Source organism: Lissotriton vulgaris, unplaced genomic scaffold (genome assembly GCF_964263255.1).
Source record: "Lissotriton vulgaris unplaced genomic scaffold, aLisVul1.2 SCAFFOLD_506, whole genome shotgun sequence".
Lineage (NCBI taxonomy): Eukaryota > Metazoa > Chordata > Amphibia > Caudata > Salamandridae > Lissotriton > Lissotriton vulgaris.
Window position 1 is genome coordinate 909,381 of NW_028254249.1, and position 144,179 is coordinate 1,053,559.

At 45.0% G+C, this 144,179-nt stretch overlaps 1 protein-coding gene across 1 annotated transcript; it reads left to right on the forward strand.

Moving 5' to 3' along the window:
- Positions 1-5,745: 5,745 nt before the first annotated feature.
- On the forward strand, positions 5,746-113,231 carry LOC147659614 (alpha-tectorin-like). The gene is made up of 12 exons (XM_086951604.1): positions 5,746-5,781; positions 15,022-15,583; positions 19,202-19,401; positions 24,119-24,511; positions 51,067-51,350; positions 51,966-52,231; positions 56,190-56,374; positions 61,012-61,175; positions 61,796-62,044; positions 65,359-65,521; positions 68,213-68,324; positions 111,365-113,231. Exons 1-12 carry the CDS (start codon positions 5,746-5,748, stop codon positions 111,499-111,501), a joined length of 2,751 nt encoding a protein of 916 aa, XP_086807730.1. The 3' UTR covers positions 111,502-113,231.
- The last annotated feature ends 30,948 nt before the right edge of the window (positions 113,232-144,179 follow it).

A 144,179-nucleotide genomic window follows, 5' to 3' on the forward strand; every position in this document is an offset into this window, starting at 1 on the left:
TTGTTTTAAATTTTTTTTATTAGTTTTCTGAACCTTTTTTATATTTTTTTGTGTTTTTCTGAACATTTTGTATTTTTTTTTATTTTTTGGGGGGAGGGGGGGGAAACAAAAATGATTCATCGAAGAGGGCTCAACAGGAGCAACAAAAAAAAGAAGAATTTATTTTTGGGGGCGTTTTGGACATACATGATTTTTGATGGCTCTAATGATAAGAGTTATACTACTTTCGCGGTAGCATAATGTTTGATTGCACCTCACACAAACTTGTTTGACTTCCCCCATGTCCATTTGAATATTTGGGATCAGCTCCCTTGCTTCAGGTCCCGTAACTTCTGGCACAACCGATCTTCTGGCTATTGCTGGTGAATTCTGTTGTTCGTCTCGAAGCTGAGCTGCACTGTAGTTATTTGGGTGCCACCTGCTCATGTGTCTGTGCATAGTGAAATTCCCATAACTATATTTTTTATCCGTGCCTCTAGAAAGACGTTCATCACAGATTCGGCAAAAGACATACCTGGCGTTCACTTTCTTTTGCCCTGGAGGAAATTTGAAAAATTGCCAAATGAAATTTTCCTTCCTGTTGTATCTCCTGGGCTCCTCAGGCAAATATTCAGACTCTTCCTCCTCTTCCCGCTCTTCCTCTTCTTGAAAGATTGGTTGAGTTGGTGGTCCTTTCTTTCCATGAGGAGGTGGAGGTGGTGGTAAGGGAACACTACCAGAAGCAACAACAGAAGCCATTTCCCTGGATTGTACAAAGGTCTTTCTCTCATCAAGATGAAAGTCAGAGTGAGGAAAGAAGGAGGGGTTTTCATCATTTGGGAAAAGCCAAAGTTCTAAACCAATGAAAAGTGTTAATTTTAGATCACATGACCTAGTATTACATCATTAGGAAACCAAAAGTGAAATGAACTAATGAAAAGTGTTATTATCGAGTCACATGACCTGCTGTCTTTACGTTTCGCGCTTTGCGCCGCTATCCAATCCGCTTTCGAGTCCGCTAACTTGGCGCGTCGGATAACGTATTACGCGACAACGCAAAACGTCATGATAACGTAACAGTCACGCTTAAGGAGCGATTACCGGCTCGCGCACCAAGTCGCGGCTTTGAATTCAGCTAACGGGAAGCTGACCAGTTCGCGGACTAGGAGCGGAACAATTTTTTTTTAAAAAAAATGTATAAAAAAAATGTGCAATATATTTTATGATTTAAAGAAAAATACATTTTACAGATAGAAATATTAGCTTTCAAAAAACCATTGAAATTCAATGAAAAAACCATAGGTTATACTCCATATATAGTTAGGAATTAGCATTTACAAAACCTTATTTTACTCGCATAAAACCATTGAAATTCCATATATAGTTAGATGCGCTAACTATATATCGCGCACCCGCAATCCACTGCTGATGATGTCACATATTACATCATTCATGACATGGTCAGTGACATCACTGATGACATCACTGATGACATCTCAAATGACATCACTGATGACATCACTGATGACATCTCAAATGACATCACTGATGACATCACTGATGACATCTCATTTGACATGACTGATCACATCACTGATGATATCATTCATGTGATAATACGATGAACCTCTTCAGACTCTAATATAACCTTAGATACAATCAGTGTAAACAGACACTCACAGACTGCCACTCATCCATGGAGTTACTCAAACACCTAGTCAGTCATGCAAAGAATCAATCACACCTCCATTTCCTCAACTATACAGTTATACAAACTTTACTTATTCAAACATATACTAACACATATTTACTCTCTTATACAATCCCTGATACAAGTTCACAATGATCCATACAGCCACTCACACATTCACTGGCTCTTATGCACAGGTATTTATATATGTCAACTCTCACATGTACTGTGTTTTACATATGTACTTACTTTGACATGTAGCACTGAGATATCCATTCACTCACCAATACACTCATGCACACAGTCAACCGCCCATACAGCTGTTTACACATGCACTTTTGAACCCATACATCTAGTGTATCAACTGCTCACACACCTATGCACAGAGTCATACATCTCCCAGCCACCCACACACACACTCAGTCTCCCATACATATACTTGGGCAACCAATCAAAAATCCATATAGTTACTCATATAGCTACTGATCAACACATGCAGCAGTTTACAGAACAACAGACATAATGATGCACTTATTAAGACAGTTTAGTCACTAACCCGTGCACTCAGTGAGACACATTTAATCACTCACTCATACAGTCAGTCATGCACCCACTAAATCCTTCATCCAGACACTTATACATCCACTCATTCTTCAATATGTAAGACATGTTTTAACTGTACAGAAACATACAGTCACTGGATGTTGTCATCAGTGATGTCATCAGTGATGTCATTTGAGATGTCATCAGTGATGTCATCAGTGATGTCACTGACCATGTCATGAATGATGTAATATGTGACATCATCAGCAGTGGATTGCGGGTGCGCGATATATAGTTAGCGCATCTAACTATATATGGAATTTCAATGGTTTTATGCGAGTAAAATAAGGTTTTGTAAATGCTAATTCCTAACTATATATGGAGTATAACCTATGGTTTTTTCATTGAATATATATATATATATATATATATATATATATATATATATATATATATATATATATGTGCTGCAAGAACTCGTCTCAGTCTCCCAACGAAACCAACAGCCAAACAAGCAAAGACGAGGTAGACCCGATTCAGTGCTTCTTTTTTTATTTAATTTTAAAGTGCAACCACATCAGCCATATATATATAGCCATATATATATATATATATCTTCCTGATTTCGCCTCCAGCACACAGGACTCGAATCCAAAGAGACGATGCAGACCCAGATTTCGTGCAAATATTCCTTTTTATTTCATTGCTTGCCCAAACACCACCGCCATGACGCGTTTCGGTCCCTCTCGGACCTTGATCACATGACACATCACATGGGCAGAACAACACTATTTAAAGTGACAGTGCTAATGCTAAAGTGCTAAACATGGATGAAAGACTCGGTTCCTGCTTAAATGCAGTTATATCTGTAAAATACAGTCCTATCAAGTTAGGCTATTACTATTTACCTCCTGTGCAAATATTGCTGTTAAATACACATTAAAGTGCCAAATGTGCTAAGATCATGTACAAATTTGCATTTCAAGTAAACATTGACAATAAATATCTACTGCATCGAATAAAAGCATCAATAAATAATTAAATTCATTATTACTGATAAAACCATTCCATCAATAAAAATACAACCCCATTTGAAGGAACCTTTTTAAAATATCCGCATGATTAAAAAATCTATGCTGGAAAAAGTCCTATAAGGTTGTTTCAGAAAATGGATCTAGTTTGCTTGAAAAACATAGGTCACATCCGTGACTAGCACTTGTGGAGGATTGTAGTCAGCCTGTGCCAAAGCAAGAGCACTAGAATAGCTCCTCTTAAATACAGCCCCAGTGGGCATATTGCTATTCATCCATAAACTTAATATAAATCAAACAGTGTCTTCACCACACTGAACACCAAGAAAATTGTGAGAAATAAACATATTATTAAAAAATGTGAAATGATTAAAATTGATTCATTACTCATACGGCCATATGACTTATTCATGGTAGAAGGACACCAGAAGATATATACAGTTTTAAAATTACTTTAAACTTCATGTATTGATTTACAAAAACGTATAAAAATCTTCTGTTGAGTTCAACCCATTAGGGCTCTTAGTGTCCATCTCGAGAATATATTTCGTTTCCAACCTTCTTAATTTAGCGTTTCTATCACCACCACGTCTCGAGGGTAAAATGCAATCAACAATGTAATACTTCAACAGATCAGAATCTTTTGCGTGAACTGCAGAAAAGTGACGAGCCACAGGGTATGATTCATCACCATTTTTGATGGCCCTTAGGTGTTGAAGAATTCTCTTATGACACTGAGGTCTGGTGCTCCCTACGTATTTCAATCCGCAAGGGCACTCCAATACGTAGACTGCATATTCTGATTTGCAAGTAAGCTTTTTGTCGATTTTCCTAGGTGTACTATGGAATGGGCTATAGTATTCAGTCTTATTAATGCCCTGCTTACATGCCTTGCACGTTGCACATTTGATGAAGCCCTTACTTTTAGTTAACGAATCTGAGGAGGATTTGATTTCTGGACTACTGGAAACCAAGGTGTTCCCCATGGAGTTGGCTTTTCTGAAAGTCAGATTGGGGGAACGTGAAAGTTTATCCCCCAAGACTGGATCGTTCTTAATCAGAAGCCAATTCCTAGTAATAATCCTCCTGATGGCCTGGTGCTGGTCACTAAAAGTAAGAATGAGTCTCATGGGCTGCTCATCAATTGGAATGTTTCTGATTCTGTCTCTGGTTACCAATGCCTGAGCTCTACTCTGCGCATTGCCCCTTCTGGTCGCACTATCAATGACCTTGGGGCTGTAACCCCTTTCAATGAACCTTAATCTACATTCCTGCTGTGCTTTAAGGCAATCAATTTCCCTACTGCAGATTCTCCTGATCCGCAACATTTCCCCATAAGGGATGCTGCGGATCAAGTGAGTCGGATGGTTACTATCTGCATGTAGCACTGAATTGCCCGCCGTGCTTTTCCTATGTAATCTGATGTTCAGCGAATTCTCACACACAAATATCTTCACATCAAGGAACATGACCGAGGATTTGCTGATGTAGCTGGTAAACTGTAAATTCATGTCATTAACATTAAGCGAGTTAACAAAATCCAGTGCTTCACTCTCAGTCCCCCGCCAAATGAACAATAGGTCATCAATATACCTGAACATATGTGCTACATGACTGTTGATGAATGAAAGATTTACATCCAATAGTGTCTGTCTTTCCCATAACCCCATGTGCAGACAGGCGTAGCTAGGGGAAAAACATGCCCCCATAGCTACGCCCCTGATTTGTTGGAATATCTGTTTGGAAAACAGAAAGTAAATATTTTCCAGAGACATGGTAATGATTGTTATTAACATCTTGTTATGTTCCATGTAGCACATGGGACGTTTCTGAAGAAAATAGTCTACAGCCTTTAAACCGTCCCTATGATGTATACTAGTATACAGTGACGACACGTCCATAGAGATGAGCACCATGTCCTCACTCCATGTCACGTTTTCCAGCTTCCTCAATAGGTCACCTGTATCTAGTATAAAGGAAGGCAATGTTCAAACACAGTCCTGCAAAAAATGATCCACGTACTTACTGGTGTTCTCCATCAGGCTGCCGCAAGCAGAAATTATAGGCCTGCCAGGTGGTTTCAAAATGTTCTTATGGATTTTAGGTATTAGGTACAATACCGCTAATATGGGATTGTCATTTTTCAGAAATTTATACTCATCTGCTGACAGTAGCCCAGCACTTCTCCAGGCCATCAAACAGGAGTAAAATTTATCCCATGATGCTCTCACCATGCTCAAATCACAACGCCTATAACAATTTTTATCGCCCAACTGACGTTCTGCCTCCTCACAGTACATTTTCCGGGGCCAGAGGACAATGTTGCCCCCTTTGTCTGATTGACGTACCACAACCTCATTGTTCTTGTTGAGCTTGGCCATAAGTTTAAAATAGGCATTGTCCTTTGCCGTATATCTCTTTTTTATTTCATTCTGTTTTTTGTGAAGGGTTTTCAATTCCTGTGTCACCTTGTCATGGAAGATGTCCACATTGTCCCGGATCATGATTGGGCAAAATTTAGATTTTGCCTTAAACGCTGTTAGAGGTCTTCGAGTTTGGAATTTATATATATATATATATATATATATATATATATATATATATATATATATATATATATATATATATATATATATATATGAAAACTTTTCAAAACTTATGGCCCGGTCCGCTCCAATATTGAAAGTTTTGGGGTGATTTGTTAAGGGGGGCCAATACGTGTTTTCCCCATGCACCCCTGTTGTTGTTGTTGTTGTTGTTGTTGTTGTTGTTTTTGCAAATAAAACTGGAGTGAAAAGCGTGTATTTGGATTATAAGCGCCATTTATTGTTGCAAGTACGAGGATTTTACTTCTTATGAAGGAAGTGTTTGTTGAATATATTATCGGCAAGGCTCTGCCGTTTATCTGTCGCACTGCTACAGAAGCGCCCAAGTGACCAGAAAAGAGGAGCCAACCTGTGGATGCAATATACATATATATATATATATATATTACCTACTGGCGGTCGCCAGTAGGTATATATAGTTAGGATTTTTTCCCTATGGGATTTCTGAAAATTCTATGCCTAATAACTTTGGCGTTTGTGGACGGAATTGGCTGAAATTTTCAGGAAAATGGCACATTTTGTTTCTGTGCAGCACTTGAAAATTTGGGGGGGTTTTGTGGAGGGGGGGCCGAGAAAAAAGGGGGGTCCCAAAACGCGTTTTTTCCATGTTAATTTCCATAGGACGGTTGGACTCACTTTTAGCCCGAACGGCTGAATGGATTTGCACGAAACTTGGCAAAATTGTAGGGACTGTTAGCCCGATGTGCCTTTGCTAGGTCTCAATATATGTGCTTCAGTGGATTTTGAGAAATTAACGTTTAAATCAAGATATATATCTGTAACAGTGCTCCGGGCAGCGATCCGGTTAGCGAACCTTTCGCGTATCGGAACTTTGCGATGCGAAGCTGATTGGCTCTTCGGTGTCTGTCAACATTCTAAACAGTCCGGAGCGGCCGCCATCTTGTCTCTCGGTAGGATCGAGAGACAAGAGGAGGCCAAAACAAAGGGGGAAATTACCATAAGGGGGCATAGTAGATCCTCGTTGACCCCCTAGGTTTTATGTGGAGGTTTTAAAAGGGCCTAGGAGGGTCCCAAAAAAAAAATTTTTTTTTTGCGTGGTAAGCGCCAAGTTCGCGAACCGGAAAGCGTTCTGGGCAGCGAACTTTAAGGATAAAAGAATGATAGACTTTTGTAATACTGTATGTTAATTATTTGTTGTTTTTGTTCGTTTTTTTATTTATTTATTTATTTTGATTTAAAAAAAATTATTTATTATTTTCATAGTTCATTAAAACTTCCAGCATTATATCATCTGGTATCTCGTCGAACATGGATGTTTCTGTCTCTTGTAAGGTTTGAATAAATTGTTCGTCAAAAGATTGATCCATAAAATCTTCATCCACATTTTCTTCATTTACAATGTCTTCGGATGTAATCTCGAAGGAAACATTACTTTTTTCTTGCTCCCCTTCCATTTTTTTGCTGTAAATTGCATAAAAAAAATAATTACATTAGAAGAGTTAGGGCACTGTTGGGTTTAAGTTCAGACAGGTAGTTCTGTTTTTTTAACAGTGAACTTAAAGTAAGTTAATTCATAATTATAGCAGAGAAGTGTAAGTCAATCAATAAATATAACAGAGGAGTCTATCTGTATCTATAACTATAGCAGGGGGACAGTAAATAATTATCAAAAACGTTTTTACAAATTAATTTAAAGTGCCACTTACAAATTATCAATTTAATTTTCAGGGAGGTGAAAAGGCTCTTGAAATGTAGTTCAGGAAGTAGTAGTCAAAATGGCTGTGTTTCCTTCTCTTCCTTTATATATATTCAGGTACATAACCAATCAAATGTCAGGAAAAAAAAATTGAAAATGAAAGTAACATTTTCATTGGTTGTCAATTCCAACACTTCAGATGTGTTTTGTGAAGTAATTTACCTCACGGTACTTAGAGAGGTCTACAGGCTTAATGGCTAAATGGAATTTCAATCAAATTTGTGAAAATGAAAGGGATTGTTATGTAGTATGAGCTAATCTATATTTGGTGAGAGTGTCTCTAGTCGTTTTTCTGTAAATTACTTTCCCACCTTTTTTTAGGACCGCTTTCCGGAAAGCGGCCCGGTTAGCGAACCTTAAGCGTCACGGGAGTCCACCATTTTGTGTTTCGGTCGCATTAAGATACAAGATGGAGGGCAAATAATGTTTAGAATGGGTAGAAGGGGTCATGGTAGACTTATCTTGACCCCCTAGGTTTTCTGAGCGTGGCTGAGGAGGCTTATATGTGCGGAAAAAAAACATTTTTTTTAAAAATCCGCGAGGTTAGCTTTCGGTTAGCTTTCCTCTTAGAAACACGGGGCAACTCCGGGATAAATTCTGGTTGATCTCTATCCTCTTCTTCTTCTTCCTCCTCTTCCTCCTCTCTGTTGGAGATAAATTGACTTGGAGGTCCTCTCTTCTTATGAGGAGGTGGAGGTGGTGGTGGGGGTGCACCAGCTGCAGCAAGTATAGAAGCCATTGCTGAACTCCAGGAAAATGGTCTTTCTCTCACCAAGATGAAAGTCAGAGTGAGGAAAGAAGGAGGGGTTTACATGATTTGGGAAAAGCAAAAGTTCTGAACCAATGAAAAGTGTTATTTTTAGGTCACATGACCTAGTCATACATCATTTGGAAACCAAAAGTGAAATGAACCAATGAAAACTTTGATAAACAAGTCACATGACCTGTTCCGCTTACGTTACGCGGTGCGCGCCGCGTCTCGGATCGCTTCCGGTTCGCTGTCCGGAGCACTTCCGGGAGCGCTAACGCGGCGCGTCATTAGACGCATTACGCGACAACGTGATACGTCGCGCTTCCGCGACGCGTCACAGTTCCGCTAACGTAACGTTTACCGGTTCGCGTATTAGATCGCGGCATCAAGATGAGCTAACGGAAAGCTTCCCGGTTCGCGAACTGGAAGCGAAGAAAAAAAATATTAAAAAAAAAATTATTAATAAACATCTAAAATATATTTTAAGATTTAAAGAAGAATACATTTTACAGTTACAGATGTTAGCTTTTAAAAAACCAATGAAATTCACAGAAAAAACCATAGGTTATAGACCATATATAGTTAGGAATTTGCATTTACAAAACCTTGAAAATTCACTGAAAAAACCATAGGTTATAGACCATATATAGTTAGGGATTTGCATTTACAAAACCTTATTTTACTCGCATAAAACCATTGAAATTCCATATATAGTTAGTTGCGCTAACTATATATCGCGCACCCGCAATCCACTGCTGATGATGTCACATATTACATCATTCAAGACATGGTCAGTGACATCACTGATGACATCACTGATGACATCTCAAATGACATCACTGATGACATCACTGATGACATCTCAAATGACATCACTGATGACATCACTGATGACATCTCATTTGACATTACTGATCACATCACTGATGATATCATTCATATGATAATACGATGAACCTCTTCAGACTCTAATATAACCTTAGATACAATCAGTGTAAACAGACACTCACAGACTGTCACTCATCCATGGAGTTACTCACACACCTAGTCAGTCATGCAAAGAATCAATCGCACCTCCATTTCCTCAACTATACAGTTATACAAACTTTACTTATTCAAACATATACTAACACATATTTATTCTCTTATACAATCCCTGATACAAGTTTACAATGATCCATACAGCCACTCACACATTCACTGGCTCTTATGCACAGTTATTTATATATGTCAACTCTCACATGTACTGTGTTTTACATATGTACTTACTTTGACATGTAGCACTGAGATATCCATTCACTCACCAATACACTCATGCACACAGTCAACCGCCCATACAGCTGTTTCCACATGCACTTTTGAAACCATACACCTAGGGAATCAACTGCTCACACATCTATGCACAGAGTCATACACCTCCCAGCCACCCACACACACACTCAGTCTCCCATACAAATACCTGGGCTACCAATCAATAACCCATATAGTTACTCATATAGCTACTTATCAACACATGCAGCAGTTTACAGAACAACAGACATAATAATGCACAAATTAAGACAGTTTAGTCACTAACCCATGCACTCAGTGAGACATATTTAATCACTCACTCATACAGTCAGTCATGCACCTACTAAATCCTTCATCCAGACACTTATACATCCACTCATTCTTCAATATGTAAGACATATTTACACTTTACAGAAACATACAGTCACTGGGTGTTGTCATCAGTGATGTCATCAGTGATGTCACTGACCATGTCATGAATGATGTAATATGTGACATCATCAGCAGTGGATTGCGGGTGCGCGATATATAGTTAGCGCAACTAACTATATATGGAATTTCAATGGTTTTATGCGAGTAAAATAAGGTTTTGTAAATGCAAATCCCTAACTATATATGGTCTATAACCTATGGTTTTTTCAGTGAATTTTCAAGGTTTTGTAAATGCAAATTCCTAACTATATATGGTCTATAACCTATGGTTTTTTCTGTGAATATATATATATATATATATAAATTCCAAAGTCCGCTCTCAAAACGCTGACTGCGGCCCCTCGGGAGGTGGCACCAATGCCGGCCGAGCAAGCCGGTAATCCAATGAATAAAGTTCCAAACTTACGTGAACAAGGCTGTCCGCAGCCAAACATGTTGTTAGTGAATAAACACCCTTGATGACTACAGCGGTGTCGTGTTGTTCTGCGGACTGAGAGCACCGTCTAAGTTTGGAACTTTATTCATATATATATATATATATATATATATATATTCACAGAAAAAACCATAGGTTATAGACCATATATAGTTAGGAATTTGCATTTACAAAACCTTGAAAATTCACTGAAAAAACCATAGGTTATAGACCATATATAGTTAGGGATTAGCATTTAAAAAACCTTATTTTATTTGCACAAAACCATTGAAATTCCATATATAGTTAGTTGCACTAACTATATATCGCGGACCCGCAATCCACTGCTAATGATGTCACATATTACATCATTCATGACATGGTCAGTGACATCACTGATGACATCACTGATGACATCTCAAATGACATCACTGATGACATCACTGATGACAACACCCAGTGACTGTATGTTTCTGTAAAGTTAAAATATGTCTTACATATTGAAGAATGAGTAGATGTATAAGTGTCTGGATGAAGGATTTAGTAGGTGCATGACTGACTGTATGAGAGAATGATTAAATGTGTGTCACTGAGTGCATGGGTTAGTGATTAAAGTGTCTTAATTTGGCAATCATTATTTATGTTCTTCTGTAAACTGCTGCATGTTTAAATCAGTAGCTATATCAGTAACTATATGGGTTATTGAATGGTTGCCCAAGTATTTGTATGGGAGACTGAGTATGTGTGTGGGTGGCTGGCAGGTGTATAACTCTGTGCATAGATGTGTGAGATTATAACTCTGTGCATAGATGTGTGAGCAGTTGATTCCCTAGGTGTATGGGTTCAAAAGTGCATGTAGAAACAGCTGTATGGACAGTTGACTGTGTGCATGAGTATATTGGTGAGTGAATGGATATCTCAGTTCTACATGTCAAAGTAAGTACATATGTAAAACACACTCCATGTGAGAGTTGACATATATAAATAACTGAACATAAGAGCCAGTGAATGTGAGAGTGGCTGTATGAATCATTGTGAACTTGTATCAAGGATTGTATAAGAGAGTAAATATGTGTTAGTATATGTTTGAATAAGTAAGGTGTGTATAACTGTATAGTTGAGGAAATGGAGGTGTGATTGATTCTTTGCATGACTGACTAGGTGTGTGGGTAACTCCATGGATGTGTGACAGTCTGTGAGTGCCTGTTTACACTGAGTGTATCTAAGGTTATATTAGAGTCTGAAGATGTATTATCATATAAATGATATCATCAGTGATGTAATCAGTAATGTCAAATGAGATGTCAGTGATGTCATCAGTGATGTCATTTGAGATGTCATCAGTGATGTCATTTGAGATGTCATCAGTGATGTCATCAGTGATGTCACTGACCATGTCATGAATGATGTAATATGTGACATCATTAGCAGTGGATTGCGGGTCCGCGATATATAGTTAGTGCAACTAACTATATATGGAATTTCAATGGTTTTGTGCAAATAAAATAAGGTTTTTTAAATGCTAATCCCTAACTATATATGGTCTATAACCTATGGTTTTTTCAGTGAATTTTCAAGGTTTTGTAAATGCAAATTCCTAACTATATATGGTCTATAACCTATGGTTTTTTCTGTGAATTTCATTGGTTTTTTAAAAGCTAATATCTATAGCTGTAAAATATATTCTTTATTAAGTGACGTATCACGTAGCCCGTGAGACGCCTAATGATGCATCGCATAACCGTGACGTATCGTCTCTGCAGCGCAAACCAAACCCAAAACGTAAGCGCGCCAGAACACGCTTAAAGATATATATATATTTTTTTAACCTTAATTAGACAAAATCCACACGTGCACATATCACAAACGTTCAAAAAACACAATATGTCGGACTCCCGTTACGCTGCCGGTTAGCTGCCCGGTTAACGTACCAGGAAGCACCTTTACTGCGAAAAATCGCAATTTTTTTTTCACCCCCCAGGGAACTTTAATAGCCCCCTCATCAATCCTAGGGGTTCAGGAGGGGTCTGCCTTACCCCTTTCATTCATTTACACCTTTTTTTTTTTCCACCTCTTGTCTCTCGATCCCACAGAGAGACAAGATGGCGGCCGCTCCAGACTGTTTACAATGATAACAGCCAATCAGCTTCTCCTCAGACTCCCGTTACACTGCCGGTTAGCTTCCCGGTTAGCTGCCCGGTTCGCGTACCAAGACGCGTCTCTACGGCGAAAAAATCGGATTTTTTTTTTTTTTTTTTGGGCCCCGCGTGGCTTTATAATATCCCCCTCATCAATCCTAGGGGGTCAGAAGGGGTGTACCTTGCCCTCTTTCCTTCATTTCCCCCTTTGTTTTGGCCTCCTCTTGTCTCTCGATCCTACCGAGAGACAAGATGGCGGCCGCTCCGGACTGTTTACAATGTTGACAGCCAATCAGCTACTCGTCGGACTCCCGTTACACTGCCAGTTTAGCTTCCCGGTTAGCTGCCCGGTTCGCGTACCAAGACGCGTCTCTACGGCAAAAAAAACGGATTTTTTTTTTTTTTTTTTTGGGCCCAGCGTGGCTCTATAATATCCCCTCATCAATCCTAGGGGGTCAGAACGGGTCTACCTTGCCCCCTTTCCTTCATTTCCTCCTTTGTTTTGGCCTCCTCTTGTCTCTCGATCCTACCGAGAGACAAGATGGCAGCCGCACCGGACTGTTTAGAATGTTGACAGACACCGGAGAGCCAATCAGCTTCGCTTCGCAAAGATCCGATAAGCGAAAAGTACGCGAACCGGATCGCTGCCCGGAGCGCTGTTACAGATATATATCTTGATTTAAACGTTAATTTCTCAAAATTCACTGAAGCACATATATTGAGACCTAGCAAAGGCACATCGGGCTAACAGTCCCTACAATTTTGCCAAGTTTCGTGGAAATCCATTCAGCCGTTCGGGCTAAAAGTGAGTCCAACCGCCCTATGGAAATTAACATGGGAAAAACGCGTTTTGGGACCCCCCTTTTTTCTCGGCCCCCCCTTGACGAACCCCCCCCCAAATTTACAGGAGCTGCTCAGAAACAAAATGTGCCATTTTCCTGAAAATTTCAGCCAATTCCGTCCACAAACGCCAAAGTTATTAGACATAGAATTTTCAGAAATCCCATAGGGAAAAAATCCTAACTATATATACCTACTGGCTATCGCCAGTAGGTAATATATATATATATATATAGATATATATATATATATATATATGTATATAGATAGATAGATAGATATATATAGATATACAAATATACTTTGATTGTTAGCTTATAACCTTATCACAGGTCAGGATAGGTTGTTAAGTTTACCTAATAGGTCACCTGCTTATAGAACACAATTCTGATTTCTGGCTATGATAGGTTTTGATATTTTTACTTTAGCAACTTATGCATTTCTGAGAACATTTTAATATGATTGTTTCTCTTGTCTACTTATATTGAATATGCTCATGTGTGAGATTTCTTACTTTCATTTATTTTCCAGCTGTGAGTAGCTTGGTCATGGTGTGGTAAATCAAGTTAAGAAACACCTATTCTCGCTAGAGCACAGCTTGGGGTGCGTTATATTTGTAAAATAGGTAACTGCATGCTGGATTGTTGAGGTGTTCATCACAGCAGAAATAGTTATACAAGTCACTTGTAAAGAATAAAAATTCTCGTTGGGGCAGGTTTATGTTGAGCTATAAATGTTATAGATGTGCAGTTACGTTTATTATGCAAGGATATCCATACGTTTATTATGTCACAAGGGCAGCTCTCTGTGCCCACAGGGACCTGGGTCAGTACACGTCATACTAACAGTCCCCGTGGGGCTCTTTGTGTCAAGCTGAAATTATATATTGATATTGAGCCAGACGATTTTGTGCTGAGGAGACCATTTCACTTACAAGAGTTTGAAACGTCAACAGACATCTCGTTTGGCTCCTTGATTATTTGTTATCCCCATTTTGCTATGTTATATGCTCATGTATATTTTAACAACTTCGCCTAGGAACCAAGCAACATTTATGGTGCCTTTTGTATATGTTTTTAAATGTTTATGCACACAATTAGGCACAGCGTCCTCTGTACTTTTTAGGAGTTACACAGTCATTTGCATTGGAGGAAAATACACACCAGCAACAGAATCTATGTCAGTCTCATTGTCTGTTTTGTGCAACCCTAATTAGAACTTACAGTGAGGCTGCTAAATAATACATTGAGTGTCGGTTTGCTCTGATTTAGACAAGAGGGTTCCAGCTTGACACAAAGAGTGCCACGATGGACTCTGTTGATATGAGGTTATCCATGCGGCAGCAGAAATGTGAGCATTTGATGTTGACTCCAGGTTCTAGCACTTAGCAATCATAGCTTCAGGGTTAAAGAGATATGCCACTTGGATATCTTCATATCACGAAACACAGCACTTATAAAAAAACACAGCTCATAACCATCCCATCTGAAGTATATAAAATAGGAGTTGGTTTGTTTGCTTATTTTCTTTATGGCCAGAGCAACCATCACCTTTAATAACACGTCACTTACTGTAACTCTCTCCATCAGATCAATGGAATCATTCAGACTCTGCCAGTGAATATCAACAGTGGAAGAATCGTCATCTTTAAAAGTGGGGACTACACGGTGCTGAAAACAGACTTTGGCCTTACAGTCAACTATGACATGGTCTACAGCGTCTTCCTTACACTTCCTGCTCGATTCCGAGGCCAAACCAGTGGTCTATGTGGGAACTTCAACGGGGTGGTGTCTGATGACTTTACTACCCAGAGTGGGTCTGTCATTACTAACGCCTTCTCCTTTGGTGCTAGCTGGGTTTCTGAAGGCAGCGCTGGCTGTGACCACGGCTGCTCAGGTGACTGCCCCGTCTGCAGTGCAGACAAGATGATGGCCTCCAAGAGAGCCTGTTGGATCATCCAAGACGTCAGAGGGCCCTTCTCTTCCTGTCACTCAAAGGTCGACCCAGATCACTACTATTCTGACTGCACCTACGACCACTGCCTGACTGATGGGAACAGCAATGTCCTATGCCAGGCAGTTCAGTCCTATGCAGCCGTTTGCCAGGCCGCCAGTGTGACCATCGCCAGCTGGAGAAATGATTCCTTCTGTGGTGAGAGACACATTTTTCTCATGCCTTAATATTACCAGCAGTAGGGTGTATGTATATTAGTAGCTAACTGAGTGAGAAGGCTAAAGATAGTCTGCAGGTGCAATCTCATGTAATGAGGATGCTTATTCTTTAGCGTCATATTTTGTTGCAGTGACAGTGGCGTAGCAAGTGGGGCAAGGGTTTTGGGGGCACAGGTCTCCCCCCGCCGCTCTTACATGCTGTATTGGGTCGGCATTAGCAGGGGGTGCTTACTAGTGCCGCCCGAGACGGCACGTGAGAGCCTTGGGGGGAGACTGCAATAAAACTCGTGCTATCACCTTTCCTTCAATGTGGCCACTGCGGGCGGTAAACACAGGCACCTCCACAGATGGCCAATGGGCTAACTACGACACTGTGCGGTGAGCTTGCACTAATGCAGAGGTCTTCAAACTTTTTTGCTCTGAGGTCTCCCTAAGCAAAATATTTTTAGGCCAGCCCCCCTCCAACAACTTTAGGGCAATGATTGGGGGAGTGGTAGGGACATGGCTCTGTTCAAAGGACTGGGCTTATGAGATGATTTCAGAAGTACTTCTGCTATTGCTTATAAACCAAACTAAGTATGATACTTATAAAACAACAAATGCATCAAACAAAAACATGTATGGTCCCAAAAATACTTCTCCCCATAATTAGGGTGATGTGAGCCCCTCACACTCTTGGACCCCAATGCAACTACACTTGCTACACTAATTATAACAGCAGTCATGAGTAGCATCTTTCACCTCTTCCCCAACTTGCCTGACCGTCACTCCGATTTTTAATCAGGTTCTTTGTCCCTTTCAGAATAAAAGCTCCTACATGTCTCAGATTTTTCTGCGAAGGTGCCAAGGGCCCAATACTAAAAAGGACAATAAGCTCCCAATACCCTTTTTTAAAGATAGACAGTGATAATTGTGTTGCAGTGGGCCCCTCAAACCCATGGGCCCCGATCCTGTTGCATCTGCTTAATTATTGATAATCAGCAGTGGCCAATTACACACCAGGCAGCTGTACCCGCTTCACTAATGAATTGCCTTTTTTAAAGAAAAAAAGGGGGGGGAAACGCCACTTATATTACCGCATTTGCTACATAATCCATAATCTTCTGCATAGTAATGCATATCCAATTCTTCAGTGCTGTAAACTAGTACTTACAAACATTTAATTCTGAACGACAGATTTATGGTATTTTCGATAATTCTGCTTTATTGTGCAGTACAGGAAGACAAATGCGTTCTTGTTGCACACTTATGTTTTTAAGTGAATGTTGCTGTTTTTTTGCTGCACAATTCACTTCTTTTGTGGTCTTCTGTCATATTTTTTAAATATGTTGAGCGTGGATTCAGCAGCCATTTAGTCTCTCCAACCTACTGTGAGACGGGATCACCATGGACACCTTGTTCCTCACAGCACTCTAACAAACGTTAACTATTCCCTTTGCCGCTAAACAATTCCCACCCCCTTTAACAATTTCTTATTTAACTTCATCTTGACAACTTCTGTTAGTGACAGACCCATTTTTCTTTCTCCTGATTCCAATATTTCTTTGCACCGAACTAGCCTGTTTGCCCCTGGACCAAGCCTGCCTTCTTTCATTTATTCCCCCATTCACTTCTTATTTTCTGTTGTTCTTTTCCCTGTTACCTCTAAACTTGCCCTTAGTGCCCTTCGATTAGCTTAAACCCTATGGCTAATACCCCTTCCTCTGACTGCATCTCTCTCCCAGTGCCCAACAAGCTGCTGCAGCCTATTGCCCCTGTACCATGGTGTGTTGGTAGGCTCAGAGCTTCTCTAGAGTAACTGCTCGTTTGTGAATTCAGTGCTGTGAAGCAATTGCCACTCCAACATCTCCCTGCGTAAAGAGAGCAGTGTTTTCCAATCCACCTAAGACCCTGCAAGTCCCTCAGTGTGTGGTGTGCATGTAAGCTACATAGGAAATAACATAATTGAATTTACCAATACTGTGTGGTTCTGTAATTACCGCATATGTTATAATCATAATTCAAGCAGAGAAAAAAACAGCGTCCACCAGATTCGGGACTACGGAAATGTCTGTAATAAAGGCCTAACTATTAATGTTCATGCATTACAATAAATACTACCAGTTTTTAACTCAGTGATATTCAATGGGTTTTGAAGCACATTTTGGTACTCTTGCTGTCAGCTTGATGTTAGGTAAATACATTCTTTTGCCATTCTCACATAGATCAGGAATTGAAATGGGGGCGAAAGAAAAATATATAAAAGTCTTTTGTTTTCAGCAATTCGTCAAGAAGCATCATTTACCATGCAATAGCTCTAACTCTCACAAATGCGAGACCTATTGCATTGGAAATTATGGTGATTTTTTATCAACTTTTTTGACCCTGCCACCAAACTTCCTGACCTCCACACACACACACACACACACACACTGTTGTGTTCTCACTCTTAGTGTTCTCATTCTTCTGAACATTCTCTATGCTGTAAGTTTGTACAGAATTATTTATATGTCATTTTGAAATGTTATAATGTCTTTGTGGAATGTATTATTTGTATGTTGGGGTAGTTACTGTTTGAGACTGAAGCTGTACGGATTCCGGTTCAGCTCTTCAACTTCATTAAAGAAGAATTAAATATAGTGACAATGGAGTATCCTTTATTACACTTATAACAGGCTGCCGAAGAGCGGATGAACCCACACAAAGCTACGCTTTTCAGAATTTATGATTTCAGCGGAAGCAATTAAATGGAAATTACTTCTAATCGGGAGACGCACTATAAAAGAAGTGCTTCACCGATTTTGAATTTGATGTAGGGGACCAAGCTGTTCAAGTGAGTACTGGGAAGCAATATTGGAGTTGATTTATCGTTTTGTAATTAAAATGATCCTACCTTCATTTGGCCTCGCGCTACCAGTCGCTTGCTCGAGCGCTCCTGCCAACGACTGCACACAAGATCAAATTCTTCGGCTGCTTGGCAGCCATTCCTTTGGCGTCCTGCATGCTTGTGGATGACGAAAGTGATACGTGTACGTACACACGCAGGTAATGTTGCGTGAATCGAAGTAGCGGCCATTTTATTTTTTTACTTTACGATCTCACTTAGTTATCGGAGAAAGGGGGGGGTGTTGTGTTCTCACTGACTCATAGTGCTCTCATTCTTCTGAACATTCTCTATGATGTAAGTTAATACAGAATTTTTTATATGTTATTTTGGAATGATAGAATGTAGTTGTATAATATATTATTTGTAAATTGGGACAGTTACTGTTTGAAACTGAAGCTACAAGCATGCTGGTTCAGCTCTTCGACATCATTAAAGGATAACAGTTTTCACAAGGACTCAAAGTAAATGAAGAGAGTCTAGAAATGCAGAAAATAAACATCGACGCACTTCCAGGCAATCTTCATTTACATGTACTTGCAGAGGCATTTGCGCACCCCTGGGAACCCATCCACGCCTCACAGTTTGAACCAACATGAAGTCCCACGAGAGCATTCCACTTTTTAATTTTCAATTTAACATGAAGATAGAATTCTGCTCGTCGGAGAGTCAAGCGTTCCTGCAAACAGCTAGCAAGCCGAACTGATCTGTTACTCTTGTGTTGTCTTCCTGCAGGCCTACAGTGCCCAGTAAACAGTCATTACGAGCTGTGCGAGCCGCAGTGCCATGACACGTGCAGCTCCACCTCCCTCCTACCTTACTGCGGTGCGACCTGCTCCGAGGGCTGCTTCTGTGATGACGGATACATGAGAAGCGGAGACAGCTGTGTCAGAGCGGAGCAGTGCGGCTGTCAGCACGAGGGGCTCTATTATAACGTGAGTACACCAAGCTCCTAGATCCACAGCGGTGGCGATATCAGCTGGTCTATCAGCTGGGAGACCCCATGCAAATATGTGACTGCACCTCTTATGTGAGCAACAAAAAATCCTGCTAGTCTGCAACCAGGTCTGGCTAATGGAAGGGTATGGGGGGTGGGAATGATCAGGTGGAGCTTTTACTTGCTTTTGCACTCCCAGAGGGTTACATATTAATCCCCTTCAACGCGGCGGCTATTCCGCCGCAGTGCTAAGGGGGCGGGGCGCATGCGGTGACGGAACCGCTCCGTCACCAGCCGCGGTTGCGCTGTGCTCATGACGGAGCGGTTCCGTCACGGCCCCGCCCGCTCAATAGAATGCTCAGCGCAGGCCCGTAATCCGCGCCACGCAGGCGTGCTGAGCGGGCTGTGACAGAACGCTCCGTCATCAGTACAGCGCGACCGCGGCTGATGACGGAGTGGTTCCGTCACCAGCAGGGAGGGGTTAAAGAAGGGACAGCAGACGTGTGCATGGCACCTCCCTTCGCACTCCTTGGGGTATGGGGGAGTGGGAGGGAGATAATAATTGTGTTGTGCATTACAAAGGGCGTAAACGCATCCTTGATTTTGGGCACACACTCTGGTTTAGTCTATGTAGACAAACTCCATATAAGTTCTGGTAATCACTTTGTTTCTTTATTTTTTCGAAAGTTCATTATATTCATGAGTTTCAATATAGTTCAAAAATCACATGTTCCCAGCTAGTTTCATGAGGATTACAATCGCTTTTGAGGATTACACATAGGTGCTCCAGTGCATTTCGGGCAAGTCTGCCCTTTTTCTAGGAGCTCTGAAAAGATGTGAGAACAAAAACACATTTACAATCTCAAACCGAGATGCAAGAATGAAATAACAAAGAATATATAACATAAACAGTTACAAGTTTACAAGCTGCGTGTGCATAGGAGTGTGTGGTACCTTATAGACCAGGGTGGGGAAAGGGGATTGAGGTAGGTGAATGGCGGTGAATGGAGGCTCGTGGATCAAAAACACTTACGTGTCAGGATCCGAAGCGAGTAACTGAATCCCTGTGGGAAAGGTAAACAACGCGTTATACGGGCAGGGGAGATCAAACGTTACACTGGTTAACGTAGGTCTCCGACGGAGCTCCGACTTACTTAAGGGAGGGTGATCAGTCAATGTTGCGTTTCCATGGCGGGGATCGCCTGTGGCTTGCGGAGTTGCCGCGGATGGGAGGGAATGGTCATAAGGCTACACGGAGTTATCGGATGTTAATGTGAAAATGAAAAAAGGACTGCTGCTGCTAGGTGGATATGGCGGCCATCTTAAAGTGGATGAATGTGATGGATGGGCACAAAGTAAACATGTAAACAATTAAGTGTAGTAAACATTCTCAAGCTAATAGAACATAGGATACATGGTGAAACGTAAATACCAATGGGTATTATTGGAAACAACTTAGTTCAGTACGGTCATTAAGACCAAAAGGCTTCAGCGCCTGCAGTCTGTATATCCAGGCGGTCTCACGCTGGAGGAGAATTTTATTATTGTCTTTTCCTTCTTGTTTGTCAACAATTTCAAGAACCAAAAATTTCAGCTGAGCCACGTTGTGGTTGTGTTCGTTGAAATGCATTGCAACGCTTGATTTTTGATTTTTAGTGCGGATGTTGGATTTATGTTCGTTAAGGCGAACTTTAATTTTTCTAGTAGTTTTCAAAACTACTAGAAAAATTAAAGTTCGCCTCAGCTCAAATTTTTGGTTCTTGAAATTGTTGACAAACAAGAAGGAAAAGACAATAATAAAATTCTCCTCCAGCGTGAGACCGCCTGGATATACAGACTGCAGGCGCTGAAGCCTTTTGGTCTTAATGACCGTACTGAACTAAGTTGTTTCCTATAATACCCATTGGTATTTACGTTTCACCATGTATCCTATGTTCTATTAGCTTGAGAATGTTTACTACACTTAATTGTTTACATGTTTACTTTGTGCCCATCCATCACAATCATCCACTTTAAGATGGCCGCCATATCCACCTAGCAGCAGCAGTCCTTTTTTCATTTTCACATTCCCATCCGATAACTCCGTGTAGCCTTATGACCATTCCCTCCCATTCCGCGGCAGCTCCGCAAGCCACCGGCGATCCCCGCCATGGAAACGCAACATTGACTGATCACCCTCCCTTAAGTAAGTCGGAGCTCCGTTGGAGACCTACGTTAACCAGTGTAACGTTTGATCTCCCCTGCCCGTATAACGCGTTGTTTACCTTTCCCATAGGGATTCAGTTACTCGCTTCGGATCCTGACACGTAAGTGTTTTTGATCCAAGAGCCTCCATTCACCGCCATTCACCTACCCCAATCCCCTTTCCCCACACTGGTCTATAAGGTACCACACACTCCTATGCACACGCAGCTTCTAAACTTGTAACTGGTTATGTTATATATTCTTTGTTATTTCATTCTTGCATCTCGGCTTGAGATTGTAAATGTGTTTTTGTTCTCACATCTTTTCAGAGCTCCTAGAAAAAGGGCAGACTTGCCCGAAATGCATTGGAGCACCTATGTGTAATCCTCAAAAGCGATTGTAATCCTCATGAAACTAGCTGGGAACATGTGATTTTTGAACTATATTGAAACTCATGAATATAATGAACTTTCGAAAAAATAAAGAAACAAAGTGATTACCAGAACTTATATGGAGTTTGTCTACATAGACTAAACCAGAGTGTGTGCCCAAAATCAAGGATGCGTTTACGCCCTTTGTAACGCACAACACAATTATATTCTCACGACGTGCATGGACGGTCACGTCACTTGTTGGTGCACCCAAAACTGACTCTTAAATCCTACATAACGGAAACAAACCTACCAATTAAACGCAAAACCAATACCAGACTGTGCGCCACGCCATAATCAAAGGAGTGGGAGGGAGACACATTTCACAACCTTGCAATATGAAGGTATGGTGCCCTCATTTGCTTGGGGAAGATTTGCTGCACTCCCTGTGCAATATTGTAGATTTTGGCTCACAGATAATGTGGCACACAGAGCACCCCCTAAGAAGTGAGGCACAGTCATACTCCCATTTGGTGCTTTATGTGTGTCGGGGTTTAAGGGACACCTGTGCTAGTCTTTTATTCGTCCTTGAAGTGCTGGTGCTGTCTTCCTGTGCTGAAAGCCTGAGCGTAGGGTACAAGGCAGTGCTATGTTTTCCACTGCCCCACTCTCTCCTGTGCTGTGCTTGTGTTAATTCAAGTTTGCTCATCTGCTGGAGGCAGTGGATTTTTTTTGTAACAGCCTGACAGTGCAGTCTGGGGTGGAACGCAGGCCCTTTAGGTCCTACGGTGGGAGCGAAGGGGGGGAGGAGGGCTTCAGCCCAAGGCCCTTGAATGTCTATGAGATGTGGGAGACTGCTGGGACCCCACATCACATTCTACATCTCTGGGGGCACAGTCACTCTCTGCGCCAGACTTACCCAATAAAAGTGCGCACCAGCACACAAGAGGACCAGCCATTGAGTACATTTGTTTGGGGAACAGTCGGAACACCGTGGTCTGAACCATGAGTGTTCAGACTATCCCAGCTATACCAAGCATGCCTTAACCACTTATATGCATGGTTAAGGCAGTGCATGATCTAGCTGCAGGAAGACCGAAGCAGGAAGACGTTGTGGTTTTAGGCCTTAGGGCAGTGGGAGGGGAATGGGTAGTTGGGTTCGTTTTTAGGGCAGGGGGGTCAGGTAGGTTTTTGGGCAGTGGAAGGGGTTGTGGTAGTTAAAGGGATGGCACGGGGCCTGCTAGTGTAGGATTTTAGGCCTTAGGGCAGTGGAAAGGGAATGGGTATTTGGAAACGTTTTTATGGCTGGGAGAGGGTCGGGTAGGCTTTAGGGCAGTGCAAGGGGTTTGATAGTTTAAGGGACAGAGCAGGGGGGGGCGGGGGCAGAGTAGTGAAAGTTAGGGAGCAGGGTTTTCGGCCATAGGGCAGTGGAAAGGGAATGGGTAGTTGTGTTCGTTTGTAGAGCGGAGGTTGGGTAGTTTTTATGGCAGTGGAAGGGGTTGGGGTAGTTTAAGGGATGATGGAGGGCTAGTGGTTCAGGGTAGTGTAGGGTTTTAGGCCTTAGAGTGTAGTTGGGATCGTTTTGTGGTAAAGCAATGCGTGGTAAAGGAACTTGTGGTTAAGACGCATTTGTGGTTGGGTTGCGTGGTAGAGGCGCGCGTGGTAAAACCATTTGTGCTTCTAGCATACAACCTGATGGGAAAACAGTTGGAACACTGCGGTCTGAACCACAAATGTTATGGCTACGCAAGCTATACCACCCATGCCTTAACCGCCCATATGCCTTTAATGTATGATGGTATAGCCTCACAACCCATGCTGTGTTCAGAGGAAAGACAATACCGATCTCCTTTACAACATGCCACAGCATGGATATGGCTCTACCAACAGCTCTAGTCATCAGATGCGGATGCTTACAGCCTGTTGGATACTCTAACCTATAAATGTAAAACTTGACATGTTCTTCTCTAGCACTTATTTATACTTAGTTCTGGTAACAAATCCATTTCACGTTAGCTGCATTTCACTTCCCACAGTGGCAATACTTCATGGACTGCAGTCAGAAACTTATAAGATGCTTTTGTGGGACAAGTACTTACTCCAAACCAGAGACACTGACTCTACTTTTCCCTCCTTTCCTCCTTTCCTCTTGTATCTTAGGTTGGGGACCTCATCTGGCTCTCAAATTGTACTCAGCGGTGCCGCTGTGATTCACCTGGTGTCTTCCGCTGCCAGAGTTCCAGCTGCCCACAAGACCAGCAATGTGCCATCAAAAAAGAGAAGCTGGGCTGCCAGCCAGACTGGGCACTGTGCATGGTGAGCGGGGACACCCACTACTACACATATGATGGCGCCGTCGCAAACGTCCCGGGGACCTGTGCCTACGAGATCAGCAAGACGCCAATGCTCACCTCTGGATTTTCATTCCGTCTTGTTGCCTTCCATAAGCACAGTGGGGACTCTGAAGTGTCTTTTGTTTACCGGGTTGAAATTTGGTTGGAGAGTTCCCAAGCCAGAGCTCGCGTCATTCTGGAGGAGGGAATGCCAGTGCTGGTGAGTGTTAGTAGAACGAACACCATAGAAATGTTTTGTCTCCAGCCGGCTACCTCTATGGCTGTGATGTATGCTTGAGCAGATGCCCCACCTGTGTATTTCTTTGTGAATCCATACCTCACTTTCATCCCATAGAACAAAAATGTCAAGTCATCCCTACACCGGACAAATGGATAATGCCTCTTTTATTTGTCTGTGCATCCTTTGTAGTGTGGTACCTTGAGTGCAGTCTGTCATCTCATGTGCAAGTATACGGCAGTTAATATGTAAGAGGTGGTTCTTCTATGTTAACCAGTTATCTGGGATATCATTTTTATTAATTCAATTTAGAGCAAGCTACCAAAATTATTCATGGCACTTGCTGGATGTGCTTCACAATTAAACTAGGAGTGTGTGGAAGTAAAATTATGCTGCCTGGCTTGTGCACAAATTGACGACAAAAGAAATTTTCTAAAGTTGCAATGTTTGTGAACTTACTTTGCAGGCGCAATTTCCTGAACAAAATATATTTTCAGGAAATGTTTTCCCCTGAAACATTAGGGGTTGCTGGATTTTTCTACCAGCAGGATTTTGTACCAGCTGGGTGCTGGAATGTTTAGGAACTTGATGAAGTTATCAAAGGGGGAACGTTAAAAAAAGTATCCTCTTGTTGATGTAAGACCTCATCGTGTCCAAGGGATGCGGGTGCTTCTTGACAGACTCGGTCGATATGATTCCCGCTCTGTCCGTCACTCCTCGGAAGTCCTGCTCGCCGGTCTCTCCTAGTGAACTGGGTATAGAATGCTTGCTCCTTAATGCGCGCTCACTTATTAAAAACAATATCATTTTTAAGGAGCTGATCTTGGAGAAGAATCCGATCTGGGCTTTTATTACGGAAACATGGGCTAAGGACTCCTCTGGTCCGGACCTCATTGAAGCAGTCCCTGATGGGTACTGTCTGACTCGGCAGGATAGAGTCGGCCGGGTCGGTGGCGGCCTAGCCATCCTGCATAGGGACAACTTTCAATGTCATACCACACTGTTATCTGACCCCAAGGATGCTACTCAGGTGGTCTAATTCTCATTACATGAGTCCCATGTCTCCCCATTTAACGGGATTTTTGTCTATCGTCCGCCCGGTTCTAGAGCGGACTTTAGTCTAAAATTGCTTCAACTCCTGGAACCCTACTTTGGTCGGGAGAATCTGACTATTCTGGGTGATTTTAATTTTCATTTGGAACTATTGGAATCACATGACACCTCCGTGCTGCTGGAAGCTCTGACAGCATGTGGATTCACTCAACTGGTGAAAGGACCCACCCATCGAGCTGGTCATACGCTCGATGGCATTTTCTCTAATGACCTGAGACTTTCAGTTATGGTTCCTTTCTCCCTCTCTTGGTCAGACCACTTGGCCGTGCCTTTCAAAGTGGCCCTCCCTAGTCAGGAAAGTGTCAGGAAAGTCCCTAGTACTTTTGAAGTACGTAGGAACTTCAAAAAGATCGCTGAACACTCTTTTGACCCTTGGATTTCTAGTCTGTCTTCTATTCGGGAGATGGATCCTTCCTCAGCGGTGCCACATTATGATAACACTCTGAAAGAGGCCTTGGACGAACTGGCGCCGGCTCGGTCCTGCTATTCAGCAAGGAAAAGACCATCAGCTCCTTGGTTCTCTGAACAACTCAGACTCCTTAGGCAGGAAGTAAGGAAACAGGAGCGTCAATGGCATGCCAGTTGGGATCTCAAAGACAGGGAAGCTCACAAAACCCTGCTCAAGAGATATAAATTGGAAGTTATCAGGACCAAGCAAGATTATTTTGTGGCCCTGACTTCCTCCCTTTCATCTCCCAAAGAGCTCTTCAGGATCGTGGACTCTATTACATCTCTTCAGGTCCCCGATCCTGTTGTTCCATCTCAGGAGCTCTGTAATGACATCGCTCGCTTCTTCCAGTCCAAAATAGCGGACATTTACACTGCCCTGGAGTCTCAGAGGCTTTCTACGGCAGAGCCTTCTGCTACCGTAGTCCCTGATGTCCCATCGGCAGAGTCTCCCGTGGCCGGTTATCAGGAATCCTTCCCCCCGCTCTCCCTACAAGATCTCGACAAGCGGCTTGATAAAACCAAGTCAGGGTCTCCACTAGATGCTTGCCCTCTTAAGATCTTGAAGCAGTGTAGGGGATCTCTTCTACCCCCTCTACTTGAGATCATGAATGGGGCCATGAGGGAGGGTGTCTTTCCACAGCAGTGGAAAAATGCTGTGGTTAAACCCCTTCTTAAGAAACCCTCCCTCGATCCTGGGGTCTTAAAAAACTTCCGCCCCATCTCACTGCTTCCGGCCCCTGCAAAGATGCTCGAGTCCCATCTCAACGAGCATCTAGCGGCCTTTGTGGAGAACTCAGGCTGCCTTGACCCTTCCCAGCATGGCTTCAGGAGGGAACATAGCACCGAGTCCGCCCTCACCCTGGTTCTCGATTCCATCTGCATGAGTGTGGATGAGGGTCGGACATCCCTCCTGATCCTTCTGGACCTCACCGCTGCCTTCGATACCCTATCTCCCCAGGTCTTAACATCTCGACTGGGCGAGATTGGGGTTCGGGGGGCAGCCCTGAGTCTGCTCTCTTCCTTTCTCGATCATAGGGAGCAGAGGGTAATGTTGGGAAAATTTCTATCTCCATCCCTGTCTGTGCAATGCGGGGTCCCTCAAGGGTCGGCGCTTAGTCCCACCCTTTTTAACATCTATGTGACCCCCCTTGCCAGACTCATTAGATCTTTTGGGATGGAGGTAGTCTCCTACGCGGACGACACACAGATCCTCGTGTCTCTCTCCCAGTCAATTGAGCTGACCGCCTCCAGATTTAGATCCTGTATGGAGGCCGTCGGCCAGTGGATGATATACAACTCACTCAAATTGAATGGGGAGAAGACCGAGGTGATGGTGTTCGGTGGAAGGGAAGATATCTGGTCCATGGAGTGGTGGCCCGACTCGCTTGGTCTGTGCCCCAAACCTACTTCTTCAGCCAAAAACCTTGGGGTGATGATTGACCCTACCCTGGACATGCGCCAGCAAGTCAACAGGACGGTATCGACCTGTTGGGGCATAATTCATGTTCTCAGGAAAATAAGGAACTATCTCTCCCAGCCGGCAAGAAGACAACTTGCTGTCGCCCTTTTGGGATCGCGCCTGGACTACTGCAATGCGCTGTATGCTGGACTGAATAAGAGTCAGATGCAGCGCTTGCAGGTAGTACAGAATGCGGCAGCTAGATTTGTCCTTGATCTTCCCCGTCGCTCTTCGGCTACGCTGGCCAGGAAGCAGTTGCATTGGCTTCCGATTAAGGAGCGGATTGTCTTCAAGTCCATGTGTATGGTCTATAAAGCCTTGGCCAAAAGCAGCCCCACAGGGATCAGAGCCATCCTGACATACTACAACCCTGGCAGGAGCCTCCGCTCCTCCAATCACTCTTTCCTCCACATCCCCCGTACTCGGAAAGCCAGATGGGGTGGTAAGGCTTTCTCCCTCCTGGCCCCTAAATGGTGGAACGATCTTCCATTAGAACTTAGGTCCCTCCCCTCCCTCCAAACTTTCAGAGCAGCCCTTAAAACTCGCCTCTTTGTTCAAGCGTACATGTAAGTGCATTACTGCCCGCTTTTTGATCTTTTTTTTGCTAGGCGCCTTGACACCTTCGGGTTTTAGTTTGCGCGGTATAAGTTGCAAAATAAATAAATAAATAAGTATTCTTTGCATGTTTAAACAGTACTAACTGAAACAAAGTACATGCTTCCTACCTTAACCTGATTCGAACGAAGTGTGGCTCAGGGGTTAGAGGCGGCAGACCCGGAAGCTGAGATCGGCCCTGGACCAGGGTTCAATTCCCCGCCTCGGCGGGTCTTGGGCTCAAAATTTCCACGGACTCGATAATTCTCGCTCCGGTGCCTTCTCAACTCACGGGTTCACACTCTGCGACTCTGGGCAATAGCTTGCTTAATCTCCACAACGGCCCCTCGCGGCGGGATGCCTGGCTTTCACCTTGTGGATACCCTGCCGGGGTTATCTCACAGGGGAATACCAGGACGGGTTCCCTAAGCAAGCGCCGGGAAACCCTTTGTGGGTAGCTGTGCGCTATATAAGCTCAAATACATTTACATTTACATTTACACAATAATTGAAAGAGGTTTTTTACATTTTGTTATTGGTTTTACAAATCAAACAAGGTAACAACAGCTGGACCAAGACCAAGCCCGGTACACAGTGCTAACCCATCAGATGTATCCAAACCCATCCACCCCGCCTGCCAGCAGCTCCGCAGGCCACATCTAAACAGCGTTGGGGTAGTGGGCAGGGGGCGCCCAGTGGGCAGGGAGAGGTATATGTACCTCACCCCCTGCCCCCTCTACCCGGAAGTGACACGGCACAACGGACCCCTGACAGTCCCAAACACTGGGAGGCTGCCTCCAGTGCCTCTTGTGGCACTGAGACGGCCGCCTTCTTAGCGGGTCTCCTTCGAGGACTCCGGGCATCCTGCAGTTGTGCTGGGACCGATACCTCCTTAATCTCGAAGCAAAAAATTATCTGTGACCCACTTAGGTGCACTGCACAACCCTGAATTTTTGGAGGGGGGGGCATTGGTTTGTCGTGGTGTTTATTTTTATTATTATTGTGTGGTTGCTTAGCTGCAAATTGGGGGAAACGGATGTGTGCCAATGCCTCGGGTTGGGTCTTGTTCCTCGCTCCCTGGCCGTGAGTTGTGTGAATATATGAGGATATGTTTTAGGGTGGTGTTGCAAGACATTTTGTTAAGCAATGATTTTTCTTTTCATAAGACAGACTTAAGACAGACTTAAGTTAGGATTTTGTCCTAAGTCTGTCTTAAGTCTGTCTTAAGTTTGTCTTAAGACAAACTTAAGACAAAATCCTAACTTCTGTGAATACCAAAAGTAGTAAGTTTAGGATTTTGTCTTAAGTTTGTTCTGTGAATCGGCCCCCCTGTCTCTCAATTACTTGAGCTGCATCTAGGGCTGGGCAGTCCGGCTGCGGTCCGCCTTGGGGGGAAGGGGGAGGGGGGAGTTGGGGCAGCCCCTGGGGTTGGACTCGGGTGGTGGCATAAGAGCTTTTTCCCCATCCGTGGTATGGGGCGTAGGTGGGCCCCTAGCTGTCGCGGCTATAGAGGCTTCCAGGCCTGCGGTGTAGGTGCTTGTCTCCCGGTGGCTGTCTCCGGCCTCCGACCTGGTAGGAGGGAGACTAACCTAGGCTCACCTGTTTGTGCTCCGGCGGGGGCTAGGTCTCTGCAGGGTCACTGACCCCTCCTCCACTGCTTATGGGGGATATGTGGAGTAAGGGGGAGTCCCCGTGCAGGCCCATGGGTCTGGGGGTCGAAGGGCTGCCGGTGGCCTTGTAGGCAGCCGCCATTGAGACCATGCATACCCTGCACAGTCTCAGGACCCTGGGTAAGTAGGTGGTAACCTGGCCATACAGGTCTGATGCCCGCTCATGCCTGGGCCCCTGCCGGAATCACTTTGATAACTTTATTTCGGTCAAAGACCATAAAAGTGCAATAAAATATATACAAGCACAGTATTAAAATATAAATACATCGAGTTAAAAAGTTATTAAACAATGGATATCAAAGGAGTAGTTAAGAGTAAAAGCAATCGTCCCTTAGTCCTTATAGATTATTGCGGATCTTCTCCTCCACATACCGACAAGAAACCGGGAAACAGCAAAGACAATGGGGGGGGGGGTAGTGTCATAAGTTAGGACTCTACAGGCAAGAGCACAGTGCCTAAAGCCCAAGTTTTTGCAAAGTGGGATGATCCAGCACTTCCGAATTTCACCATATGCTGGGCAGAAAAAGAGGATATGTATAATGTCTTCCCTGTCATGATTGCAGGCAGGGCAGTTAGCCTTCGTCGCTTTTGCCCATCTTGAAGTGAATTCCCCGACTGGTAGGAGCTGTGTCTCAGTTGAATGTATAGCTTTCTTGCCAGTGGAGGTTGCACCAGGTCCGGGAACGCTTCCATCCTGAATTCAACTTTGGTTGTGAGGAACTCATTGGAAAGTCTGCCCAGGGAATTTGAGCAATGTAGCATTTTGAGGTTGTACGCTTTTACAGCTGCCACCAGGACAGTCCTTTGGATCCTCAAACAGCTATCCTCCGGTGTATCCCAAAGTTGGGGAAGGCCGATTTAGTAGAAAAAGGACTTAACATGTGCCAGCCATGGTCTGCCGGAATCTGCAAGGACCTAATAGTTTAGGTACTGCGAGTCAAATGCAGGCCTCTCTGATGGGGTTAGTGGGAGGGGGGGCAAGGAAGCATCACGTCTTCCTAATGGTGTTGTGTTGCGCCGGGGCCAGTTGTGGCCCGTATGCGTCTGGAATCCCGGACAGTCTACCCCCCTGCCCTTGCGAGGTGTTGTTTGTAGTTCCCAAGGGGCTAGGTGCCGCCTCCATCATGTGAAACAGATTGCATAGCATAGTTTCACTGAGGGGGAAATTCAGGTATAGTGGTGCTGGCAGTGCGTCGAATCACGAGGCCGAGGGCGATAAGGAGTGAGCGGGCTTGGGGTAGGGTGTTGCTAGTGCTAGAAGCTGCTTTCAGCACTAAAATTACCTGTTTCACCACAAGGCTGGAAGCAGCTGATCTCCGTTGCAATTCCCCTGCTCCCCACCCCCACCCCCACCTCATGGTCGGGCTGTGGTGTAAGGCCAACACGGTTGAGCTGCAAGTGCTGGTCGAGCCTGACATCGGCTTAACAGCCTGTGATATAACAAATAATATGGGCTTGGGTAATGTAACTGAACTGGTGCCAAAGTAAAGTGCACCAGTATCTCCGGCCAAGATTGCGCTATACATAGCTAACTGAAAATAAATCAGTACATTAGCAATTAATATAGTTTAGTCGCATGCCGTTCTCTGCCACCCATGCCACATCAGCTATGCAGCACTGTGCGAGGAACATGCGCTATGTTGGAGCTGGGCCTCAAGCAACTTCCACAGAGCTGTGAGGTCTTGTACTGCTGTTGGATGGGGTGCTGTCTGCAATGATAATGTGGTAATGCTGCGTTTTGGGTCTGCTGTGTCCCCTGTGGTGTCATCACCAGCGAGGTCACAGCAAAAGAGGGAGGAACTGGGCAGAATCGTCCCACAGTCCAGCTCCTGTGCTGGTTGTTCATGTGGGACAGTGCGTTTCTGTTGCCTTGGTGAAGCAAAATATCACTATGCGACAGAAGGTTTGGCTTGGTCTGACCTCTTAGTGTAAGGCAGAAGGATCCTCAGACCATTTTACCATCCTTTAGGAGCTCTGTCTTTAGGTCACTAACGGATGGAGTCATGAGCGGAGCTTAAGCTCAAATGCACCTCAGGACACAAGGGCCTCTTTCAAGGGTCATGCGCAATGGTGCAGTGGGGCACTGCATTAGTCGATTGCGTCGGCGATACATGTGAGTTTGCGCTGGCATACAGAGGAGGGTGTGCAACCAGTGCTGCCGGTATTGCTGCTGCTGGCCAGAAGGAGTCCCATCCTCGCCGTTAGTCTGAGGAGGACCTTGCGTGCTGTACGCTTTGGGTGCGTGCACGGGAGTGTCGCTGCAAGCATGCTGTATGGTTTAAGAGACTGGTGATTAGGATGTAACTTCAAAGGGGCTAGTTACAGATCCAGCACTGTCGGACCAGTTCACAACGGTAGTTGGGACTTCTTATAGTGGTGAGCCCGGACAGTGGGTGAGCATTCGTAGACCCTCTTTTTAGTCTAGTCAGGTGACTTTGGAATCTTTTGCCCTCCTCCATATTCCTGTTGGTGATCTCCTCCTTGACTCAGGCCCACAGCGCAGCATTACTCAAGAGCTCGCTCTGGCAGCACAGTTGAGCAGGGATGTAGTAAGCACAATATTACTTTATCAGCGTCCCTTGCCTTGGGACGGTTTGTAAGTGAGGGAGATGTATAGGAAGGTTGACATGAGGTGTTGCGAAGGACTTGATGGGGGGTGCTTGGGCATGACCATCCATTATAGAGATAGCCCCCCCCCCCCTTGTCACTGGTGGTATCTAATGGGCCAGCGGAGATTCTTGCCTAGTCTCCTTGTCCTTTAGGGCAAGGGGCTGTTCCTAGCGGGGCATCAGTCTAGTCATGGTTGACCCAGGCCAGCGCAATTGCTTGCATGTGGGTGTCCTGCGGAGAAGTAGAATCACGCTGTTATTTGTATCTGCGCAGAAATGAGGCCGGCACATGATGCGCTTCAATAAAGTGCTGCCTCCCCGGTTTGTTATATCATTTGTATTTGCAGTTAACTGGCAAACAGACTCCACCTCTGTGGTAGCACCTTCGAAGGTTATGCAACAGAGGAAAGCGGTCCACTGTCCCTTCACACTGCACTTAATGGGCTGCGCATCTTTGCTCAATCATTCGGTGTTAATTGGAAGCGTAAAGGGGTCCAGACTTAACTACCTGATGATCGGGGACCAAATGGTATTACAAGGGTTAGAATTGGTGAAGTTTAATCTGTGAGCATATGCTGCGCTAGACTGTACGATAGGAGACTGTGAGCTAACGCCCAGGCGTGGAGCGTTGCCGTCCGCTGCAAGCGAAATTTAGATGAAAGTACAACCTTACACTTATTACTGGAGTTAGAGGCTTGGCTAGCGGCCCAATATTTACTGGAAGTAATCAGGGGCAGCAAATGAGCTTGTGCTCAGAGGCAGGCGTGCCTACAGGGGGCTTGGGAAGTTCCTGGGAGGGTCTCTGTCAGGGAAGGCCAGGGTTACGCAACTAGGGGGTGACAGATCTGAAGCAGGGACTGGCAACAGGTTGCCTCTATTCTGGGCAGTCTTTGAGCGTGGGTTGTCATTTGATGCAGCAGCGTTCCATAGAGAAACCATTAGAACAATAGCAGCATCGAAATGGCAATCTGCGGACATTGGATTGTCACATTTAGGTGACCAAACTACACACAGGGTTGGCAGAGAGCACCCAGTTAGGTTTGTGAGTAAAATATCACAGCATTGGGTGGTGCACGTGTAGAATTCTTGGAGAAGGGTGGGCAATTGCAGGGAGTGGGAGCCATAAACTCATTGGGGCCGAACTCTCAGCAAACAAGGGAGAAGTTACCTCGAGTGCGGATTCAGCTGGTTTGGCTCAATTGGAGTTTCTGGGGCTACCCAGTGGTCCGGTGCAATAGAGGGATACAGGACGAAGAGCCAGTATGGTGTGGCACGCTAAGCCAGGGAAAGATTGCAGCTTGTTTTAATCCAATGCCATATAGTCTAACCATCCAGAATCTAAGGCCACTGGGTGGCTCGACTAGGTATGGTTTAGTGTACAGTGGGGCACATGTGCGTTTGCAGCAAGATATTTCCTCTTGCTCCACCACGTGTCAGCTAGAGAGGGATGACTGGTAATTAGAGGAATGTACTTTATTTAATCTATACCTCGTGTAATTTTGAAGGGACTATTGGTCTATTTTCTGACATACCCTTGTCCGTTATTCATTCCCGCTCCCTCAGAGTCGGGTGTAACAGATTGTACCCTTCCCCGGAAGCACTGCGCTGAGCTGCCCCTGGGGTCCCTCTTAGGACTCAAGACAAACAACCCTTGGCACACACATCGAATTATGCAAAACTACGTAGATAGTGTAACATGTAGCAAGAAATACAGGTAAAACTGCAGAATAAACAATTGTTTCAAAAAAGAAAAGAATAGGTAGTCTTCCGTTCTTTAATTTTCATGTGATATACAGCAGCCAGCCGACACGTGTTTCATCGCTCTCGCAAATCTTCAGGGCTCTGAATGGCTGTATCTATGTAAAAGGTTGCTCTGCCGGTGATACTTCCGACCTGGTGGGGACCTTGACCAATTCGAATGATAATATAGAAATCAGGATGAACACTGTCGTGTATATCTGAATCGACTAGAATCCCCGGAGCTTCTCACAGTGAAATAAGTAGTGGAGCGAGTAACTCTCATCTACCGTCTCGGTAAAAATATTATATCGAAGCGAAGGGAAAAGAGAGGGTTGGCTCTCAGTCCCTATATGTTGCAAACAAAAGGATACGCGATATGCATGCTGTTTGTATAGCTCCCGGGTCGCCGTGTTCCTAGTTAGGACTCAGCTGGCTATCTTACTACAGGATTGGTATATCAATCAGTTGGCATCATCGTATCCGACTCACATTTTACGTCTGGCCTTTGAGACCATGTAACAGGGGGGAAGGGTCTTTCAAACTGTGCCTGTATTTTAGTTTATGTATGGTATCTTTAAAAGAAGTTCTTTCATTTTGCCGTACTTCATATGCCCAGTTAAATGCCACTTGATTTTTTGTCTCTTAAGGGACATTGTAGCTGCCTGCAATCTAAGTGCTTCATCGGGTGATGCTTTCCCATACCAATCGGTCTACAGATTCCCACACTAGGAACATGAACTCTCTGTGCTTCTTTTCGAAAGAGAGCTCAGTGTTAAGGCGTGTAGTGCAAGAATCTGTGGGTAACCATGAAATGTTTGCTTACAAGGTTTGTAAAGTTATGAGATGGGTCATGATCTGCTGCAAAGCACTGTGTATAATCTGTAGGCCAAAGATTTGAATACTAGTACATTTCCTGATGTGTTCTTACATTTGGCATAGGGATCGAGGTGTTATCCTCAGGTCAAAGATCTTTTCCTAATAAGACAGCTCACAGGGGTATGGGGCTGCTGCAAATCCAATCTGTAAAGTTTGGTGATTAAGTAGCTAGCTCAATCTTCCACTCCTTGAGTGGGATAAAATTGGTACCAGTAAGTTGCATTGCAATTAACAGGTTTTATTAAGCATCAAGACAAAATTATGATTGTGCTGGGTGTGATTTACTCAGCTATTAGATAATGATTCCTCGTCACCTGCACATCAGTGCACTTATTGTGCATGCAAGGAGATGAAGGGTAAATAGGACTGGCAGGTCCCGCTGGGTGCCTGCCACCTGGGAACTTGCAGGTTTTTAATGGTGTTCTCTAAGGGCACAGGCTGGGTCTTGGCAAAATAAAACCTGGACCCATTCACTTGCGTAGGGGAGGGGGTGGTCCCTACCTCATTTCAAAGGATCACGCCCGGTTGGTTCTATCCAATGATCATCCCAATTAGCATGTAGTACTGCAATATTTTTAACAGGGTCAAACAGGCAGGGGATTGACTTGGGGAGGCACAAAAGACAATTCCCTATGGGTACTGGACCATGTTGCAACATTGCTTAAATACAGTTATATCAACAATCCGGGGGAGGTGCCAACCTGTGGCCAGTTAACAGGATCGTCCCTCAGCATAGCAGGGCGGTGCACCGGTACATCTTCGCATCATCAGTCATAACTCTTAGTGGGATGGGGATTTAAGTCTGTTCAGTCTGTCCCCCTGTTCTCCCCACCCCCTTGCCGGCTTCCTGGTATACATTAACAGAGGTTTGGCATAGGGTCACTCACGCCAGGGCTGGGTCAGAAGTTTGGGAAGTGCATGTCCTGCGCTAGGAGGGGACATCAGCCCGGAATACCAGCTCTTCTATTCGCAGGCAGAAGGTGTGGGGCTAGCATGCGATTGCCAGGTTAGGAAGTGGCCAGTTTTTATGGGGATGCCCCTCAACATAAGCAGTGGGTTCCACAGGACTCTTCACTTAGGGTTATGAAACTGCCTTGCCCCATAGCTGACCCAGCCAGATGGGTAGAAGTGGTTGCCCTTAGAGGGGGCAAGGTCCTCAGGGTGTGGGGTACACTGGTTGGAGGACTCTAAATGATAAAGTGTATTATAGCTCCTACATCTCCTCTCCTACATCCCAGCAACAGCCCAATCAGGAGGCTGGGTAATCCACACCAGGGTGGGTACACCAGGACGGCTACACAACTTATGAAAATTCCGCAGTCAAGACTTGGGGGGGGGGGGGGGTTCATTTCAAACTGTCCTCCCGTTCTCACCATCCACTTGTCTGCTTCCTGGTTTACAGGAAAAGAAGTTCAAAGTACGCAGTCAGACGGGGAGATTCGCTTCAAACTGTAATCCCGTTCTCACCATCCACTTGTAAGCCTCCTGGTTTGCATTAGCTGAAGTTCGGCACAGGGCCACTCATGCCAGGGTGGGGACAGTAGCATGGTGACTCAGCATCTGTAGATTGCTTGCAGACGGTGATGGACTTGCAGGCAATAGGAAAAGAAAGGGCAGGCAAGTTCTGCGTATGATTTACTACAGGGCTCCACTAGCCAAGAGTAGTGGCCCCGTGTACACACTTTAATCTCTTGGGGGAGAGAGATCTGTTGCAGGAGATGAAGTCCGCCATGTGTAAGTTAGGCAACAACTGGGGGCATGGGAGTTATGCTTTTGCTTGCCTAGTCCACAGGGTGCTTTGAAGAAGAAGTGGTTTCACCTGCTAATAGTGGCCTTGGACTTGATTGCTGGACCTGTGAGAGGCCCGGGTATCAGTGGGATGTAGGTAAAGATGCCTACCCTTGTCCAGAGAGGGCAGGGACATGTTTTCTGGACCAGGGATAGGCCCTTGGGCCAGCAGAATGCAGGTAAACATGCTTAAGTGCAAAGCGGAGTAGATAGAAAGGTGTGCAGTGCTCAATATATGGTGTGAAGCAACACAGCATTTCTTTATTCTGCCAGGATCAATGGTTTGGGTATATAGCCTTTCATGCGTCTTGAGGGTGGCACGAGGGGCGGAATGCAGGAAACAGATGCATGGGTTGTTTACACCAGTGAGTTAATTCAGTTGAAAGGGCCTAGGCTTGTGCTAGAACAGCTTGCTGAAGATAACTGTAGCACAGACCGGGGGGAGTGTCTCCCGCCTAACAGAAGTCCTCCATGCCAAAGATAAGCAACTAATTGGGAGGCATGTGAGTCATAGGGGTAAGGCATAACCCCTCGCTTAATGGGGCAAGAAGCCCGGTAAGAGGAGGCCAGGAATCCTTACGCATGAAAGTTAAAGGCCTCACGCCCACAGACATTATATGGCTAGGATACCCAGGCATGCGCTGGACCTGCTTGCTGATGAAGCTGCAGCAGAAACTGGGGGAGGGAATTCCTCCTCCTAATGTGCTGGTCATACACCTGGGAGGGAATAATCTGGCATCTCTGGGGAGAAGGGCACTTCTTCAAGCATTGACGTTCACCATGTATAAGTTGAGCAACCAGCTGGGGACCTGTGAGATATGGTTGTCTGAGATAATGCCCGGCAGGTGTGGCAGAGCGCACAATCAAGGGAAGCCATTGAGGTCTCTCGCAGGAAGGTTAATCAGCGCCATGAGGAAATTCACTGAGCAAAGGGGATTTGGCTTTATCCGTCAGAGTGGTTATTGACCTGTCCTTACTAAGCATGGGCGGAAAATCCGTTCCGCTCGCGGATTTTGCGGATTTTCGGTAAGTTCGCAATCTGCGAGATTCGCGAATTTCCCGCAAAATCCGCGAGCGGAACGGATTGGGTCAAAAGTTCAAGCTGACTTTTGTAACTCTTTTAGAATGGCGCCGGCAAGCTGCCAGAGCCATTCAAAATAGTTACAAAAGTCAGCTTCAACAGGAAGCTCTAATAGATAAAGTAAAGCAGGTGCTCGAGTTGGAGCTCAAATTCAGTTACACAATCATTAATCACCCCAAACGTGGGGAGATTAATGATTGTGTAACTTAATTTGACCTTCAACTCGAGCACCTGCTTTACTTTATCTATTAGTGCTTCCTGTTGAAGCTCTTTGTAGCTATTTTAGAATGGCGCTGGCAGCTTGCCGGCGCCTTTCTAAGTGGGGCTGAGGGCAGAAGGGCACAAAAATGGGACAGAGGGCAGAAGGGGACAAAAAATGAGTGGGGCAGAGGGCAGAAGGGCACAGAAACGAGTGGTACAGAGGGCAAAAGGGCATAAAAAACGAGAGGGTGGCAGTGATTAACCAGGCAAAAAAAAAACCCTGCGAACACGCAAAGCGCCCCGCGAACACCCGCGAACACGCAAAGCGCCCCGCGAACATGCAAAAATAAAAAAATCCGCAATTTTGCACGAATTCGCGAATTTTGCGGATTGCGAATTCGCAAATTCGCGGATCGCGAATTCGCAAAATTCGCCCATGCTTAGTCCTTACTTGATCTGGGGGAGCCCTTGGGGACAGCAGGGTGTAAGTAATGAAGGCTATCTTGGTGGGGGGCTCTGGGGTGTCAGTGGCCACACCCCAGAGCCCCCAGGAGCACAGCAAGGGTGCAATGGCCAAACATCCACAGAGAGGTCTTCACGTTGGACCCTGGAGGAGCAATGGCACCCAGTTAGTCCTACGGGGGTTGCCTGGTAGGCTCCACCCCCTTATGGGGCGTGAGCAAAGGGGTGGGCCGTTGGTGGACCAGTGGGAGGGGTCTCCCCTCCCCAAAAATATGGCAAACACCATTGGGCAGGGCCACGGTGTAATTTGGCTCATCAGGTGGCAGGCGGCGGGGGGCTGCCTGCCTTGGGATCACCTGTAAGATAACCCACCAATGGCATATTTGTAATGCTAATAAACCTACAGCAGTTTTCTCCACACAGAAGGTGTCTTGTCTGGTTATTTCTCTAGGAGATTGCTGTATGGGGGGATGGTGAGTGTTGCAGATGCCCTGCAAAACGCCACACCACCTGTGGGTCTCCAGCATCACGCCAGTTTCAGCCTTCACCCACTTTAACAGGATACAGAGCCAGCTCTTTACATCCAGTAGAAACAGTGACTTCCAGGCCATCGCAGTTTGTCTCTTGTAGAGTATGAATGCCAGATCAATGAACCTGTGAAGGTATTTATCACCTTTGACTCTGGGTCGAACACCCAGCAAGCAGGAATCTGGCGTGGACACCACCACATTCTCTACCAATCCAGAGGAAATCCCCACCACCTCGTCACATGCCTGTCCAATCACCGGACACCCCCACACCATAAGAAAAAAAGTAGTCATCCAACATCCTGCATCTGGGGCACCCTGAATGGGAAGCCGGGCGCATGCATGCAATGCGGTGCAGAGTGAATTGCGTCTGATCGAGATAGTTAAATAGGGTAAAACAAAAGTGCAGGTTGTGGGAGACCTCTTTAACGTGTTGCAAGGCCTGGGTCCATTGCATTTCCGAAAAGTGCATCTTAAGGGCCAACGACAATAGTTTGTAAACCCAACTATGAATTGTGTGGTGTGAGGAAAACAGTGTTGTATGAAGTGCTTCTTTGACAATACGCGCCATGCCATACAACAGCACCGTATGGCGTGGCAACACTATAAGAGACTCGCTGCACCCCTACCCCCAATATGCAGTTAGCGTGTGAAAAACAATGTAATAGGCCAAAAGATGTCCCCAGGTAACCCTTAAGGGTCCATTTTCTATTGGAAGGACCAGAGTGTGCCCTCCACATACAAGTCCCACATGCGCACTGTCTGCTTCCCTCCAGCTCACAGGGTCATGGTGATGAGTGTTTCCCTGTAGTGCTGCCATGTGGAAAACATGGGTCAAAAGTGAATGAGGAGGTTGGACCCCTCATACATAATTCTGCCAACAATGTCGGGCAGTCATCATCTGATGCAACTGACCCGGGAGGTGGGTTCCACATGTTGACAACCAGGTAAATATATGTAACCCACCCAAAACTGCTGCTCATTCACCCTCTCTGAGCAAGAGGCCATCCCGACCCATCCCAACGGTCACTGCAACTGCAAAGCAGAGTAATATAGTTTGTGGTTATAGGCACCAGCCCACCTTCCTGCAGGGGCCTAGACAGATTAGAAAGTGTCACCAGCTGCCTTCCTATGCCCCATATCAGCACTAGCAACTGTTTATTCGAATCATCAAAAAACATGTAGGGAATACAAGGGTAAGGACCGCAGGGAACTACAAGAATCAGGGTAGCATGAACAATTTGGAGACCGCCACCCAGCATCGAGGAGACAGCGGCAGTGACGTCTAGAACTGGATGGACTGGCATACTGAGCCCAGTGCCTTATAATTAGTCCCCTACACGAGGTTGGCATCCAAGTGATGCACTTGAATGCCCAGATATTTAACAAGCATTGGCATAGCCAATAGGTCTCGCCTTTGGGACCTTATAAGTGCTGGATAACTAAACACTTATAAGGTCACAAAGGCGAGACCTATTGACTATGCCACTGATTTTAAATATCTGTGAACAAAGAATGGATGATCGTAGCCACAGATAAACGAGATCCAAGTATTGAGCTCGGCTCCTGCGATTCATTTGTTTAGCACAGTGAGTGAAGCACTGGAAAGGGCCGCGCTCAGCAGGGCTTTCCAGAGACTGCTTGAGCGGTTGAAGCAAGCAGGCCCACGTTCAAATTAAGGGCTTAATTCGTGTAATCAAAGCCTGCCTGCTTGGCTATTAAAAATCTCCTTCTCCCTGAGAAGTACAATTCCGCTAAATTAGCACTAATTGCTGGCACGCAAATTAGGAGTCCACCATCTACAACAATATTGATCACTCAAGTGTGTTAACAACGTGGGCCACAGAAAAGTCACACATTCACTCCTTTAAAGTTTTGCAGCCATTATAAACCATACAACAATAGGTTTGTTTCATGTCTGAAACAAGGGGTAGGTAAACTTGATGTATCCAAATAAGTGAACCTAAGACACTTCATGTTAACATAGTCAATATCCTGAGAATCTAAAGTATAACTGAATTAGTGTTGTAAAAAAAAATGGGTAGTATCTAGAGTGTAGCTGACTTGATATTGAATAACTAACATATCAGCAGGAAAAACCTCTACAACAGAAGCTGAGGATATGTGCTTATTTTTTACTAATGGGGCTTAGGCATATTGTATTATACCCAAACAATGATTGCTAATATTGGGTTTTCTGGATTCTTCTGCCCGTATCCGAGTATGCAAGTAAGTGAAGACAAACTAACCAGGGGTCACGCTAGGGGCCGGGTAAATTTTCACATGGTTGCTGGTGCCCTCTGCCCACGTGGACACACAGCCCCGGTGCCAGAACACAACCGTAGGCGTGAGGTGAAAACTGTGGGTGTGCAGTCTATTTAGAAGTGTTATCATATTCCCTCATACTTTAATCACAATGTCAGGCGGCATGGGTTGCACGTGGAAGAAGGTGAGTCGCGGCTCAGGCCGAGTTTGTTATGTGTTTTTCTAGAGTCGAGTTTAGCGCGTCAGGTGACTCGACCAATCCTTCTTTTCCGGGTCAGCTTAGTGACCCATTAGAGACCCATTAGAGAACTACAAAGAAGATGGGAAACGTAGTTCTTGATTAATTCCTTCTCATAGGTGATACAGACAAGTGGAAAAACAAGAGAACCCAGACCTACGGCCCTCATATGTGGCTGGTTGAAAAGTACAGCAAAAAGTAATACATTTCAAAACTATTGTTTGCAGTTCCTTGCACGAACAAGCGTGCACGCCTTGCGCTGAAAGGAGGCAGCAGGGGGAGGGGAGAGAGGAGCGGGCCTGTGCCAGTTTCCCTTGTGGGACCAAGCAGGAACCATCTGTCAAAGCTTGCTCCCGGTCTTTTTTCTATGCAGCGCATGCTTGTTTTCAATCCAGGGAGGACCTGGCCGGGCATTCGGGCTGGACTGTTACCATTGGGCGCAGGGTCAAGACTGATTTGCATGCGGAGCAACCTTTACAACGCAACTTTTACAACGCAGTCCATCACACTGCAACTTTTTATCCCGCAGGTGCCCTTACAACGCATGCCATTACAACGCATGGCATTACAAGGTAGGTGCTATTACAACGCATGCCATTACAACGTAAGTATAGGTAAGTATTTAATTTTAGTATGTATGTATTTTTTTGTTTTATAAATTAATTTATTTAAAATAATTATAACATTTTAAATACATTTAATATTTTTTTAATTATATATATTTTTTTAAATAGGTAAGTATTTAATTTTAGTATGTATGTATTTTTTTGTTTTATAAATTAATTTATTTAAAATAATTATAACATTTTAAATACATTTCATATATGTTTTAATTAAAATTTAATTGTTTTAATTATTTATTAATTTTTAAATACAATTTAATTTAGAATTGTAATTTTTACCCCTACTCTATCCAACACTTACCCTACTATTACACCCCCCTGGAGTTAGAATAGTAATTTAAACCCCTTTACTATTCAACACTTACCCTACTATTACACCCCCCTGTAGTTAGAATAGTAATTTAAACCCCTACACTATCCAACACTTACCCTACTATTACACCCCCCTGGAGTTATAATAGTAATTTGTACCCCTACACTATCCAGCACTTACCCTACTATTACACCCCGTTGGAGTTAGAATAGTAATTTTTACCCCTACACTATCCAGCACTTACCCTACTATTACACCCACCTGGAGTTAGAATAGTAATTTTTACCCCTTCACTATCCAGCACTTACCCTACTATTCCACCCCCCAGGAGTTAGAATAGTAATTTTTACCCCTACACTATCCAGCCCTTACCCTACTATTACACCCCCCTGGAGTTAGAATAGTAATTTTTACCCCTACACTATCCAACGCTTACCCTAATATAACACACCCAAGGAGTTACAATTATACATTTGAATATATTTTAAATAAATAAAAATTAATTACAATGATTAAATAAATATTGTTTTTAAATTTAATTAAAATTAAATTAATATTAATAAAATTAAATACTTACCTATACTTACGTTGTAATGGCATGCGTTGTAATATCACCTACGTTGTAATGCCATGCGTTGTAATGGAATGCGTTGTAATGGCACCTGCGGAGTAAAAGTTGCGTTATGATGGCATGCGTTGTGAATGCATGCGTTGTAACGTTATACATCCGATTTGCATATGGCTGGGTCCAAACTGAAATGGCATGGTGAGCCAAAAAAAAATGTATTTAGGCTCAGATCTCTGTCCTGGGGTGAATGTATGACATTGTTCTGCATTCTGTCCATCAATTTTTTGCATTTGTGACCCCGAGTTGGACGGGTATGCTCAGACGTGGGTCCCGTGCTCTACATGCCACTGGAGTCCAGTTATCCTGGCTGATGAGGGCTGAAAGCCCGAAACCGGTCCTAGGATGCTTGTTTCCAGTCCAGGGAGGACCTGGCCTGGCAGTTCAGGCTGGACTGTTCCCATTGGGTGCAGGGTCAAGACTGATTTGCATATGGCTGGGTCCAAACTGGAATGGCATGGTGAGCCAAAAAACAATGGATTTAGGCTCAGATCTCTGTACTGGGGTGACTGTATGACATTGTTCTTCATTCTGTCCATCAATTGTTCTTTTTGCATTTGTCAACCCGAGTGGGACGGGTATTCTCAGACATGGGTCCCATTGCTCTCCATGCCACTGGAGTCAAGCTATCCTGGCTGATGAGGGCTGAAAGCCCGAACCGGTCCTAGGATGCTTGTTTCCAGTCCAGGGAGGACCTGGGCTGACAGTTCAGGCTGGACTGTTTCCATTGGGTGCAGGGTCAAGACTGATTTGCATATGGCTGGGTAAAAACTGGAAGGGCATGATGAGCAAAAAAATGATGGATTTAGGCTCAGATTTCTATACTGGGTTGAATGTATGAAATTGTTCTGCAATCTGTCCATCAATTGTTCTTTTTTCAAATTAAACCTCAGCAACTTTGGAGACAATGACATTCTAAACATGGCATACTATTCTAAAGGCAAGCCATCCAACCCTGGGGTTTTACCATGCCCTAAAACGGCTGTGTGGTGCGCCTACAATCGGAGAGCAACATCCATTTCTACCAGTTGCAATGGATTCAGGTGGGGGAGTGGCAGACCCCACGGATACCCACACAGGTCGTCACCAGAGGGATCAGCCACATAAAGGGAGTGGTAAAACACAACAAAGGCTTCATTAATGCCTTCTTGGGTGTTGAGGACCATCCACGTCTGACCGAATGGCCCCAAGGAGTAAGCATGTCTGATCAATCCGGAGCAGCCAAGGCAACATGCTAATGGCACAGTCACCTACACCATGCAGACGGACAAGGTACTGCTTGTAGTCAAGCTTTACCAGGCAGGCCTCAAGGTCTCTATGCTCCACATGTAACTGCCTAAGCTTCTCAAGCTATTTGGTATGTAGTGGCAGCTCAAGGTCCAGCCACTGCAGGGCCTGTTCCTACCCCAAAAGTTCCAATTGTAAGGTCTGAAGAACACCATACATGGCAGCGATGCTATGCCCCTGTGCCACAACCTTATGTGCAGCCCACCCAGTCACCCTGAAGGACATGGAGCCCACATTGAATTTAAAATAATGAGCTACATCCACAGTAAAAGCTTTGCGGAAATGTGTTTTGTGCAGCAGCACACCCGCCACCTCATCACCATCTGCAGTGGGCAGTGATCAGAGAGCATGTGCCCCAAGTAGCTGAATGCACAACCACACAGCACCAGGTGCAATCTCTGAAAGCCGACCCGCTCTGCTCGACTGTGTGTGGCAGCAACCAGCAGGGTGCCCCCACCCGCATTCTTCACTGTGTCAAATTGGCGTGGGGGAAGCAGTTGACATATTTTCAGGTGTTCACGGATGCATTCCCAAAGGATTATGGCAGATTATAGATGGGTGATGGCTGGAGCTCAGGCTTTGAGGTATCAGAATTTATTAAGGAAAAGTTTGACCAAAGCTCCCCAATTACGGTCATGCTTTTGGTTCCGTCTTTGGCCTTTGATACTGTTTCCCTGCCTCCCTACTTGATAGAATGGAAAGAAGTGGTATCAGAGACCAAGCTCTGCTTTGGCTTAAATCTTTCTTGTCAGATCTTTCTTAAGCAGTCCTCCTTCCACCTTTGACCTCTTATTCCAAACCTCTGGTCTGTGGCGTTCCTCAGGGTTTGGCACTCAGCGCCACCCTCTTTAATATCTACCTTGAGTCATTGGTGAGAAGTCCTGTGGGGTGAAGGTGCTCTCCTATGTGGATGACACCCAGCTCATCTTGGCCTACCATGAAAACATGCCAACAACCCTGAGCTCCTTAAAGCTCTGCCTGAGGGCAATTGTGCAATGGATCTTGTTAGACCTGGCACCATTGGCTTGGGGCCCCCTTCCATTTTTTCCTGTGGTTTTGCTATATGTTTTGCTGGTGTAGATGCTTTGGGCACTGTGGCACTGCTTTTCAGTGACACAGTGCAAGTGCTTCCTATGTTAAATTGATGTAATGGATTAGTGACTCCATGATTGTCTTATTTGGTTTACTTGTCAGACCCTAGTACAGAGCACCATGTGTGCCCAGAGCTTGTAATTCAAATGCTGGTGGTGGTCTTGCAGCACTAATTGTGCCACCCACGGGAACAGCTTGTAACCTATGGCTCAGGCCTGCCATTGCAGAGCCTGTGTGCAGCATGGGGCTGCTAAGTCAACTTGGCAAGTGCACCCACTTGCCAGTCCCTAAACCTTCCTTTTTCTACAGATTAGTCACCCCAAAGGTAGGCCCATGGGAAGGGTGCATTGTATGTGAAAGGAAGGACATGCCCTGATATGTGTGGCATTTCCTGATAGTGAATTGCAGCCACTTTCATTTTTTTACTAGTGGAAGGCTACCTGTTCCCATAGGCCAGAATGGCCAGTTTGATTATAAAATCCGAACTGACTCAAGGAACAAGGTAGAAATTCGAGTTTAGTATGCGTGAACTCAGAATGATAAAATATATCTTTTAGTGAAGTTGGTTTTAACATTCTGTGTTTTAAAATACCAATTTTAGAAAGTAGGTATTTTCTTGCCTAACCATCCAAGCCTGCCTCTGATAGGTTGTGTATTCCATGGCTGGTTTGTGAGTGACAGGGGATTGGGTGGCTCCAGGAGACAGGGTGAGTCAGTATAAGGCTGAATAGACCTATCTGCATGAGGAGTGGTGGGAGGAGTAGCACCTGGCCTGAATAGGACTGTGCCTGCCTTCCACAATGCTGGCTCCACCTCCTGTGGTGTGGTGTCTGAACACCCCAGCCCACACTGACCAAGGAAGAAGGGGTGCACTGGCAGAATGCACCACGTACTGGTTTGGACTAGGTACAGACACTCTCTGCCTTCAGAGACAAAGGATTTTGGTGTGTTAAAAAGGGGACCCAGACCCCAGAACTTTAGATCACTTATGGGAATTAAGACAACCCTTTGCTGAGGAGAAGAACCAAAGAAGCTGAAGGAGAAGACTACCCCTGTGCTGTGTGTTTGGGAGTTGGCCTGCAGTGGTTGCTTCATTGCTAAAGAAAGCGGAAAAAGGACTGAGTTTGCTTTCATCGTCTTGAAGAAGAATCTCCAAGGGCTTGAACTGTGCTTGTCTCCTTCTTGAAGTCTCAGGGATACAAGACTGCACCCCCAGCTCCCCCCTGAATTCCCTTGCTGGGAATTGAAATGCTTGATGTTGTGCTGGGCCTTCTGAGAGACTGTGTGTCGATGGGAGCTGAAAGCACAACTCAATGTCGAGAAGTGTGTTGCCGCCGCAGCAGTTGCCATTGCATCGCTGAGAAAGCATGCCACCGCTGCCACCATCGCATCGCTGAAGCGCGTCGCATCACCGGAGAAGTGTGCCCCGCCGCAGAGGTCGCCATAGCATCACCGGAGAAGCATTTTGCAGGGCCTGTCGTGGCTCAGAAGATCATAGAGTTGCTGCACGGCCGTCGGGCGTGCACGCATTGCATCTACTTTGTTGCACCGTAACAAAGACACCATTTGGTCGCATCGCACCGGAGCATCATCGCAACGGATCACAGTAAGAAACCAACGCATCACCTCCTCACACATGAAGTAAGCGATCATCAACTCCCCTGCGCAGCAGTAAGGAGCCAGCACATCCACTCCCCTGAGTGTAAGGAACCGACACATCACCTTCCCTGCGACCCTTTTGTTTGTTGTGCATTACGCCTCCAAGGTAGTGTTAGAGTAAAGTGTTGCATTTACAATCTAAAGTGAACTAAGCTATTTCTGTCATTTTAAGGACTTATCTGGATTACAGTATTGTGGATTTTCGTTGTTTGGTCTTGTGTTAAGTCTAGTAAAGATGACTTATTTTTCTAAACTTGTGTGGTGTTCATCTGTAGTGTTTTCACTATATTACTGTATGGGTTCACAAATGCTTTACACACTGCCTCTGAGATAAGCCTGTCTGCTTGTGCCAATATACCAAGGGGTGAGTGGGGGTTATTTTGGAAGAGTAGACTCTTACCCTGACTAGAAGCAAGGGTCCCTATTTGGTCAAAGGTACCTAACTCTGCCAACTAGAGACCCCGAATTCTAACAGATCTTAATCAGGATTCCGAGCCAACTTCAGCATTGGGACAGCCCTGATAGCAGCCACAGATGACAACAGGGCCCTCCTAGACCATGGCGAAAAAGAAGCCCCCATCCTTCTGGACCTGTCAGCCGCCTTTCACACCGTCTCTCAACACATCTTGACCAACAGACTCCACCAAATTGGAATCCAAGGAGATGACCATAAATGAATTGCCTCATACTTCACCAGAAAAACCCAGAGAATCCGACTCCCACCATTATCCTCGGAACCCAAGTAGACCATCCGCAGCATGTCACAGGGATCGCCCCTTCGCCCCACCCTCTTCAACATGTAGATGACCCCCCTGGCCAACATCATCAGATAGTATGAACTCATCATCATCTCCTATGCCGACAACAGCCATCTCATCCTCTCGCCATCACAAGACCACTTCACCACCTTACCAACTTACACAGATGTATGATGAACATCCCAAACTGGATGAAGGACAACTGTCTCAAGCTCAACTCGGTCAGATGGAAGTCCTCATCTTTGGGGACAACACCTCGCCCTGGAATGATACTTGGTGGCCTGCTGAACTTGGCCCTTCCCCTGCCCGACAGACCACATCCACACCCTCAGCAACATCTTAGAAAGCAATTTATCTATGTAGAAACAGGTAAACGCCTGCTTCCACACCCTACGCACGCTCCATATGATCTTCAGGTGGCTCCCAATCAACACCAGAAGGACCACCACTTAAGCCCTCATAACCAGCAGACTGGACTACGGTAACGATCTTTGTGCCAGAATCCCGTCAGACCTCTTGAAGAGACTACATACAATGCAAAAGGCAGTGGCAAGACTCATCATTGTCCTCCCCAGACAGACTCACATCACCCGCATGTCAAGAAGCTACACTGGCTTCTGATCCAAAAGAGATGCCAGTTCAACATGCTGGACCACAGATACAAAGCCCTGCATGATGAAGGACCAGCCTACATCAATAAATGAATGACCTTCCACCAACCAACCAGACACCACCCCCGGATCCACCGATCCAACAACAGAGGATGTTCCTTCTGTCACCTGGAGGCCAAAACCTGTCAGAACCTTCCTTTGCACCTCAGTAATGCTGCATCGCTCTGAGAGTTCAGAAAAGGACTCAAGATATGGCTGTTCAAATTAACGGAGCACCACGATGCAGCTAGCAACTCTAGTGCTGTGAGACCCTCATGTGTGATTTGCCGCTCTTTACAAATCCTGATAGATTGATGCTGCCGGAAATTGAACTCACAAAAAACGGAGATTCTCTTTTTTGCACCAAGTCCTTCCTGGAGGCTAGTCTTTGGTGGCCCCCTGGGTGGCCCCGTATCAGTCTGAGTTCGCTATGGTCCCACATGGGGTCCCTCAGGGGTCTGCGATTAGCCCGATCCTTTTTAATGTTTATATGCAGCCCCTGATGGCCATCATCAAGGCTCACGGCATTAGCGTGATCAACTATGCGGATGACACGCAGCTGATGATTTCCCTGGATGGTGCCCATGCAGAATCTCTTGAGACCTTCCACACCTGCATAATGAAAATGGCAACCTGGCTAAAAAGAAATTCACTACAGTTTAACAGCAGCAAAACTGAGATAATGCAATGCAAAGTGGGAAGAATAGCCAGAAACCTGCCTGTTGGCTTTTGGCCTCTAGACTCATGTGAGCCACTGGCACCAGTAAAAACAGTGCGAAATCTGGGGGTCAGTCTCAATGACAACCTGAGTCTGGAGACCAACATCAACAGACAGGTGAGTAGCTGCTTCGCCTTAATGCGGGGCCTTCGAAAGCTGCTGCCTTTACTTCCAGCACACACCAGAGCAACCGTGGTCAGAAGTACCATCCTCAGCCGCCTGGATTACTGCAACGCTCTGTTACTGGAATCTCCTGCCTATCTGATTTCCAGACTCCAGAGCATCCAGGCGGCAGCTGCAAAGATGGTGCTTTCTCGAGGACGTCGGTCCTCCACCTCCCTTGCTCTAGCTGAGTTGCACTGGCTGCCCGTTCATCAGAGGATCCGGTTCAAATCCCTGTGCACCGTCTTCAAGGCAGCGTATGGTTTGGGTCCTAAGCCCCTTCAGGCCAAATTCAAGTGGTATGAACCCACACGGACCCTCCGCTCCTCATCCACTAACCTCCTCAGTGTACCCAGGATTAGGAAAGCTACTCATGGTGGCAGAGCTTTTAGCATAGCTGCAGCTCATCTCTGGAATAGCCTTCCCTTGGCAATTAGGAAAACCAACGAACTGTTGCTTTTTCGCAAAAGGATAAAGACTTGGCTTTTCCCCAAAATCACACTTCCCTAGAGCTGTTCCACTCACTTGTCCCTTTGATGTTCAGTTTTTTCTAGTTGCACTTTTTTCAGCGCCAGGATGCCCGTAGGGTTGCAGCGCGCTTTAGAAATGACATAAATAAATAAATAAAATAAAATGCTGCTCCCCCCGCACTGATGGCCAGAAACCTGGGGGTAAAATTTGACGCAAATCTCACTTTTGAGCTCCAAAGTAAGTCCCTGTCCGCTACATGTTTTGCCACCCTCAGCTCTTCTAGAAGGATTCTCCAACTCATTCCGGTGGACTCTCGTAGCAAAATCATCCATGCCCTGGTTACAGCCTAACCGTATTACGCTAACAGTTTATATTTGGATCTGCCAGCTTTTTCAATCCAATGGCTTCAAATAATACAGACCTCTGCCGCACGCCTTATCATAAAGATCCCCCGTGCTCGCCAGTGTCTCATCACCTCTGTCATCTCCACTGGCTACCTGTCAACAAGAGGGTCCTGTTTGAGGCACTCACTTTTGTCTTCAGAGCCTTCATTCATAAATGTTCTCTATATTTGAGGAGAAGACTCAAGCAATATCATTTTTTAGACTTGAGGCCTGATTTAGATCTGGGTAGATTTACTACTCCATCACAGTGGTGACAATATCCCATCCACAGAAATATAAATCCCATAGGACATAACTGAATTTATATTTCGGTGGATGGGATACCCGCTACCGTTGTGACAGAGTAACCCATCCGCTGAGATCTAAATCAGGCCCTAAATCTGAAAACCCTACTCTTCAATACCTGTCAATTGGGTGTGTAGACTGATAGTTCCTTCCAGTATTTTGAGCTTGCCGCTAGCTCTCGAACACCTCCCAGGAGGTAGATGTGCACTCTATAAATACCCTGAATTGAATTCTATGTCTGCTCCGGCTGCCGTCTTGGTCAGGCCCCTTCCCCCAATGATCAAAAATAGTTAACGTTCAACTGATTCCTTCTTATATTGTGAATTGATCTATATTTTGGCAACATAGGAGGTATCACAAGAATAATTTACACATTTCCTTTTTTAAAATATTTGACAAGATATTTTTCTCTTCCAGATTGACGGGACCGCAGTCACCTTACCAGCCCAGCTCAATTCCTTAGGACGTATGTCCATGGTTGGACAAATGATAACAGTGGACACAGCCTTCTCGGTCAGAATTCAGTTTGGAGCCAGTACTTTAGTTGTTCGTGTTGGACATGAGTATCAGAACCTATTACAAGGGCTGTGTGGAAACTATAATCACGATCAGAGTGATGACAAACTTATGCCCAACGGAATCATAGCACAGAGTGATGCAGAGTTTGGGAATTCCTGGAAAGCCAACATTAATGTCCAAGGGTAAGGAGCAATGAGTTACCTTGACCAAAGAAAAGTTAAGGCAGGCAATCTCTAAGAAACAAAGATGGGACTTTGCCTTCCAAAATATGGTGATGCTATGAGGTTTCCTAATAGGCCATACATCTTGTTTCCTTTTGTTATGGTAGTGCAGCTTAAGATGCTTTTTTCATGTGAAAAGCAAATATCTTTTTCAGGCTTGGGCTAGAGAAATCTTTTGTAGTTAGGGGACTGAAATGTTATAAATACATTTGCAAATAGCAAAACTTCGCAAATTTGCGAAATCTGGAAACACACAGTCGCCTACACCTAATATGTTTTGCTTTAGAATAGATTTGTTTCATGAGAATTCCCATGCAAGTGAGCTTCACATATTTTCCTCCGGCAAAGGTTAATTTTCACTTGATTTTTTATTCACAAAAGAAAAAACCTCGTTTGGTAGATATTTTTTTTAACAAATCACAAATTAGGCTAAAGTACACTTCCTACAACTTTACACACCTCTTTGCAGTGTATTGCTGCCACTGCGATGGAAAAGATAGTGTACAATATGAGTCTCTGTTTCTTCTCTTGATATGGTCTTCAAGCATCTTCTGATTTGTGTATTTTTTCCTCCAGGTGTCAGGATGAAGATAGAATTGATGAATCGTGTCCAGATCTTGCAGCCATTGAGAGCCAATGTAGCATTATTTCAGACCCTTGGGGACCTTTTGCGGAATGCCACTGGCACGCGGATCCAAAGGCGCACTACCATTCTTGTGTGTACGACCTGTGCATGTACGGTTCGACTAAGGATATGCTGTGTGCTGCCTCTTACGCCTATGAGGTGAATTGCCGCGCCTATGGTGTAAAAGTACCTGATTGGAAAACCGAGATGAAATGCTGTAAGTGTCTGATTACTATACATTGCAGTTTTGAAGAGTTGGAGATTGATGGTGGCCATGTAGCAACTTTTTGTTCATTACATGGCCGCTTGTTGTAGAACAGGGCTAGATAGATTAAGGCCATGAACGTCCTAAACTATTCCCAGATTATTTTGGACTGTCTCGCATTATCTATGTTTTTTTTTATTAAAATGATAGAATAGGAACTTTAAATGCACTCAGAATATTTCAGCATTCTAGCATTGGCATTATTAGTATAGAGGAGAATATAGAGTATGCTCTATTCTTTCTTTTCATATATATTTACACAATTAACTTTTTCCTGAATCTCTGGCAATATTTGACCCTGTGATTACCTTTGAAACAGTAAAACCTATATTAAGAAGTGAAAGGTGATCACTAAGTTTAATGAGCAGAAAGAAGTTATTTTTGAAGACGTGCCCAGACAATCTCATATTTTAACATAGCTTCAAAGGCTTTCATATTTTAGCAGCCTCAACGTGTACATTTGTAGCCATTTTGGAAAGGTAAGAGAAGGACTTGGGACCCTTCAAAAAGTCATTATCATGCTCCACTTGTTTGACAGAATGAGCAGGTTCATGTGTTTTCTGTGCACCCAGTATTAATATATGAAATATCAAAGCAACATTTGATAATGATCATAATATCTTCACTAGCAGAGCACTGATGTACCTTTATAGTTTCTCTCTTTAGGAGACAGGGTCAGTGACTACCAAAAAGATCCAATGATAAACTAGTGGGAGGAATTCTGGGGGTGAATTGTCAGTGTTATCCCAGTTTTCGCCTATAGGGTTTCTACACACAAATATCCTGATTTCTCTGCTTCCATCCACAGCATTAACACAAACTGCAGTAATCACAACAGTCTCTACACAAGATAAGTTACAGGTCAAGGTATTAGTGTAAAACCCAGAACTGGTCAAGCAGCAGTGACAATTCTTGACTGGGTAAGGCACAAGCAAAACCCAAAATAACCTGTGATCATCCTCTGGTAGACTAGCGCAGAGCACTCAGGCTTAGTTTGAGGCAGTGTGTAAAATAGTTATGAAACACTTCAAACCTTAAAATAGTGAAAACACGACACAAAAAAGATCCTGCTCCAGGGAAAAAAAGATAACTTAATTAAAAAAATAAAACAAGACCAGAATGACAAAGATCCAATAAGTAGATCATGAGTTATGAATTTTTGAAGAATAAACTGTAAAACAGTGTTTCACAGCCAAAAGTGCCAACCGTGGATATACCGTCATGCCGGACAAGAAGAAAGTAAAAAGTTCAGGCTGACCATGTTGGAGCGCGGGCTGGCTAGAAAGACCCAGTTAGGTCCTCTCAACCAAAGTAACTTAAATCCGGGTTGCGGAACGATGCATAGGTTCCAAACCATGCAGTAGAGGGGATGTGTCTGTTTTCTCCACGTAACAGGTGCGATGCGTTGGTTCCGAGATGCTGTGAGACTGCAGTGTGAGTTCCCGACGCGACGACATTGAGGGCTCAGTTGTCGGGGCTTGTGATGTGAAGGCCGGTGTCAAGGATGCGTTGGGCAGTTGAGGTGATGCGTCAGTTCCAATGAGTGCAGGGGTTGTAATACAGAGTTTTGGCATTTTCGTTGAGGCTGCCATCGGTGTGAAAGTGAAGGCCTTGTGCAGAGAAACGCACAGCATTGTTGGTTCAGAAGGCAATGAGCTGGTTTTGAGATATGAGGTATATTGGCGATGCAAATCTGGTTGCACTGGTTCTGACCCACTCAGTAGAGGTTATGCATCTATTTTCTCCATACAACAGTAACAAAGCGTTTATTCGACTTCCACTGCAGTGGATGTGTTGGTTCCACTTGATCAATCCACTTAGACCCACTTCCAAGAGTCCAGGACTGGGGTGGCACCACCTAGCAGGACAGACACACAGATGGCATAGTCCAGGTGCAAAAGCATTGTGGTTGGAAGTCTGCTATAGTAGCCCTGAGACTTCAGATCAGGAGGCCAGCCAACTAGCCCTTGGAGTCACTCTGGATTTTAGTCTTGAGATATTCAGGTCCAGTCCTTCTCACTCCCAGGCTAGAGGGCAACAGGTACAGGTCAGCACAGCAAAGCAGGAGGCCAGCAAAGAGCAGTCCATTAGAGTTGCAAGCCATCAGCAGCACAACAGTTCTTCTACCAGGCAGAGTATCTACAGGTCCAGAAGGGTACTGCATTGGTAGTGTCTGAGGTCCAGTTCTTATACCCAGTGCAGCTTTTGAAGTGGGGCGACTTCAAAGATATGCCTTTGTAGTGTACACATGTCATGTCCCTCCTGCTGTGGCTCCAGACTCACTACAGGGGGTTATTCAGCTCATTGTGTGTGGACAGGACACAACCTATTCAGGTGTAAGTGAGGCCGTGTCCAGCTCCTCCCTCCCTTCCTGCCCAGGATGGCCCAGCAGTACACAGATGGCCCATCAACTCACATCTAAGCTCCCTTTGTGTATGGCTGTCTAAGCAGAACACACAAAGCTGTCCCCTACGCCATATAAGTGAGCAGAGTCAGGCAGAAGGCACCAAATGGCTAAGGCAAGAAAATGCCAACCTTTCTACAAGTGGCATTTTCGGGATTTCGACATCAAACTCGAAAAGTCTACCTCTCCATTTTGTGAAATACATTTATAAAGCTGTAATAAGGTAATCCCAGTGTTAACCTATGGGAGAAATAAGCTTTGCAGTGGTGAAAAACAGGACATATAAAACTGAAAAGTACATGTCCAACTCTTTACAATTACACTGCACCCTGCCCTTGGGGCTGCCTAAGGCCTGTGTTTGTGGTGATCGATATATGTTCAACAATCCTTAACAACTCATCCACAGAAACTGGTAAACATCAGGGGTATCAGGTAAAAATGCCGAACAGTCACAGTGATAACCAGTTCTAACAGTGGATTTCATCGGAAGTGACACTGAGCCACCATAACAGCATACAGCCGGAGTCACTCCCAGACACAACAATATTATATATTTATAGTGACACACAGGAGCCTGTCAAACAATACCTGATAGCCTCAGCTGCACCCAGCCACTGTGATAGCATAGAGCCACATTGACATCCAGCTAAACCAACCTGACAGTCAAAACTACACCCATCCGCAACAATAGCATGCAGCCACATTCACGTCTGGCTACAGTAATAGGATGCATACCACAGAGATACCCAGCAACAACAATGGCAAACTATCCACAGTGCCCCCCATCCACAACAATGGCATACAGCCACAGTGACACCCCTCCACAACAATAGCATATAGTTTCAGAGATACCCGCCCACAACATTAATATCCCACCACACTGACACCCGGTCACATCTATAGCATATTGATGGAGTAATTCCCAGTCACAATAAATACCAAACAGCCACAGTGACACTAGCAACAACAATGCCAAAGTGTCACAGTGACACCCAGCCACAAAAATGGCATAGAAACCCATTGGCACCCTGTCACAGCAATGGCATAGAGCTATCAGGACACTCACCACAGCAATTACATAATGTTATATGTTATGTTATAATAGATTTATACAGAGCACAAATACTCGAGTGTCCTGGCGCGCAACATCCACAACAACATTCAAATAAAACAATGGCGTACCACAACAGTGATACCCTGTAGCAGAATGTCATACAGCCACAGTGACACCCAGTCTCAGTGGTCATTGGCAACATTGAGAGAGTATTCTCTTCACACATGACCAGAGCCTCATGCAGACCACCTGACACTCATCTAATGTTACATTCTTCCCAAGTAGTCAAAAAAAATATGATACCTTTTAAGGGAACACATGTCAGTCTGTTAAGCAATTAAGACTACTACCCAGCTAAGACTACATATTTCAAATGACATAAAGGCGGTAACACAGATATTAATAATGTAACAGCCCAAACTCAAACTATCCACTGTGCTTGTAACTTTCAGATTTTAATCTGGTCTGCGAAGGCAGTAAGAGCTTCTTGTCCTTCTCGAGATCATTTCTGAGAGCCAACGGGATCCCAGCTGAAACTCTTCATCTGGCGGATCCCAGTTGTCTTGGGACACTAGTGGATGATCGAATCTTCTTCCCCTTTGGCAATATATCGAAGAGCTGTGGAAGCCAAGTGAAGGTAAATTAATCAACAAGCTCAAATTTGCTCAAATGTATTAGGAATGTTTTGACAATCAAAGATTATAATAGGATCAACAATGAATAGCTCAGCTGTAAAAATGTTGTGCTTATTGTAGAAAATGTTTCGGGATTGTCATAATCAAGAAGAATTTCAAACACCTCTCGATTTTAGTGATGCATATTTCAGTACTGGGATAACTAAAATGCAATCCAATCCTGAAAATCCTAATCTACACTAAGCTTTTCTTTTTGCAAACATCCACACTCCTTTCTGCCATTAGTTATAATTTGCAGCAACCATGCTTTTCTAGAATTACCCCACACCTCTGCACAAACTTGTTATTGGCTACACACACAATCACATACAATGGAACACACTCAAGCACAAGCACCAAGCCTTTGACAAAGGTCTTTTACCTTAACTGTTCCCTGGCCTTAAACGTTAATTGGGACACCCAGTGACCTCTGACCCTGATCAGGGCCGGTCGCTCCACGCACCGCACGGCCCCCCTCAGGTGTGCTCAACCTTTCACCGCTGCTGCCGCGAGTTCACCACTGCCCCCTGCTGATAAGTATTCCAGTGCTTAACTGTATTTGTGCCCTGTAATTTTTATCCTGTGCCTGCTATTTCTGATTGTGTTTTTATTCTGTGCCACTGCTTATTGACTGTGTTTTTGTCCTTCGCCGCCTGTCCTCTGGACTGTTTTTCCCGCTGTCCGCTCCCCCCCCCCCCGCTCCCCGCCGCTGCTCCTCTCCGGCCCGCCCCTTTTCTCTTCTGTACCCTCTCCCCTTCTCACTTGCCGCCCAGCTCCCGCCTCCCAGCTGCTCCTCCCTCCCTCTTGGATACTTAGTGAGTGACCGCGCGGTGGTGAGCAGTGACCTTTGACCCTGGTCAGGGCCGGTCGCTTCACGCACTGCACGGCTATTTCTGACTGTGTTTTTATTCTGTGCCACTGCTTATTGACTGTGTTTTTGTCCTTCGCCGCCCGTCCTCGGGACCGTTTTTCCCGCTCTTCGCTCCCCCCGATCCCCGCTTCCCGCCGCTGCTCCCCTGCGGCCCGCCCCTTTTCTCTTCTGTACCCTCTCCCCTTTCCACTTGCCGCCCTGCTCCCGCCTTCCAGCTGCTCCTCCCTCCCTCTTCGCCATTTATGGCCGAGTCCACGAGAACGCGCAGCGGTCACGCGCAGCGGTCACGCCGATTGCGCACCGAAGGCGCGCCAAAGGCAAGCCATTCTACGCCCATCCATGCCTGGACCACGCCCAGCGCCAGAATCCCTGGACCTCGCTGGACCCAGACCAACCGACTGAGATACGACACTGCCAACCTCACCGCTCTCAACTCGGAACGACCGCCCACCTGCTATCAAGCCACCCCCAAGCGCACCCACGGACCCTTCACTTGTCAAGCCTGCAGATTCACCTGCCTCCATAACCGACACGCGCCCACCAAACCCAGCAGCAACAACCACCTCAAGTGCATCCTCCTCAACACCCGCTCCGTACACAAGCACGCCATCCACCTCTGGGATCTCCTCGACACAACAACACCTGACATCGCCTTCCTCACGGAAACCTGGATGAACACCTCCTCAGCCCCCGACATCGCGATAGCCATCCTGGACGGCTACAAAATCACCCGGAGGGACCGCATCAACAAAACAGGAGGAGGAATCGCCATCATCTACAAGAACACCATCAACGTCACGACCAACACCAAAGACACCATACCCACCGCCGAACACCTACACTTCCAGATCCACACCGACCCCCAGACCACCCTCAGAGGAACACTCATCTACAGACCCCCGGGGCAACGCGCATAATTCAGCTAAACCATCACCGACCTCATCAGCCCGCACGCCCTAGCCTCACCAGACTACATCCTCCTCGGAGACCTGAACTTTCACCTAGAAAACAACAACGACAACACCACCACCACACTGCTCGACAACCTCGCCAGCCTCGGACTCAAGCAACTAGTGGACTCCCCCACTCACCTCGCCGGCCACACCCTTGTCGCCATCTTCTCAGCCAGCAATCTCATCACTTTCGACCACGCCACAGGACTGCACTGGACCGACCACAGCGGCGTACACTTCACATTCAAGAGGACCACATCTCACCACCACATGCATCGGATCCCCCTTAGACGATGGAGCAAAATCACCACGGACCAGCTTACCACATCACTGAGCCAGATCCCACCCGCCGACACCAACACACCCGATGCCAACATCGCAGCACTCAACCTCGGACACTGGATCACCAACTGCGCCGACGACCTCGCCCCACTAAAAAACACCCACAGCAAGACCACCACCAGAAAACCTTCATGGTTCACAGACGCCCTCAAAGCCGCAAAGAAATCCTGCCGCACCCTCGAAAAGACCTGGCGCAAGGAACGGACATCGGAGAACATGACAGCCCTCAAAACCGCCACCCCCGAATACCACCAGCAGATCCGGAACACCAAGAGGAATTCGCTCAAGGAACAACTAGACAACAACTCCCACAACAGCAAGGAACTCTTCAACATTATCAAAGAGTTTTCGAACCCTGACGCCAGCAAGAACAACATCACCCCTTCGCAAGACCTCTGCAACTCCCTCGCTACGTTCTTCCACCGCAAGATCACAGACATACACGACAGCTTCGGACCCCAATCTCCACCCCCGGACACCAGCCGAATGACCCCCACCACAACCATCAACTCCTGGACCCCCATCAGCAGTGAAGACACCATCCCCATCATGAACACCATCCACTCCGGCTCCCCCGCAGACCCGTGCCCTCATCACATCTTCAACAAAGCAGACACCACAATTGCACCCCACCTACGGAACGTCATTAACAGCTCCTTCATGTCAGTCACCTTCCCAGAAAGCTGGAAGCACGCTGAGATCAACGCCCTCCTGAAAAAACCCAGCGCAGACCCCAGGGACCTCAAGAGCTTCCGGCCCATCTTGCTTCTCCCCTTCCCGGCCAAAGTCATCGAGAAGACCGTCAATAAACAACTGACCGCCTTCCTTGAGGACAACAACCTGCTCGACCCCTCCCAGTCCGGATTTCGAGCAAATCACAGAACAGAGACCGCCCTCATCGCAGCCACTGACAACATCAGAACCTTGATGGACAACGGAGAAACAGCCACCCTCATCCTCCTGGACCTCTCTGCAGCCTTCGACACCATATGCCACCGCACCCTAGTACACCACCTCAACAGCACGAGCATCCAGGGGAAGGCTCTGGAATGGATCACCTCGTTCCTCACCGGCAGAACCCAAAGAGTCCGCCTCCCCCCCTTCCGATCCTTGGCAACCAAAATCATCTGCAGCGTACCCCAAGGATCCTCTCTCAGCCCAACACTCTTCAACATCTACATGAGCCCCCTCGCCACCATCGGTAGAAAACACAACATCAACATCATCTCCTACGCCGACGACACCCAGCTGATACTCTCCCTTACCAAGGACCCAGCCATCGCCAAATCTAACTTCCAGGAAGGAATGAAGGAGGTAGCTGACTGGATGAAGCACTGCCGCCTCAAACTCAACTCAGACAAGACTGAGGTCCTCATCTTCGGGCAATCCCCCTCAGCATGGGACAACTCCTGGTGGCCCTCGGCACTGGGCACCGCACCGACACCCACAGACCACGCACGCAACCTGGGTTTCATCCTGGACTCGTCGCTCACAATGACCAAAAAAGTCAACGCAATCTCTTCCTCATACTTCAACACCCTGCACATGCTCCGAAAGATCTTCCGATGGATACCCACCGAAACCAGAAGAACAGTCACCCAGGCCCTCGTCACCAGCCGACTGGACTACGGGAACGCCCTCTACCCTGGAACAACCACCAAACTCCAGAACCGTCTCCAGCAAATACAAAACGCCTGCGCACGACTCATCCTTAACATCCCCCGCCACAGCCACATCTCAACCCACCTGAGAGATCTCCACTGGCTCCCCATCAGCAAAAAGGATCACGTGCAGACTGCTCACCCACGCACACAAAGCACTCCACAACCTGGGCCCGGAATACCTCAACAGCCGACTCACGTTCTACACACCCGCCCGCCAGCTCCGCTCAGCCAACCTCGCTCTCGCCACCATCCCACGGATCCGCAGAACCACCACTGGAGGAACATTGTTCTCCTACCTGGCAGCAAAGACCTGGAATTCCCTCCCCATCCACCTACGACTGACCCAGGACCACCTCAGCTTCAGGAGGCACCTCAAGACCTGGCTCTTCGAGCAGTAGCAGCACCCCGCACCCCCAGCGCCTTGAGACCCTAACGGGTGAGTAGCGTGCTTTACAAATTCTATGATTGATTGATTGACTAATGCGGCGATTTCATAGTATATCCTCACTGGTAGTTGAAGTGGCATAGCTAGACCTTTTGACTCCTGTGGTGGTCGGGCGCTTGCCACGCCACTACGCCCATTGGTGAGAGCTGGGGCGGTGGCAGCGACGGTCCGTGAATTTGCCATCAGTAAGGGCTGCAGGTAGGGGGGCACCCTGCACCCAAAAAGTGTGCCGCCCAGGGTGGACTGTCCCCCCCTTGCTACGCCACCGGATACTAGAAATATGAATTACCTTTTGTTTATATGAATCAACGTTTTTATCTTTCAGGTCAATGATACTCATGCTGTCTATTCCAATGCAGTTGAAGGTCACTACATCCAACAACAAGGACCAATAATTATTCAAGATAAACAAATTCACATTGACTTCGCTTGTGCCTATCCACTCAACATCAGCTTGTCCTTCCTCTGGGCCATACACGTTATGCCAAGGTAAGTGTTTCTCCTTCTGTTACTAGGTACTGTTTGAGTGTAGTTTAGTTGGTGCTTCCAGCTACTGTATAAGCTTCCATGCTATTACTTGGCAACTGCATGGGAATATGTATAGCTTTATTGAAGATGAGGCATCAGATTTTTATCCTTATAATATTTCTAATGACAATACGCCTAGCAGTTCAGAAGTGGAAACGGATTCCTTGCAACTGAATTCTTCGCTATTATGCATGGCTGCCTTTGTTTGTTATGGTCCCTCTGGGGCATGCATCCTGTAAAAGATGCAACTCATTTCTTAAGATCCATTATATCTCAGCCATTTTCACAGATGAGCATCATTTATATTGTGTAAGCTCCTTTTTATTTTCCTCCTTAACACATGGACATAAGAAATCTTTGTGAATCAAGCCCTGATAGTTCTCTGATAAATCAGCCACTAAAGCTTCAAATGTTTGGGGAAAACAGACACAAACAATTTTTGCTCCTGTTTTATACTTCTTTGTACCACTGGTGTGAGTGACGGTTGTCTGTTGGTTGTGGACATGGTTTTCTTACTAACCTAATCTTTCCCTGCCAATATTGCATTGCCCTCTTTATTGATATATTGCTGTTTTTAACAGAGTGGTTAACATCACATTGCCAAATGGCGAAGGACACCTGGAGGCATCTCTCACTCTGTATAAAGATTCTAACTACAACCAGCTCATCTCAGTGTGCCCTGTGAACCTCACCCTCAACGAAAGGGTCTATGTTTCTATTGAGGGGACCGATGTTGATACCACTATGTGGGTGCTGCAGTTAAGATCCTGTTGGGCAACTCCATCCATTGACCCTGCCTCTACCACACGATGGGATCTTATCAGAAACGGGTACGTTTTCAGATTAGAAAGGATTTGGTCTTGCAAAAGTAATTTTTATCTAAATTTGTACTTCCTCTATTGGACACTATCATTTTCAAAGCATTTGTTGGGATGTTCTTTTAGTGTAGTTGAACCTATGGTATCCTATCCCTATCTTTCTCTTGTTATTTTGTTCCCATTGTCTCTCTGTTTATTTCTCTCACTCTCTTTCTTTCAATCTTCCAGTCTCACCCTCCTTGACCCGTCTCTCCATCTTTCTCTTCCTGTATCTCCCTGTCACTCTCTCTCAGTGGCCATTGCACACTCATTCGATTCCACCACATTGAGGCCCACATGCATCATTGCATCCGTTTGCGATTCCTAAATTGCGAAAATTAAGGAATCGCAATTTAGAAATCGCAAACGGCAATGCATGAAAAAATCGCATTTATTTTTGCGATTCGGTATTTTTCCTTTATTGCGATTCACAATTTGCGAATTGCAAGTAAGGAAAACCCTTCCCATTGATTCCTATGGGCCAAAAGGCCCATAGGAATGAATAGGAAGGCATTCACATTTTGCGAATTTCAAATTGCGATTCGCAAAATGTGAATGCAATTTCAAGGGTGCAGGGGGGTCCAAAGAACCCCTCCCTGCACCCCTGAAATGTAACTTTGATTCCAATTTACACACACACATGTGGGTACATGTGGGACGCTCAAGGGCAGCCATGCGCTTTATAAATCTCTTTTCATTTCATTTCATTCATTTCATTTCATTTCACATGCCCCAAGGGCATGTGTGTGTGTAAATTAAAACTTTAAAAAATGCAATTTGTGCATATTTGAACGTTTCCTGTAAATTAGCATAAAGTTCAACTTCATGCTAATTTACCACTTCCAAATTGCGAATTCGCAAATAAAAAATGATCATGCATTGCATTTAAGAAATCTGAAATTGCGATTTCTTAAATGCAATTGTAATTTTAGAAATCGCAACATGGTTGCGATTCCTAAAATTGCGAAATGCATGATGCATTCCAAATTAGTCAATTGCATTAGCAAACGACCGAAAATTGCGATTCGCACCGTTTGCGAATGCAATTGACGTTGATGCATGTGGGCATCATTCTTACTCAGCTTTTTTCTTACGGAGATGCAGTTGTGGGTATGTTTAATACGAGGACATGGTAGAACATAACAATTATGATGGATGCAGCTAATATGCACCTAAGTATGCTCCTTAAGTATTTACAGAGATTGTACCCTTATCACTATTATTTTGACAGCAATTGAACAGCACTCCTTCATCACAGCTACATAACAAGATGAAGACCAAACGGACAAAATGGACCTTGTTCTAGCTAAATATACAATTAATCTAATCGTGTGAATATGATTTTTCTAAAAGCGAGATCCAAAGTACATGAATATTACTAATTTTAGACCTTACCTGTCAGTGATTCAGATGTCCAACAGGTAAGTATCAATAACAATCAAATGAACGAATTAGATATTGACAGATATTGTCGAAGTGCTGATCATACTCACTTGTACCACACGATTACATTTCCCAATGTGCTCCTGACATACCAGCTTTTGGAATCTTTAAACAAATATAGAATCATATTGGACAACATTAATGTATTTGCATGATAAGAGTAAAAGGACATATCTAATAAATACTAGACAAATGTACAAGTTGTAAAGTCACACAGGGAAGAGATACAAATAGAAAAAATTGCAAATGTACAAGTTGTAAAGTCACTCAAAGCAGAGATACAAATGGATAAACTCTAAGAATCACATAGGAATGGTAGAGAGTACAAAGGTCTATTACATATACTAGTGGTTAGAGTTATCTCTATATACATATATATACAAATAGTAGATTTTCTCAGGATTCCATTTTACCAGCGATTCTGCTTGGACAAGTATATATCACATATTTACAGAGTGAAAAGAGAAATAAAAAAAATAAAAAATTAAGTAGAATTAAAATAAAAGGGGTAGAGAGCGGTATGTGGGGGAGATGAGTTGGAGGCTGAAATTGGTGAGAGGAGAGTGGGGGACCTGAGGGGGGGAAAGAGATAAGGCAGTCCAGCGTAAGAGAAATGTCTGAATGTCAGCAGGATGGAATCCAAGGGACCAAAGGAAAGGACAAGAATCAACAAAATGGCGGACCCGGGTCGTGGGCATCGATGGAAACCATCTTAACATGGCAAGATGCACCCAGGTCAAGAGCGACAACAGGAGAGGGTCCCAAAATGGCGGGCGCATATGAGTTCCAGTCCAAAAGTCATGAGGGCCAAGTCCAAAGAAAACCAGGGAACCGACCCAACAGAGGAAGAACAAGAGGCAAAAAGGAGCCAGTCAGTCAAAAGGAGGACCATCTTCAGTATTTGCACCTCCTTTCACCACTGCTGCACAGACATGATCCCTGATCTAAATGCTCCCATGCTCCTGTACTGGGCACCACAGTCCACCCGTGTCATTAGCTGGAGGGGTGTTAAAACAAGTCCCCAGGTCTCCACCCAGCTTTCATGCTCGACAAAAAGCTGATGTCCATCTTGGCTCTCCTAGGGGGGCATTTGTGGCTTTGTCATATGTAGGGGGTGAGCGCTGTAATTAAAATCCTCTCCCGGTCATGTAACCTGTCCCGCCCGTACGCTGTGGCCACTGGCTCTCATCCACACACTGCAGTCGGGCCACACAGGTGGATGAAGGCTGCAGATCCGGTGATCACGGGCTGCCCCATCTGCGGGCGCCCGCCGGGCAAGATGAAAGGGCAGCAGCGGGCCCGCTCCTGATGTCGCGGCCCCCGCATTGCTAAATCATAACGTGGGTCGGTTTCACCGCGGCCACCCCACTTCTACCTCCATTTCACCTCGGGCGCCATCTTGAGGTGTTATCGCCAGGTGTGGATATTGCCGATATAACGGCAGAGCAGCCGCTTGAAGTATCGGCGGCCCCAGTGGCAGAAGCTCCAGATCATCCGATTTTGGCATTTGGCCCTTACAGATAATTTAGTGGGGCTTGAAGGGCCGCGTTAGAATGTTGTGCGCGGGGTTTACACGGAGCTGTCCCCTTTATGTACATGCAGCTTGACATACTGATGGATGTGATTTATATTATTCTTCCTCTCTGGATCCAGATATTACTTCTAGTTGCAGGGAGTAACGCATCTGGAGGCAAATTATTTAGTACAAGGGCATAGTGTGCAAGAAGCTGATAACATTTAAACTGGTAAAGATAGTAGAGCCACGTGTCCTTGAGTAGAATTTGGTTATGTGCAGTTTGTGTTGTGGATCACCATAAGTCAATTATTTCTTTTGTTTGAATCAGGTGTCCGATCAGCATCAATTGGTCAGTGAGTTTGGAAGGGCAGGATCTCCCTACCATCAAGAGATTCTCCTTCAGTGCATTCAAATTTATGGTTGATTCAAACATGATCTACGTTCACTGCGAGGTCAACCTCTGTGACATTCAGACATCTGTGTGCTCCACGGTGAGTAAAACTGAAGCACCCAGGACATTGACTTCCATTTGTTCAAAAATAGGCAAACTGCCTTTGTACTTTGTTTTCCTGATTGCTCGTTGTAATGAATGTGGCGTTTACTCATCAGTGGAGATCCTGTGGGTTGTGCTGGTCCATACGTCAAGTTAGTACGCCTGCACCTGGACACTCTCATTCCTTCAGAATTTGTTAGTGTGGAAAGAACAAACATGTATTTTATTTGTTTGGTAGTAAGATATAGAGCACCTCCCCCATCATTTTAATTAGTCTCTTGGTGGTGCATAGCAGACTAGGGTCAACATATTAGCTCACCAGCTTACATAGTAGAAACTTCCGAGCCAGTCCCACAGAGATGGAAACTCGGGTAGAAAAAACATTATGTACGTTGGTCTGGTATTTGCATATTGCACACTGTTCTATTTATTAGAACATTAGATTAGATATTTGTATTCACTTACTGAACCTGTCCAAGTCGGAGTTGAGATCCTTTGCAGTACAGATTTTGGAGATGTAGCATTAAAGCATGTAAAACATTTTGATACGTATCAAGCTTCAAAATATTTATTTGAAAATGAACAGGTGTCAGGAAAGTATAGGAGAGAAGACTTCCTGGACTGGTGTGAGCAACGTGTAAGGGCATTAGTTTACTTCCCACCCTATACTTGTGCCCCAGGTATCGATAAATCTATCCCTGTATGAACGCCTCTATCTCTTTAGGTACAGTATCAAAGACCATGACCGAGAGTTTGGTGCTCTGGTAGAGACATTACGCCAGTGGATTTTCTTTCATAATTAGTTATATTCTTGTGCTTAACAAGGTTATTCTGAGGTTACTGGTAACTAAAATAATTGACCAACATTAATTAGTCATGGACAAGCACTCGGCAAAATCGGGTAAAATATGCAATTAGTCATGGAAAGCAAATGACACATCATTTAGTTTATAACTTTCAACGGTTACAATAACATTAGCCATAACATATGTTCAAATCATAAATATGTTGTAATACCAGGACAAGCTGACATGTTTTCTCATTACCTTTTCAAGTATATTCTCCTAACATGCCAACCATTGAGATATTAGTAACAGAAAATATTATTGACTTTGAGCCAGTCTTACTCATCTTTCTGTATGTGCGTATGTATTGAAATTATTAATGTTCGAATCTAACTAATTATGCAAATGTTCTGACCAGTAAAATGGGATGGAAGAGAGTGGTTAATTTCTTCTTTGTTGAATTTGAGGGGGTGATAAACGTGGGGATGCCATCAGTTACAGGTGAGATAGTCTTTTAAAGGATGCTTCTTACGTGTTTTCCTGAACATCAGTACAACATGTGCAAGGGTGGTGTTTGAAGGCATATTCTTAACCTTAGGATCACATGGTTGCAGAAGTCTAGCCTTCAGGAATTTTTCTGATTTGTACTGCTCCGCTTTTGCTCACGTCTACTCTGGCGATGTACTGATGTTGCAATGGCCTTTAGGATGTCCCATTAGTTATGCAAGGCAATTATACTGCATAGTATTATATGATTGAATGAAATATACTTCAATAACTTCAGTTGGCTCTCCTCTGAAATAATCAGTGAAAGATGATATCCGTAATACTGTAAAAGACACCATCCACGGCAGCGTTGGCTTCGCCTACTAGGAAGCAAGTCCTTCTGCTTGGGGATGGACATCATTCTAAACCAACTCGTCTAATGAGTGGTGTATACTAATGGTTGAAGAAGCACTTTCAAACTTCTTGTTCCATTGCATTCACTAAGTTTATTAATCAAGGAACTGTGCATAGCTCATACCTGTTTTGTCTTCCAGTGGACTATTTCCAGATCAACTTGCCATTTCAATTTAGATCTCTTTGTCTACTGTGAGGGAAATTCTACAGTTCTGACCTTCTTCCTCATTGTCACTCCACAATGGAATATATCCTGGTCGATAATCCCCTGATATGGGTTTGTGTCAGTTGAGAATATGATAGGGGTTGAGGAGTTTCTCTTGTTCCGAATCTCTAGTTCTGAAACTGAAATGAGAACATAGCCGTTAAAATTCCTGCTGCAAGACGAAGCGTGCAGGTTAAATATTTTGTGATGAATGACCTTATGTGACAATATAAGTACCTCTTCAAACACTTCATATACAGTTTATCACTGCCTCGAAGTGCAGTTATGAGGGTGTACAATTTTCTAATTTGTGGAGTGATACATGATGTGAAGTTGAGCGCAGTCTCTTCACAAATTCCCTCTCTATTTCAATGTAAGGAGCAGTAACAAAACATGAAAGAGAAGAGCATTTGTAGAGTGCATATCCCCCCAAATAGTGCCAATATATTAGAAGCAGATGCATCCTGTCACCCATTTCTGAAAGGTTCTCAAAGGACATGTTTGCAGGCTGGCATGAATAGACATGTTACACCATGACTAGTGACTTGGCTTGGCACGTTGTAGAAAGTGTTCTTTATAGGCTTACATTTAGTGACATATATCACAGAGTACAGGGTACTTCTGACGAGGCAGTTTCCCTTTTAGCTAGTTCGGCCGATATTTTAATTGCCTGCATTATCAGTGTATAAAAGGGGAAATGTATGTTTTTTGAAAATGATAACTTAGGTGAAAGCACCGTTTTGTTTGCCATGCCTTAGATACATGGTCTTTAAAGTGATGTTCTCTTTTATTCCTTCAGATGTGCTCATCCAGGTCCGCACGAGCAGTGCATGCAAGCCCAGTAGTGCAAGGATCACTTCTATCTAGTGGGCCTTTTGTTTATGAAACAGAACAAGTGTCAGATACACATGGTAAGGCGTTCATCTTAAAACCTCAGTCTACGTCCTGTTTTGCTAAGCACTCCAGGCAGCTCCTCTTTTTTCACATCTCATGTTACTGATAAGATAACTTGTATGGGTGTGTGATACATGGAAAAGGCGACTTGAAAATAGCTACCTACACTAAGAAATAAAGTAATTGAATTGTAGATGAAGTTATTTAACTGTCTATCCATATATATATATACGATTTTTGAACCACAGTGGGTTCCGCTGTTCAAATGCCTCAATTAAATCAATTTGTTGCCCCCATTTGAACAGCGGAACCCACTGTGGTTCAAAAATCGTAAGTGACTCTGTTGATGGACTACAAGTCCCAGCATGTTCATGACGCACTGCGCAAAGCCCACTGGGGGTATTAAAATGATGCACGCTGCGAGGAAAAACTTCCAGAGTCTTGCTGCTGTTTTCCTGCCAATCTCTCATGATTAAGAGGCGGAAAGCCTCGAAACGCGTTGGGACCTTTCTAATGGTTTGAAAGATGCTGCCTGTCTTTGCATTAAAAATAAACGGAAACGTTTTCCCCTGAAGTCGTGTTCGCTCTCAATGCTCTTGGGCACTTTGGATTTAATTGACTTGCACGGCGGCCCTGCCGTGGAGAGCTGAACCATCCCTTCAATTGCGGGAGGCTGGAGTCGGAACTGTGCCAATTTCATCAGCACTTCGGAGGAGCTCCAATATGAACGGGCACCATCTTCGAAGCCCACTGGGGGCAACAAATTGATTTAATTGAGGCATTTGAACAGCGGAACCCACTGTGGTTCAAAAATCGTAAGTGACTCTGTTGATGGACTACAAGTCCCAGCATGTTCATGACGCACTGCGCAAAGCCCACTGGGGGTATTAAAATGATGCACGCTGCGAGGAAAAACTTCCAGAGTCTTGCTGCTGTTTTCCTGCCAATCTCTCATGATTAAGAGGCGGAAAGCCTCGAAACGCGTTGGGACCTTTCTAATGGTTTGAAAGATGCTGCCTGTCTTTGCATTAAAAATAAACGGAAACGTTTTCCCCTGAAGTCGTGTTCGCTCTCAATGCTCTTGGGCACTTTGGATTTAATTGACTTGCACGGCGGCCCTGCCGTGGAGAGCTGAACCATCCCTTCAATTGCGGGAGGCTGGAGTCAGAACTGTGCCAATTTCATCAGCACTTCGGAGGAGCTCCAATATGAACGGGCACCATCTTCGAAGCCCACTGGGGGCAACAAATTGATTTAATTGAGGCATTTGAACAGCGGAACCCACTGTGGTTCAAAAATCGTAAGTGACTCTGTTGATGGACTACAAGTCCCAGCATGTTCATGACGCACTGCGCAAAGCCCACTGGGGGTATTAAAATGATGCACGCTGCGAGGAAAAACTTCCAGAGTCTTGCTGCTGTTTTCCTGCCAATCTCTCATGATTAAGAGGCGGAAAGCCTCGAAACGCGTTGGGACCTTTCTAATGGTTTGAAAGATGCTGCCTGTCTTTGCATTAAAAATAAACGGAAACGTTTTCCCCTGAAGTCGTGTTCGCTCTCAATGCTCTTGGGCACTTTGGATTTAATTGACTTGCACGGCGTGATCAAGCAACAGTGAGTTGCGAAACGCGTTGGTGTTGTGCGATGTATGCTGCTTTCTGAAAATAAATCGTGACAAATTGGGAAACATATCCTGTTTTGAGTGCTGATTTACGCTATCGGCTGATAGCTTTTGGAGATTACATGAAAGCGGGGCTCTGCTTTGTAGTCGGCACCGATGACAAGAGCGCCATTGGACTACGAGTTTGGAGCCAAACCTGTGAATATATATATATATATATATATATATATATATATATATATATTATATATATATTCACTGAAAAAACCATAGGTTTCACACCAGTTATAGTTAGGAATTATCCTTATGACAGAGTGACAGACCTCCTTTCACTGTAAAGTAACCCTTGAAACATATATTCAAAAATAGAAACTAACATTTTCAAAAAAAAGTGGTGATACCCATACCAGTTACAACAACCAATTCAGTAATACCACCATCTATATACACATCCACTCATTCACCAACAGTTCTACATAGTCACTCATACATATATTCACTCATCATATGTAGTGAAACACCTATACATCCTATCACACACCGACAGTCATCCAAAAGTTACTCACACACATAATCACACATGCAAATAAACTATTGAGCATCCAATAATTAGCATATACAGCTATACACACACTACCACCTTACTTCTAAGGAAAGTTACACATACTCACTCTCTTAAACAATCACTTATAGAATCACATACTTATTTAAACAGGAACTCTTACAATCTCTCACTCTCACATATATTCACTTTTATACATCAATACTCACATATTCTAGATTAAAACATATGTCGTTACTGATAAAGACAATAGTGAGACAGTGATTCACTCACTAACACACACATATACACACTCATCCACCCATTCAGTCCTGCACATATGCTGTCTTCAAAACACATACAAACAATGAGTCAGTAACAAACCCATGCAGCCACTTATACACAAAGTGAAACACTGATACATACATTTCAATATTTAAACATTACTCGCTAATATATGTATTCACTAAGATACACTTAATAAGCCAGTTAACCTATCAATTTTTTTAAAAAAAAACATCCAATTAGATACTTATTTAAACATTTATTCTTCCATCGACCTTTACATATACATATATAAAACATATTTATTGATCAGAAAGACATACATTCACTGGATGGTGTCATCAGTGATGTAATGAGTGATGTCACTGACCATGTCATGAGTGATGTAATATGTGACGTCATCAGCAGTGCATTACACGCGCAAGTTATAGTGAGTCCAACTAACTATAACGTGGAATTTCAATGGTTTTATGTCAGTAAAATTTCCAGCTAACTATAACTGGTGTGAAACCTATGGTTTTTTCAGTAAATTTAATAGGTTTTTTAAATGCTAATTCCTAACTATAACTGGTGTGAAACCTATGGTTTTTTTCAGTGAATTTCATAGGTTTTTTAAATGCTAATTCTTTTCTATATCAAGTTTCTAACCTATGTTTTTTTTTTTACAATTTGCTGTTTTGTGTAAGTATTCATTTTTAAGTTTTTTTTTTTTTAATCATTTTTTCCTGGGGCGCTCTGGGTGCGCGCTCCGGTAAGCTCTCCGGAAAGCGCACCCAGAGCGCTACTTTCGTTCGTGAAAAAAATATGAATGAAAAGTTAATAATAACGCAAAACATTTCGTACCATACAAATAAAAGCAGTTTTTTTTAAATAAGGAAAAGAAAATAATTTTGCATTTCCATGAAACTATCAAAACTTCACTTCGGCGCGCAGCGTAAGCGCCCTCAGAAAGCGCCTACGTTCGCGCCGCGTATGCGACCCGGAAGCGCCTACGTTCGCGCCGCATGTGCGCACCCGGAAGCGCCTACGTACGCGCCGCGTATGCGCCCCCGGAAGCACTCCGGTGCGCGCAGCGTCAGCGCGTCAAGTCATGTGACCTTAAAATAACACTTTTCATTGGTTGCTAACAGTTTTTTTTACATAGAATGAAATCCCCACCCATTTCTTCACTTCTTCTTTCACTTTTGTGACTGAAAGACCTGTTTTTTGCTCCTGGATCTTTCTTCTTTTACCATGGCTGCCAGGGAATCCAGCAGTGATGAAGAACCTGATTTCATCAATGAAGAGCCTCCTACCCCAAAGGTGAAGGAACATTTTATTTGGAAATTTTTTAAGATTCCAGCAGACCAGAAGAAGGTGAATGCTCCAAAAGTGGAGTGCAGGATCTGCAAACAGGTCCTGTCACGGGGTGACCCCAAAAAAAAATACTCATTTGGGAACTTCACGATGATCCAGCATGTGGAGAGGAGGCACCCCCAGAATTTTGCCCGGGAAAGTGTCAGGGCTCTGGCACAAGAGATTCCCAGTGATGGGGCCTCTACATTGACCGGAGGAGCAACTTCTTCTGGGAGGGGGCAATCGCAGGAGCTGGTGCCAAACATTCAACCTGCTTTTAACCATGGTGTCCTGAGATGCAGATACTGCAATCAACTCCTCACCTATGGGGAGCAAAGTGTCCAGCTCATGGTTCGAGCATTGGAGAACCATCACTGCCCTTCCCACCCCTAATTTTTTTTGGTTTTTTTGCTCCTGTTGAGCAGTTTCCATTCCCTGTTTTTGTTCCTGTTTAGAAAAAAGAAGAAAACAAAAAGTTCTTTTCAGAACTACCTCCAATTCTCATCAAAGAGCTATATTCTTAAAAAAATGAAAAAGAGTAAGTGAAATAGAGTGCATTGATAATGGAAAGAAAAATGAGTAAGAAAGAACAGAAAGGTATGAGAGGAGAAAGGAAGTGAAGTAGGAGGACTGAAAGAAGGTGAGTGTTAGGAAAGAAAGTAAGGAGAAGAAGAGTGAATATGGGGAATGTTGATATTCAAAGAAAATGGTGAAAAGGAACAGGGGTGAGGAAGGGTAAGAAAAGATGCATTGCTGGAGTTGAAGGCAGAAGGCCTCATTTATGAAGTCATGCGTCACTTTAACGCCACCAAAGCGTCACTTTTTGTGACGCATCAGTCCAATAAAAAATGAACCTTATTTATTCATATTTACAAAGTGGCGCATCTAGGTAAATGCGTCACTTTGTAAACCACTGCGCCACATTATTCCTACGTCAGGTGTAATGTATGCAAAAGGGACGTATTGACACAAGAAAGGGTCGTAGAGGTGACGCAGTGAAATCTATGACATATCACTGCGTCACTTTTATGATGCTGTTACTTCCAAATATTACGCCTGTTTCACAGCAGGCGTGCAGGCCCTTTCACATGAGGCTTGGCCCCATGTGAAAGGATGCATTGCTGGAGTAGCTTCATTTTTATGACACACTCCAGCAATACTTCACTTTTGCGCTTACAGATACGTCTGAAATACTGACGTATCTGTAAGAACTTCCAACATAATGCGTCATAAATTTAATATGACGCATGAGTAGAAGACTGAAGGACTCATTTATGAGGCCATGCATCACTTTCACGCCACCGAAACGTCACTTTTTGTGACGCACCAGTGCTGTAAAAAATGCACCTTATTCAGTCATATTTACAAAGTGACGCATCTAGGTAGTTGCGTTACTTTGTAAGCCCCTGCGCCACATTATTCCTACGTCAGGTGTAATGTATGCAAAAGGGACGTATTGACGCAAGAAAGGGTTGTAGAGGTGACACAGCGAATAAACTGGGGGCCTCATTTATGAAAAGTGACACATCGCTGCGTAAAAACAGCAATGCGTCACTTTTCTGTGCGCACTCCTTACGCCATTCCTGATACGCATATTTAATGTATGACGAATCATGTCGCAAGGAGTTACAGATACGTCAGTTTCGTGAGCGCAAAAGTGACGCATTGCTGGAGCGTGTCACAAAAGTGACGCATCTCCAGTAATGCATCCTTTCACATGGGGAAAGCCCCATGTGAAAGGTCTTGCGTCAGTCTTACGCCTGCTGTGAGGCAGGCGCAAGATTTTGACGCAACAGCGTCCTAAAAGTGACGCAGTGAAATCTCATAGATTACACTGCGTCACTATTATGAGGCTTTTTGCGGTGGAACGCCCCCTCTGCATACATTATACCTGACGCAGGTATAATGTGGCGCAGGGTTTTAAAAAGTAACCCATCTACCTAGATGCATCACTTTTTAAATATAGCGCAACGAGGCACATTTTTTACACCGCTGGTGCGTCACAAAAAGTGACGCACAGGCGGCGCAAAACTGTTGCAAGGCCTTCATAAATAAGGCCCTGGATTTTCCCCATGCTTCGCTCCCCGGTGCGCTCCCCGGTGCGCGTACCGGGCGCTCCCCCCGCGCAAATCGATTTTTTTTTTAAATGCCCCGCGGGACCCTATTTTAGCCCCACATCAAACCTAGGGGGTCAGGGAGGGGTCTACCCTGCCCCCTTATGGTCATTTCCCCCTTTTTTTTATGTCACCTCTTGTGTCTCGATCCTACCGAGACACAAGATGGCGGCCGCACCGGACTGTTTAGAATGTTTACAGACACCCGTGAGCCAATCAGCTTTCCGTGCGCAAATCGCGTAGCACGCCCGGTGCACTCCCCGGTGCGCGTACCGGGGCGCGCCTATAGATATATATATTTTTTTAACCTAATTTACTCAAAATCCACTAGAGCACATATCTTGAGACATAGCAAAGGCACATCGGGCTACCAGTCCCTACAATTTTGCCAAGTTTGGTGTAAATCCATTCAGCCGTTCGGGCTAAAAGTGAGGTCGACCGCCCTATGGAAATTAACATGGGGAAAACGCGTTTTGGGATCCCCCTCTTGACGCATCCCCCCCAAACTTTCAGGGAAGGACCAGAGCTCAACGAGGCCATTTTGAGGAAATTTTCAGGCAGATTCGTCAACCGGCGCCAAAGTTATTCCAAATAGAATTTTGAGTTTTAACATTGAAAAAAATCCTAACTATAACTACCTACTGGCGACCGCCAGTAGGTAATATATATATATATATATATATATATATATATATATATAAACTGTCTATCCATATATATATATATATATATACAAATCCACAAAAGAAAGTAAAATGCGCGCTCAGGAGAGAAAGTTCACCAGGTTTTTTATAAAAAACCTGGTGAACTTTCTCTCCTGAGCGCGCATTTTACTTCTTTTTGTGGATTTGCATATTATTTACCGGCTTGAGGGTGCCTGCCGGCAATGCGCCACCCGACGATGGGATTTACCCTGGAAGGACCCTGAATGCGGAAGTATATATATATATATACCTTAGTACCACCCCAATATAACATTGTGAGATCGGACAGACCAAGGAAAGTGGGAGGAGGTATAGCCTGCATTCACCGATCAGAGATTAAGGTCAATCAAATCCAAGCCGACCCCCTAGAATCTTGCGAATACCTTGGCCTGAACATAAGATCGCCAAGTAATCAAAGATGCAACTTGCATGCCTTCTACCACCCACCAGGAGATAATGCAAAGTTCACAGAGCAATTAATAGAGATCATAACGGCCAACTCTAACGCTGATGCCAACAACATATTTCTAGGCGACTTTAACCTTCACTGGGATGACGGCAATGACAAACTGGTTAACTCGCTTAAAGACTTCCTTAGGGAGCTAAACCTCACACAAGCATGCACTCAACCGACTCATTCGCAAGGAGCGACCTTAGATTGGATTATTTCAAGAAACAAAGAGATATCTATCCTCGCTATTGACCCGTGTGATTGGTCTGACCACTACGCCATATCATTTGCGATTCCTACAGTGAAAAAGGGCAGGACCGTGCAACCTCCCAAACTGAATAAATTGATCCGAGATACAAAAGAGGCTAATGTTAAACTATTGGTTGAAAGTTGTGAGAGAGACCTAAAGCCACCTAACAACATGGAGAACGTAAATGAACTGACAGAACACTACATAACTTCAATCGGAAATATCGTCAATGACACCATGCCACTAAAAATAAAAAGAGTCACGGAGAAGCCAAAAAATCCTTGGTTTAATGAGTCACTGAACGAAGACAGACGCAAACTGAGAATGGCCGAAAGAAAATGGAGACAACATCCTTCCTCCCCTGAGTTAAAAGCCCTCAGAAAAACCAGAAACCAATATAACAAGAAGATAATCAAGTCCAAAAAAGAATTTATAAGAGCAGAGCTGGACAAAGCCACAAACAGACCACGAAAACTCTTCGAGATCTTAAAGCAACAGTCAAATAAACTATCCAAAACGGTGCACGAGAACTCAAAAACGCCCTTAACCTGCGAGGAATTCTCCACATTTTTCACGGAGAAAACCAAACTGCTAGAAGCTGACCTCACAAGCGCCGCGGCCATCCTTCCGACCCAACCTCTGCCAAAGAGCGAGGTCAACATGACAACAGAGTGCATTAAGACAAAAAATATGGCCAAGTGGGACACATTTGAATTATACGACCAGGAAAAGATCGCCAAAACGCTAGCGGAAATCAGACCAAACAACCACTACCAGGACCCTCTACCGGCAAAATGTGTAAAAGGAATCAGCCACATTGTGGTTCCAATATGGACCAAAATAATAAACGCCTCACTAGCACAAGGGACTCTCCCTGATTGCCTAAAAACAGGTCAAGTAGTGCCCATCATCAAAAAACCGACTCAACAGACCCGAATAACTACCGCCCAGTGACCAACATTCCTTTACTGGCCAAACTTATTGAGAAATGCGTGCAAGGCCAACTGAGTCAACATGTCTCCAAGTTCTCATTACTTGATGACTGCCAATCGGGATTCAGAACCGGGCATAGCACGGAAACAGCGATCCTGCATATTGTTGATGATGCACTACAAGCCCTAGACCAAAATCAAGCATGCCTACTGATTCTCCTAGACCTGTCATCGGCATTTGACACGGTAAATCACGAAGCACTATTGTCCAGGCTGCAGGACAGGATGGGATTGTCCGGAAACGTGTTGAAATGGTTCAACTCTTTCCTACAAAACAGAACCCAACGATTCATGGTCAACCAAGAAATCTCAGCTCCCTGCCCTAACACAATTGGGGTCCCGCAAGGCTCAACGTTATCCCCAGATCTTTTTAACTTGTATGTAGAACCTCTCACGGTCATTCTTCATAAATCAAAGATATCATACCACATGTATGCAGACGACACACAAATATACATAAAGATCCCTTGATGACATTGATCTAATGAACGAGACACTAAAGAGGGCCCTGCAATGGTTAACGTCTAATCATCTGAAACTAAATGCCCATAAAACAGAATTCCTGCTAATTTCACCTCCAAGGAACCAGTCCGAAGTAAAAGAATGGACCAAATTGGTGACTGCGCTAAACTGCTCCCCAACACTAGTCAACTCAGCTAAATCACTAGGTATCACGTTAGATGAGAACCTTGACATGAAAGCCCACATTAATTCATTGGCTAAGAGCACCCGCTTCCACTTGAACTACTTAAGAAAACTAAAACCATTCATCTCAGAGGCGGATCTAAAACTGGCCATCCAATCCTTAGTTATCGCGAGGATCGAGTACGGCTGCACCACGCTGGCTGGCCTTCCAAAAACATCCACAGCACCACTAAAAGCTTGTCTCAACTCAGCGGCAAGACTCATCTCTGGATCGAAGAAATTTGATCACATATCTCCTCACCTCAAAGCACTAAACTGGCTACCTTACGAGGCCAGAATCCAAATGAAGATGGCGTGTATTACCCACAAAGCGGTTCACTTCAACACGCCAAGATACCTAGCAAAGAAAATTAAGCTATCGGGAGGTAACAGACCAACTAGAAGCGGTAAGGAGCTGCTACTGCGACCAGCCTTCTTCCGAAAGAAAAAGACATATGACCGGGCGTTCTCTGGAGCTGCCCCCAGAGTTTGGAACTCACTCCCTCCAAGCATAAGGAAGATCCAAAATTCTGTATCATTCAAACGGGAATTGAAGAGCCACATGATGAGTAAATACCTCACATAGGGAAGCCCACTGATCGTTGGTATAAACATTTTGTTAGAAGAACAATGGTACCTGTTTCGAAGATTTGGAAGATCATGAACTGACAAATGATTGTCCCCATGTACAAGCCTTGGCCGTACTTTAATAACTACCTCAGGTTTAGGCGATCCTTATAAATGTATCTCACAACCCGAACAATATAACCCTACCTCATGGCTGTGTGATCTGATATTATATAACCCCTACCTCACAATTGTTTGTCTATATTGTCCTTGACATATACTAAGCCTTACTCACCTCTTATTGCTAATTGCACATGTTGATGAATATATAAATGTAAGCAACCCCTCTTCAGCCACATATCTACCTCATGTATATTTGCTATGTACAACTCTATTATATTTGCAATCTGTAACCTACCACTATGTTAAGCGCTCTGATACCCACGGGTCTTGTTCGCGCTATATAAAACACTATAAATAAATAAATAAATGTATTTAAATATATATATTACCTACTGGCGGTCGCCAGTAGGTAGATATAGTTAGGACCTAGTTTCCATAGGAAATCCACAACATTCTAGAATAACTTTGGCGCCGGTTGATGAATCTTCGCAAATTTCTCAAAGAAGATGGCCCGCTCCGCTCTGCTCCTTCCCTTGAGGTTTTGAGAGTATTCGGCAAGTGGGGGCAGAGAAAAAAGGGGGGGTCCCAAAACGCGTTTTCCCCATGTTATTTCCATAGGACCTTTAGACACGGCTACAGCCCGAACGGCTAAACGGAATTACAAGAAATTTGGCAAAATGGTAGAGTCTGATTCGCAGATCACACTTTTGCTTAAATGGTGTAAATCCCTCCAGTAGTTACTGAGAAAATCAAAAGAGAAAATATATATATATCTATAAGCGCGCACCATGCCCGCACCGTGCGCGCACCGTACGCGTACCGTACGAGTACGGTACGCGTACCCCGCAATTTTTCAACAAAAAAAAATGTGGGGGTACTTGTGGGACCCCCTGAGCAGGCCTATGGGGTCAGGGTGCTTCTACCCTGCCCCCTTTTTGAGTTCTACACGTTTGTTTTTCTGCTTTCTTGTGCCTCAGTCTACCGAGGCACAAGATGGCTGCCAACAATTTCTGTTTTGGAGTGTTGACAGACAGTAGCAGCCAATCAGCACGGGCTGCATGCTCATTGGCTTTCAACACTTCCAACCAGGAAATGTTGGCAGCCATCTTGTGCTCGGCAGACCGAGGCACAAGAAATCAGAAAAACAAACGTGTAGAACACAAAAAGGGGGCAGGGTAGAAATACCCTCACCCCCTAGGCCTGTCCAGGAGGTCCCACAAGCACCCCCAAGGCCGCAAAAATGTTTTTTTTAAAACCGGTCTGTTTTTTTTCAAATTACCCCCCCGGGGGGACCAAATCATGGGGGCATAGTGATAAAGAAGTGTGGGGGGGCCCAATCCCCCCACACTGCCCCAGGGACCGCCGTCCCTCAGGGCAAAGCAACGCAGCCCCCTGGCGCATACTGGAGGCTCCTGGTGGTCTAGTTGACCCCCAGGGACCCCCAGTATGCAAGGGGAATTAGTTCCCCCTCTGCAAACGCGCCCGGGGGCTGCGTTGCAGAGAGGTGTAAAAAAGGGTGTGGCCTCATTACACCTCTCTGCAATGCAGCCCCCGGCACATACTGGAGGTTCCAGGTGGGCTAGTTGGCCCCCAGGGACCCCCAGTATGCAAGGGGAATTAATTTCCCTTCTGCAAACGCGCCAGGGGGCTGCGTTGCAGAGAGGTGTAAAAAGGGTCAGTGACATCACTGATGACATCACTGATGACATCTCAAATGACATCACTGATGACATCACTGATGACATCATCCTTGTGAAAGAGTGGCAGACCTCCTCTCAGCGTAATATAACCCTTGATACACACATTCAAAAATAGAAACTAAAATTTTCCAAAAAATGGAGATACCATTTCCAGTTAGAACAACCTATTCAGTAATTCCAAAATCTACATACACATCCAGCCATTCACTAACAGTTCTATATGGGCAGTCATACATATACTCACTCATCATATGTACTCATACACCTATACATCTTATTACACACGGACACTCATCTATAGAGTTACTCACACACAAACTCAGAAGAATCCTGTGGCTGCTGTTCTGCCATTTTGATATGAAAAAAGCTGGAACAAAGCAGAGATCCTTCTCTCAGGAAACCAAAAGAGATAGAGAGGGAAGTGGATGGGATTTTTAAGATTCTGGAAAAGAAACTACTATAAACCAATCAAAAGTGTTGTTTCCATGTCACATGACTTTACGTGCGCGCAACGTGTGCACATGCATGCGTGCACGTTGCGCGACCGTCGCATATAAATGACGTTTTACCCGATTTTCGTAAAAGCTTTTAAAAACGTGAAAGGAGGCAGGGAAGAGACTCCCAGACCCCCTAGGCCTTCTCATGGTGTCCCCGAAGGACCTCGAAGGGCAAAAAAAACATTTTTTTTGTTTTTTAAATCGCGAGGTGCGTGCACGCTCGAGGCAGAACTGAGTCAAAAACAATAGTGAAGAACGTAAAAAGGGGGCAGGGTAGAGACTCCCTGACCCCCTAGGCCTTCTCAGGGGGTCTCTGAAAGACCCCGAAGGGCAAAAAAAAAATTTTTTTTTAAATCACGAGGTGCGCGCACATTGTGCGCACGTTGCGCGAACGTTGGAAAAAATTTCATTGACAAATTTGACTGTATATATATTTTGATTGAAGATGTAGGCTATACTGTTTAACTTTAGCCAAATCATAAAATATAGCTGTGCTGTTGCATATTACAGGATACAGTCAATGTATTACAATATGCAAAGGCAGTTTGTTGGAAAATAAATATATAAAAAATATAAAAATTGATACAGAAATTAGCATTTTAAAAACCTTGGAAATTCACTGAAAAAACCATAGGTTTCACACACGTTATATTTACGAATTAGCACTTAAAAAACTTTGTAAAATCACTGAAAAAAACACAGATTTCACACACGTTATAGTTAGGAATTAGCATTGAAAAAACCTTAGAAATTCACAGAAAAACCATAGGTTTCACACACATCATAATTAGGAATTAGCATTTAAAAAACCTTCCAAATTCACTGAAAAAGCCACAGGTTTCAGGCCTGATATAGTTAGGAATTAACATTTAAAAAACCTTTGAAATTCACTGAAAAAACCATAGGTTTCAGGCCTGATATAGTTAGGAATTAGCATTTAAAAAACCTTAGAAATTCACTGTAAACACTGTATATTTTTGGGGTGTTATAGTTAGCTGGACATTTCACTCATACAAAACCATTGAAATTCCTCAGATATAGTTAGTTGTACTACCTAGATCTTGCGTGCCCGCAATCCACTGCTGATGATGTCACATATTACATCATTCATGACATGGTCAGTGACATCACTGATGACATCTCATCAGTGATGTCAGTGACCATGTCATGAATGCGGCATGTCGCTGGGCGTGCCCCAGCGGGGCGCGCCCCACAGTTTGAAGAACTCTGCATTAGAGATATGCAACATCTTCCTGCCCTTTTCCCAGGATGATGGACAACATACTAAAATGCCCCCCAAATCTGGAGATGGAGTCTTGCTGCCTAGAAAAATGATCACATCTCCATAAACTAGGAAGCACTTACTGTGGTAAAGTACAAATCATCCAAGTGTGTTTTCTCTGCAGTCCAACCTTCTAAAGTTATCTGTTAAAGGTGCTTGAGCAACAATCACATTAGCAAAGTTACAGACACACAAGTTGACTGGAGACATTTCCTTGATGTTCTTTAGGAAGCTGTAGTGTAGGAGATGCACCATAAAGTTTCCCAATGGGGTAGGACTTAAGAATTAGTCAGTAGAAAGTACTCCAGTAGAGTAGAGGGGTTGCAAAAAATGGTGGCCTCTTCTTGGATACATATGCTGGGCAGGATTACTCCTTGCACGATGCTCATTTTTCAGAAATTAACCTAAACAAGTTACAGTTAGGAAATAAAAAAAATGAAATTCACTGAAAAAAACCTAAGGTTACAGTGACGTTATAGTTAGGAAATAGAATTAAACTTAGAAGTTGACTGCCAAAACCAAAGGTTACCTGAGCTAACTATAACTTACACCCCGTAGCATGGCATAGAGCAGTCAGACTTAGTTTTGAGATAATGTCAAATGTATTTGTGCAACGCACATCCACACACAGTAACACAATGTAAACACCACAAACATACTCCACACAGGTTTAGAAAAATAGATGATATTTTTATGAGTAAAACCAGACCAAAACGGCTAAAAATCAGATAAGTAGAACTGGAGTTAGGAATTTTTAAGAATAAATCAGAAAGTAGTGCTTAGAAGCAAGTAACGCTATGGGGCTACTTAAAGTCACACTCGACAGGGCTAAATCCAAAGTTCAGGCCGACAAAGATGGAGGGCAGGCTGGCTACAGGGCTCACTCAAGCCCCTCTGAACAAGTGCTTCGGATGGAGGAAGTGTTGATGTCAAAGACTCGATGCTTCTGCTCTGATCCACACAGGTGATGCAGGCTTTGTCAATTAACCCCTTTGCGATGCAGGTGCTGCGTCGTGAAGCTGCCCTGTTCATTATCATCAAGCTGCACAGTCCTTCGAACCAATGTAGTAGATTGGCTCTTGCGTCAAAGGGCAAAGGTTGGTTCCAATCAGTGCAAAGTCATAATTGCATTGATTTTGATGGATCTGCACAACAGAAGCTCACTCTCAAGGGCCCATGGCTGGATTGGCACATCTTGGCAGGGCAGGACTCATGAATGGCAAAGTCCAGGTGAAGTTTCAGAGATGTAGGAATTCTTTGACAGCCTTGAGACTTTGGAACAGGAGGCAAACCCTCAAGCTCTAGGAGTTCATCTGGGTTCAAGTGAGCTGTGTTCAGCCCTTGTCCTCAGCAGTGAAGAGATATATAGGCAGAAGAGCAGCACAACAAAGCAGAAAAGCAGTTCTTCTAGAGCAGAGTGGCAATCCTTGCAGCATAGCTGTGTTAATTCCTGGCAGAGTTCTTCACAGGTCCAATAGTGTACTTTCTTGGTTGGGTCAGAGCCCCATTACTTACAATCAGTTGTGCCTTTGAAGTGGGGTGAATTCAAAGCAGAACCTTGAAGTGCACAGGTCCCCCTTCCATCCTGGTTCCAGACTTCCAGTAGGGGGTAAGCAGCAGTTTGTGTGGGAAGCAAGACACTGCCTATTCAAATGTAAGTGTCAGCTCCCAGCCCATCTTCCTGCCCAGGAAGAGCTACCAGAGTGCAGATGAATGCAGATGAGTTCTCACCCACACTTCCTATGCTTGTGATTGTCCAGAGGGAATGCACATAGTGTAGCTGACAATCACCTCCAACGCAAATTGGAGACAGGCTGCAAGACACACAGAATAGCAGGTGCAGGAAAATGACCAATTTCTAAAAGTGGCATTTCCAGGAAAAGTCATGTTAAATTCTACCTTACCATTAAAGAGGACTTTCTCAATACCATTCCAAAGATATAAAACAAGATGCAGCTACTCATTTGTTATCAGGAATTACAGCTTAAAAGTGTTTTAAGGAATTCCCTTTGCTAGCAAATCAGACGAGTAGGCCTAAATGTAGTGAAACACTAATTTAGTTGTTAGTCACTACCAGGACATGTAAAACTTGTAAGTACACACCCTACCTTTTATTTACACAGCACACTGCCCTTATGTCTGCCCAGGACCTACCTTATTGGTGCCGTATTTGCAATAAAAGGGGAGTTTAAGGCTGAACAAGTGGTTTAAATGCCAAGTCGATGTGGCAGTAAACTGTGCACACAGGCCCTGCAATGGAAGGCCTGAGACAAGTTTGATAGTTTACTCGTGTGGGTGGCACGATCAGTGCTGCAGATCTACTAGTAGAATTTTGATTATATGCCCTGGGTATATGTTATACTACTCTACACTGGACTTATAAATAAGCTAAATATGTCAATTGGGTAAACACTACTGCCACCATGTATACGGGAGAAGCCCATGCACTTTAGCACTGGTCAGCAGTGGTAAAGTGCTCAGAGTCCTATGGCCAACAAAAATATTTTTTTTTAAAGGAGTAGGAAGGCAAAAGGTTTGGGGTTACCCTTCAGAGAGGGCCATTTTCCAACAAATGTATATTGTTTTTAACTAATTTTGATGATTGCCTGTGACTCTCTTGAAATCTTGAATAGCAAAAAGGGGCACATGATTTCTGAATACACTCCATTATTAGGAATGCACATTCTGGTCATTGTTTTTGAGAGGAAGTGTGCAAGATATCAGTACTGTGAAGTGTAGATGCTTAATTCCTAATTTCCCTTAAGAATGATGATCTTGCAAGACTCTTCAGGCTTTGTGAACAGTAGAAAGAAGTAGTTTTTTTTTAAAACACTGTAGTATGCACACATGCTACTGTAGGAAGGATTTTTACTGGAGATGGTGTTTATCAGAGTGTATTATCGCTTTGTAAAATTTGTGAGGAGAGTATAGTCTCTCCCCACATTCTACTATGCACACCCATTATCAGAAAGAGGGGTGTTAGCAGGGACGAGAGTCTCTGGACAGAGCATAATATGCACACCCGTCAATCAACAGAGAGTTCTCCGCGGAGAGGCCAGTCTTTCTCCACACACCCTTCTAAGCACACCCATCCTCTGATAGGAGAGGCTTGGCTACTGTAATAAATCTAAATATATGGTCACACGATTGGGTCACAAGTGCCAAACAGGCGTCACCTCAGTGTCCATGCACGGGATCATGTGTCCAGCTCCTGCAAGGGTCTTGCAAGAATCATCACTTTAAAAAAAAATGTTTTATCTAACCACCTTTTATTCACTACACTGTTATACAATATCAATAAATAGTAACTGAAAACATGACCAAGAACCATATAGAATAGATGGCAATAAAATGTAGAACTTTGCAATCCCGCAAGTCTCTTGCAATCCTCATGCGAGAGCACTGACACCTGAAAAATACAGATTGCTGGTGACATCTATGTTTACTGTTCACACACATTTTTCAAAGAATTTTGCAAACTGTCAACTATATGCTATTCTGTTATAATAAAAATATTTTTTTACTAAACACAACATGTATTATACAATCATTCTATCATACATACACTCACAAAAATAATTAATTTACTTAAAAAACCTAGAAGTACACTGATAAAACCTAAGGTTAAAGTAACATTCTAGTTAGGTTAATAAAAATACCTGTGTTTGTTTTAAAAAACCTTAAAAAATCACTGAGAAAACCAAAGGTTAAAATAACTTTATAGCTAGGTGAAATAAAAATATGAGTTTTCAAATAAAAAACCTTGGAAATTCAATGAAAAATAATGTTGTAGTGAGGTGAATTTCTCAGTGACATTGTTAACACAGAAACTCAGCCGTTAGAGTTAGCAGCGCTAACTGTAACTTGCACCCCAAGCACTGCTTATGACATCTCATATGACATACCTCACAACATGTTCTATGACATTTATGACCTCAACGATGACATCACTGATGACATCTCAAATTACATCATTGATGACATCACCAATGTCCTCTGATGACATCATCCATGCTTAAATTTCCCACATATTGCTGTATAAATTGCTAAGCAACGACTGTTATATGCGAAACCCTCATTGAGTACAGTGTTGAATCTCTATACAACTGTTCAGAGAAAAGCCAACATATTGAATGCCAGTTCCAAAATATATGCTCTACAATGGACAGCTGTTATCGATATTTAACTTGTGACAAACACTGAACCTGCATCAAGAAATAAAGTTGACAACCCAGGAGAGAGTTTACTGGCAATCTTTTAACATTCTATAGTGTCAGTGGTAAAATGCAATCTCCGAATTAAAAAATACAACGTCCTTTAACTTGGACTGGGTCAATTACTGTTTTAGTTTGCTTTGCAGTTCTCTGTATGTGTTCTGGTGAAACTTCACCACCGATTTTGGTGACATAAAAACGCTCAACTGGGGAAGGAGCACACAGATTGGTTTAATAATATGCAAGTGTTGTTTATAACCTTTTTCTAATCAGAGTAAACGTACGCCTCATTTGACACTCAAATGAGTGAGCATTTAATTGCTTAGTATCCACTCATAGTGATAACTTCAGATTTTGACCTGAGGTACTTGCAAAGTTTGACAGCATCTAGTGAGGCTGGTTGCCTCTTAATCACTCGCTTCTGCAAGACAGCCTGCTTAACTATAGGCAATGCTGTGTTTAAAGGCCAGTACATGAGAACTCATGCCTACCCGATCGAAGAATAATACATTATTTTTAGTTTAGTGGATTTTACCGTACATGTGTCATTTCTAAGTGCCTCAAATACCAGGAGCTATTATTCCTAGACTGATTTGTGCTTTCATTCATTGACTGTGGAAGGATGAAAGACAATGTGGGGCTCAGACTTTTGATCTTTGTGTCACCACTTATTCTTAGAGCAATCTTTCAACTTACTGAGCCATCAAGTGGGATTTCTCATTGACTATCCCAGGCTTGTTGGTATAGACCATGCAAAATTCTCTTTATGTTAGTAGTCATGAAGGGATTTCAAAATAGAATAGGCCATGCAATTCTAGTGTAGGTATTTTACATTTTTGGCCTCTCTCTAAATTGTTGTGGGTGATATACAATGATAGCACCCAAACTCAACTCCTGCTGTGAAAATGAGACTTATAATTTTGCAGGGATTCTGCACATACACAGAACCATGCGCAGGAATATGGGACCTCGTGCATTGGCACTAAGTCTTCTCACCACTGTAGTGCCAAGGAGCCCAGAAGCGATTAGCTATAGCGTCTCATTCACTCTCCTACACACTCATGAAGAAGCAAATGATTAGACACCCCAGAACACAACATTCCCGGATCTCTCAGGAATCGCATTAACAAGACACTTCCTTTCGCTCACACTCTCGTACCTGTCCACAATAAGAACTGACTGTAACACAATTATAGTTTAAAATGTTTATTTTAACTATCATGCTCTAAAATGCAGTATACAAGCCACAACCAGCAGAAAAATGCATAGAACTAACTCAGTTAGCAGTACAGCCAGGCCATATATCATAAAGGAAGATGTCATCTTATGAAGACAAAGGAAAAAGGACTTTAACGCCTAACCACCCTCCCCTTCGTAAGAAGAAAGTTATTATATAATAGAAGATCTCTGGGCTTCGTCAGCAGACCCCATACTTTAGTGCCTAGATGATATATCTACATCATAGGAACAGCATTGCACTTCTCCCTGGAAAACTCCCTCTACAAGTGTGTTTCACCTAAATATACAACCCCATAATTTCACAGTATGCGTTTCCAGCTGCATCAGCAAGTTTTGTCTATATGCTAGGGACTGACCAGAACAGAATAACAAGGGGCATTGTTTATCGATCTTGCTCACAGTGTCCAGGAACAGGTAGAGAAAGACCAAAACAGACGGTTCTCATGTGAAAGGCATAAAAAGAGTCTTGCAAAAATAAAGCCACCATGAGGTAACGTGCGCAAAAGCGGCATCATGGCTGCCGGGCTCATGCTAAGTTAGCGATTTCGACAATGTCTCGATCTGCCCCATGGTAAGGCTGTAGCACACAGAAAAAACAGAATGCTACGGTAAGAAGAATACAAAAACTAGTAGAAAATGCTAAATTGTAAAAGACTAAAAAAAATCATAGGTTAGAATGTTTTTAAGGCAAGTCTGGAAAATTAATCAGATTTCCTGAACCGTAGAATGCAAGCTGGTCTAAAAGGTCATCCCTGTTGTTCATAGCAAAGAGGGATGCCGTCCATTTCAGCAGTTCAAAGGATCCCTCCAGGATCATATCCGGGCAACTTGTGTGATACTCTATGAAACTCTGTTGCAAGAGGCGCTGTGCATGCTCATAGGTATTCCAACCTGCCAACACTCCAAGTGCGGCTGCATGCATCAAACAGCCATCCCCAGAACAGGCCTCTTCATGGGCCAGTAACGGACCCATTAACTGATCATAATCCAGGTCAGCGCCGGATGTATTGGAGAGGCAGATATCCAAGGCACAGCAGAAAGGGCACCATCAGCAATAGAACACAGGTTGCACGCAGGTGAAGTAGGCGAAGCAAAATCAAAGTCCATAAAACACTCCAAGTGTCGCCAATGGCAAACATTCAAACAGTTCTTGCATTTGGTCACGGTACAGTTGCAACTGTCCGGGTCTGTGCAGGAAGGCCTATCACCGGGACATTCGCCTTGGAAAAAAAGCCTATCTTGCAGGGAGGATAGAAGCCGCCTCCAACTCCTGTAAGGAGATTTTCACCATAGTGAGAGAATTCATGGCTCCGCGGTCCAATACATCTGAAGATATGCCCTCTGAATCCTGGGCTTCGGATCTTGCTAATTTTTTCACCAGCAAGATTAAACTTATCCAGGATTCTTCTCCACCGGTGGCGCCCGCGGGGCTCACTAACCCCGAGGATGACCTGCACCCTCTGGCCCCGCTCGGTCCGACGCTGGCTGTGTTCCCACCTATCTCAGCCCCTGCTTCCTTAGTGCTTATGGGCAATCTCAAATCTGGGTCGCCTTTGGACCCCTGCCCGGCCAAATTCTTGGCAAAAATTGCGGAAGTGATAAATCCGCTGGCGAATCCACTTCTGAATCTCTCGTTGTGCCAGGGAGTGGTTCCGCAGGCCTGGAAGCAGGCAATGGTCAATCTGCAAGAGATTCTGGATGCCACCCAATCCGGCTTCCACCCAAATCTCAGCACAGAGACCGCGCTCCTAGAGGTCTCAGAAACTATTAAAGGGGTTCTGGACACTGGGGGCAAAGCCATGCTGGTGATGTTGGATTTGTCGGCGGCTTTCGACACCGTCCCCCATGACGGCCTTCTCGCAAGACTCTATGAGATTGGCCTACGGGGGACGGTGCTCAGCTGGTTTTCTTCCTTCCTAGCTGGCCGCCGGCAAACGGTCTGGGCCTCCCCAGATTCCGCCGTGATGCCGCCTCAGGGAGTCGGGGTTCCACAGGGCTCTATACTGAGCCCGACCCTTTTTAACATCTTCATGACCCCTTTGGCGGCGCTGGCGGAGTCGTTTGGGGCCCAGATCGTATCCTACGCCGACGACAGCCAGCTCCTCTTCTCTTGTAAGAGAGGAGGAGACTTTGATGGAGAGAGTATCCGGGATTGCCTTGGGGCTGTTTTCAAATGGTTTCAACTGAACAGCCTCAAGTGCAGTTCCGATAAGTCCGAGGTACTCTTCTTTGGGTGCGCTATGGAGCCAGACTGGCAAGCTTGGTGGCCCATTGACATGTTCCCTCCGTCTTGCTCATCCCAAACTGCTAAGAACTTGGGGGTCAAGATGGACAAGGGTCTGACGCTGAGATCCCAGATCCTTGGTGTGACGGGCACATGCTTCGGCCTCCTTAAGATGCTGCGGAGGTTTTTACCTCTTCTGTCTGAGGAACATAGGAAGCTGACTGTGCAGGCTCTGATCGGCTCTAGGTTAGATTACTCTAACATTCTTTACCTGGGCCTGCCAGAGTACCTGCTGCAGCGGCTGCAAGTTGTGCAGAACGCTGCCGCGAGGGCCATTTTCGGCCTGAACAGACGAGCCAGTGCTGCGGGCCTGCTGCAGACTTTACACTGGCTTCCCATCCACAAACGGATTGCTTTTAAGGCATTAACTTTGGCCTATAAAGCCCTTCATGCGGTGGGAGCGAAGTACCTCCAAAAGAGACTTGCCTTTTATCATCCGGCTCGTTCTCTGAGGTCAGAATCTCTGTTCCTGGCGGCTGTGCCGCGAGTGAAGAGAGCTCGCATTGGAGGCCGCTCCTTTGGACTGCTGGCGCCTCAGTTGTGGAACACATTGCCGCTAACACTCCGGGGAGCCACTAGCCTACTTGCATTTAGGAAAGGCCTCAAAACCTGGCTGTTTGCCCAGTAGGCTGTTCTGCTGTTCTCTCTGTCTTTTTTTTCTCGGCATTCCTCCCTCTTTTATTACTGTGTTGTGTTATTTTACTGTAGGTCTCCTTATTTAAAGCGCCGGGACACTCTTTTTGAGTAGCCGTGCGCTATATAAAAATAAATATAACATAACATAACATAACATAACATAACATAACCACAAGATGGGCTGCCATTGTGCATCAGGAGCAGAAGTACCAGCACACTGCACACCAGTAAGAGGATCAATGAAACCCTCAAAAGTAGCTGGAAAAAAGAGGATGAATTAAGGCTGCTATCACCCCAAAAATTGGCTGAAAAGAGGACACAAGGCTCCCACAAGTTAATAAAACATGAGCAAGACCTTCAGTATCAGACACATTACAGATTTGGTGTATTAATTCTCCAAAACAGAGAATTTATGTTCAGTAGCGAGGATATCTCACTTGTTGTTTTCACCACCTGCAATTTAAAGGTCTCGCGTGGTGATTTGAGAGCCACTTCTTGTTAAAATAATAGCGCTTTGAGTCTGCTTAGTTTACTGAAATCTGTGTTCAGAGTCGGAATGGAAGGCCAAAGCGTACTATCTACATTCCCATGCGGATAAAGGAGATTAGTGCTAAAAGTAACACGTTGGGAAACCATTACTATATAAGGTATGCCAGCCCATAAGCCACAGCAGTCATGGTTATTCAAAATAAGAGAACTGCCATTCAAAAGTAACGTCAGTGCGGGAATTATAGTTGGAACAGGCATACCTTTTAAGAAACAAGCCAGACTTGGTGCTGATGCGTCACAGGCGCCGTGCAATTTAACTTGTTTGCAAACTATTGAATGTCCAACTGTGGAATCGCAATCCTCCCCAGTTAGAAAATCTTCCTTATCCACGTGCTGACATCTGTAGGTAAAAGATAATGACCACAATTCATGAATAAAAGTACTTCCCAGGGGTTCAAAGTGTCCAACCAGGAAGTGTTTCATGCAAGATATAAACTGAAATAGTGAGAATCCATTTCTAAAACAGAAAATGGCAACTGTTTTAATTGTTCAGTATGTAACAATGTGTAAGTTGTGTTTTTCATGGACATACATTTCTGTTTATCATTCAAATTAAAGGGTAAAAAAATTGCAGAAGCTTTCAAGCAATCCTATGGAACTTTTCCCATTTTAAGCGTTTGTAATGTCCAAGCAAATTCCATTACAGAGCACCATTGATTTTGAACATGATACATCACAGATACATCATTCTGTACAACATCAATACAGAGGAAACAATATTATCTAAGGTGTAAATATGGGAAGACAATGTATTAATACTATTATCTACCACTGCAAGAACATTTTCCAAATTTGCTTGGTAAATTTTGCTTAGCCGCATTGCAGCCTCCATCTGCGATAGTTTCCACAATTTATTATATGCTTCATAAATAAATCGCTTTTATCTAGGTGATTTGTGACTTAAAATAAAATCAGCCAAATCGATGTCACCCGACAAAAGGAACAGGTGTTGTTTCACTGAGGACAGTGTGGATTGTCCCAATCATTGCTCACACAATTTACCCACCGAATATGTGGTGACTGAATGAAAATGAGGAAACGTGGATCTGGTCTACTTTGCATGAAACCTGAAGATGCATTAAGAAAACGCTGATGACATGCATTGGAACTTGCTGGCCTCATCAACCAACCCAAGGAGTTGAAACATTTATAGTACTATTTTGGAACAAGGCTAGTAATACATCAATTGAATGATTGGTGTGTGCACACCACTTATCATACTCCGCCACTGAGGGAATAGAAGGAACATTCACATTTTTGGCTGTAGCTAAACCAAAACAAGTAGTTTGTTGCACCATATCATTTAAAAATGTATTTGAGTTGGAATTAGACGTGCATTATAAAGCGCGTCAGTGCCTCGCACCTGCCATTCTCTAGTATCGCAAATGGATTTCAAATCAATAGTGTTTTTCCAATAGTCGTAACCATGTAAGGCTAAATCGGTCCTAAAGGAATCAGAATAAATAAACTTATTGTGAGTCAACAATAACGACATCCCCCCATCTCAAGACCTGTGCGACTCACTGGCCAACTTCTTCCACCGCAAGATCGCCGACATCCACAACAGCTTCAATGCCATGACCCCCTCATCCACCGCCGAGCCCACCAACCCTGCGACCAAAATGCGCACCAGCCGCCTGATCGCCTGGTCCAATGTCAGTGGCGCAGACACCATCAAGACCATGAACTCCATCCACTCCGGATCCCCATCTGACCCATGCCCACATCACATTTTCAACAAAGCCAACACAGCCATCGCCCCCCATCTCGGGAAAACTATCAACATCTAGGCATGAGCGGATTTTGCGGATTGGCAATCCGCGAATTTGCGGATTTGCGAACTCGCAATCCGCAAAATCCGCGAATTCCCGCGAATTTGCGGATTTTTTTTTTTTTTTGTGTTCGCCCGTGTTTCTGCCAGTTCGCGAGGGTTTTTACAATTTCGCAATTTGCGAACTTACCTGTCGGGTCGCAAGTTTTGCGAACTTGTTGTTTCTACGTGTCCAACCTGTTTGGGACACTCTTCTTCATCACTGCCACTCTCTGTCACCACTGCCACTCTCTGACTACTCATGCCACCCTCTGGCCCACCCATGCCACCCTCTGTTTCATCACCACACCCTCTGGTTGTCCAGTGTACATTATTTTCGGCAAAGCAAAGCACACCTTCCCTGCCTCAAGTGACCTGAATTAATTTGGGGCTGATTAATGTGTCACAGAATATTTTTTTAGCTGGCACCTGCTTCCTTAGTGCGCCCTGATTAGTGATCTTTTGCACTTGCTAAGTGCTTTCATTGTTGCAAAATTAGTTACAACACCTGCCCTGCCCCAACTGACAATAATGAATTAGGGGCTGATTAATGGATTTTAACTTCCAGCCTGGCTCCTGCTTGTCTCCCTTAGCTGTAATTCATGACCTTTGTGGCATATGTGTAACTATTCTGAGGTTCAGAGCAGGGTCACATAATAGTTTCAACTGGCAACTGAACTCTGGAGGGGCCCCTCAGGAAGCACTACAGGAAATGGCTACTAATGATGTGCCTGAACTTTTGAACCTGGTAAGTAGTTACTTTCAGTTTTGCTTAGATCGTATTTCTGCAATTTCGCACTTATTCGCGGGGCGCGAACTCACGCGAACAGTGCGAGCAGTGCGAGCAAAATCCGCTGCTCGCGGATTTGCGGATTTTGCAGGAAATTCGCAAATCTCGCGGATTGCGGATTTCCCGAAAATCCGCAAAATCCGCGAGCGGAACGGATTTTCCGCCCATGCCTATCAACATCTCCTTTGAGACAGCAACCTTCCCGGAAAGCTGGAAGCACGCCGAGATCAGCGCCTTACTGAAGAAACCCAAGGTGGACCCCAAGGACCTGAAGAATTTCCGACCCATCTCCCTGCTCCCATTCCCAGCGAAAGTCATAGAGAAAATTGCCAACAGACAACTGACCCGATCCCTTGAAGACAACAATATCCTGGACCCATCCCAGTCAGGCTTCCGCAGCAACCACTGCACTGAAACCACCCTCATCGCCACCACCGACGACATCAGGACCCTAATGGACAAAGGAGAAACAGCCGCCCTAATCCTCTTGGACCTCTCAGCCGCCTTTGACACGGTCTGCCAACGCACCCTAACAGCGTGCCTCCACGACACCAGAATCCAAGAGGAGGCCCTGGCCTGGACCACATCCTTCCTCTCCGGCAGAACACACCCTTCCGCTCCAAGACCACCGAGATCATCTGCGGTGTTCCGCAATGATCCTCTCTCAGCCCAACACTGTTCAATGTCTACATGGCTCCACTCGCCCACATCGTCCGTCAGAACAGGCTCAACATCATCTCCTACGCTGACGACACCCAACTGATCTTCTCCCTCTCCGAAGACCCTCTCACTGCCAAAACCAACCTCCACATGGGAATGAAGGCCGTCGCCGATAGGATGAAGGACAGCAGGCTGAAGCTTAACTCTGACAAGACGGAGGTCCTCATCCTCGGATGCACCCCTCAGCCTGAAACGACTCCTGGTGGCCCACCTCGCTGGGAACAGCCCCAGCACCCACCAACCACTCACGCAACCTGGGGGTGAATCCTCAACTCCACCCTCTCCATGCCAAGCAGGTCAACGCCGTCTCCAAATCCTGCTTCAACACCCTCCGAATGCTCCGCAGGATCTTCAAATGGATCCCCTCCGAAACGAGAAAAACAGTCACCCAGGCCCTAGTCACCAGCAGGCTGGACTACGGAAACGACAACCAAGCTCCTGAGACGACTGCAATGCATCCAGAACGCCTCGACACGACTTGTCCTCGACATCCCCCGACACAGCCACATCATCCCCCACCTAAGAGACCTACACTGGCTCCCCATCAACAAGAGGATAACCTTCAAACTCCTCATCCCCACACACAAAGCCCTACACAACGCCAAACCAGGATACCTCAACGAACGACTCCGCTTCTACACCCCCATCTGCAGCCTCCGCTCAGCCAGCCTCGCCCTCGCCACGGTCCCATGCATCCGGATAACGACCACCGGCGGCAGATCCTTCTCCCACCTCGCCGCCAAGACCTGGAACACTCTCCCAACCAACCTCCGACAAGCCCAAGACCTGCTGACCTTCAGAAGACTTCTCAAGACCTGGCTCTTCGATCAGTAGCGGTGTCCCCCCTCCCCAGCGCCTTGAGACCCTCACGGGTATGTAGTGCACTTTACAAATTCCTTGATTGATTGATTGATTGATTGATTGATTGATTGATTGAATATGCATTTAGTTTGAGATGGCAATTTGTTGTTTTCTGATCTAAGATATTATGCTGCTTTTGATGTTGAAGATTTGTACTTAAAATTGCGGATTTATTCTGCTAACAACATCATGGCCATCATTTCTTGCATAAAGCAAACACGCTAAGACCAATTTTTAATTTTACACAGTGGGAATACTGTCTGACTCCTTTACAGGGGAGTTGTAATACTCACCGGAGTAAATTCACATACTTTTCAGATTATAATAAGTACCATCCAGAGTCCTTTTACTATAAGTAAAAATTGCCATCTCAAACTAAATGCATATTCAATCAATCAATCAATCAATCAATCAATCAATCAATCAAGGAATTTGTAAAGTGCACTACATACCCGTGAGGGTCTCAAGGCGCTGGGGAGGGGGGACACCACTACTGATCGAAGAGCCAGGTCTTGAGAAGTCTTCTGAAGGTCAGCAGGTCTTGGGCTTGTCGGAGGTTGGTTAGGAGAGTGTTCCAGGTCTTGGCGGCGAGGTGGGAGAAGGATCTGCCGCCGGCGGTCGTTATCCGGATGCGTGGGACCATGGCGAGGGCGAGGCTGGCGGAGCGGAGCAGGCGGGTGGAGGGGTAGAAGCTGAGTCTGCTGTTCAGGTAGGCTGGTCGGGCGTTGTGGACTGCTTTGTGTGCGTGGGTGAGGAGCTTGAAGGTGATCCTCTTGTCGACGGGGAGCCAGTGTAGGTATCTCAGGTAGTGGGTGATGTGGCTGCGGCGGGGGACGTTGACGATCAGTCGGGCAGAGGCATTTTGGATACATTGTAGTTGTCGTAGTTGTTTGGCTGGGATTACTGCATAGAGTACATTGAACAGCGTCGGGCTGAGGGATGGACCCTGGGGGACGCCGCAGATGATGTTCGTGGCTTCGGATCGGAAGGGTGGGAGGCGGACGTTCTGCCTTCTGCCGGAGAGGAAGGACGTGGTCCGGTCAAGGGCCTTCTCTTGGATTCCGGATTCTTGGAGGCGTGTCTTTAGAGTGCAATGCAGACGGTGTCGGAGGCGGCGGACAGGTCCTGTAGGATGAGGGCTGATGTTTCGCCGTTGTCTACTTGGTGCCTGATGTCGTCTGTGGCGGCGATGAGGGCTGTCTCGGTGCTGTGGTTTCGTCTGAATCCGGACTGGGACGGGTCCAAGATTTTGTTGTCTTCGAGGTGGCGGGCCAATTGCATGTTGACGATTTTCTTGATGACCTTCGCTGGGAACGGGAGCAGGGAGATGGGCCGGAAGTTCTTGAGGTCCTTGGGGTCCGCCTTGGGCTTCTTGAGGAGGGTGTTGATTTCGGCATGCTTCCTGCTTTCCGGGAATGTCGCTGTTTTGAAGGAGATGTTGATGACCTTCCGTAGTTGGGGTGTGATGGCTGCGTCTGCTTTGTTGAATACGTGGTGTGGGCACGGGTCTGACGGAGATCCTGAGTGAATGGAGTTCATGACCTTGCGAGTCTCGTCGTCGTTGACGTTGGACCAGGAGGTCAGGCGGTTGGCGCTGGTGGTGTTCGCAGGGGAGGTGGAGTCTGGCGTAGTCGAGGTGGTCGTGGTGTTGAAGCTGTCATGGATGTCAGCAATCTTACGGTGGAAGAAGATGGCCAGTGAGTCGCACAGTTCTTGTGAAGGCGGGATGTCGCTGGTGCTGGGGTTGGAGAGTTCTTTTACGATGCTGAAGAGCTCTTTGCTGTTGTGTGTGTTGTTATCCAGGTGGTCTTTGAAGGAAGATCTCTTGGCTAGTCTGATGAGGTGGTGATGTCTGCGGGTGGCGTCCTTGTGGGCTGTGTGGTTGTCCGGTGTGCGTTTGTGGAGCCATTTCTTCTCCAGTTTCCGGCATGCGCGTTTGGAGGTCTGGAGCTTGTGGGTAAACCAGGAGGCTCTCTTGCTGGCGTGGCTGTTGGATGGTTTCTTGTGTGGGGCGAGGGTGTTGGTGCAGTCGTTGATCCACTGTCTGAGGTTGCGGGCTGCGGCATCTGGGTTTGTGGGGTCGGTGGGTGGGTTCTGGGCAAGGGCGATGATCAACTGGTCTTAGGTGACTTTGCTACAGCTGCAGCGAGGCAGCTGTTGGGTGCAGTGTTGCGTGGTTGTTTTCTTGAAGGTGAAATGGATGCAGCGGTGGTCGGTCCAGTGGAGTTCAGTGGTGTGGTCAAAGGTGACGTGAGTGCTTGTGGAGAAGATGGGGTCCAACGTGTGGCCGGCAGCGTGGGTGGGTTTGGTGACAAGTTATCTGAGGTCGAGGTTGTCGGTCAGTGTGGCGGAGTTGGTGTTGTCGTTGTTCTCAAGGTGGAAGTTCAGGTCCCCGAGGAGGATGTAGTCTGTGGAGGCGAGTGCGTGGGTGCTGGCGAGGTCGGCTATGGAGTCGCTGAACTGAGTCCGGGGGGTCTGTAGACGAGTGTTCCTCTGAGGGTGGTGTTGGGGTCGGTGTGGATCCAGAAGTGCAGGTGTTCGGCGGTATTGAGGGTGTCGTCTGCCTGGGTGGCGACCTTGAGGGTGGACTAGTGGACGATGGCTATTCCTCCTGCAGGTGATCTTGTAGCCGTCTGGGGTGGCTATGGCGATGTCGGGCGCAGAGGAGTCATTCCACCAGGTCTCGGTTAGGAAGACCGTGTCTGGTGTCGAGCAGATCCCAGATCTCGACGGCTTGTTTGCATGCGGAGCGGGTGTTGAGGAGTATGCAGGGGAGGTGGTTGGGTCCAGTCCTTGGAGGTTTGGTGGCTCTGTCGCAAGTGAAGCTGCAGGTGCGGCAGGAGAAGGGTCCGTTGGTCAGATTCGGGGTGGCCTGGAAGCAGGTGTGGTTTCAGCCGGCGTTGAGTGCGTGGCGGGTGCGCGTCGTATCGGAGTCTGGTGTTGCGGCGTTCGTGGGGTCCAGGGGTTCTGGCGCTGGGCGCAGTCCAGGCACGGATGGGCTTGCCTTAGGCGTTCTTCCGGGCCGCGGTGTTTGACGAACTTTGGTCCCGAGTGGGGAGTCGTCAGCGGAAACAAACGCGACGTGAAGCTTTCCCTCCATCGCGTTTTGCCCATGAGGAGAGTTTGTCTTCCTCTAAAAGTACAGACCCCAGCGACTGGCTGTATGGGTCACAACCGGCTCCAAGCCGTCATTCATTTTGGAACAATTTTCCGGATATTTTAAACCTTTTTTCACATATCATTCCTTACCTTTGGGTGCACCTTGGTGCGTGCATACCACCGAAGGATCACTGTCCTTTGGTCCTGACGAAAGCTGAGCGACTTGGGCTCACCAACAGCAGAAACATGTCGACCATTTTTTTCACCCAGTGGACTAGGTGTCTTTAATTATAGATACCTTCCTTAAGTTTCCACTTAACATTGTTTTTACTAGTGCTAGTTGGACCTTGAATAAAATAGTTTACTGTCACAACTACGCACTTTTTAATTTGCACTCACATAGCACTTTTTGGTTTCTTCACGTTTGCACCCTCAACACTCACAACAACCAGCTCCGCTGCAAAACAGGCGTTGTAGCACACTGGAAAGACGCTAGGTCTTTCCAGTGGGAACCCAGTGATGAAGCATGTCACCACTAGGTGGTGAGTGAGGGTTCTTACTAAACCTTCTTTGGTTTTCCTTCTCCTTCTGTCTACTCCTTTCCTCCCACCTTAATTTCTTTTTAAGCGTGGGTTGTTCTATCACTCTCCAGTTGTTTTTGTTAGTCATTCCTTGGGGGTACGAGAGTGATCTGCTATACCCTTACTCTCTCTTTGTTTAGTAGTGACTTGCCTTAGGCGCGCCTTCAGCGCGCCAGAGGCGCGGCCGCGCAGCATCCAGCATTTATGGGGAGGTGGGAGGGAGGAGCAGCTGGGAGGCGGGAGCACCGAGAGGGCAGGGGGGCGGGGAAACTGTGGGACAGAAGCAGAATGGGGCACAAAGAGGGGAAAAACGAGTGGCACATTTGCAAAAATGGGGCACACAGGGGGGAGAAACAGTGGCACAGAAAGTTAAAACGGGCCACACGGGGAAAACAGTGGCACAGAGGTCAAAAACGGGGCACAACAGAGGGGAAAAATGAGTGGCACAGAAGCAAAAATGGAGCACACAGAGGGGGGAAAAACAGTGGCACAGAGGGCACAAGTGGGGCACAGAAACGGGGGTAGAGCACACTTACCAGCAGGTACTCGGCAGCGGCAGCAGGGGCACACACATGCAGAGCTGCGTGGAGGGGGAGCGACCTACCAGGAGGGTCATGCTTTATTGTGCTACCTGTAGAGTCTCTATAATCGTTTTGAGACCAAAAGAATACATTGTCAGTAAAAGCCTGTACACAGTAATAGGAATCACACACAAGTGAGTACACATCAGGATTAGCGAAGTCCAGAGCCAAAATCAAAGCATGCAGCTCCGTTAATTGAGCTGTACAGACCACAAGGGCCTGTGTGCGGACTGTGGAAGACTTAAATTTACGATTTACAATTGAACCAGCCACTATAGCACAAGCAGTTGAATAAGCATGCTTCAACCCAATGGCCGTCTGAGCAGATCCGTCTGTGCAGATTATACATACATATGTACTGATCAAGAGGAATCAAAGACAATGGCGGAGGATGAACATGTTCATATTGCAAAAACTCCTGTGTCTGCAAAGAAGGATCAAATATAAAAGTGACATCAGCCGATGTCAAAGTACTAGCCCTTTGTTTCCAACATGGGTGTAAAGCTTTAGAATTCGGTACACTCACCTTTTTCACTGCTTCTAAAGCAGGTACAGGCGTGTCCATAAGAATACATTTTCCCTGCACCAGAGAGTGTTCCTTCAGAATCGCCATCTGGACAGCTGTTAATATTTTCTCAACAGTGGTAAAGCGCATTTGTGCAGCTGATCAGACTACAAAGACCGAAGAATCGTGGTATGTGTCAGAAGCCAGCTGAAAGACGAAAAAGTGGGTTGTATCAATGCGTAAAGCGGTTTGATACGCTGGGCATAATCAGGAATTTATATCCTCCAGAAATTAAAAAATCCCAGCAAAAATTGCAGTTTTTTCAATGTACTTGTAAGTTGCTACTGTGCACATTTCTCCAGAAAGTGGGAAGCCAATCCCCTACCTTTGTTATCGAGCTTGTAGTTCAGGAAAAGAACCAAACAACATGGCGAAATATGACTTAGCAAAATTAAATTTGTGCCCTAAGTCGGCAAAAGACAGAATGATGCGATCCACACGTACAAGATGCGGAATTAACTCGTCATCCATTAAATATATGTCATTGACGTATGAGGAAGCATCAGGGTCTATGTCATGCAAAAGAGACACAACATGCACAGCAAATGCAGGACTGTTCTTATAGCCCATAGGCAAACGCATAAGTTGCTTCAGATTGCCAACCGCGGCAAACACGGTCAAATCACGGCTCTCAAGAGCCAAATTGTGACTATAAAAACCATTGGAAATATCCAGTGTTGTTTTTTTTTTTGCGGGCAATGTTATTCACTAACGCAGAGCTGTGTGTGTTTTATACTGCAAATGTACGAATGTGACTGTTCAAATAATCCAAAACTATATGATATGAACCATCCAGTTTCGATAACGGAAAAAGAGAATTAGTCATGGATGAAACATAGGGCACAATGATATCCTGATATTCCAACGGATCATAATTTCACTCACGGGTGCTTTTGCTTCACGCTTGATCGGATATTGAGTCTGAAGCTGTGGCATAGATGGTAAAGGAATTACATGCACTGGTGAATCTTTATCCCAGCCCACCTGATTACGATACACAGTGCTAGGGCCAAAGCCCATTCCGAAGCCTAAGCTTGTTTAGCCTCTTCTAACGGGAAAAACTCGGGAGAATTACGTCCTCCCCTCTGGAAGAAGCCAAAATGAATGGAGGAGGCCAATCCGCCTCTGCCAACAAAATATCATAAGATGAGGTAAGGTTGTCCCAAAAAACTGCATTACTTTCCTTTTTATATCAACTTCAATTTGGAGGACAATCTCATAACGCCTATTAGAGGATGCAACTTGTGTATCTCGTGTTTCCATTGTAATGAAAGTATCAGTTGCTCTCGCCTCCAGACAAGGATGGCGTGTTTTCCGCACTATGATATTTGCCGCCACTCTGTCGAGGAGTGTCACCGCCCAGCTCCAATCGAGAAGCAGGGTTCTCACTGTCTGAGGAAAACTTTGCTGTTAAAGTGGCAACTTTTTTCTTCTGAAACTGGGGTGGAAAAGGAGCTAGTCCCTCCGGTTTGGCCTTTGTGTCAAATTGTTGTGGGGGACCACATCGCTGCTGAGTGGACTTGCCTTGCCTGTGATCCTGCCGCTTCCCACCCAGTGGCGGCTGGTGACGTTTGAAAGTGGTGAGGCGTAAAATGCTAGTCATACTGCACTCAGGGGGAGTGGCAAAATAACCAGTGTACAAATCACAGACACTAAAGATATATCACATGGGCAACTAAAGTTGTAAACTCAGACTGTGCCTGTTATCTGCCCCATAGCATGAGACAAATTGAACACCCAGAGCTCTAACATTAGAAACAAATGTCTTCCCTTTTTATACCAAATGCACATTGTTTGGTTTTTCACAATACTGAAGTTAGATCTTTTACCTTTGTCAAGGACTTCAAAATGTAACAAAGAATGGCCTCCGGCTTTTTACAATACATTTCATCCTGCAGTAAAACCATGGAACATGTTCTTACTAGTACACCGTAAGGGCTTAGCACAAATCCCAGGCATACCTAACATATTCACAACAAGGCAGCATCTACTCACACAGTAACAATCAACTGTCCAAGACAGACATAACATCATGCACTGCTCGTGCACTAATGACTTTTGCACTGACAGCACACATCTAGCACTTGATAAATCCATGCCTCAACAATGCGCCTTTTACCGCAGATTCGAAACCTGCTCTCTGTGCACGAAGGCTGCCAACATGGGCAGGGCAGCGTGACTTCAGACTCCATCATAAATACTGCGCCTGTCTCAACACCTGGGCTAATGTTGCCAAGTTTGATTAACGTCTACATCTTGGCCTGGCTCGTTACTTCACGCACTTGGCTACAAAAAACGTACTGTTTGTCAAAGCAGGAAATCGATCCAGACTCTAGAATAGGGAGGTTTTGAAGTTAAGACAAAGACTTTGTATTAACTTCAAAACCCAATCTCTGACTCTCACCCGGAAACATTCAGTCTACACCAACAAAGGTAATCCTACAGAACCACATCACCATATACGAAGGTAGGAGGATTGAGTCTTCTCAGTGCGGCTCAATACCGTTGGCCAAACAGGACTCTCACTCCACGACACCTGCAGGCCCCAAACAGCTCGGATGTCTGGCTACAAGTGACGACCACCGTGTATCATAAAAAACTCCAAATAAATCACACTGCGTTAGATTTCTAAGTTTAGTCATAAAAAGAATGTATACATGTTAGTTCCTAGGATTGGCACCTGACCAGTATATCTGTCTTCATTATTTCATTTTAATAACAAAAGTGGTGAAAAAAAACACAATCATAAAAATCCAGTATTTTCTCCCCCTTTATAAAGTAAAGTGAAAGCCACACAACACGCAGCAGATCAAAATACTCCAAACAAAATTGTATCAATGTCTAGACTATCCTCGGATAGTTTTTCAAACAAGTAAATGCAGACCTGTTAAAACAGACACCGCTAAACCCAATAAGTTTTGCCTTTTAGCTTTGCTGGTACTCTTTGCAAAGATGTTGAGTTGAGCATCGACAACAATAAAAAAAATGGACATTGCCGATGCTGCACAACATTTACAAAGAAAAACAAGACCATTACATAATAATGCTACGGAACGGAAGCCCCAGGGAGACGAGGCATGCAAGCACCTGCATCACTAGGAATACACCTTTACGTTATTATGTGGTGGCCATGAGTTTGAGTTTGAAAATATTTCTAGAGCGCGCGTACACCGAGCGGTTTCATGGCGCTATGTAGTACTACCACCACAGGAACGAGAAAGACTAGGAGCCAAGGGACGATTTAAGAGGGGAAGGCCTGGGTAAAAAGAAAAGTTTTGAGGTCTTTACGAAAAAGGGAGTACTGAGAGCAAGATCTCAAGTGAAGTGGGAGGGAGTTCTAGAAGGCAGGCGCCAAAGTAGAGAATTTGGATCCTCCCCATTTTTTTTCGTTTAAAACGAGGGACAATGAGAAGTTGATGAGTGGCAGAGCGCAGTTCTCTAGACGGAGTGTAGTCGTGGATTGCAGAACCGATAAAAGCAGGGGCAGAACCAGACCGGGCATTGAAAATGATGCAGCCAAGCTTGAATAGGGCACGTTGCTGAACAGGGAGCCAGTGTAATGATTTAAGAAGGGGCGTGACATGGTGGTATTTGGATAGGTTGAATACCAGGCGGGCCGTCTGGTTCTGGACCAACTGGAGACGCCTCATGAGGTACGCCGGCATGCCATGATAAAGGGCATTTCCGTAGTCCAAGCGGGACGTCACCATCGCCAGAAGGATGAGTTTGAGGGCAGATGGGGAGGAAAACCGGGAGACTTTGCGGATTGTCCGGAGAGAAAGAAAAGCTGAAGAAATGACCGCACTAACTTGGGAATGAAGGGAAAGTTGATCGTTGAGTTTGAAGCCAAGGGTCTTAACAGAGGAGACGGGAGTGGGCGAGGGACCTAAAGAAAGGGGCCAAAAAAGAGGAGACCATGGACTGGAGCAACCACCCGTCAACACCAGTTCCGTTTTATCGGGATTGAGTTTCAGGTGGTTGTGGTTCATCCAGTCCTGAATGAAGGTCATAACAGACTGAAAATTGTATATTGACGCAGAGGAAGAGGATAAAGAAAAGATAAGCTGGAGGTCATCTGCATAGTTGTAGACAGAGACCTCCAGCTGTTGTAAAGCAAAGATAAGAGGGGCAATGTAAACATTAAATAGCAGTGAAGACAGAGAGGATCCTTGGGGAACCCCGCACTGCGCAGGGTGAAAGTCAGCTGAGTAATCACCCAAGCGAACTGCTTGAGTGCGGCCACTCAAGAAGGAGGATAGCCAGAGCAAGGCCGACCCCCCGATTCTCGCCGCCTCGACACGTGAAAGTAAGATGGCATGGTCCACTGTGTCGAACGCGGCGGAGAGATCGAGGAGGACCAAGGCCTGGGGCTGACTAGTGTCCATACCCTCCCGGAGGTTGTCCAGGACAGATATTACCACTGACTCTGTGGAGTGTGCAGGGCGGAAGCCTGCCTGCCTGGGGGCCAAGACACTGTTCACTGGCCATGTTGTTTGTATTTTTATATTTTAATGATCCAAGACAGCAGATGCACTTTTTGAAGCGGTTAATTGAAATTGCATTATATAGCGCTTACTACCCCATACTGCAGCTGCTAGGCCCGCCTGAAATCGAAAGAATAATAAACAACCTACATTTTTTTTAAACAGGACATCGGGTCAAGGGAACAAGGGAACCAGAGGTAAGGGAATGTGTGGGGAGGAAGAGGCTAGCACGCAGTCACGGCCGTCATATGACGGGCGGGTGGGGGGAGGGGAGGGCGTGAAATTGGGTCTTCGCGGGGTGGGGGTTTCGGGGGGAGGCAGGAGGGGTTTATTTAATTTTTTTTTAAACTTACCGGCCCGCGGCACCTCAGCTCCCGCCGCGCCGTCCTGCTTTTCGAATTCCAGCAGCAGGTCTCGTCATCAGGGCAGGGAGCTTCCCTCCATCCCGCGGCCAATCACAATGGGTGAGGCGCATCGGGGCGCGCCCCACCCGCGTCATTTTCTCTATGTATGCTGCAGCATACAGAGAGATCAGGGAGAGTGGGTGGTGTTTCTCGAGGGCAGGGGGGAGTGGCTTGCCCACTGTTGTTAATACTGTCTGTTTGGGTGGCCTCAGTCAGTATTAACAACAGTGGGCAAGCCACTCCCCCCTGCCCTCGAGAAACACCGCCCACTCTCAAACAGGAACTTCAGCTTTCTCGCCGTGCTAGAAGGCAGAAACAAATGGTAGTTATTACGGTAATAACTACCATTTGTTTCTGCCTTCTCGCACAGCGAGAAAGCTGGGGGGCGGCGCCCAAACGCCCCTATAGAGGAGCCGCCACTGTTCCCACCACAGAATTGTGGATCCGATGATTCCTAAAAGGAACGAGGAGAGCGTGGATAACGAACTTAAAATCTCTCTGGTGTCCAAATTTTAGAGCGGTCTCCCAAATCCTATCTACGTTCAGAAGTTTCAGGTGTTGGTGATCCCGCACGCGAACTCTACTTCTGCTGTTGCTGCTGCTGATTTCTGTTCCAAGCCTTTTTAGGAAAGACTGGACGTCCATCCGGTTCAGGCTGAGGCTTATTCTGCATTTGAGTAGAAGGTCTTATACCCCGATTATTGCGCCCCAACGAGTTATAAACGTTTGCAATAATCTTTGGCAATTCACATTGTTTATCCATGTCAGGCACAGCCTCAAAAGCTTTGGCTCACCTGTAAGCTAACTGCTCGCCTTGCCAGAGGCAAGCCTGTCTGCGCCCGTCTGCACACCAGTTGCGCTCAGTGCCAGCCATGGTGCCGGTCAGAACCGTCACCCGCTTTGGGATAGTAGACTCTGCTACTCAATGGAACAGCTTTACACATAGGTGACAAGGGTCAGCTGATAAAGAATGAGGTAGCCTGGATAAAAATACCAATTCTGTGGCAGACCAACCACTGAATAATATCAAAAGTGGACTAGTCAATGTTAGGTCTCTAATTAAACACTATCAAGAGATCTTCATTTTATTAGAGTGCCACGACCTGGACGCTTTATTCCTGACTGAAACCTGGATCCATACTGATTCAATAGTTGAGCTAGGACTAGCCTGTCCCCCAAGATAGACAGCGTTTCATTAACCTCTGCCCAATGGGAGAGGAGGAGGAGTTGCAGTCATATTTAAAGAGAATGGACTTTCTCTTTATTCCAGCTGGATGACGTAGAGGGTATAGAACTTTTAGGATTCTCCCTTAAGGAAACGAGAGGGCAAGTTCTCTCGGGCATTGTGTGGCTACAAACCCCCAGGAGGGCAGAGTCCCCAGTGTCAAGCACTGATTGACATTGTGTACAACATGACACTGACACATTCCAGGATAACAATTCTCGGGAACTTTAACCTCTTGGACAATGGTAGCCTGGGCAGGCCCCTAAGAGAACTGACTCAAGCTTGCGAATGTCTTAATCTGAAACAACTAGTTTTACACAAACCAAGGAGGTCATATTCTTGACTTAATATTAGCTAGGGGGGCAATGGAGGTCGAGGTCTTATCATTATGCTGGACCGATCACTTTCTTATACACTTTACAATAGGGCTGCCAAAGGCAACTAATTAAACGGTGTTCCCTAGAAATTACCGCATGGGAAGAAATTGTGCTAAATTGCGCAACAATAAACAATCCCGCCTACTCATGAAGACAAACCTGTACACTCCCAAAAGTCAGTGGAGGGAAACTACCAGGCCCTGTGTGCACAGATAAATTAGACGCTCTACCAGAGAATACCTCTGAAGAAACTAAAAACAAGATATAAGATATCGACCCGTGGTATAATGAGAAGCTGAGAGAGATAAGGAAGAGATGTAGACAAGATGAAAGAAAATGGATAAGACTATACGATGAGAGTGAATAAAAGAGGTTTTAAATTGCAGCAGATGTTATATAAGGAGACGATTATTAAAACCAAGCCGGAATACTTAGACCAAGGCATCCTGCAAGCATCCAACAGTACCAGAGCTATTTTTGGCATAGTGAGGGATCTTGCCAAACTAGAGTGTGTTGGCAATAAGATTCCAGCCAAGCAAAAGTTATGCGATGACCTTGCATTCTTTTTTGCAGAAAAAATCAGCAAAATTATCAGGAACCTTGCCCCATATAATCTTGTTGAGGAGAGCATTGAAAACATTCTATCAACCAATGAAGAGAACACGTCTCTAACATCAGCATGGGTAGAGGAACAGAAGGTGGACTTAGACGGTGGCTGTCAAGCCACCTTGGAGAATGTTCAAATCCCCATTGAAGAACTATTTTCAAAATTAGCGTTGGGGGGTTTCATCTGGATCTCCACTAGACACTCTCCCTCAAAAAGTCTGGAAATTATTTAGGGAAGAGCTTTTTCCTTCTCTTTGCCAAATATGTAGCCAATCCTTAAATCAGAGAGAAGTCCCAAAATGCTGGGAACAGGCATTGGTAACCACAAGCCTCAAAAAAACAAGACTCAATATGGGTTGTCAGTCTAACTACAGACCCATTCTCTACTTCCGTATCCGGTAAAGATTCTGGAGTGAGTGGTTTGCAAGTCTCTATCGCAGTACTTGGAGGACCATCATCTACTGGATGAGCTGCAGTTCAGTTTCCGCCCCAAACACAGTACGGAAACGGCCCTGGTAACAGTACTGGATGACATGAGAATGCGGGCTGACAATGGCCAGTCAGTTATTTTAGTACAGCTGGACATGTCAGCTGCATTTGACACGGTGAACCATGGCATACTGCTTGAAAGACTTAGGAGTACTGGAGTTAAGGGTCAGGCACTCAAATGGCTTCAGTCATATCTGACAGATAGGACACAGGCAGTGAGCGTCCGGCCTTTTTCATCTATAAAGACAGCTGTTCAATATGGCGTCCCGCAGGGGTCTGCCATCAGCCCGTTCCTATTTAATATCTACTCGAAACCACTTATTCCCCTTATTAGATCTTTTGGATTGCAAGCGATCAACTATGCTGATGACACACAGACAGTGTTCTCAGTGGAAGAGAATCAATCAGTGTCTATGGATAAATTCCACGAGTGCATGCAATACACTACCAATTAGCTTAGGAAGAACTACCTTCAATTTAATGGACAGAGGTTGTCTACCCTACTTCAAGTAAGATAGCCCGCCCACTCACTACGGAATTCCAGCTGACCCCACAGGCACACCGTTAATTTCAACTAAATCCGTACGTAACCTAGGGGTAATGATGGACAGCAATCTTCAGCTGGACTCTCAGGTGAATAAAACCATGGGTACCTGCTTCTCCTTAATTAGAGCCCTAAGAAAGATCCTCCCACTACTTCCCAATTTGGCTAGAGTAGAATTAGTGAGGAGTGTCATCATGAGCAGGCTGGACTATTGGAACTCCCTGTACCTTGGAGCTCCAAACTCCTTGATAGGGAAGTTGCAAAGGATCCAAACAAAAGTAGCTAAACTGGTGTTAAATCGACAATGCAGGTCTTCTACAACTTTGACACTGAGAGACTTACATTGGCTGCCTATGCAGCAAAGAATACAATCTAAGTCTCTCTGCTTTGTTTTTAAAGCTGTTCCTGAATTGGGGCCTAAACCATTACAGAGAAAATTCTCGTGGTACTTTCCCACGAGAAATCTCCATTCTTCCATTCCACCTCAGCCTATCTAGTAAATACCACAAAATTCAAAAGATCTAGAACAGGAGGAGAGCCTTCAGTACCGTGGCCTCCCGGTCATGGAACAACCTTCCGATCGATATCGGACAGTCTGACAATCTTACACATTTTAGGAAAAAACTGAAAACTTGGCTGTTCCAGAGAGAGGTGTAACATGCAGTTCTATCTTGTCCTCCCCTGCCTAGTATTTATCCTTGCAGGACTAGTATGTAGTTAACATCTAGGTACCTCTCTCAGCTCCAGGATACCAATAGGGTGACAGAGCACTATATAAGAACATATTACATTACATTACATACATATTACAAAGTCATCCCTAGCCTGTGGACGTTTCCCCATCACTGAATTTACCATGATAGGACTGATAACCAAGCCACCACCATATCCCGTTGGCTGAGCGGCACCAGCCAGTGCTGCTGGTATTGTACTAGACATGTATTGTATAACATTTCTGTTGATATGAATTGATGAGGTGTGCACGCAGATCTACAATAGTAATTCCAAGGTAATTTGGATGAGGAGTAAAACCCACCAGAATGGGCCATGTGGTTCCATCCACCAATAAGGGACCAAGATGGACCACAGAGACAGGGTGAGGAAGGGTGCCATTAAACCATATGATGTGACCCCAAGCCGACAACGGAACTTCAAGTAAATGATATGGATGATAAACTTGTGGAACCGCACTGTGTTCATATTGATGAAAGAAGTTATTGGTCCCATCATCAGCAGGAAACATAATCCATGAGTAGAATACTTCGAAGCAGCAAAAGCACCTCTTCCTCTTCTACAAATATAAAATCTACACCCGCAACCGGGTCTCCATGATGAGCCAAGTGTGCAGTAACCGCGGCACGTTATGCGCAGCAATAATGATCGGTTGCGCCATTCAGAAATGCTATGAACGGTTGCACAAATTTTGGTGTAGTTCAAAGAAAAACTTTTTTAAAAATTCAAGCTTGAAAAAACCTATAATAATCAACTATAGTAGGTTAAGCCCACGCATCACGGACGTCTCCGAAACAGGTGAGAGGGTATTGTGGACAAGCACAAGCGCTACTCAGGATTCTCGCCTATAAATACCAGAGCAAATGTTGGTGGCACCATTTTGGAGGGATTCTGCACATGCACAGGGTTACGCGCAGGAATATGGGACCTCGGGGTGTAGGGGCTAAGCCTTCCCACCACCTTAGTGCCCACGAGCCCAGGACCGACTTGCTATAGTGTCTCATTTGCTCTCCTACAAACTCATGAAGATGCAAATGATTAGACACCGTGGCAACAAGACACTCCCTTTCACTCACACTCTTGTACCTGTCAACAATAAGAACTGACTGAAACACGATTATAGTTTAAAATGTTTATTTTAACTATTGTGCTCTAAAATGCAGTATACAAGCCACATCCAGCATAAAAATGCATAGGACTAACACAGTTAGCATTGCAGCCAGGCCATATATCATAAAGGGAGATGTCATTTTATAAAGACAGTGGACTAATGTCTAACCACCCTCCCTTTGGTAATAAGAAGCATTATTATTTAATAGAAGATCTCTGGGCTTTGTCAGCACACCCCATACCTTAGTTCCTGGTTGGAATATCTACATCATAAGAACAGAATTGCTCTTCTCCCTGAAAAACTCCCTCTCCAAAAGTGTTTCACCTAAATATACATCCCCATAATATCACAGTACAATTATCCCTACTGCAGCCGCATTGGCATGTTTTGTCTAGGGACTGACCAGAACAGAATAACAAGGGGCATTGTTTATCGACCTTGCTCACAGTGTTCAGACTACACTCCAGGAACAGGCAGAGAACGAACGAAACAGATGGTTCTCATGTGAAATGCAAAAACAGAGTCTTTCAAAAATAAAGCCATGTAGTAACGTGCGCAAAAGCGCCATCATGGCTGCCGGGCTCATGCTAAGTTAGTGATGTCGAAATTGTCCCTATCGGCCACGTGACAAGAATCTGTAGACTTTGAAGAGTTCTTCTACCATTGGTCTGACGGCTTCACGATGGATGGAGAAAGAAAATTAATTAAATCATCATCTCCCAGACTAACACCATTTTGACTCCTTACCAAAACAACTGTATTCTGTAGTAGGACAGTATAAAGAAGCACAGAAAATTCCATTATTGCCTATAACCTTTCCACACCTAGCTTCTTCTTTCCACTGTGCACATACTCACCTCTTTGCACTAAACGTATTTCAAGTTCTGGAGTCCTTGGTTAAAAACAGAAAACATTGGATTAAGTGCCTCCCTTCAGATAATGTAGTGCATGCAGCACTCACAAATATTCAGGTTTTCTCTAGTCTGTGAGCTGAGGGATGGTAGGGAAATTGGTGGAAGGTGATGAAAGCCATTGTATTTGGTCCTTTGAGTGCATGGGACAGAAGAATAGATGAGTATTCTTAGGTGGGGAATGTTCTGTTTTCCACTAGAAGGACGAGGTTAAGTCATTAGATACCATTGCATATTTATTTTACCACAACGTGTGGTATTGCTCAGTGATGCGGGAGATAATTCCATGCGTGTTGGTGGAGACCATTAACATTCCCTTCATGCTAGTAGTCATGGAGAGATTCCAAAGGATTAGAGTATATACGACTCAAGTGTGGATATTTTTAATTTTTTGTCTCTCTCTATATTGATGTGGGTTATATGAAATGGTAGGACCCAATCTGTGCTCCTACTGCACAAATGTGGAAACGTAGAATCTGTATACTTTGAAGAGCTACTCTATCACTGGTCTGATACGGGTGAAATGAGTCAGTTCATGAAATCTGCAGCTCCTGGGCTAATGTCATTTTGACTCCTTACCGAAACAACTGTACTCTGTAGTTGGACCTTGGAAAGAAGGAAGGAAAATTGCCTTGCTGCCTATCCCCTTTCCACAACTAGCTTATCCTTTCCACTACTCCTCACACTAAACTTGCCTCAAGTCCTGGAGACCTTGGCTAAGCACAGAAGACATTGAGTAAAGTGTTTCTCTTCAGATAAAATAATGCCTGTAAAACACATTTGTTCTGATTTTCTCAGGTCATTGAGCCGAGGGATGGTTGGAGAATTGGTGAAAGGTGACTCAATGCAATGTATTTTGATCCCTTGAGCTTATAAGACAGAAAAATAAAGGAGTCTACTTTAGTGGGGAACTTCCTGTCTTCCACTAGAGGGATGAAGTTTAGTCATTAGATATCATTACACGTTTATAACAGCAAAACTGTCCTGAGCTGTGTCTGCTAAATCCCAGTAAAGGATAGAAGGGTCTTACACTATACAAATTTCTTAATGTATAGTCTGATCTTCAAAAACGATTTTTTCTTTGTGTTTATCTTATGTAGGATCCAACGCCATCAACAAGAACAGCTTCAATAACAATGATGAACTACAAGCCCAGATGAGAAGCTCACACCCTCCTGCTTCTGCCTGTCTGCCACTGCTGCTGCTGCTCTGCGGGCTCGTAATTGTTCTGAGCTGAAGACCCTGAGGAACAAAGGAGACTCACTGACAAAGAAACATTGACATTCAAGGCCATAATTCTGACCTCTTCAGAAAAACGTGTTTTAATACCAGAAAAGGGAAAGCCATTTTGAGGTCCAGCAACCGATAGACGCAGATCTACTTTGTAAAAATCAGGAGTCAAACGGGGGTCGCAAAAAGCTGTCTTGCATCAAACAAAGGATTGAAACAGTACTTTCCACTGTCTTGTATGTATCGTTTAAAGGAAACCCTACAACTGTTTTCAGATGGATGGCCAGTTTATGTGTTGAATTCAGAATTTGGATAAGAAGGCAATGACTTTGCTGCTTGCAATCTCTAAATAAATGGTTTTGAAAGCAGAATGTTTGATATACTGAAACACCTCAAATCTGTTACCCCTCATCATCTATCCTTGATGAGGGGAAATAGTTGAGTATATTGAGAACCTGTCCTGGGTTCTCAATATGCACTAAAAGAGCTGCCATAGATTAACGTACTGAGTATAGGATAATGCACTCTACATGACAAATCACTGCCTTTTTTTCCTGTTGCTCACAACCAAACACCATCTTATAGTTTGCTGACCATGAAAACTGTGTTGAAATTTGCTCTTCACACATTTAGACGTGACGTCTCTTGCTTGCACCAAAGTTAATCTAATTTCGTAGCTGAATTTCTAAACAGGCTTTCCTTTTCCTCGGCTACCTGGTCATAATGTTTCTTTAAAACCTCAGAAAACTGCTAATGTTTGAACTTTCTGTTTTCCAAACGGGTGCTTGGTGCTAAAGCAAAGATTTATATCGCAGATAACCAGGCTCCTGGCTAAGATGTTTTTGGATATTTAGGTGGAGGGTTTCTAAATAACGAAAAATGATAAGTTGTTTTGATTGGAAATAGGCGTTATTGTCACAGTTATGTGTATTGGTTAATTATCAATCATTCGTACCTTCATGGTGAGCGATGTATGAATGACATTATGCTGTTCAATCCACCTGCCTCCTGGTCAGGTAGCAGTATTAGTCATAGATTCAGAAGCCACTAATGGTGATGTGATCTGCTTTGCTAAATACATTTTTTGGACTGATGAAAAATGTGTGATATTGGTCAAAACATCTCGGAGTCAGTTTCAGGTTGGCTCACTGGGTTTTGTGCCGAATATGACTCTAGATCACGATGAAATACATCAAGGTGTAATTTAAAAAGTGTATATTTCTGTTGCACTACATATATTGAATTCTGTCCCGGCACACTCTACACTGTTGTGAGCAGAGGTAGAAAAAACTTTAAAGATTCACAACTTTTACAAAAGCGAAAGCAATGTAGGTAGAAGAAAAAGTATATAAAATGGAGGACACTCTTTGCCTTAATCCATTAATGAGTTGTCTAGCTCTTCTGCCCCTGTGTGAACCCCTTACCAACTACATAGTAAAAAGCATTGCGGACGGTCTCGCCTGCATTGATGTGCCTATTCCACTTGGTTGCGCACATGAATTTACACACATACCATCACATGTGTCAATATTTGCCTAATATTAGATGTTCATTTTGATTAAGGAATCTTCGTGTGTTCATTTTGATGGAGGACATTTCTGTGTTTGAATCATTTGTGGTTCTTTTGTGTACTGTGCAATGTATATATCTGAAATGTTATCTTGATTGATTTCACGATGGTGGTGATCCATTCCTGTAAGAATATTTTTTTCTTTAAAATAAATTTTTCTGTGCAGTAATGGTGCTGTCCTACAATTCTTATCTCCGTACGTTTCCGGCTAGATTTGCAAATTAATTATTTTATTTGGGCACTTTACAAATGAGAGAACCATTGATCACAGTGGGAAGATAATACAATAATAGGAACGAGAGTTATATTCATATGTATTAAACTCAACTTGTTAGAAATGGGGGTCTCTAGTTGGCAAGGGCTTGAACCTTTGTCCAAATAGGGACCCTTCTTCCTAGTCGTGAAATAACCCCTGCTCACCCACTTGGTAGCTTGGCACGAGCAGTCAGGCTTATCTTAGAGGAAGTGTGTGAAGCGTTTGCACATAACCACCAGCAATACAGTGTGAGCACTACAAAAGGACAACACACCAGCTTAGAAATATATCCAATATTTTTATATACTTAAAACAATACCAAAACGATAAAAATAGACTTAATAGTACTTAAATATCTCCAGTTTTCAAGATAACATTGAAACACAGCTCCTTGATGTCGATAGCTCCGTCCGAGGCTATCACGGCGGCGTGACCAAACAAATTCAAACAGTTCTGGCTGACCGCTGCGTCGCAGGCCAGCTACGGTGTCGGGAAGACCCGCAAACAGTACCTTTCAGAAATGATGGTCGTCGATGACCTATTGTTGAACTTCCGAAAACACGGCGTCCACAGGCGTCGGTTCCGGAGGTCGGTGGAGGAGTCGTCGGGGCCATCGAATTCACAAGTGTTGGAGATCAAACTCCTCTCTGGTGAAGTCAGGAGCGCTGTCATCGGCAGGCGTCGGGTGCTGCGATGCGAAGTGCAGCAGTGCGGTGCCCTCAGGTCGCAGTGCGAGCGTAGGCTCGGTGGCGGCGTCGTCGGTGAGACCAGGGTCACGGTGTGAGATGAAGGCGGTGCTTGACATGGTGCTGACTGGTCACGATGCAAGCAGCGGTGTCATCGTTGCTGAAGAACTGCCGTTGGCTGACGAACTGGAGTCGATGGCACCGGCATCGGTAGGCCAAGGCTGCGGTGTGGGATGAGGGCTGTACGTTGTGTAACTTTAGGAGCGGTACGCTCGAACCACATTGCAAGCAGCGGCGGCGAGTCGGCGTGGAGTGGCGTCATCGGGTATACCACAGTGTCGTTGTGAAGTGAGGCGGTGTGGAGGGCGGTGCCCACAGGTCACGGTGCAAGCAGTGTCTCTGTGGAGGCATCAGCAGGCATCATCGGTGAGACAAGGACCGCAGTGCGGCATTGTGGCAGTGCCCTCTGCGGTGCCTTCAGAACACGAAGTCGGCAGCGGCGTCATAGATGGTGTTGAGCTTGAAGCCTTTGCTGTTCCTGAGACTTCTTGAACAGGGGGCAAGCTCTACCTCAAGCCCTTGGAGAAACTCACAAATGTACATTGAAGAAAGTTCAGTCCAGTCCTTTCACTGCCCAAGACAGAAGCAGCCACTGCAGGCCAACACAGCTAAGCACGCAGCAAAGTGGTAGTCCTTCCTCCCAGCTTCTCCAGCTTTTCTTCTTGACAGTCTTCTTGATCCAAAAGAGTTCTAAAGTTCTGGGGTTTGGGCCCCAATATTTATTCCACCAAATCCTTTGTCCTCTGAAGGCAGAGGGTCCTGTACCTAGTCCAAACCAGTCCTGGTCAGTCTTGGAGCACTTTGTGTAAAAGTCTCCTGCTTTTCCTTTGAGAGTGTAGGCCAGGGACATCAGACGCACCACAGGAGGTGGGGCCAGTATTGTGGAAGGCAAGCACAGCCATATTCAGATCCCAGGACCTCCCCCTCCCACCACTCTACATATAGATGTGTCTATTCAGCCCTGTGCTAACTCACCCTGTCTCCTGGAGCCACCCCAGCCCCTGTAATTCACAAACCAAACATGTAATACACAACTTCGCAGAGGCAGGCTGGATGGATAGGCAAGAAAATGCCTACTTTCTAAAAGTGTTATTTTCAAACATAGAATGTTCAGGCATTCCAAATTTGTGTTTTCACCATGATCCCTGGGTCAGTTAGGATTATAAGATGTTAAAATCAAACCGCCCATTCTGGCCTATGGGAACAGGTAGTCTTCCAATAGTGAAAAACGAAATTGGCTATGATTCACTATCAGGACATGCCACACGCACCAGGGCATGTCCTACCTTTCACATACAATGCACCCTGCCCATGGGGGTACCTTGGGCCTACCTTAGAGGCGATTCAAATGTATAAAAGGGAAGGTCTATGGAATTTCAAGTGTGTTCACTTGCCAAGTCGACATGGCAGCCCCAGGCTGCACACAGGCTCTGCAGAGGCAGGCCAGAGTTACACTTTATAGGCTGTTTGAGTGGGTGGCACAATCCAGTGCTGCAGCTCACCAACACCATTTGATTTATGGGCCCTGGCATGTGCAGTTCACTTTACTAGGGACTGGCATACATCAAATAAGCCAATCAGGGAAATACCAATCCATTACACAGTGTACACAGAAAGCATAGAAACTTTAGCACTGATTAGCAGTGGTAAAAGTGCCCAGAGTCCTAAAACCAACACACACAGGTCAGGAAAAAATAGGGGGAAAAAGCAAAAAGTTTCAGGATAACCCTGCAAAAAGGGCCATTTCCAACACAACTATATTTAAATTGCATTTTCATAGCATTTACCACCCCTGGGGAGGCGTTTGTAGCAACAAGTGGATAGCAAGCCACATGTTACAGAAGAGTTAAAGCAAAGATGGTATGGACGAGGAACATGAGGGAGGGACCACAAAGGTGGGTTAAAGGAGTCTATGGATCAGCCCATGACTACACGGTATAGATGTCTCTTTAGCCATTTACTGGTTAAGAAGCACAAGGGTGGGCTCTAATTTGTGCATTGTGTTTTATAATAGCCAATGGAGTTTGTGAGAATGGACACACTCTAAGAAATCATTTTAGTTGAAAAATGTGTCCGTGCAGAATGCAAGATGGCATTGTACGGCCCAGGAAGATGCAGGGGCAAGGTGGGTCAAGATTAATCTAGGGTTGCACCTATTGATAGACATGATAGACATTGACAGCAAGCAGTCAGTGTTTACAGGGAGTGAGTCTTGACCTGTTAAGATTTCAGACTGGAGTTAAAGAAATCTAGCTGCAGAGAATATTATCATCTATATATATAAAAATGAATGTATGTCTGTTTGTCTGTTTGTCCTTTATGCATTACTACACCATTCATCCGATCGCCATTAAACTTTGGGAAGTTGTTGAGTACACTCCTGCGAAGGTTTCTGGCATAAAAAATGTTTAACTATCCTACCCCCAGGGCCCTCATAATCTTTTGAATACTGAATTTGCAACCACGACTTTGCAACGGTACAAGACTTTCGGTGAAAAAGATGATGAACAATGTCATCAAAGCTACAATTTTGAATGGGAAATTCAACGGGAAAGATGTACTGTTGCCACGTTTTCCAATGATCCCAACAGATATGCCATTTGAATTCAAACGTTTACAGTTTCCGGTGCGACTCGCTTTTGCAATGACCATCAACAAAGCACAAGGACAATCGCTCCAAGTGTGTGGAATAGATTTGGAGAATCCGTGCTTTTCACAAGGACAGCTGTATGTGGCCAGCTCACGCGTCGGAAAACCTTCTGATTTATTCGTGTACGCACCAGACGGAAAAACAAAAAATATTGTGTATCCACAAGCACTCGAATAAATAAATAGAATTACTACGACACTTTGAAATGTTTTCCATATTAAAATGAATACGTTTCAATAAAAATGACACAAGGTAAATTGAATGTTATCATAACAAGTTTACTTGAATTTCCTTTCGCAACGAGTAAGCTAGTATTACAATATCAGTCAACAGGGCAAACCGTTTATCATTGTAATCTCAAATATTGTTAAGCACAGAGCTGTCTTTATATGGATACTAGTATACTCATTTCAGAGAATTGCTATCACATAATAGGACAAAGGCAACGAGCAGGCCAAACACATCTAACTTAAGGACTCAAATGAGCCAGAAAATATTAGCCAGTCTAACAAGAAATATACAATTTCCATATAGGTAAAAGGGGCCGTGGCCACAGTGGAGCCATAAAAACAATCAGAAATCCACCTGAATATTGTATATTGAAGCAGGGTAGGGGAACTGCAAATGGATTGAGGATAAGACAAAATTAATAAATGCAGAATGACAAATATACGTAGGGAGCATGGAGTAAAAAAGAGAAACAGATATTGGGGGCCAGATTTACTAACATTTCACACAACGCAAATCAGCAAGACACCTTGCTGTGCAGCATAAAAAGGAGAGAGCAGGAGTGTACCGCATCTACTGAGATATGGCATGTTCCTGCTTTCTATGTTTGCTAGCACACTGAGTGTAGCCTAGCACCAACCCAGACACACTTGCTTCTGGGTGCTGCAGGCAGGGATGTTTTTATTCTGGAAGGGACACCTTCCTGCACTAAAACAACCCCCGGAGGCGTTTTTCTCTTTCTAAGTGTCCTGGAGAATGCAGCACACTTGGAAAGATGTAAAAACAGGACAATTAAGCATATTCCTTCTTGTTGCACCTCCTCTGGGAAGGTGTAGCATGTTTACACATTAGTAGATTTACTAGTGTTACTAAATCCGTGAATGCACCAAAATCCATCGGTGGAACAGCCATACACCACCAAAATCAGAGAAACGCAAGGAAATGACTTGTGCTATCTTGCGTTACTCCAGATTTACTTTGCCACACAGAGCCACACAAGGCATGGTAAATCTCACTTAAGGGCTTGCATTAATTTTCATTGTCTTGCGTGACACAACGGAGACTCAAATTTCTTAGTAAATCTGGGTCCTGATGAGGAATGTCTCCTGCATCACATTATGTGGATTATTATATTGCAAATAATAAGTTACGGTTCCAAGCACCAAAGGCTGGATTCCCTCCCTGTCTAGACAGGGGCCAGTTTCTCACCCTTCATCTAATACTAGATCCCACAATTTTCCTACTTTTCCATAAAGGCCAATGGACGAGTCATTCTCATGGCATAACCATCTGCTTAGACCAACCAATTTCTTTGGAAACCTGACATTTAAATGGACCTAGATTTCTAGGAGAGTGCTACCCAGCCAGCTCTCAGCCACATTCTTGCTCCCTGCACTGAGATGCTCTTACCTGATTTTATCTAGTTGTCTGTTGCACTGGTAACCTGCCACATTAACATTAACATTAACCTGCCTTTCAGACCCTTGCCTACCATAGTACTTTTTTTTGAGCAGTAAGAATCCTGACATTAAAGGGCCGGATTGAGGGTTGCTCATCTTTAACAAATTCTGTTTTAGATTTAGTTCTCTGATGCCACAAAAAGGCTAGCTAGTCCTGTTGAATTAAATTAGAGGGCCCCAGGCCCTCTTCTGTAGTTGTTAGATCCTTCACCTTCAATTCTCTTTTCAACAAATTCCAATTACCTAAAACTCTCCACCCAGTGTTTCAGAGAAGACACATCTATGACTCTGTGACAGGGCCTCATCTACATCTCCTTTTCAGGTGCATAGATCATCTTTATAATGAATCAGCATCAAGGACTTCTTTTTGCATCAAATCCAGATCAACGCAGACACTCCTAACTGTTACCCACAATGTCATCCTCTAGCCAGTTGGCTAAATGTAATCTTTCCTACCACACAATCCTTTATACAAACATTCTAGCAAGAACCAGTACAAGGAAGAGCTTTAATCATCATCATCATCATCACCATTAAATTCTTTATTCGAATTTAGGAAATAAAACCGTAAAAGTCAAGCACAATACAATACATCTCATAAAAATAAGAATCAGATCAAATACAATTAGATTGACTTTAAAAGACTGGAAAGGCAGTGAGATAAAAATAAATATAGCACCATTGCAGTGGTTAAGAACTGAAGGAACAATAATGCAGTTCTCATTTCGTTAAAATTCATGGTATTCAAGAGTGGAATTATATATTTAAAACACAAGTAGTTGTATTTTGGGCAGATCATACATATATGCAAGTTATCATTAATGGAAACATTATCACAATCACACACGGGCAGCCTAGAGTTATTTAAGCAACCATGATTAAAGTGATAAATGAAGCCTAAAGAATGTCAGTAATCATCGCTGGTGACGGGCACGTCCAAAGTAAGGTATGGCTCCAAGCAACTTACAGTTTTCACTAAACGTGCATGTTGTGCTAAAAGCTTGTTCAGTGCTGTAGCCTAACAATCTGCTGCAATCTTATCTCGATGAACACTTCTTCAACCCATGTTTTATCAGTTTGAACAATACCACTTGGATCATTATAGAGTTCTGTCTCCCTAAACTTTTTATTGTAGAGAAGACAATAGTCAGCCAAGGGATCAGAGAAGCATTATCCAGATTCATGCAATCTTGAATGATCAACCTATTGAGGCTTAACTCCTGCATGCACCAAACTGAAAGCCAAAGCTACAGGGGGCAGAGCCCGATAAGATTGATAACATGGCCCATGCCCAACTCTCAGAAGGTGTACTTCGTAGGACCCCTAAGAGGCTCCTCAGGAATTTTTTTTCACCACTTGAATTGGAGTAACTGGCCCATATACACAAAAACCAGACCAATAGCTAGCTATTGGGATGCACTTGGCCTTGAATATGTCCAGAACTGTTTTTATGTGAGTGTGTCCCAGCCACTGGGAGAGGTCTCCAATACTAAACATTGCCCTGTTGAAAGCTGCAACGTTATAATTTATTAAAGGATTCCAGCTGAGACCAGAGTCTAATTGAACACCCAAAAAACGACACTTTTCAACCTGGCAAACATGGTGACCATCCATTATGAATTTCATGGTCTTTGTCTTAGGTGGGCCAAACGTTATCATGTGTGATTTAGAGAAATTAGTGGACAGGTCGAGGCTGTTCATAAAAGCAATAAATAAATCTAACATTTTCTGTGACCGCCTAGCAGTCCGAACAATTAATACTGTGTCGCCTGAATAAAGCAGAGCAGGGGTTGAGGGGCCACTAGCCATAGGGGGATCCAGTTGAGGGCCTAAAAGTACTGATTCTAATTGATTAATATAAAAATGGCGCAAGTATGCAATCCTGGTGAATCCCCCGCTTCAAATTAAAGTGCAGTGTGCATTCACCATTTATTTATTTTATTTATTTATTTCTTTATTTGAATTTATAATGCGCAATAGCTACCCGCAGTGGGTTTCCCGGCGCAAGGGATAGACTAAAGAAGAGAAACAAACCTCTCAACATTGGGTTCATATCTGATAGATGCCAAGAGGTCCCTGTACAAATTGCGCAAAAAGTATACTAGGGCAGGCTCAATGTCCATCTGAACAATCATGGACCACAACTTGGAGTGGTTAGCTCTATCAAAGGCTGAGGTCCATGAAGGCCAGATAGATTTCCGCCCTCTTGGCCCTGGTGTACTTGCACATCAATACATAGCGATTCAAATTTTGCTCGACAGTGCTCCGTCCTGACCTGAACCCATAATATGCTCCTCCGACCAATTTGAGAGTCACTACAACAGGATTCAGACAATGATTTTCACCTCTGAATCAATAATAGATATGGGTCTGTAGCAGGCCCGATCTGACTTGTTTCCCTTTTTAAAAATTGGGACTATAACTGTTGGTGCCAAGTCGGTGGAAGGGATCCTCTAATGGCTTCATTCAAATTCTGGGTTATTAAGGGAGCACAGAAATCGACAAAAATTTGAAAAGATCCCCAGGAACTCTGTCAGGTCATGGGGCCTTGCTAGAGGGAAGATTACTAATTGCTGAAGTCACCTTGGCCAATTGAAATATAATATCATAAACCTCCTTGCTACCATTTGACTGGATGGTCTCTTCCTCTTGGCTGTAAATAGCCTTAAAGTGCTCAACCCAGGCTCGTGAAGTGATAGTTGATGCTTGGATAGAGAGTTGGTCACTTTTAAACAAGGGAAGATTTACCACGTGCCATGCTAGCGGTGAGTACATTGTCCCAGGTCTCATCTTTCAGCTGGATCTTACGTTCCTTGCAAGACCTACGATAAACCACCCTGGCTCTCTCCCCCTTTTGCTGACACCAAGGTATTTTTTATGCGATAATTTGAACAGATCCTTGTGTGCCTGCAAGCAGGTTTTGTTAAGCAATCTGACTGGTTGACGAGTTGATCGGACACCTGCTTTACTAAGAGCTGATTTGATGAACCTGCAAATATTTGAGAAGGACAACATGATACTATGAGCCGAGGCATACCCAGTTACACAAAAAAAGAGATTGCCACTACAGTAGGTGACCAGGTTGGAGAACAAAAAGAAGGGACAACTGAAAGCCACCACATCCGTTGGCCCTGATTGACAAGGAGTGCTGATTCCTTTAGGAATTGGCCACATTCTTGGGCTTTTTGGCCCACAAAAAGGTGGCCAATAAAGGATTGCGGTCAGTCAGATTGTCCAACATAACCTTGAAATCTACTAGGGCTAAAATTAAACAAAAAGATACAAAGATATAAGCTTTGGTTTTGCTGAGACCTCTCTCCTTGAAGGTGGAAATCCTCTCAGTTGAGCCCTCTAATCCTGGGTATATTAAAGTGACCAGATTATATTCGGCAATAAGACTATTAACAATCTCCCCTTCTCGTGTGTGAAGATGGTGCACCTGATAAATGCCTAGATTTGCATTCTCAAAAGCATAATTGACTTGACAGAACAAACAAGGATTCAGATTAAAATACCCCAATAGCATTATCACAGTAAATAAGGATTCCAAGTGAAAAGAATCATCAACACATTTTTTTAAACTAGAGACAGCATCTACTTCAGACCTATGTATAGCATTGTGTATTACCAGGAGTCTGCAATTGTTTCTAAAGGTTAAAGGAGTACCCAGGACCTCCTTCAACTTGGACCTAACAGGTTGAACATTACAGTTAAGGCCAACATTAACTATGGGACAAGGCCACCACTAGCACGTTCACTGGGTGACAAGGTGGCTTGTACAGTGAATGAGAATAAACAGTCCAGATGAGTATAAACATTCACTGCAGACAAACAATGTCATAAGTAGCCAGCATTTTAATCCACACAGCATTGGCTAGTGTTGTGAAGAAGATGCTGCCGAGTTGTGAGTACAGAGGGTTTTATTTGAAGAACAGGTACAGGAACACAAGTTATATCTAACCTGCCTCAGCAACCGCCAGGATAAGAATACAGAACATAGAATGAATGCACACTAACACTCTTGGAGGAGCATGCAATGATGTCAAATAGAATATTAGGCACAACATATCTCCTCTCCTTAAAACAAAAGAAAATAAAAGAAAAACAATACAAAAACAAAGCAAGTTGAATGTAATACAAGTTCAAAAGATAACAATGACTACTAAATCAACATCGATGAGATAAGAAAACACATGTGAAACATAAAATACAAGCTGGATAAATAAACATTAATATCTAACAAAATCATTGTATTTCTTAGGAGTACGAGAAATCCTACTAGAAGCTACCCGTCCCAAGATCTGAGCATTTCCTCTTGTAGACTCAGGTGTAATAGTAGACTCTTCGGAAGAATTCGGTGTCATAAGAGAAGAATTTGGTGTCATAAGAGTCCCCTGAGAAGAGAACCTCTCCTTAGAAGACATTCCCTCAGAAGACATTCCATTACGCACCAACCGCTCATTCAAACCTTCATTCACAACACTCCCTTTAGAATACAAGGCAATTCTACGGAAATTCCAACTCTGCCCATTCTCCAAAACGACTCGCCACTTATGAACCTCCTTAACTTTCATGGGATCAGAAAACTTATTCATACCAAGCTCTCTGCGACCCAACTAAACTTTAATCAAATCTCCCACTTCAACCCTTCCAACTTTACCAGGAACAACCTTAGAAACAACAGCACTCTCCAACAACCACTGTGGAACCAACTTAGTTTTAGGAAGTCTACCACGCATACGCTCAAAAGGAACTTGATCAGTAACACCATGAGCTGTAGTATTATATGACCAAACCATTTCCTCCACAGCCCTACGCACATCACCCTGTCCTTGCAGATACATCTGTATGGTCCCTTTGACTAAACGATTCATCCGCTCAACCATGCCATTACCCTGTGGGTTGTACAATGAAGTGTACACATGTTTGATCCTGTGATTGGCTAGAAAGGAATGCATAGCCAAAGAAGTAAGTTGAGTCCCATTATCTGTGATTAAGACCTTTGGAAAACTTTCCTTCAAAAATATTGATCTCAATTGTCTAATTACGGAATCAGTGGTAATATTTTTCATAAACTCCACACACACCCACCGAGAACAAACATCCACCAAAACCAAGGAAAATCTACAATCACAAGGTAAAGAGTCCATTGGACCAATAAAATCCAAGCAAATTTTATCCCAAGGTAAATCACTCAAGCTCACAATAGAACCCTGAGAAGGAGAAATAATTTTTAACATTTTCTCACTCTCCTTACACAACAAACATGACTCAACCCATCTTCGAACATCATCATCAATACCAGGCCACCAAAAAGTTTTTTTAAGGCGTTTGAGAGTCATATTTTGCCCAAGATGACCTTCATGAGCCAGACAGAAGAGTTTTCTTCTGAGAGAGGTAGGTGGGACAAATCTCTCACCCCGCAACACCAAATCATTTGAAGAACCAAGACTAAGTTCCTCTTGCAACTTTACAAAAGAACGCAAAGGAGGTTTAACATCACCCTCTCTTCTCCAACCCAACCGGATGGCATTAAAAAGCTCACTAAAATCAGAATCCTCTAGGACTGCCCGATGCCACTCCTCTTTGGAGATAGAACAAAACTCACTAGTACAAACATTGTCAAAACCTGCAATCACACACACACTTTCATCTTCAAAATCCTCAATTACCATTTCAGAAGGAATAGGTAAACGTGACAAACAGTCAGCCTGAGTATTCCTCCAACCTGAAATGTGTTCTAACTTGTACCTATACTCTTGCAACTTAGCTTCAAATTTCATCAAGCGAGGACAACCATTATTAGCTCCACCAGGTGACAAGATCTTAATAAGAGGCTTATGATCAGTCCTCAAACAAAAATGCATACCCCATAAATAGGTGTGAAAATGAGACACACCCCACACAGCAGCCTGTGCCTCTCGCTCAATGACAGCATAATTACGCTCAGAAGAATTGAGACAACGTGAAGCAAAAGCTACCGTTTTCTCAATCCCACCGCTCTTCTGAGACAAGATTGCACCAATTCCATAAACACTTGCATCAACAGTAATGTACGTGTCTCTACCCGGCTCAAAAGTAGTTAAAATGCCAGCATTTATAATCTCACTTTTAATCTTGTCAAAAGCTTGTTATTGTTGAGCCTCCCAAGTGAAATGCACACCCTTTCTGAGCAACATTCGTAAAGGTTCTGTTTTATGTGAAAAATTAGGTACAAATTTGGAGTAATACTCCACTAACCCAAGAAAAGATTTCAACTGGTCTTTATCAGAAGGTACAGGAGCACACCTAATAGCTTTTAACTAATCTTCTTTAGGTTTAACTCCATCTTGTGAAATCGTGTACCCCAAGTAATCAATTTCAGTCAAAAGAAATTGACATTTGTCCCTCCTCAGGGTAAGACCAGCACTAGATAAAATTTGCAGAACCTTGGACAAATTACAATTTTGCTCAAGTTCATCTACACCTGTGATCAAAATGTCATCTTGAAAAAAATGAACGTGCTTCAAATCTTTAAACAAAGAATGCATCATTCGTTGAAACACACTGGCTACAGAAGCCAGGCCGAATGGCAACCTCTTGAACTGAAACACACCCTCAATAGTTACAAAGGCAGTGAACTTCTTCGAATCAGGGTGTAATACTACTTGATGATAAGCAGACCTTAGGTCCAATTTACTGAAGAATTTAACTTTATCCATCAAGAGAACCATTTCAGAAATATTGGGCAAAGGAAACTTATCAACAATGATGTTTTGATTTAAATAACGAAGGTCAACACAAAAACAGAGCTTACCATCTTTTTTTGTGTAACAACAATGGGTGAATGCCATTCTGAAGCTTCCACAGGTTCAATTATGTCTTGCTTTTGCATGTCATCAAGCATTTCTTTTACTTCTTTCCTTACTGCAATAGTAATTCTCCTGAGAGAATGCCTAACTGGAGTAGCATTTTCCTTTACTTTAATCTCATGCAGATAACCTTTCAATTTATCTAAACTAGGGCGGAAAACATCAGAAAATTTAGAGAGAACTGTATAAACATTATTGAAATCCTCAATAACTAGTACCACATCATCAGACCTCGGGTCAAGGATGATATGCAAATCATATTGTTGTATCCAACCCAGGAGGGCTGGACCATCTTCAGAAATATAAACCTTTCCAACCGCAGACCTTCCCTTGAATTGAAAAGAAGTATCCATGACTCCCTTCAGTTTGATGACTTGCCCTGTGTAACCTTTTCGCATAATGTCACTGTGTGAAAGTGGAATAGAAGACCAATACTCTTTATACATACAATAAGGAATGATGGAAAATATGGAACCAGGATCAACCAAAAGTGTAACGGGAACATCATTGAGAATAAAGGAAGCTTTTGGCCTTTGTAAAATAAAATGAGTATTATCTTCAGAATCACTTTCGACACACAAGGACATTTCTTGAGGAATAAGGTCATCTTCTACAAAATTGACTCTATTAAAAGATGGAGATTTACATGTTTTGCTAATATGACCACGCTTACCGCACTTACGACAAGTTTTATCCCTGGCAAAACAACCTTGAAAATCAGCAGCATGAGACATACTGCCACAACGAAAACACCCCACAAATTTTCCTCTACCCCCAGAAGCACTAAAAAACGATTTAGGTTTGGAAGGAAAAACTTTTGGTTTAACATGAAATTTGTCCACATTAGGAGCAGGATCCTTGTCAGACTTATTGACGACATTGACTGTCTCTTCTTTCTTCATCTCAAGAATTTGTATTTCTTCCATACACTTGTCAGACTCCTCTACAACTTTAGCAATGGCAATAGCTTCCAAAAGTGTAGGATTCTTAGCTGCCCACAATTTCTGTTGCATCCTTTTATTTTTACACTGTACTATTAATTGGTCTATAATCATTTGATCAGCCATGACGCCAAAGTCACATTTCAAAGACAGCTCCCTTAAACAAGCAACCATCTGATCAACAGTTTATTTTCCTTTTTGTGGTGCAGTGTAAAATTTATGTCTTTGCATAACAATATTCACTTGTTTTCCAAAGTATTTTTCCAATCTCAACTTAGCTTCATTATAAGGATTATCAACAAGTTCACCATCCGCATTACGAAGTTCTGGCAAAAATGTAAAAACATGTTGTCCAGCTTTCCCTAAAGAATTCAATAAAATAGCTTTTTTCCTTGTTGCAGGAAATATAAGACCATCTATAGCTTCTAAATAGTTTTCAAAGAAACCCAACCCACTCTTCCCATTCAGTGTTAGGAGTCTCTCCTTCAATTAGAAAAGCAGGCGGAGGTGAAATAGTATGGTTGGCTGTAGTTGCCATACTGATAAATCAATGTCTTTAATTTGAAAGAAGTATGATTTCGCGGAATTAGGCTGAGGCAGGAAGAAAGAAAATTTACTAAAAATTTGTTATAATCCACCAAAAGATGAATTATACATTCCTTAAAACACTTTAGTGTGAAAAGCGCCTCTTATAATGAGTAATACGTTTGCATGTAATCGAATTGTAATGTCCAAAAATGATTTGCCGGTTACAAAAACGTGGTTGGCAAAATGCAGTACCTTTAGTTGTAACGTGGTTGGCAAATCGTATCCTTGAATGTAGATTTAAAATGGCCACTCGATGTTGTGCGCAATGACGTCAGAACGCACTGAGCGTCGTGACGAAGAGGCAAAAAATTGAAGGACACAACTTATGGTTGTGCGCGCTGTTAAGATTGCTCTCGCGGCTGGCTGCTTAGTAGGCGCGAAGGGACACAAAGACTAACTGCGCGCGCTGTTGTAGTTGCTCACGCGACTTGCTGCTTTGCTGGCGAGGAGTACAAAGTCTTAAAAATACCTTATGAAAAGAAACGCATCGGAGAAGCCGATTTTCCTTTGTCCGACTCACGGAGCTCCGCGATGATTCTCGGATGTTCAAGTCACGGACCGTGGCACAGGAATCAGGCAATCGAGACTTCAATCGGCACAACTTGCACTCGTTGGAGGACGAGAAAGACTGGATAGTCGCCAAAATGTTGTGAAGAAGACGCTGCCGAGTTGTGAGTACAGAGGGTTTTATTTGAAGAACAGGTACAGGAACACAAGTTATATCTAACCTGCCTCAGCAACCGCCAGGATAAGAATATAGAACATAGAATGAATGCACACTAACACTCTAGGAGGATCATGCAATGATGTCAAATAGAATATCAGGCACAACAGCTAGCTTATCTCGCACCCCAGCAACTTTCCAACTGTGAACCTTTAAGACCGAAGGACTCCTGGTTACTGGTACACTGGGCAGGTCCTCATCAATGGGGACAGGACCCAGTCAATCAGGATCTTCCAGCTGGCTCAAGGGTTCAAAATGATTACTGAGTGGTATGCTTGCAGTTTTGCTTTGGCGAGTGTGAGTGACAGTTCTGTGTTGTAATGTGTGATTGCCAGAATGCTGACCTCCTCATTTCAAAGATCTTGCAATGCAAGGAGGATAAAATAAGCACAGTGGGAGCACTGAGATGCGATACTTGTGGGAACGGTTAAGGCCAAAAGTATGAAGGATGCGTCCAGCCCGTTCAGAGTTATTAAAGTTGATGACGATGCAATCACCTGGGAACATCTTAGGGGAGAGGCCAACCTAGCCTACTCCACGTGCCATGATGATTTAGTTTGACAAGAACTGAGCTACAGGGTGAGGTGAATGGGCCGTGGATGACAGCCAATGCACCACTGTGTTCTTTAGTTGATCGTAATTTTCCTGAGTATCCTTTCTTAAGAGGGGAACGTCTGTCATAATGAGAACATACGTGGTTGCAGCTGGGGGCAGCTGGATTACTTCAGGGCAAAGGTAGGCAGTAGGCAAAGGCTAATGCAGCAGGTGTTGGGCTGATGCTATGGGGCCTTTGTAATTAGGCAGCTAGGCACAATGAGGAGACCACTGGTGAGCTGGTTTGCCGGAGTATATAGGTAGTGTTGTTTATCGTATAGAACATGCAGGCTCAAACACAGGCGCAGGATCATTATGAGCTGCTGCTGCAGACCGCTTATTATTGTTCTTTGTTAAATATTTTTTTATTGAAGATTCATAGAGCAATAACGTAAGATGTAACATTTGCAATATGACAATTATAAATCAGAATTATTGCAAATTTGAAGGGATACAAATTAAAAACGTATGTAATATGAAGACCATATATCATTTTATATAAAAAAGGAAGAAACAAACAGAAGAAAAGAAGAAAAATAAGTGGTAAAGGGAGAAGCAGAGTGGGTAAAGCGATAGGAAGTAATATCTAATGACAGTCGCAACAAACATGTTTTTTACTTCAATGATGCTGGTTAAATAAATGTTTATTAAAAACATCACCATCATTTATTTTGTGTATCTCCCTGAGACCAAGTGAGCACAAGTGACTTAGCGAAAAGTACTGCACTGTTTCCACGATCCCTGAAGGATCAAGGGTTGTCATGTTCAATAGTTGCCAGAAACTATTCGCTCCTTGGTAAGATTAGCAGGTCTAAAGGCTAACATGTCCTTTGGAGGTGTCTGGAATCAGTCTGGACACCAATCCCTTAGTTTAAGTTATCTAAACATGCAAATCCTATGTATTATTAGGAACTACACAACAACCTGGGTCGCAGTCCTGGCCACTGCCAATCACAGTCATCCCTGGACCACATCATGGCAGGATGCTACCGTATTGCAGCTGGGCCGAGCCTGAGGCTGTTGATGCCAGACTGCCAGTTGCAGTACTGTACTCCTGTTCTGCTGCCTCAGTTCCTCATTGCAGGCTACTTCTACCAGCCAGCCAGGAGGAATAACTACTACTGCTGGGGTGCATGCATTGGTGCTGAGTTCCACTGCTGACTAATGCTCAACTACACTGTCTTTCCCATAGTGCAGGTAGGTTAATGCACTGGTGTTCACTGTCCAGTTCTGTCTTGTACTTAGTGGTATAATTAAAAGAAGTGGAGCTTTGCTGATTTGTGGTGGTGAAGAGTCAAAATTTTTCCCGCATATTCGCAATACAGAGCTACATAGTGTTAGGAAGATTTAACTGATGCTGAAGTGAGAGTCAAGTCAATTAGAAGAATTCACCCTATGATACGAAAAGTGATGTTCTTCCAATAAGCAGCAAGAAAATACATGCTAGGCAGCCTAGAGTAATTTTTCAGCACCTAACAAAAATACTGCTAACACAGACAATTTTAAACTTTCCTGAAAGCAGCTATAGAGCAGCCATGAGTCAACACAGCACAAGACAACAACACCCTCTCAACACACTACCAGCCAGGATGACCAACAAGAGTCCCAGGGGAAGAGGAAGTGCAAGTTGAGTCAGGAGGAGAATGAGATCTTGATTGCGGAGGTGACGGAGCACCAAAACCAGTTCTTAGTCAGTCATTGCACACATTCTACATGACCACACCATGTTAATGGTGGCACCAAATGGAGCACTATCAGCTACAGGTAGTTGGCATGCACACTAAAGGGTCGATTCCGATCCGGTAAAATCCCGCACGAATCGCAGTACCGTCCATTTTTCCCATATGATTCGTACACCCACACCGTCCCCCGTACGGACGATGAAGTACCATCATTACCCAAAGCATTTCCACATACGATTCGTAACAAACACCATACGAACTAAAAATACATACGATTCATATCCGGGTCACACTTTAGGCGCCGTCCGTACCTAAACAAATTACAAAACAGAGTACCTGGATTCCCACCTTTTAAATTTCAGAAAACCACACTATATACTTTAAGTGGTTAGGTTTTATTATTCAACCTCTTATTTTCTTCAATTTGAATATTTTCTGAATAGGAAATCTCTTCTATTCTCAGAAACACATACAATACAATAACAATACCTTATATACACATACAAACACATATAAACAAATACTCTTCGACGAAATCAATTTGACAATATTAACACATTTATGTACATCAGTTGCTTCTACTTTTCAATTCAACAGAGCCTGCTGCTTGATATAATTCATCAATACAAGGAGCATGTCAAATATTTGCCTATTTATCAAATACCATATCACGATATAATTAATTCTTTCAATCTCTGAGGATATCTTTTTTAATCATGAATAAATGCCCTTAGTTAAATCATTCAAGTCATGAAAGAAAAAAAAGGTCCGTACGTAAACAGGCATCATTTCCCGGCACAGCAAGTACGATTCGTCTCGGCGACACTCCGTACGACCCTATTGCTACGGGAGCTGAAAACTACCGTAAAAGCAGAGTCCGGTCCGAACCGCACCCCGGTACGCCACAGACACGCCATGAACCCCATCAACCGTGTCATTCCAGTCCTGTACGCCTACGACCTGGTGCACAGAAACCAACGACGGCGCAGACGGTCAGTACAACATACCACAACAACGGAAGTGTACATGTACGGTGCGTCATACGCTCGCGTATATCACCATTGCAATGGTGATACGAGCCGCACACACGCCATTTATGTTGGGGTACAGTGCTCACATCTGAGGGTGGTGTGGATATGACTTCCACCAGTGCCCAGACATAGGAGGGGGGGATATGACTCCCAGCAGTGCACAGACATAGGAGGGGTCGGTGGATATGACTCCCAGCAGTGCCCAGACATGACAGGGGTGGGTGCAGAGGACTCCCAGCAGTTCCCAAACATGACAGCTGTGGGTGGATATTACTCCCAGCAGTGCCCAGATATAGGAGGGGTGGGTGGATATGACTCCCAGCAGTGCCCAGACATGACAGAGGTGGGTGGATATGACTCCCAGCAGTGCCCAGACATAGGAGGGGGTGTGGATATAACTCCCAGCAGTGCCCAGATATAGGAGGGGGTGTGGATATGACTCCCAGCAGTGCCCAGACATGACAGGGGCGGGTGGATATGACTCCCAGCAGTGCACAGACATGACAGGGGTGGGTGCAGACGACTCCCAGCAGTGCCCAGACATGACAGAGATGGATGAATATGACTCCCATCAGTGCCCAGACATGACTGGGGTGGGTGGATATGACTGCCTGTAGTGCCCAGACATGACAGGGGTGGGTGGATATGACTCATAGCAGTGCCCAGACATGACAAGGGTGGGTGCAGAGGACTCCCAGTAGTACCCAAACATGACAGCTGTGGGTGGATATGACTCCCAGCAGTGCCCAGACATAGTAGGGGTGGGTGGATATGACTCCCAGCAGTGCCCAGACATAGGAGGGGGTGTGGATATAACTCCCAGCAGTGCCCAGATATAGGAGGGGGTGTGGATATGACTCCCAGCAGTGCCCAGACATGACAGGGGCGGGTGGATATGACTCCCAGCATTGCCCAGACATTACAGGGGTGGGTGCAGACGACTCCCAGCAGTGCCCAGACATGACAGAGGTGGATGGATATGACTCCCATCAGTGCCCAGACATGACTGGGGTGGGTGAATATGACTGCCAGTAGTGCCCAGACATGACAGGGGTGGGTGGATATGACTCCTAGCAGTGCCCAGACATGATAGGGGTGGGTGCAGAGGACTCCCAGCAGTGCCCAGACATGTCAGGGGTGGGTGGATATGACTCCCAGCAGTGCCGAGACATGACAGGGGTGGGTGGATATGACTCCCAGCAGTGCCCAGACATAGGAAGGGGGTGTGGATATGACTCCTAGCAGTGCCCAGACATAAGAGGGGTGGGTGCAGAGGACTCCCTGCAGTGCCCAGACATAGGAGGGGGTGTGGATATGACTCCCAGCAGTGCACAGACTAGGAGGGGTGGGTGGATATGACTCCCAGCAGTGCCCAGACATAAGAGGGGTGGGTGCAGAGGACTCCCAGCTGTGCCCAGACGTGACAGGGGTGTGCTGATATGACTCCCAGCAGTGCCCAGACATGACAGGGGTGGGTTGATATGACTCTCAGCAGTGCCCAGACATGACAGGGGTGGGTGCAGAGGACACCCAGCAGTGCCCAGACATGACAGGGGTGGGTGGATATGACTCCCAGCAGTGCCCAGACATAGGAGGGGTGGGTGGATATGACTCCCTGCGGTGCCCAGACATGACAGGGGTGGGTGCATCGGACTCCCAGCAGTGCCCAGACATGGCAGGGGTGGGTGGATATGACTCCCAGCAGTGCCCAGACATGACGGGGTGGGTGGATTTGACTCCCAGCAGTGCCCAGACATGACAGGGGTGGGTGGATATGACTTCCAGCAGTGCCCAGACATAGGAGGGGTGTTTGGATATGACTCCCAGCAGTGCCCAGACATGACAGGGGTAGGTGGATATGACTCCCAGCAGTGCCCAGACATAGGAGGGGTGGGTGGACATGACTCCCAGCAGTGCCCAGACATGATAGGGGTGGGTGCAGAGGACTTCCATCAGTGCCCAGACATGACAGGGGTGGGTGCAGAAGACTCCCAGCAGTGTCCAGACATGACAGGGGAGGGTGATTATGACTCCCAGCAGTGCCCAGACATAGGAGGGGGGTGTGGATATGACTCCCAGCAGTGCAGAGACATAAGAGGGGTGGGTGCAGAGGACTCCCAGCAGTGCCCAGACATAGGAGGGGGGTGTGGATATGACTCCCAGCAGTGCCCAGACATGACAGGGGTGGTTGCAGAGGACCCCTAGAAGTGCTCAGACAGTATAGGGTGGGTGCACAGGAACCCCAGCAGTGCTCCGTGAAAGGGGGGGGCATTATCATTATCATACAACAACTACTTGTGTGTATGTTTGCAGCCCTAACCTGTGACAGTCCTGATAGTGCCATAACAGTACATCATTTACAGCAGTGTCCCACTCCATGAGGTCTAATACCTGTCAAACTGCGTGACACATCACATGTGGGTGTGATGTCAGATCACACATGCTGATCCACCCATGGAGGTTGCAGGCAACCTACACATCCTGTGCGAGAATCAAGAGGGAGAGAGAGGACCAGATAGCTAGTCCAGATCCCCGGTTTATATGTCAGTAAATCAAAAGGAGACTAGCTAGGGATGGGGTTAGTATGACATTAATATTATTATTGTCATAGCGACTCTGTATTGTTTTGCCAATTAGTGGTGGCACCTGTTGGGTGTCTTTAGAAAGCCCTCACCCACCAACCTAGTTGGTGGCATGCTTCATCATCGGGCCCACCCAGTGACACCTAGCGTGTCCCGGGTGTGCTTCGACGCCTGATTACAGCGGAGCAGGTATCTCACTGTGTGTGCGGTGAAGGGTGTTTGAGTAAGTGAGGTTAAAACGGCTTGGCGGAGGTCCCAGGGGTGAGAATACTTTATTAAATGGGCCTACGTCAGCGGTTAAAAATAAGGCTGTGGGACGTTAGAGGCGGGTTACGACCTCCTACGTCCTTAGAGTGTCAACATGTTTCAGCCAGTGCCTTATTACTAATCTGGCTTTCTTCAGGACAGTAAAATATGTGTAGTTAAAATATAGGGTTGTGTAGTGTAGTCTATGTGTCTACACGCCCTAAAGTGTATATAACTGTGAGAGGGGGGATCCCCTTCTCAAGATCACCTGTACATTTAACATGAAAAGACAGGGACAAAACAAACATGGGAGAAAAAGAGTCACTAGGAAGTATCATCTGTTATGACAGCCGGCTAAATAGCGATTGAGTGCAGGCTATGAGCGGCTCAAGTGTAATGATACTGGTGGTACCATTATTGTGAGATCGCACTAGAACTTCGAGAGTGAAGTGATTAAAAAAGCGGTATAATATACTGCAATAGTGAAATGGTGAAGAGTTTAAGGCGCAAGGACCATGTCTTACGCTATTTTTGGCTTGCTTTAGCTCCAAGGTTATTGAAGTGGCAAGGGGTGGCCCTATTTGGGAGACAAAGGTAGGACCACTAGGGTTAGGAGACCTGTAGGAGAAAGTTAGGTAGCGCTTACCTATTGTAGAGATGGTCAGCATACTCACAGGATTTCTGGCCAGCACCGGCGTGGGACCTGTTGTGCCTCCTTCGCAGAATCGGTAGTGAATGGCTGCTGTTGCCGGTTTTTATACTGGTGGCAATTGCGTAAGTGAGGGCACCTGGAGAGAGGAGTAATGGTAGAAAGACTTGCATTTGCGGGTCGTTATCGCGCTCAGGTGTGTGCCCTTCGTTTCGTGCTAGTGCGCGATATAGTGTGCATCTCTAGCGCATGCGCAGGAGTAAGGAGAGGTCAGGCGCATGTGCGGCCGAACTGTTGTTCGCGCATGTGCAGTAGCGCTAGCGCTTGCCTCTGACACATGCGCGCATGTGCAGTAGCGCCAGCGCTTGTATCTGACACACGCGTGCTCGCGCTTGGGAAGCCTCTCTAATGCCTCTGATCCGGTAATGGATCCATAACGAGGCGCGATAACGACCCGCAAATGCGAGTCTTTCCACCATTACTCCTCTCTCCAGGTGCCCTCACTTACGCAATTGCCACCAGTATAAAAACCGGCAACAGCAGCCATTCACTACCGGTTCTGCGAAGGAGGCACAACAGGTCCCACGCCGGTGCTGGCCAGAAATCCTGTGAGTATGCTGACCATCTCTACAATAGGTAAGCGCTACCTAACTTTCTCCTACAGGTCTCCTAACCCTAGTGGTCCTACCTTTGTCTCCCAAATAGGGCCACCCCTTGCCACTTCAATAACCTTGGAGCTAAAGCAAGCCAAAAATAGCGTAAGACATGGTCCTTGCGCCTTAAACTCTTCACCATTTCACTATTGCAGTATATTATACCGCTTTTTTAATCACTTCACTCTCGAAGTTCTAGTGCGATCTCACAATAATGGTACCACCAGTATCATTACACTTGAGCCGCTCATAGCCTGCACTCAATCGCTATTTAGCCGGCTGTCATAACAGATGATACTTCCTAGTGACTCTTTTTCTCCCATGTTTGTTTTGTCCCTGTCTTTTCATGTTAAATGTAAAGGTGATCTTGAGAAGGGAATCCCCCCTCTCACAGTTATATACACTTTAGGGCGTGTAGACACATAGACTACACTACACAACCCTATTTTAACTACACATATTTTACTGTCCTGAAGAAAGCCAGATTAGTAATAAGGCACTGGCTGAAACATGTTGACACTCTAAGGACGTAGGAGGTCGTAACCCGCCTCTAACGTCCCACAGCCTTATTTTTAACCGCTGACGGAGGCCCATTTAATAAAGTATTCTCACCCCTCGGACCTCCGCCAAGCCGTTTTAACCTCACTTACTCAAACACCCTTCACCGCACACACAGTGACATACCTGCTCCGCTGTAATCAGGCGTCGAAGCACACCCGGGACACGCTAGGTGTCACTGGGTGGGCCCGATGATGAAGCATGCCACCAACTAGGTTGGTGGGTAAGGGCTTTCTAAAGACACCCAACAGGTGCCACCACTAATTGGCAAAACAATACAGAGTCGCTATGACAATAATAATATTAATGTCATACTAACCCCATCCCTAGCTAGTCTCCTTTTGATTTACTAACCTACACATCCTACCATCATGACTCAATAGTGTTTAGTCATGTAACAGCCCACCAACCAAATAGAGCAAAAAGGATAAACACACTGTCATGCATATCCCAGCCCTGATATGAATGTACAGGTGGTGAAACATGTACTGTTTCATGGAAAGAACAGGGTTGAAACACCTTAGATACAAAACAATAAATTGGGAGTTGTGTGCACAAATTCCCTGCATTGCAAATCCAAACATAAGGGTAAAGCTGTGATCACATATATCTGCATAGTGTGATCAAGGCAGATGTGTCCATGATGGCATTTATACATACTACAAACAAAACTACAGTGAGTAGCATGGATGGCACAGACCAATGAGCACAACTCATATGTGACCAGGCATGGCCATTGCCGAAGGGAATGTCCAAAAAAAAGGAACTCTTCACAAAAGTAACCACAACAATTGTGCAACTGTCTGTAGTGAAGATCTCATGTGTCACTGAGGAAGGGACACTCTCTCGGACAATGTCTGTATGCAAATTGCACACACACTAATCAAGATAATTTGCTGCAACATTGGGATGGCACGTTGATACCATGGTCCACCTCATTATCATCAGAAAATAGACATCTTTCACTATCCCAAAACATTAACATGACACCAACTCCTAGGCACACAGCACCTAATGCAAGTACCTGAAATGCAATAGTCCAGAATAAAAAACAAAATGCTTTATTCAGCTCCAAAATTAAAATGAGTAAATAAATGAGTCCAGGCTCAAAGAAGGCCAATGGCCAGTCCAAAATACTGTTCATTACAGTGGCGACGTTGTGGAGGTTATTGCAAAGGGACAGTGGTCCAAAGCAGTTCTAAGATAAAACATATGTATAATAAGACAAGCCTTAATGAGCTGCTTATGTATTTGTCCAAGTCCAGCCGGACATGGAATTTATTTAACAATGAGGAAATGTTTAGTGCATAAATAACATTACAATAAATAAAGAGCACAATCCTGTGCATTACCGCGAAGGTTGTCACCCCCAAACTTGCCTGCACATGGTGGATTTAGAGGTCTGTGGACCCATGGGGGGCATCATCTTGGTCAGTGACCGGCACCGCAGGGACAGGAGAGGGAAGGGTAGGTGTAGTGGGTGCAGGTGGGGGGGATTCCTCCACAGTGGCTGGTGCAGCGCAAAAGGTTGAAAAATATTCTGCGCTGCACACTGCTGCCAGTTCGGACAGGCTACCACCTGACCCCGGGGACACAATGGGAGTGGAGGTAGAGGGTTGTGAGTGAGGTGTAGTGTGTCTGTGGCTGCGTGACTGCCATCTGTCCCCAGTCCCTGTGGGTGTGCCTACATCCCCATGAGATTGTGTGCCTGGAGAACTGCGCCTAGACATCCGTGGTGGTGTGCTGGGTGTCCCTGTTGGTGTGCGTGCCCTTGTTTGTCTGAGTGTTCTTTGGACAGGTATGGGAGAGGGGGATGTGGATGGGTCTGAAGAAGTGGGGGGAAGGACCGCTGCAGGAGGGCAACTGCTGCCGTCAGTGTTGAGTCTATGGACAATAGACTCCGACGTTGGTCAGACATGTTCGCTGACATGCCCTCCATGAATGACAACAACTGTGTCAGTATTGTTCTGTGGCCATGGAGGACAGTCAGCATTGATGTCTGACCAACAAGAATCTGCCGGAGTAGGTCCACAGACTCGGCAGTGAGGGCAGCAGGGGAGACCGGGGCAGGGGCTACGGTGCCAGGGACGAAGGAGACATGTGGGGCAGCACGGACAGAAGGGACACTAGCAACTGGGAGCGTGGAGATGGGTGTGGAGGAGGTGGGGACAGACACAGAGATGGAAGAAGGTGTTGCCGCGTATTCCCCCTCCACCAGGGAGTGAGATGACGATCCGGCCGCATGATATGAATTGTCGCCTTCAAAAGGTATGGCAGTTGACTCCCCTCACCCTCCATGCCACTAGCTTCGTCCAACTCCTCAGCGCTGGTGGCACTACGGCTGGGCCCCTCCTCCTGGTCCGTGCTCATGTCTCCTCCTTCTGGCTCAGTTGATGATGCTGTGGGCAAGGAGAAGAAAAAAAAATGCATCAGTCACCTGTACACATGTGACACATGAGCACAAAATTAGTTGGTCAAATAGCAAATCATGGCATGTATCATGAGTAACAGCCAGATAGCTCTGCACATATTTGAGACTAGTACTGACCAGTTGGTATTGACACAATGCTAGTTGGACACAAGGATACCATGAACACACCAGGCCCCAACTTCAATGAGAGTAACACGTAGAAGATTCTGTTGGTTTTCATGATAGCAGACACATACGATTAAGTGATGGCACTAAAACTTCACTAATAAAAAAACTTTTGTGGTGGCCGTCAGGGCAAACTAACCCACCTCACTCCCCAAGGTGACACCACACTCAGAGCCCTGTAAGTACATTTGGATGATCAAAAATATAAGAAATAGTGTACATCTTGTGACTCACAATACTTCAAACATTCAACTTGTATTGAATGTGTACATTCTCAAACTTGTGAAGAGAACACGTATGTGCCTGCATGAAAGGACACTCACAAGGAAATGCACCCAATAAACATAGACACATTCACTAAAACAGTTGGCACCCGGTCTGATGAAACACTGGTAGGAATAAATGGCGTTGCAGATTTGCCATTTACATGGCCCAACGGAGGTCTTGATGGCTTGACACACATTAGTCTGTGCAATTTAGAACAAAGGAGTTGCAAGACCCCAAAAGCACTGTGTGGACATGTATATGGAGATCAGCGCACAACCTTAATCACTAACACTGGGCTCATTAAAAAGCTGCCAGCTTGTAACACAAAATTTGCTAATGTTGTTTTGTGTGCACTACCTTGTGAGACAACTATCATGCAGCACATAAGTGTAACATACACAAATCGTCATATGTACACATTTAAAACAAAAAAGAAATAATGACTAGATTTTGGGAGTGCCAGGGTACAATCATTAATGTGAGTCAACTTGAAATATGCCAGTCCTCACAGGGGCATCTGGTACCTGATCATGCAGTTGCTTGCACATAAGACCTACTGGCTGTCATGTGAAGTGGCCCAAAAGTCCTAAATCTGGACAATGCTCAAGCTAATGGGCCTGCAAATGTGAAACAACAAAATCATACCTGCATCGTGGACACACCCTCATCCCCAGGCTAAATGACAACACTAGTGTGCACACTAACACAAAACAGCGTTCCACCACAACTACGTACATGTGGGAAAAAAGAATGAGGCACAGTCATGTTTTGAAAAAAATTACATAGGCTGTCAAGCATAAAATAAAAACACTGCGAACCATCACAGGGGAAGTGCATGGTGAAACATCAGCCATCCAATGCCCACACACAGGTCACACCTGGCAAGGCAAAATCAGGCAGGCACATTAGACATCCCCTGCACAACACCCCCATCCCTCAGTCAATGTGATTGATACAGATCAAGAAGTGAAAAATAGTAATCAGGGTACACATAACTGTGCAGCAACTAGTCCAAAAGTAACACAAGCTCACCTCGTGGGGATGGCAATGCATATTAGTCACAAACAAACAACAACAGATTGTTATGAATAGGCAGACAGACACTGCTCAGTGTAACCATGCACAAGCCAAATCTTGTACCCATGTTCAGTGGGCACATGTAGCAGACACAGGATTCATACAAACTATTCAAAATAATGGGGAGATAGAGGGAAAATGCAAAGGCTCACTCTCCACAGTTCGACAAGACATGAAAACCTCTGGACCAGAGATCAAGAGCCTAGCTGTATTTATATAATAATATTCACAACACTCACTGGGGTTGGAATAATTGTGTTTAGTAGGAGAAAAAGAAAAATTGTTCTTTTAATTAGTGTCCCCTCACTCACCAGGGCTTACCCACGGTGACATGCTTCATCATTGGGGCCATCCCAGCCCTCTACGGACTGAAGCGTACTACGACTTGCGAACTACGTAGGAGCACTTAAATCAGACTATGTGTGGTGCGAGAACTGTGATGTGATGGAGTGGGATAGGAGTAAGTGATTTAAAACACCTGCCTAGTAAGCTACAAATGATTTATTCTTGCTCCTAGGGGGTTCAATTAAAAACGGGGTAGAAAAAATAGGGTGCCTAAAGGACAATGGGTTTAGGTGTACCTATTAGTTCCTATCTGTCAACATGTTTCGAGCGTCCCCCAAGCTCTTCCTCAGAACTACACAGGGGCCAGCCCTGTGTACACCACTCCTAATAATGCCCAAATGAGCTAATAATAAAGAAAATAGAAAATAAATCAATTTAATGCTGCAAAAAATAAGCATGCATCTAGTACCTACGTAAGGGAATCCCTTGTGACTCAGGGATCTACCAAGTTCTCTTTCCCATCGTACTCTGCCCGGGTTGTAAATGTGTGTGGTAGATGCCTGGAGTAATTTATATTGGTCGGAGATGAGCTTGGAGTTGGAAGTGCGTGAAAAAAGCCATTCCTCATATGGAGTGAATTCCCTATCAGCCGATCCTCGAATTTGCGGCTGCAACGCCCAGTGAATCACCTGCAAGTATCTCATGCGCTCTGTTTCGGGGAGGTTATATGTTTGTTTAAAGAGCTGGAAGGGAAGCACGCCATCCGGGCTGTATATGTGATACAGGAAGCGACAACCTGCCGGCCTCCAGTGAGCAAAGACTCCTTTAGCCATTCCAGGAGTGAAATCAGGATTGTCCACCAGGGGTGTGAGTGGAGAGGGGAATGTAGTCAAGCCGTGAAGGGCATTGGTCGCGTCCCAGACCTCCAGGGGAGCCCGGGTGATAGAGGATGCATAGAGGTTGGCAGGTCGAGAACCCCGAGGTAGAAATGGAATCTCTTGCAGCGGGCACCCCACCACTGCCTGGTCCTGGAAGAGCCAGTGCTTATCGGACTCCCACCTGCTCCATTCCACCAAGTAGCGTAATTGCCCCACCTGATAGTATTTATGCAGGTCAGGAACGCCCAAAGCCCCCTCTTCAGGAGCCAAAGTGGCAAGTGCTTTCTTCACTCTAGGCTTCCGCCCCTGCCAAATAAAGTTGGCCAGGTCCGATTGGGTCTGCCCTATCCAGCCAGCTGGAGGCCTCAGTGGGAGGGCCCGAAAGAGATATAAGATTTGCAGCTTTGCAGTCATCTTAATCGCAGTGATGCGGCCCAGCCAAGACAGAGGAAGGTGTCTCCACCGATCCAACTCTCCTCGGATGCGAGTGCGCAGGGCAGTATAGTTGGCCGTGTCCATCCTGGTCAGGGTCGGGGCGAGCTGGATTTCCAAGTACGGAACCGTATCTGTAGCCCATTGAATGGGTAAAATGGACTGCAGATAAGTTTGTGTTGAGGTTGTAAGAGACAGGTCCAATGCTATAGATTTGTCTGCATTCATCTTGAAGCCGGAAACTGCAGCAAACGCCTCAAGCTCATCAAGGCAAGCCGGTAGCGCCGTCCGCGGGTGATCCAAGGTTAGTAGGACATCGTCCGCGTAGAGGCTAATGGCGTGAAAATCGCCGCCGAACTTGATGCCAATGGCCTCCTGACGCCGCCGGATTCGATAAGCGAGGGGTTCCATATAGAGGGCGAAGAGGATTTGCGACAATGGGCACCCCTGCCGCATCCCTCTCTCTATGGGGAACGCGGTCGATGTGTAGCCATTGACTCTCACAACCGCGGAGGGGGCGCCGTAGCAGTTGAATATTAGGGTCCGAAATTTCTCCCCTATCCCGAATTTGACTAGCACCATTTCCAGGTAAGGCCAGTGCACCAAATCGAACACCTTCTCAGCGTCGACCGCCAATATCATGTATTCCCCAGGTATCCGGGAAGCCTTTTCAATCAGGTGGGTGACTCTCTTAGTGATGTCAACTGTCTGGCCGTCAGGGACAAAGCCTGCCTGATCGGGGTCCACCAAGCCTGGCAGATGGGCGGCCAGACGCATGGCGAGGATGCTAGTGTATAGTTTAAGATCGACATTAAGGAGGGATATTGGGCGATAGGCCCCGCATCTGGTTCCGTCCTTTCCCGGCTTTGGAATAACCGAGACCAAGGCACGCAGGAGATCCGGTGGAATGGCTCCCGGGTCCGCGAAGGAATTAAATAGGCGAGTGAGCAGTGGGGCCAGGGTAGTGCAGAAGGTCTTGTAAAAGCAGGAGGAATAGCCGTCCGGCCCAGGGGCCTTCCCTACTTTAAGACGAGCGATTGCAGCGACCACCTCTTCGATGCGGATGTCTCTCTCTAGCCAATCCTCCTGTTCCGGCGCCAGTGAGGGAAGCGTAACCGAGTATAAGTACCTGGTGGCGGCATCAACATTCGGAGACGTGCCTTCATAAAGATCAGCATAAAAGTCTCGGAATGTCTCTGCTATTTGTGCGTCCTCTAACACAGTAGACCCATCAGTATGCGCGATTTCCTTCACCCTCCGGTGTTGTTGGGCTAGTCTGAGCCTGTTGGCCAATAACCGCCCACACCTATCACCACCGGTGTAATAGGCGTGTCTCAGTCTCAGTGCCGCATATTCTGCCCGATCAGTGTCTAAAGCTGCGAGGTGACCCCGTGCCACCTTGAGCTGCTTCCAGACTCTTGGGGCCCCTGTCCGTTGGTGCATGCGTTCTAGTTCCTGCACCTTGAGGGTGAGTTCCTCCCGTTTTTCCGCCCGCATTCGATTGTCGGCTGAGGATATTGTGATAAATACTCCCCGAAGGACAGCTTTCAGTGCGGCCCACTGGGTTGCTAATGTGGTGTCCGAGTTCGCATTGTGCTGTAGGAAGTCCCGTACGGATTCCTGTACCTGTTTTACCACATCTTGTCTATGCAAGAGCGTGTCTCGGAGGCGCCACACTCTAGGAGGTGGTAGCGACGGCGGGGTGGTAACAGTCATGGAGACCGGGGCATGGTCAGACAGGAATATGACTCCAATATCAACCGAAGAAGTGAGTGAACACACCGGGCTCGTTACTCGAAAATGATCTATGCGGGCGTACGTTTTATGTGCTGCAGAATAATGGGAATATTCCCTTTCACCGGGATGCCGCCACAGGTCGTGTAAATCAAGGTCCCGTAGTCTGTCAGTGCACGCGGCTGAGAGGCTTCCAGCGTGGAAGGTGCGTGGAGAAGACCGATCTAAGGTTACGTCAAACACGACATTCAAGTCCCCGCCTATGATGATGTGTCTATCCGAAGTAGCCGCTATTTCTGTGAGTGCAGTGTGTAGGAGTTTCTCCTGACCCTCATTGGGACTGTACAAAGAGCCTATCGTGAAATTCACTCCTCCCAGGACCACGCGGTATACCAGGAGTCTGCCCCTTATCTCTGCTAGTTTGTGGAGGACTTCCCCTTAAAATGTTTTGCTACTAGAAGTGCTACCCCTGCAGTTTTAGTGGACCCACAGGAGAAGTATTGTCCCGGGAACGCTCGTGCGCGAAGCCTGTGACAATCTCGTGCCAGCAAGTGCGTCTCCTGGAGGAGGCAGATATCTGCGTGTGTATTCTCCAATGATGAGAGGATTGCACGTCTCTTAACTTGGTTGTTGACTCCCTGCACATTGAGTGTCAATACTTTAATGGTGTTAGGCATCGTGGCGTGTAAGGTGGTGGGATGGGGCTATTGGCTCCGGCGAGCAACCTTTGGCAATGAGTGAAAGGGGGCCACGGCCGTCGCAAGACTCAAACGGTGTCAGGTTGGAACCAACGTGTGTATGCAAGACTGGAGCTCTGGACACCCCACAACAACCAAACCCCCCAACCCCCCAACCCCAAAAAATCAACCCCCTTCCTTCCCTCCGCCCTTCCTCCCTCACCCGCAACTCACCCTCCCCCTCCTCTCCTGCCGCCTCTCCCACCCCAGCCCCGCCCACCCCTCCCCCAAGTCCCACCCGGATCCCCCCCTGACCCCAACCAGAAGCTCCCTGAGAAGCTCGAACCCAAAACTAGGAATCATTGTCCCGGCCCTGTGCAGTCTCTCTCTGCAGGTCCATGGTATCATGTCAAAGTGGGGAAACGTGTAATCAAGGCAACCTCGGTGGCCCCCCACCCCGCCCCCCCTCCCCGGCTATGCTAGGAAAAAGCATTCAATCAAACCCCCCACCGGTAGCAAAGGATCTATGACGTTACAACGCGTTATTTTACAACGCAGACCGTTACAACGCAGTTTTTACAACGCAGGTACCATTACAATGCATGCCATGACAACGCATGTCATTACATAGCAGATACTATTACAACGCATGCCATTACATAGTAAGTATAGGTAAGTATATCTTTTTTAAAAAATGTAATAAAGTTAATTTAATTAATTTAAATTAATA

Bases quoted from the DNA above. Each gene is read 5' to 3' on its own strand.
- LOC147659614 (XM_086951604.1), top strand. From the start codon at position 5,746: ATGATTGGGCAAAATTTAGATTTTGCCTTAAACGCT. The intron at 19,402-24,118 runs GTGAGTACACCA...CTTGTATCTTAG, and splicing joins ACGAGGGGCTCTATTATAAC to GTTGGGGACCTCATCTGGCT. The intron at 24,512-51,066 runs GTGAGTGTTAGT...TTTCTCTTCCAG, and splicing joins AGGAGGGAATGCCAGTGCTG to ATTGACGGGACCGCAGTCAC.